Source organism: Xenopus laevis, chromosome 6L, assembly GCF_017654675.1.
Source record: "Xenopus laevis strain J_2021 chromosome 6L, Xenopus_laevis_v10.1, whole genome shotgun sequence".
In the NCBI taxonomy this organism is placed as follows: Eukaryota; Metazoa; Chordata; class Amphibia; order Anura; family Pipidae; genus Xenopus; species Xenopus laevis.
Window position 1 is genome coordinate 53,810,787 of NC_054381.1, and position 144,179 is coordinate 53,954,965.

Below are 144,179 nucleotides of genomic sequence, written 5' to 3' on the forward strand. Positions count from 1 at the left end.
GGCATCGGTCTGTCACTACCCACAGTGAATCAGTGTTGGCGATTGGTCTTCCACAAGAGAAAACATGCCATGTGTCATTAGCATAACCACATCATAATGGTCATAACACCAAACTTCCATAGCTCTTATGTGGCCTAGTTAAGAGAAGAGTATTTTAGTCCTTGCCACAGCCTGCTGAAACACTGCATATATAATACACACAGGCCCATCAACCCTGCATGGAAGACTTGGGGGCATATTCACTATGCGCCTAAGCACCTAACGCTAGCGTCAATTCGCTAGCGTTGGCCATTTTCGTTACTTCGCAAATTCACTAACGGACGTTAGTGTAACTTCGGACCCTTACGCCTGGCGAATTTGCGCAACGGACATAACTACGCAAATTCACTAACGCGCGCATTGTTCTGAACACTACCTTTTATGCTAGACTTCCTTCGCCACCTCAGACCAGGCGAAGCGCAATAGAGTAGATAGGAATTTCTTCAAAAAAAGTTACAATTTTTTCTAAGTCCCAAAAAACGCTGGCGTTTTTTCTATATTATGGGTGATAGGCTGAAAAAGATCGAAAAAATTTTTGGGGCTCCCCTCCTTCCCCCCTACATTTCCTAACTCATGGCAACTTAACTATACAGTGGGCACATGTGTAGGGCAAAATAAAAATTTTATTTGATGTTTTGAAGGTTTCCCAGGCATTTGTAGTGCTGCTACATATACCTCCATTGAAATTTTAATTTGGCAAATTAACCATCGCTAGCGTAACTTCACTTAGCGAATCAACGCTAGCGCAACCTTGCGCAACCTTACGCTACCCGAGCGCAACTTCTTATTTTAGTGAATTTGCGAAGCGCTGGTGAAACTACGCCTGGCGAAGTGCGGCAAAGTTACGCCTGGCGCAACTACGAATCTTAGTGAAAGTCCCACTTGGTCTTTGCCAAGGAAAGAGCAGAATATTCTGACGATTCTTACATACTACTGATTTATGAATATTACAATGTTTGGGATATATTCTGGAGTTTTAGTAGCTTTGGACAAATAGAAATTGTAGGGGAATGCTTAGTAGAATCTCAGTAATGGCTTACATAAACAAACCTAGACTTCCCCCATAGATCACAAACTCATTTTGTCCCATTTTGTTCACCTGGCCCCAAAGCATGCCATTCCATTAACACAAATCCATTAACATGGATTAAAGGGATACTATCACAGTAATAAAAATTTGATTCAATCAGTGGTACAAAATTCTCCAGTTATGTAAATTGGTTTTAAGATATGTTAGCAGACCCTTTCGTCTGAATGGTTTGTTATAAAGATTGGTAAACTGTGGAAGGGCCCAAAGCTGTCCCTGCTACCCTCCACTGACTGTAATGTGCACATATAAAGTGCTGCACTACAGTCATTACAGAACCTACTTAATTCTGTAGACTTGATTATACTTCAGTATGCAGGCATGTCAGGTACTATAGCTTTGGGATCATCTATCCAGAATGCTTGGGACCTAGTTTTCTTTCATCATATGGAACTGCATATAACTAAAATCTACAGATAACATTTAACCATTATGAACGCAATAGATTTGTCTAGCCTGTAAAACGTATATATGCTTTGTTAATATCAAGTTCAAGGCACTGTCTTTAGGAAAAAGTAATGTCAATAATGAAGACTTGTTTATACAATACACTGTAGGGAATGGCTGTAATGGCTCTGTTTGGATATTTGTGCATAAGGGGCTGATGGAGAATAGTTCACATACCTGTAGTTTTTTTAAGTAAATTATTTTGTTCCCCACAAAAACAGTGCCTTACTAAAAATTACATGAAGATACACAAATACAGAAAGTAGATTTTGATGATAGTATCCCTTTAAATATCACCTCCTGGGCACGTGTTCGCACAGATCATCATGCTACCTGACTTGACAACTGCAGTAGCCATTGGTGTGCACACACTAAAAGATTGTTATGTCATGCTTGCACTTCATTTCAGCCAATCACTGCTAGATAAATGTAAACTTTTAGTAACCCACTATCAAAGAATAAGCTGGGAAGGGGGATTCAAAAACAAGTAACTGGAAGGCAATAAATTCTGAGCAGACAACTGCAGAAAAGTTGCACAAACGCAAATCGTATAAGTTAGTATGGGTAACTACTCTGCTCTTCCCAAGAAATGGACTGCAGGGGATGTTAATACTATGCACTAGCAAAGCTCATACATTGCCCATTAGGTTGGTACCTTTACTGAAAAGATATAAAATGCCAACTCTATACTTTTACACATGCCAGAAAAACAGAAGGTTGGTTGATTCTGAGTGCCACAAAATAATTGCAAAATGATTAAGGATAACAAGAGAAAAACACTACATATGATTTATTTAGTAAAATCGCAGTGGAAGGAGCACCCCCCCCCACTCAGGGCAAATACACATTTGAATGATATGCAGGTTTACAGTAGGAGGGAGTATATAGAATTACTTGTCCTGCCAGTGCCAAGTGTCCTGGCTATGACTGCATGCTATATTGGCACACTTAGAGCAATGAGCTTGTTGATACAAAACAAGATCAAGCTTAGTTACTGTATGTTCTTTAATAAATATGTCTCACTATTTTCTTTTCAAACTGAACTCCAGTTTAACCAATAAAGTGCATGTTATAAATAACAAGGCTGAAACTCAGGTCAATCTGTGAATAATAAGCGTTTCTCTGGCTCTGCAAGTAAAGAATTTCCATTTTTTCCATCAGCACTTTCCCTGGTCTCTATACAGCATCATCTAGCAAGCTCTATGCTATGTTCAATTTATGTACTGGGCTATGCTGTGTGTGTCATAGGCAGTGATAGTATCACATGGTGTTCCCTTTTCTTCATGTTTGGGGGTTAACTGATCTCAATGATACACTGGCACTGGACATCACTAGCTACCCGAGGCACCACTGAAACTGAAAGGAAAGCTATATCCTGATTTTAACTAGATTATCTCCATACCTTATTATAGGGCTGGTCAACACTGCTGCTGTTGTTGGCCATAGACACAAAGATCCGATCGTACGAATCATTGTGCGATTGGACTCCCATCTCCTGACCTGCCACTAACCATTCCGATCAAAAATAGTACAAAAGAACAGATGAGCCGATGTTCTGCCCCTGACAGCAATCGTACAAAAGTTATGTCCGACAAAATCTAGTGACAGTCTCCCTCTGAAAATCGTACGATCGGCAATACATGCAGAGATATTACCCGCAGCCGACAGAAATCTTTTAACCTGTCCGATCAACCAAACGACCGATCTCCGCGGGACGAAAAATGTCTCTCCACACACGGTCCAGAAATCGTACGAATCCTTTGCGTCTATGGCCAGCTTTAGACTATACCACATAAAGACGGGAAATAATAGCTTAGAGGTTGCTAGAGTCACACTGGATAGCCGGCAAGGCCTGGTGGCTGTAGCAGAAAAGTAAAGGCTGTACAGTGCTTAGAATTTTGCTTTACTGCATATTAAAGTTATGCAAAAGTGGGAGCTCTTATACTACTAAAATAGCTAATTTAGCTGTTTCAGCAAGTCAAATATGTATCTGTTGATAAAGCTACTTATTATGTTTGTGAACGCAAAGAATAAAATGTTATTTTAGAAATGCACACAAGCCTTAAATCATATGTAATATGTGTCATGAAATATGTTGAAACTATGGGCCGATTTCTAGCACCGTGCTCCTGCAAAACTGCTATAAGCACCAGAACTGGTGTTTGGCTAAAGAAGATGGGAGCTGTAGATTACCAATGCAGCTAGAAAACCAAGCTTGGCAAAATATAGTTTAAATAGGTTTTCAAAAAGAAAGTAAGTCCCTATTATTATTTATTTCCTCTGCAGCCAGACAGGAAATGGGAAACAGGAGAGGTGAAAGAATTCCAGGTTCCCTACTGAGGGCATGTACCAAGTGAAACAGAGATGCCAAAAAGCTTATTTATGAACATGTCAATTAACTTTCTTTTACTACTATGGAAAATTCTGTATCAATGGAATTAAGGATTTTAGAAGGGGACTGTAATGTGCAGCTGGTCACTTCAATATAAACAACAATGAAATATTACATTTTAAATTAAAATTTACACTAGATTAACTTTAGAGAGAAAAAAAAAAGAGGAGGGGCCTTAAAACCACAAATACTGATTACATTTATTGAACTGCATGTTGAAGACCACAAAATTAGCAGATTATGCAATATATAGACTTTGCAGCACTGAAACTGGCTGGAAACCTATTTTAGATTTCAGTATTAACCATGTGGCACAATGAAGAGAGAGAGAGATGGAAGCATTATCCAGTTTTTTGATGGTCTCGTTTTAATCACAGAGACTGCACAGAGAACATTCTTTATTTATTTCTCATCTTACCTTGCATGCTGCCCTATACCGTTTTATTGTCTAATACTATTCCTGCTCGCAAGCTTTGCAATATTTCTGATGCATGCTTTGAATATCTGCTTGAGCACAATGATCAGAATAAAATTTTAAAATATTTCCCTTTAATTTCATATAGTCTCCAGGGGATTACTCATACTGTCTGGAAATATCTTAAGGTGCCCCAATAGGAAGATTTATAGCATTTTATTATAAGACTTTAAAATGTGTTAATTTGAGGGAACATGTATTTGCGTTCTGTTATACAGTGAATATCAGTTGCCATGGGGTAGATTTATCAAAGAGTGAAGTTAATAGTGAAGTTCCGCCACTAGAGTGAAATTCCGCCACTCTCCATTTATTTCTATGGGATTTTTATAGGCATATTTATCAAAGGGTGAACTTTCACTTTCACCCATTGATAAATACGCCTTTCAAAATCCCATAGAAATTAATTGAGAGCTGCGGAATTTCACTCTAGTGGCGGAACTTCACTCTTTGATAAATTTACCCCCATGTGTTAAAGCATGGTTTATAATATCCAGTGAATAAGGGGTTATTACCAGGCAACATAATCAGATTTCCTGATCTAGTGAAGACAGAGGCGTCAGTTACTGTGGGTGTGCAGATGTACATATTTGTGTCTGGCCTAGCTGCGCAAGACTGTATGGATAGTCTAAATAATAAATTAGGTATTCGGATTAGTAGTGTTTATCCTGATATCACCATAAAAATACACATCCACCATTCATTCATGTTCCAGAACCCAATTTTAAGGGAAATGTTTAATCAGTAACACTTTTCTCAGCATTCTCAGCATTCATGCCTGCTGCTGTTTGTCTAGTGTAAAAGTAAAAATGAATAACTGAAATCCCTGCTTGTTTTTCACTTGCACCAAAATGAGGTTCTAGCTTTCCCCATATATAGACACAGCCTCAGTATTCAGTGTGCTACATTCATTATATCAAGTCACATTCCAGTCTCAACACAACCGCCCAAAACAAAGCTTAATTCTAGAATTGAGAATGGTGGAAAGCAAGAGAACACTCATAGGAACTCTTCGGTCAACAGGCTAGATGGGCAGCTCAGTTCTTAGCTAAAGCTCCATGGGGGAGAGTTTTCTGCTTTTTGAAAAATGTAATAACTATTACGTTAGTTTGGGAATTAATTTCTCTACTTTGGAACCCACTAAAGACTCTATTGCTGGCTGACACCCATTTGTTGGTGATCTGCTTCTGGCTCCTCCTCCTCCACATCTGCGTTATATTCCTCAAAAGTGTCATCATCCACGTCAGGGAGGCCAAGCAGCTGTGAACAAAACAAAGGGGAAACTATTAGAAAGCAGCGACTTTCAGTGATTTCTTGTTTACATAATCATCATCTGAAGACATCTAGCATGCTCTATGCTATGCTCAGTATGAAACATGCTATAGAGCAGTGATCCCCAACCAGTAGCTCGCGGGCAACATATTGCTCACCAACCCCTTGGGTATTGTTCCCAAAGGCCTCAAAGCAGGTGCTCATTTTTGAATTCCAGGCTTGGAGGCATTGATACACTGGCACTGGACATCACTAACTACCTGAGGCACAACTAAAATTCAAAAGAAAGCTATATCCTGATTTTAACTAGATTATCTCTGCCATACCTTATTACAAGACTCGTCAAAACTGCTGCTGTTAGACTATACCACATAAAGACTCAAAATAATAGCTTAAAAGTTGCTAGAGAGTCACACTGGATAGCCAGCAAGGCCTGTGGTTGTAGCAGAAAAGTAAAAACTGTACAGTCCAGGTTTCTATCTGCTTACAATTTTGCTTTACTGCATATCAAAGTTATGCAAAAGTGGGCACTCATACTGCTAAAATAGCCAATTTAGCTGTTTCAGCAATAGTCAAATATTTATCTATTGATCCAGCTACTTATTATGTGTGTGAAGGCAAACATGCTAAAGAATAAAATGTTACTTTAGAAATGCACACAAGCCTTAAATCATAAGTAATATGTGTCATGAAATATGTTGAAACTATGGGCCAACTTCGAGCACCCTGTAATTACTGGAAGTATGCAACTTGACTTTATTTTGCATGGGCTTTTGTTTATTTAGCTTGTTTCTACTAAAGAAGTACTATCACTTTTTTATTGAAATATTTACATTATTTTTTTTTCCTTTAACTTTACTAGACGCAATGATAGTTTCCCTTTAAAAAGCGGTGCCCTATAGCTTAACTACTACTGAATTACACATCAACTATGTGGCTAACTACCATGCAAAGACATGGTCCAAATCCTCTAGGATTTAAGAAATCGAACCTGGACTGTCTGTTTAATGAAAATGTAATTAGAGTGTACAGCAGTGCTTTTTCACTACTGGTGGGCGAACGCAGGTATAGATTTCCTTTAAATTTATTTATAGATCTCGCAGAAGAAAAGAGACTTACAGGTCTGAAAGACTTGAAGACTTTTTCCAGTATTTCATTCAGAGTTTTCTTGCCACAGGAGGAAATATAATCCTGGGCTAGCTGTAGGAAAGGCAAGCAGTCCTCACTCTCACTCCATACATGCTGCAAAACACAAGTACAGAATGTTAGAAAGATTTATAAGCACCCAGACACCTGTATAAGACATCCCTGTCAAACACAGCCAAAGAGAAAATGTTCTAGCATGAGAGCAGTTTTAACAAATGATGGTTTTCCTACTTCCATTGCATGTTTATTTTTAATAGAGAGAGTACTATTGCTATTTCTGCCTACACATGTGTACCACACACAAAAACTGTCCCACTGCGATACCAATTATGGATGGCTAATTACAATGAAGAACGACAGCTTTTGCAGTGGCATTTGTGCTGCTTCTTTGATTACAGGCTTAACCAGCTTTGCATTGTTAACAAACACAATCATCTCTATACACACACTTTTCTTATGGCACTTCATGACACAGAGTTCATCATTGCAAATTTCCACTATCACAGACACAAAATGCAACCCAAACGCTCTTCTTTATATAAACCACACGTTAGTCTGCCTGCTCATTTTTATCTGCCAAGTCATGTTTAAAGGTAAAATTCAACAAATAAACTTATGATGTAGGAAGCAGAATTCTCTGATGATCTGGAACTTATTTTCTATTCTTTTAGCCTTCATGGTTTCTAAATTATTGTTATCTGCAGCTCTCCAGTATGGAATGATGCTTTTATAAGGCTGCTAGGGCCCAACTTAAGGTGGACACGATAAGATCCTCTCGTTTTGGAAAGGTCACCAAAATAGCGGATCTTAACCCGATATGCCCACCAGGCAGGGCGATATTGGGTTAATTTGATTGTTCGGCCCTAGGGCCAAACGATCAGATTACAACGAATGGAAATGATCACCGGCAGGACGAGGACCGCATAAACTAGCTGATGCGATCATCGATCAGCCAAAAAAAAATCGACCTGCCCAATCTATATCTGGCCGATTTTTTGCCTGAAATCAATCGGGGAGACCTGTCGGAACGCCCCCTACACGGACCAATATGATGCTGAATTGGTCTAAAGGACCGATAACGGCAGTTTTTATGTGCCCGTGTATGGCCACCCTTAGCATAGCAACCGAGCAGTTCAATTGCAGACTGGAAAACAGGAGGGATCTGAATAGAAAGAGAAGAGCTAAAAATTTAAAAAAATACAGTAAATATATACTGGGGCTGAATTGTGCAAAGTGTGCCCATCTTCTGTAAAAAATAATAAAAAACATGTGGCTCTGGTGTGTTCTTGTGAAGGGAGATTAGTTGGCTGTGGTTAAATCTGCAGGCATACGGGGAGATTAGTCACCCATCGACAAATCTTCTCTACTGCGGGTGACTAATCCCCCTGAAATGCCTTCCCGCCAGCAAGAATACGAATCGGCAGCGGGATGACATATGAATCGCTTTGGATTTCCGTAGTCGCCCAAACTTTACTCATAAGGCAACTTCAGAAATCTGAAGCGACTACTTTCCCCGTCTGCCACCACCCTGAAAATGCTTTCCCACGGCAATAAACGGTTTCCTCGAGAGCCAACCTCGGAAAAAACAAAGATCTGCTTATGTTTTCCTATTGGTGATCTACTTTGTTGCCAGAAGAAAAGCATTTGACAGATTTGTCACCCACAGTAGAGCAGATTTAACTGCACATGTCAAATCGCCCCATCTGCCATCATTCCAAAGTGTTAAAGGTTCGGCAACTGCATTTGCACTCCAAAACCCACTGAACTGATTGGGGCTCATTTATAAACAGTGGACAAATGTGGGCGTTTGTACTAACCCATAGCAACCAATTAAATAAACTTTGACGGTTCAATTTTGCAGCGGATTGAAAAAAGTCAGCCACTGATTGGTTGCTGTGTGTTACTGCCCAGGAGCAAATTTGCCCAGTGTTTATAAATATGCCCTATTAACATTATAAATAAACAACAAGGTTTGGAAAGTTGTTGCCTGCTGCTTCTGAGGGCTTAGGGAGAAGCAGGGCAGAAATTCTGAGATCTTGATGCATATGAAAAAATGCTTTTCAATTGCAAATACTGCGGTAATAATAAACTAAAGCTGTTTTGCCATTTCCCTCTCAGCCCAGTAAATCTATTTTGAAAATGCATTTTACATTTTTTTAACCATTTAGTTGCTTTACATGATGATGACTTGCTGTCAATGTTATTGTAATTTTCTGCAAAGAATAAGTCTTTTTCTCTATTAAAACTAAAAAACAAAAACCACCATAGAAACCATATATGCAATGAATAAAGTGTTGTGTGCATATTCATAGTAAATAAATAAGACTGTAGAAGACAGGATGCACTGAAAACAAACAAGAGGGAAGAGAAGTAAAAGGAAAACTACAACATCAGATCTAGTAAAATATGACTCAAAGCACAAAATAAAGAAATAAGCGGATACAGGTATGGAACCTGTTATCCAGAATGCTCTGGACCTGTGGTTTTCCAGATAATGGATCTTTCCGTAATTTAGATCTTCATACCTTAAGTCTACTAGAAAATCATGTAAACATTAAATAAGCCCAATAGACTGATTTTGCTTCCAATAAAGCTTAATTGTATCTTAGTTTGGATCAAGTGCAAGGTACGGTTTAATTATTACAGAGAAAAAGAAAATCATTTTTAAAAATTTGTATTATTTGGATAAAATGGAGTTGATAGGAGATGGCCTTTCTGTAATTTGGAGCTTTCTGGATAACAGGTTTCCAGATAACGGATCCCATACCTGTATAAAAAAGGACTCCAGTCAAAACAGTCAATATCTGCAATATTAATAATCTAAGGATATAACGTTTTTCTGCAAATGTGTATATGTATCTTAATCTTTAGAGCCTTGGGTTGGGTGCATGACAAGCTAATAAACAGGCAGAACCTGGGGCAAATAAAAGAATCTGATGACTACATTAGTAATTCAGCCCTGTAACAGACCTCGCTTGTGCGCCAGAAGCGATTACCATGTTTGTTCTTTTACTTCACAATATTTATTTTATTTGCATAACATCATTTCAACTTTTAAATTATATGGAGAGCTGTTAAAGAGCCAATGGCATATTGAGCAAAAACAACTCTTCAGATGTGCCTGTCTATTTCTGAATCAACAGGGAGACTGTCATTAAATAGTAAGAGCATGAACAGGTTTAGGGCAATTTGTTATTTTTAGCCATGGCCGGTAAATGCTTTTTGTGCCATTGCCCTAATGTTCCTAGCATTAACCTGCCATACACTGAACTCTTAATTTGCCAAATGAAGAAATTTCCCCAACTCCAGAAGCCATGGTAAATGGCTTTATAAAGTTTATCGTGGCTAGAAGGGGCAAGGGAAAATATACTGGTTAAATAGAGTAGACATTTAAGAGTCATAACACTAGAACTGGTCTATTGTGGTGTTTTCTACCCTTAGGGCTTAACTCCAAGGGTGTTTTTCGTCGGATCGGCGCGGCTACAAGTTGGATTCGGTCACAGACGTCAATATATAAAAAGTCGCAGGTAAAAACTACACGGTAAAACTGTCGGATAAAGACACTGCTTTCTGCGTTCACATCCGACAGTCGTGTCATATGTAATGTAGTTTTTATCTGCAACTTTTCATTGAGTCCCATTATATTTTGAAGTGACTGCATCCGATTTGTTACCTGTGTTTTGTCAACTGCGTCAATCCGACAAAAAAACGCCCATGAAGTTTAGCCCTTAATAACAAACAGTATAAATTAAAAGTCAAATGAGCAAAGTATGTTGAAAATTTTGACTAAAACAGGGCAATTAAAATTTGAGAGTCTTAGATGATTTCTTGAACAAGAATAATATAATAAGGCTATTGTGATTCTATATATCAGTATATATACTTTATATATATAAGTGTATAGACAGGTCAGTATACAAATGTGTATGTATGTGCACTGTGGGTCATTTGGAGGGGATTAGCTTGATGGACTTCTGCCTTTTTTCAACCCAACTATGTTGACTGTCACCATTAACAATAGTAAAACACACAAACAGAGGTATATAGCAGCTATAATTACCATTATTAAAAACAGATCAAGGTTCACGTATATACAAGGATAGTACAAATTCATCTGGCTGTTTGAATTTACAAATTACTTTCTACTTAATGGGAAAATAGTCAGCATATAAGAAGGGTTTACTTTTAGTGCAGTTAAAGGTTAGGTGCAGTTAATTCCAACTGAAAGGGGGCACCAAGGAATCCTTGTCTGGAGCCTCTAAACTTGATTCATATTTTTGCTGTTTGGTTGCATTGTTTCAGCAAGATTGGTACTTATGATTCGCTTTGCTACATTGGTAAAGTTTTAGCCTGTAACCATGAACCTGTATTGGGCTCTTAGGGTTAGTCTGGCCTTCCGTAGCCTAATTCACACACTCATTTTTAGATGCACCAAGCTGTGTTCAAGAGGCAGGACATTTTCAAAGCAAAAAAGAATAATCTGTCATTAACAAAAGCAATATGATTATAGAAAATAAAATCTATTAATAAATAATGTTGGGCATCAGGTCTTGTTCACAGTTTTGTTTATGCAATTGTGGTTGGACGAATAGATTGTACTATTAGGTGCCAGAGCAATACACTGATGTCTTTGAAAAAACAAGGTCTAATTAACATTAGGAAACTAAGCCTCAATGAAAAATAGTGTAGCTAGAGGACTAGCTGACCACAGCCCTTTTTTCTTTTTAAGCCTTAATGGGCTTAATAATGAATAAATGCAATGTTATTACAAATATGGGGTAAATATGATCAACTAACAGATGAATGGTGGGACTTGCCTATAAGCATCAACTAAATCTCCCAAACGCCATTAGTAGTGCCAGTAAAATCAGGTAACTGCACTGTCAGTTGAAGGTGAACCACTCCTTTAAAGAAACAATATACAGGTATAGGATCAATTATCCGGAAACCTGATATCCAGAAAGCTCCGAATTACGTAATGGCTGTCTCCCATAGACTCCATTTTATCCAAATAATCCAAATTTTTAAAAATGATTTCCTTTTTCAACGGTAATAATAAAACAGTAGCTTGTACTTGATCCCAACTAAGATATAATTAATCCTTATTGGAAGGAAAACCAGCCTATTGGGTTTATTTAATATTTAAATGAATTTCCAGTAGACTTAAGGCATAAAGACCCAAATTACGGAAAGATCCGTTATCCGGAAAACCCCAGTTCCCGAGCATTCTGGATAACAGGTCCTGTACCTGTTACTATCACTGATCCATATAGAAGGCAACAGTGTAAAATCTTTTCAGCAGCACAAACAGAACTGCAAGGAATCCACCCCAGAAATACATCAGCACTATAAGATAGAGAGCACCTAGGAATAAAAAAAGGCAGGTAGAACATAGAAATTCCCCATGCTAAAGGCATTAAACAGCAGTTTTGCTCCACACTGCTATCTCCAAACCATGAGGAATACAAACAGGATTTTATGGTCAGGAGTAGATTGTGCCACAATGAGGCGGCTCCAGAAAGGCTGGGGGAGAGGGAAATGGGCACTATTATACTCTCAACAGTAAAGTTACCAGGAGTGGCTTTTTGTTGCTCCTAACACATTCGGAGCTGCCGCCTGAGAGGAGTTACTCAACTAACCTCATTGGCACAGCACCCCTGTATACTATGTCAACCCCAAGCCCCAATATTCTACTGCTGCCTCTGTATTTTAGGGCTGTAGCTCCAGCAAGCACTAACTCAATTGTATAGGACAGTGCTGTCAAACTTCTGTGGTAGCCTTTGTATCACAGACAGCACCATCCTTGAATGTATTTTCTTAAAACGCCTTTATTGAGACATAGGCTCTTGACCCAGATAAAACACAACGTTTCAGACCTGCATAGGTCTTTTTTCAAGCTTGAAAAAAGACCTATGCAGGTCTGAAACGTTGTGTTTTATCTGGGTCAAGAGCCTATGTCTCAGAATGTATTTTCTTAAAACGCCTTTATTGAGACATAGGCTCTTGACCCAGATAAAACAGAACGTTTCAGACCTGCATAGGTCTTTTTCCAAGCTTGAAAAAAGACCTATGCAGGTCTGAAACGTTGTGTTTTATCTGGGTCAAGAGCCTATGTCTCAATAAAGGCGTTTTAAGAAAATACATTCATGGATGGTGCTGTCTGTGATACAAAGGATTCGAAAATCAGTTGGTGGTGGAAACTGTGAGACCTGCACCAAATGAAAAGATTTTTGGAGGTATGAGTGGTGACTAAACTCTTGCTAAACTTCTGTGATAGTACAGGGCTTTAGGGGTGTGAACAATAGAGGTGTTACAGGTGTGAACAATGCAGGAGCTAAACCTGGCTATAGACGCAAAAATCGAGGATTCCTCCGATTTTCGGACCATGTGCGGAGAGTCCCGACATTTTTCGTCCGGTGGAGATTTGTCGTTTGGTCGATCGGACAGGTTAAAAGATTTCTATTGGCTGCCGATAATTTCTCACCAGCTTTGACGGACATAACTTTCTTACAATTGCTGTCAGGGGCAGAACATCGGCTGATTTGTTCTTTTCTACTTTATTTGATTGGAATGGTTAGTGGCAGGTCGAGAGATGGGGAAGTCCGATCATTTTTGCATCTATGGGCAGATTTACTGTCTGAATTTGAAATGTAAACAATGCAGGGGCCACCATCTCAGTACTGATACATTTTAGGGAAGAGACACACGTAGAGATTCGGGTAACTGAAGGAAATTTCGGATTACTTTAGAAATGAAGCATTCCGAGTGCCATAGCAAGGCATTGCAGGGAGATTAGTCGCCTGAAGATGAAATTTGTCGCTGGGCGACCAATCTCCCCGAATCTCCACGTGTGACTCTGCCCTTAAAGTGTACACAAGGTAAACAGTCACTGTAGGCAACTTTCACCGGACGTGAATAAGCTTGAACAATATGATAGACAACAACCCTTAGTAAGCAGAAACACGCAGGGAAATTCTTATAGGGAAAATATTTTCAGAATAAGCAGAATTTTTTTTAGACCACTGAAGCATAATGCAGCTGGTTACTCTGCCAGAGATGCGGCACACACACACATAGCAAGATAGGTCATAGGGGAATGGAAGAAGCACCAGTGCCTTAAAGCTTTCTAAAGGGTTTATGTTATGATGAATATGTTTTATACTGAAAGAGGCTACATATTATTTCAATATTTACTAGTACCTGGATTCTCTAATAATCTTCCTCGAGAAAATTAACTTTATTAACCCTGTGCTTGTGTACAAAGCCGTGACCCTTGTTGGGCAAACATAATGGTATATCTAAAGTGGAGAAAAAATAGGAAATGGCCTGGAACCATAGGAGCCATCTGTTCAGCAGGACCTATCAATCAGTGAGAAGGTTCTGCAGTAAAAAAAAAAACATTCCATATATTTCACATCTGTGAGCCAGGGAACATATTTTGACCTCTGATCTTCTACACAGACGTATTTCAGGCAAACAGGTGCTCATTTACTAAAAATTTGCTTTGGGTTAATACGAAGGTAGAAAAATGGTGGCGTGATCGTAAGTAGGTCTTAAAATCACTTGACTGAGGCAAAGGGACCTTATAGGTTTCTTATTAATACATGTCCATCCATATGCATATTTGAGTCACAATAACCATGACTGCTAATGGAGATTAAAGGGGCAGTATATCCTCTTTATTCAACACAAGTTCAATGAATAGGACTTGTGCAAAACAAACTTTTGCCTATTGTTTTAAGCATAAAACAATATGGTTTTTATTATTACTTGGGCTAAACAGGACAATTTAAGCTACTCCATGTTTGATCCTTGCAAGATGGATAATTAAAATAACAGTGCACAGATAATTCTCCTGAATTGTAGTCTCCTGCTTATCTGTAAGCCAAAACAAGCACAACAAAGGGATGAAGGAAGTTTTTTTTCCTCATGCAGCTTGATACATGATGTCAACATTCATATATAGCGCATTAACAATTTATTATTTAGAGCACATATAAACACACAATAAACCCGACACATTCCCTTGAGGATACTTCCATCCCTGCTTATTCAAATACACAACACAGTGTAGCCTTTTCTATGCACTTACAGCAAAGTGGATACTCTTCCAAAACAAAATTCATGAAGCTTAAAAAAAAGGTAGGCATGTCTATTCACCTACAAAGCAGAGTTAGATTATTTAAAATAAAACACACTATGTAAACTTGCATGGAACACTAAATTTGCTCTCCAGTGGGGACATCTGGATCCAGACCTTATTTGGAGGGTCATTAAACACTGGGAGGCCATCTTAGGCTGGTGCAACCTTGCATGTATGGGTGCCCTTAGTTTATGTCTGAGCACAGTGCCTCATACGATAGAGCGGGACTGGCTGTTTCAATAAGGGCTTGTCCAATAAAAATTTTAAATAAAAATGTTTAAAAAAAAACTTTTTTTAAAAAATGTGGTGTGTTAGGTGTGTGCTTTTTTAATAATGACCTGCAATGTTATTGGGTAGTTTATTTTTAAGCACCACAAGGTCTCTATGTAGAAAAAAACGACACAGGACAGAAGGTGGCCAATGTATTCTGTAAGGCAGCTGCTAGATTTAAGGTTTTCTGCCAAAGCAGCTGTTCCAGCACTCTGGATAGGAGACTAAAATGGAGCAGATTCCATTCAGGGCGTTTTCTAAACTGACCTCAGTACAAGCATTTCATAATGCCTTTACTTTTTTTTTTGCTACACAACAATGTTATCTATAATCTGTGTGGCTAGCAAAATCAAAGCCAAGTCTAGGTATATGGTAGTTGTCCTGCCAGTATGTGATAGTAATGCCTACTGCAGATAAGGCCTTTGTTCGTACTAATTACTGCTTATGTACAGAACAAGGTCGGAGTGCTAGTGGTGGTACTCAAAAATGGCTTGTATTGAAGTTGAATACAACCTCGTTCAGTCATTTTAAACTGACTGAAAGAGGATCTGCAAAAAGTCCTCAATAAACTTTGTAATATATAATGAACAGATGGGATTCATAGAAAGGTACAGGTATCGGTTATCTAGAATGCTTGGGACCTGTGGTTTTCCAGATAAGGGGTATTTCTATAATTTGGATCACCAAATAATCAATCAACTAAAATATAATTTAAATATTAAATAAAAGCAGTAGGATGGTTTGGCTACCAATATGAATTCATGATATGTACTTTTATCAGTAACTTCTTCAAGCTTTTACCAAATGGACTTATGGTAATCAGCCAGATAAAAATGGCCTTAGGGACCTGCAGACTAGTTTATTCAGTCATCCAATAAGAGCATCAGCTTTGTAGGCTTATGATATAAAAATATCAATTACCACAACTTTCAGATAAAAGCTTTAGTATACAAGGATCAGAGCAATTATCTCCCTAAGAAACACTGATATTATAATTTGGATTAAAAGTTACACTACAATTGCTAAATTTGCAGAAAGACCAGCAAAAATGTTTGTCACAGTGACCTTCTTCCAGAAATGCTTCAGAAAGAAATACTCTCATGTGACCAAATGAAGCATTAATATGTTGTAGGGTGAGAGGACATGACTGGACAAAAGGAGTCTGAGATTGTTGGTAGTTTCCCAGGTTGAAGGGGTGGTGGAGTTCAAGTTTAAAGGCGCAAAATGATTACAATAAAAGCATGTTTAAAATTCATTGCAAATCATTGCTTTATTTTTACATGATCGACCTCACCCCTCTGAATTTGTAACCACCCCAACCCTTGCAGTCTATGTCAAGCTTTCAGATACAGAGGAGGTCTTATCTGTGGTGTAGTAATTTGTTTTGAAAACCTTTGTTTATACTGTTCTGTCTGATTCTGGCAAATGCCAGAAGGGCTACTATAAGATGCCATAGAAAGTGACTGCTTAATGGCCTGGTGAGGGGCTATGTAGGCCTCAATGTACTTTGAATGCCAGGGCCTATTTTGAATCACAGTCCAGAACTGGTTCTGTCTGGAAAGTAAATCTGGTTTTAGTTTATGCTCTGTTTAGTGCAAGAAATAACAAATCAGGTGGAGGTGGTTACTAGGAGATGAGGTAGAGGGAGGCATGGGTTCTGGAACTTCTGGTTGAAAGGCATGGCAACTCTTACAGTGGAGCTAGGTTATAAAAATATTACTGAAATCAGGCAATTCATGGAAGAGCTGTTGTTTGATATACAAAATTGATATGATGGAATTAAAATAAAAACGATAATGTTATATTTTGTACTAAGCTGTTTTTAATAAATACTCAATGCTTCTTTCATTCCCAGGTAAGTGCATTTTGTATTTATTTTATAGGGTTTGGCCTGTGAGTGAGGTATACCTTTAACTAAATTTCATCACTGGCCTTGTCATGTGATCTTAAACTGCCTTTACCCTAAATCATAAAAAGCAGTGTAGCAGCTCAAGCATGTGACAAAAGGGACAATTTAAATTCTAGTAGTTCTCCTGTAGTGCATCATGGATATAATGCTTCTTATATGTCCTGGGTTTGGAGATAGCTCCACTTTCTATTTCGGACGGTCACCTATTATGTAATGGTCCTAACACACAAGGCATCAGGAATGTACCAATGGTGACCAATATGGTTATATGCCCCTACAGTAGTAGCGCTGTGTGTTGTACTCTAACAGCTGACTGATAAACTCTCTCCAGTTCATGTGTATGTACATCAGTGATGGGCACAGAGGACTTTAACCAGCCACTGACATCATCAGATGTTGTGGGATTAGATAAAGCAGCAGTAACCTGACAGTTTGGAGCTCAAGCTATGTGCCCCAGGCCTTGCAAACCTGGGTGAGGAAGAACACTGAGGCAATGGCACTTTGCGCACTCTTTTGCACTTTATTACCTGCACTATGCTCTTTAGCCCCGTGCCTTTGGGCTGGGAGCTGAGACCATTTTTATATTCCGGCTGATAGGCCGGGGCAGCACACTGCCTAAAACACATTATTTACCCCACCCCTATTTATTTATTTTAAAAGCACTTAGCACTTTTTTTGGATGGGTGCAATACCTCCGGGTTTGTACTTGTCTAGGGGGGAGATGGTGGCCATCTGGTTCCTTCTCCCCCTGAACACTGGCCTATGATGGGCAGACCCGGACCTCTCCAGAGGTCGATCGTTCCTTTCCCTTCGGGGATCAGAGAAAGGGGCCCCCCTAGCTTTGCGGCAAAGGGGGCCTGAAGACCCTTGCCCCAGTCTGTGCCTTTTGTGCCAGGGGGGGTCGGGGATAAAGGGCTCCACCTTAGACTTTGGGTGCGAAGGTGGTTCCGAAGAAATCTTTTTATCTTGGCGCCTTTTGGGCCTGGTAATCCAGAGTTTTTATGGGGGGTCTTTTTTAAGAGTAAGTTCCATTGCACCCCTTGCACTTGTGTGACACTGGCACTGGGTGAAGGAGGCACGCTCGAGCTTCGAAAAAAAAGCAGTAACCCGACAGTTTCAGAGGATGGGTCAGTAGTATGTGAGGAAGAGCTGGTGGGCGACAGAGCTGATACTTATGTATAAAAACAGCACGATTGCTGCAGAGAGCCCAACAGACTGAATGTTTATGTGACAGGCAGGTGATCTACAAGGCACAGGGATGTTGATATTTGAGAATATGAGGAGGAGTGTTAAATACACATGATATATACTGCTCTGTCTATATAGCGGCCATACAATGCGCCCCCTGCCCACAGCCAGCGCCCCCGGGCCCCACCACAGTCCCACTTACAAAATGGTCCCCGCAGCCGCTCTCGGGGCAGAGCACGTAGAAGGAGACCCCGGGGTCGGCGTAGAAATCCATTCTTCGCTCGGTCTCCTCGGTGGCGATTAGATCGAAGGGAGTATTGGAGCACCATTTGTCCGCCACGTCCGCCAGCTGCTGGAAATCCATCCTCGGCTCTCTTCCCCCAATCAGCCCGCGATCCCCTGGGTATCCGCTTCCCGCGATGGGCAGCTCGCTGTAGCCTATGGGCGCATTGTTTACATGCTGCTCTTGAAGAGTGTAGGGAGGCTGAGGGGAGGCAGGGCCACGGATATGCAGAGGATGCCCGGGTATTGTTCGCCTTGTCGGCCGCCCTAAACACGCAGCTTGGAGTAGGGTTGCTGATGTGACGCAGGCAATGCAGATCAGTGATGTCAGAGCGGGCCCGGCCTCGCCAATTCTGTAGCGCGGGTGTCAACCCACGTGACGTCACCGAGGCGGTGCCCAACCAGGTTCTCTGCTGACAGGATGGAATGCTGGGAAATATTCTCTGCAGCATCCTTTAGGCGACAGCTTCAGTGTTTCTGTGAGAGATGTGCATTGACTGATTGACAGTTGGGCTATGGGTGCAATTAATACGAGGCAGATGAGATTTAAAGGGCCAAGCTGCAAGTTGTACATGTTTGGCTTCTTTTCTCATGAATCTTTACTGGTTTATATTACATTCCTAGTAGAAACAGGACAATATACAGTAGTGACATTAAAAAAAATAAAACGAGGCCTAAACCACAAACCAATATATTTCATACAGACATTTCCAATTGTTTTTTTTTTTAAATGTATTTATTGATATTGTTGATTGGTATTGTTATTTGTAAATGTAACTTTAATTGCAAGTAGTGTTTTGTTTCTGTTAGTCTGACTCCTGACAAAGCAGCATATAGTTCTCTTCCAGATCTGACTTCTGCTACATATTTTCAGGAGTCAGAGTCAACAGTGTCGATACCGGAAACAGACAGATTCTGCTTTTATACAGCAATTATATGAAATATGAAGCCAATGTTAGTAAAAAAAAATCGCACGCTATATACATTGATATACAGGTGTTTCCAAGATTGCCACTAACATTAGTGGCAGCTGCCTGTCTCTGTACACAGGGTAGATTTTGTTGTGAAAATACACATGGACAATGGCAATCCTTGTTTTTTCCCTGGCAGAAACATCACAGCAGAGCTCATTTGTCAACACTGCGCACATTTGTGAATGGGCAGAACCCACCTGTAGCTGGCTGTAAAAAGTTAATCAATAATTGGTTGCTAGGGGTTACAGCCCAAGTACAAAGCTGTACATAATTGTTAAATTAGCCCCAGTATGTGACACTGTGGTAAGGATGCTGGTCTCTATGCAGAATACACCACACATCAATAAAGCCACTAGCAATGGAGTACAGGGGATACTGTAATCGGTGGCCCCATGGCAGAAATGAAAAAGCACAATTTGCTGCAAATGGGTGGAGCTAGTACTGGAGTAGGCAGGGCTTCGGTGGATCACAGGTGGAATGTGGAAATAATTGGGTAGTGGCTGAGTCAGATTATGGGTGTGGCATTACTTTTTGGTAACGTACTGTATACCACCCAAGGAGTCCAGGTGATCAGTGGGCTAATAACAGGCCCATAAACTATATGGCTGTGGTGTGGCTCTACTAGTAAAGCATAGTCCAAAAATCAATGTAGATACCAAAAAATTCTTATTCCATTAAGTCAAAATCATTCACAGTAGCCTAATCCCAAACAGACCCCCAGTCCAAGGGCCAATGAATTTAAATGTAGTCAGACAAAAAGCAAAAGCGGGAAAGACTTACTGTTAGTTGAAGAAGGAGCCCAGATCATATATAAAAATAGAAAATCTTTATCAGGATATATTCAAGCCTGACGCATTTCGTGCCAAGGATGGGCACTTACTCATAGACTAATGATCTCCCCACCACAGAATCCTTTTAAAGGGGGGGATAATGATCATTTACAATTTGCATACATGACATCATACAATTGTGATAGCCAATCAGTGTATAACTTAGTACAAGCATGTGAACCAAACAGTGACCTATCAAAACGGATTCTGTGGTAGGAAGACTGTTAGCCTATGAGTAGGTGCCCATCCTTGGCATGAAACGCGTCAGGCTTGAATATTTCCTAATAAAGATTTTCTATATTTATATATCATCTGGCTCCTATCCCACTTTTTTTGTCTGAGTAATAACAGGCCTCCCTTGGAGGAAGGCCCTGCTAGCTTAGTAGTATGTGATAACTGAAGACAGCCCTGCCCATGGATGTCTCGTATCTGTATGAAAATATCAGGCTGAGGTTGAGAAGTGACTTTGGAACCCATGTTGACCTGCCCCCATTAAAAACATTAGAGTTGGAGTCATATATAGGTGGGTTCTCCTTTAGCTTAGTCATAGGGAGACGAGAAGCTAAAAGTGGGAAAGCCTATTGTTACTAGGACCCTGTACTTAGGGTATTGTCCTGTGGGTTTGAGGTCTAACTGCAAACCACTAGTAGTAAGCTCTCTTCCAGCAAAGATTGCAGCACCCACAATACCTTTTATGCAGAAAACAGTGCCACAAGGCATTGTAGAAATTGGAATGGTGGCTCGTCGATAGCAAACTACTGCTACATTGCCTCTGCAGTTATGCAAACAATGAAGACAATAGCAAATGACAGACAGATACTGCTTTTAATTACATTTACAAATTATTTTAAAATCATTCTAAAACTTGTCTTAATTGTATATTGGATTATAAGTATGCTCCACTTGCAAAGACACAATTTTGAAGTAGGTGAGTAGTAAAAAGATACTGGTTTATAGTGAGGCTTCACAATAAAAAATAGAGATATTTTCATTACAAGGGACTCTGAAATCAATTTAACACCCTCACCCACAGGTTCCCCCTCACTAGTGCTAGAGGGGTGGTATTGGAGGGGGAGGCAGTATGAAGATCAAATATTGCCATTCTGAAATCACCTTGTTTAACATAGCATGTTTTTATTGATAGAGCTAGAACAATAGCTAGGTAGATGATGGATATATGTTTAATATGTGCCCTCTAATTTACCAATGAGGTTAATCAGGTCAATGAATACAGAACAAGTGTGCAGATCACAGTGAATTCTCTTCACCTAACTAGTATTTGCTGTTGCTGTTTTGTGACCCAGGGTCACGCTCAGCTATATGTGTCTTATGAAACAGCAAGAGCAGGATGCATCATAATCGCCCGATATCAGGTGACGAGAATATCAATCAGCAAAAGCTGAATAGAATCCTAGCTGGCAAGTGGAACCTGAAACTGCAATGAATGGGGCTTCAGCATTAGCTCTGCAGGAATGCAGCCATCATTAAGCCTGAACCAGTGAAAGACTGGAAACTTTAGATGCTGCAGTCTCTAGCTGTTTTACAGCCACTACCAGCAACTCTCTACTGTCTGTCAGTCTGAACAGATCATAAGTGTAATAAAAATGCAGCATGCATTAATACATAATGTCACGTTCATATACAGGTATGGGATCCGTTATCCAGAAAGCCTTAATTCCGAAAGCTCTGAGCCTTCCATGGACTCCATTTCAATTAATTTAAAATTTTAAAAATGATTTCCTTTTTTCTCTGCAATGATAAAACATTAACTTGTACTTGATCCCAAGTAAGATATAATTAAACCTTATTGGAAGTAAAACAATCATGTTGGGTTTAATTCATGTGTAAATGATTTTTTAGTAGACTTAAAGGGCATGTAAAGGCAAAAAAATAAAATCCCATTTTTACTTTCTTTAATGAAAAAGAAACCTATCTCCAATATACTTTAATTAAAAAATGTGTACTGTTTTTATAAGAAACCTGACTGTATGCAGTGAAATTCTCCCTTCATTTACTGCTCTGGATAGGAATTGTCAGACGGTCCCTAACTGCTGGGCAGGGAAACAATCATATTTATGAACAGCAGGGGGAGCCCCCGCCTTACTTCCTAGCCATGCAGAACTCAAGCAGCTTTGTTTATGACAATCCCAAAGCAGCCAGGAGCCCACACTGAGCATGTGCACAGTCTTAGTCTTGCAAAGATGTTTAACAAAGTTACAAGATGGTGACCCCCTGTAGCCAACTTTGAAAGCATAAATTATTTGTTTGATTAGGCTTGTGGTGCAGTAAGTTCATGTTTATATGTAGTTTACACAATACAGCATTTCTAGCCTCATTCTATTTTAGACTTTACTTGCTCTTTAAAGGAAAACTATACCCCCAAAATGAATACTTAAGCAACAGATAGTTTATATCAAATTGAATGACATATTAAAAATCTTACCAAACTGGAATATATATTTACATAAATATTGCCCTTTTACATCTCTTGCCTTGAACCACCATTTCGTGACTCTATCTGTGCTGCCTCAGAGATCACCTGACCAGAAATACTACAACACTAACTGTAACAGGAAGAAGTGAGGAAGCAAAAGACACAACTCTGTCTGTTAATTGGCTCATGTGACCTTACCTGTGGTTTGTATGTGTGCACAGTGAATCGTACGATCTCAGGGGGTGGCCCTTATTTTTTAAAATGGCAATTTTCTATTTATGATTACCCAATGGCACATACTACTAAAAAAGTATATTATTATGATAATGGTTCATTTACATGAAGCAGGGTTCTACACATGACCTGTTTTACTCAGTATCTTTTAATAGAGACCTACATTGTTTGGGGGGTATAGTTTTCCTTTAAGGCATGGAGACCAAGTTACGGAAAGTTCCCTTATCCGGAAAAACCCCAGGTCCCAAGCATTTTGGTTAATAGGTCCCATACCTGTGTTAAAAATGCACAGGCTGCTCTGCTCACTAGCTGCAGATATGTGGCTCTTCTTTACTTCCTTTAACCAGATAGAAATTTCAGTCAGGCACAATAACCCTTGAATGGTACCATGACTTGTCAGGGTCAGGCAGTTTGGTTGGAACTGGCCAAATTGCCTGACCAAATCTGGACATATACTGTATGGACAGCAACACTGAAACCAATTTTCTTTTCCTTGCACTTTTTGTATAGATATCTATATACCCCTTTAAATGAGGAGGTGGGGTTTAAAAGAACTCTTGAAAATCTTTTCAATCTAATTAGTTAGCTAAAAATGTAATCTGTAAAGGCTGAAGAGCTGCAAAGGAAGTAGTAGCTGATACTAAAGGGCTGATTATTAAATTCTGATGCTAATTGCACTGGTTTCTGTGCTGTCATGTAGTAATTATCTGTATTAATTACTAATCAGCCTTATATTGTGACATTTCTATTCTATGTACTGTATACTGTACTGGGTCTCTAAACTCAGTGTAATCTGTAAAGGCTGGAGTGAGGAGCTGTCTAAGAGGTTTGAGAGCTGCAAAGGAAGAAGTAGTGTTTGGCTAAGATGTTAGACATCTGTTCACTCCAGGCTTTAAAGATTACATTTTCAGCTATATTTAAATATAAATATATATTTCGTACAGCCTCTCTATTTGCCCAGAGTGCTCTTCTACGCACTTTTGCAATTAACATGTTTTTTTTTGTTTCAAAGCAATTAAAGGAGAACTAAACCCTAAAAATTAATATGGCTATATATTTTATATAATGAACTTACCACACCAGCTTAAAGTTTCAGCTTGTCAATAGCAGCAATGATCCAGGACTTCAAACTTGTCACAGGGGGTCACCATCTTGGAAAGTGTCTGCAACACTCACATGCTTAGTGGGCTCTGAGCAGCTGTTAAGAAGCTAAGCTTAGGGGTCGTCACTAATTATCAAGCAGAAAATGAGGTTGAACTGTAATATTAGCTGATGCTACAAGGCTGATTATTAAATTATGATGCTAATTGCACTGGTTTCTGTGCTGCCATGTAGTAATTATCTATATTAATTATTAATCAGCCTTTTATTGTGACATTTGTATTCTATGTGTACTGTATATTGTGAGTGGGTCCCTAAGCTCAGTAAGTGACAGCAGCACAGAACATGTGCAGTGAATAAGCAGAAAAAAGAAGATGGGGAACTACTGGGGCATTTTTTGAGACACAGATCTACAGCTGGGGTTGCCTTGGACTGGTAAAGAAGCCCAAAACATAAGAGCGGATCCACTTCACAGTGGGCAAAGTGTAAAAAAAATGACCAATAGTAAATGAGCCCATTTATATTTAAAGCAGATGAGCAACATACAGAAAATATGGACTAGAATATTGTCTGAATAAACAAAGAAATGCAAATATAAAATGTGTTATTACTTTATTTTGAAGATTAAATATATATACAAAAGTCCTACATACAATGAAATATAACTGTTCATGTAAGAATTGAACATTTTAGCCAATAATTAAGATTCATTGTTATTATTATTCAATTACCAAGAACATTTAGGCATATAGTTTTATGGCAGACTCACAAATAAAAGTAACAAAACACGCATAACTAATGAAATTGTTATTACTTCAGTACAGGGAAAAGCAAACATGCTGGGACACCTGTCAAACTACAAGTGGGCCAAGACAGCCGTGGGAAATTGCCTTCAGTTTGAAATATTTTCATTCTAATCATGCTTCTTTGCCCAAAGGCATGCAATTGCAATTATATCGGACAGAGCGTTGCAAGGATAAAAATGAGGTATGCCACAGGTTTCACATGAGATCCCATAATTAAACCCATGGGTCCAACAAGATCATCCCAAAAGATGCTTATTGCCAGCATAAGATAAATGTGGCTAAAAATAATATATCACGGTTAAAAAGAAAAAGAAGGATTGAGTGTAGGATAAGAAAAAAAATGGTTATTTTATCATATTATTCAGTGCAGAAATTGTTCATCATTCACACCAGTCCCTGCCCCCAGTGGAAGCTTACAATTTATCCAGTCACATTCAAGCAACAAACACAAGAAAACTCTTTCATCAGGAGTCATCTAACCCACCTGTATTAGTGATGCACATACTGGAATGTGGGAGAAAACCCAAGGTACCTTGGTTGCAAATCAAATCATGGCAGGAAACCTTAACCCCTGAGCAACCATATAGGGTAAATATGATGGGACAAAAGAACAGAGAGAAAACTGAAAAAAAAGCAAAAAAAATGGAGAAAGAGTAAATATTTTGTTGAGTGGCCCATATATTAGGGTCTTTATTTCCAATTGTTGGTGCAAAATCTCATACAAGAATGAACAAATTTAAATTCTGTAAGGAAAGCAATTAGCTTAGTTTAAACGCCATTGCACTATTAGTGTGAATGAGGTACAGGTATAGGATTTGTTATCCAGAAACCCGTTATCCAGAAAGCTCCAAATTACAGAAAGGCTGTCTCCCATAGACGCCATTTTATCTAAATAGTCCAAATTTTTAAAAATGATTTCCTTTTTCTCCGTAATAATAAAACAGTACCTTGCACTTGATCCAAACAAAGATATAATTAATCCATGATGGAAGCAAAACATTGGGTTTATTTAATGTTTACATGATTTTCTAGTAGACTTAAGGTATGAAGATCCAAATTATGGAAAGATCCATTATCCAGAAAACCCCAGATCTCGAGCATTCTGGATAACAGGTCCCATACCTGTACAAAGGGACATTGGTAGTGTAAAGTGCACGGTTACAATTGTGCATTGCACATCCTAAAAAGCATGCAATTGAGGGGTGAGTAAAGGTGGCGATACACGATAAGATCCGTAAGGTTGCCAAATGAGCGGATCTTAATCTGATATGCCCACCGAAGGCAGGGCATTATCAGGTTAATCCAATTGTTCGGCCCTAGGGCCAAATGATCAGATTACTAGCAAATGTGGTCCTTGATCTGCAAGAAAAATCAAAACTGCCAGATCGATATCTGCTTTTTGGCCTGATATTGATCTGGGAGACCCCTCAGACCGCCCCATGCACGGACAGATAAACTGCCGAATTGGGCTAAAGGACCGATATCAGCAGCTTTAATTTGCCCGTGTATGGCTACCTTAAACTGCCTGCATGATGCCCAAAATATGCTTAGCGCAACTTGTGCATCTTCAAGGATAAGTAAACCTTAAAAATAAGTGAATGTAAATAGATGAGGGTACTATTTTAAGCACATTCATTATTTATGTATTTTTTAATTCCAAGATAGTAAAGGATACATGTACCATACTATTAATTAATTTTGTTACAAAAGATTTGAGAACATCAGAGAAGCCTTTTTCTTTCTCCTGACAACTTCCTTGACTATTTGGTGGTCAAACTGGTCGGAAAATGACCAGCAGGTGGCGCTGTTGTAACAAAATTCATTCATGTTAACAGTACATGTATCTCTTAATATCTTGGAATTTAAAAAAAAAAAATAATGAATGTACATTGCAAACGTACTAAGAATAGCACCCTCATCAGTTTTACATTCACTTATTTTTAAGGTTTACTTATCCTTTCAGCAAGAGCACATTTTAAACCTCAGTTGCTGCAAAGTTTTACCATGAGACACGTAACATTTTCACAATTGCACTGGAACTTTGGTCATAAATTCTGCATTGGGAAAAAAAAACATTGTGACCTATGCTTGTTTTTGCATTCTGCTCAGAACATCAAATGATATATTCCGCAGATTTTTACATCAAGATCATACATCATACATTCACAAGCAGCCCCTGCCCCAGTTGATCTTACAGTCTACATTCACACACACACTAGCTTAATTATATTAGGAGCTAATTAACATACCTATATGTTTTTGGATTTAAATGTGTGCATACCAAAAGTCAGAAGTGAAGGATAGTGAGATAATTTATGACTTGCTGTGATCTAAATCTCATTTACCAGGTAGCTAACCAGTGACCCGAGTGACTGTTGAGCAGTCAGGGAAGCTATAGTTCTACATTTGTAGGTCAGTCTTTTTATTCTTCTCTAGTCTAGAGGACCCTTACTTTCTGGCACTGGAGGGTACTGTTGCCAATAATCATACCTGTTTCAGTTCTTAATCTGAAGGTGATAGATGACTGCATTAACCCCGCCAGTGATTATCCATGGCCTTTTAGTGGGTACATGACATGGACAGATAAGAAAGTACTCAGCTGCCATTTCTTTCATCACTTTTTCTGATGCTTACAGCATGCTATGAATATTCCACATAATTGCAGGCTCCATCTAATCACTTATATTGCTATATTATTGAGAAAAGAACCAACATGAGGTCTACTTATTATATCGCTGATAGCTACAAATCACTGGGTAATGGCACACATTACTTTAAAGCCTTAAAAATTACACCAAAATGCCAGTACTTGTCTCAGATTATTTACCACTGCAAATGAGCAACAAAAACCCCACTGAGGTCTGACTTTGTGGGTAATAGCTATACATATCTGCATTATTACCATTTGAGAATGGTAACTTTACTATTTGAGTAAATAATCTGCAATGAACTGCATTTCCAAGAATTCTAGTACAGGTATGAGATCCGTTATCCGGAAACCCGTTATCCAGAAAGCTCCGAATTACGGAAAGGCTGTCTCCCATAGACTCCATTTTAACCAAAAACTCCACATTTTTAAAAATGATTTCCTTTTTCTGTGTAATAATAAAACAGTACCTTGTACTTGATCCAAACTAAGATATAATTAATCCTTATTGAACGCAAACCCAGCCTATTGGGTTTATTTAATGTTTATATGATTTTCTAGTAGACTCAAGGTATGAAGATCAAAATTACGGAAAGATCTGTTATCCAGAAAACCCGAGGTCCCAAGCATTCTGGATAACAGGTCCCATACCTGTAACACAAAGAGCCGGAACTGCCTTATTCAAACTTCACAGCCTGTAATAGTTTTATGACTGTGTAATTTCAGAGCCTGGCTTTGCTTGGTGCATTTGTGCATTTATATACACACAGAAAATAACATATATACATAAAGGAGACTTGTCATTTAGTCATCACTGTCACTTCCTGATTCACTTAACTGAAGGTCATTTCCTGAAGTAGAAAGAAACAGGTATAGAAATCCAGTTAATACATTTGAATATGTATTTTAGCAAATAAAAACGATCATCTACATGCTATAAATGTGAATGCCTGTTATTGGAACATATGTGTAGCTTGTAAACTCTCTTTCTTTCTGCTTTTCCTAATTCATGGCATTTAAGTGAAAGGCTATTTATAGTACTGCTAACTATACACAACATTTCCTGCATTTGTGCTCAGAAGTTTCCCGCCTGCTCCCCAAAATAAAATCTGTTTCCAATTCTTCCAGTTGCAGGCCACTGTGCGACCCAGAAGGCTACCATCATGTTCACTGGTTGCAATAGCTCCAGGGTTCCCATTGCAAATTGCAAGAAAATGTGGGATGACAACAGCTGCACCAAATGCCATTATGCAAAAGTGCAAGGGTTTTAGATGGAAGTGACTTTGTATGACCGTGGTACTCTGTGTGAAGGGAATTGTGCTGAACACTTGTAAATAAGCACTATCGTATTAATATTAAGGCAAGATATTACACAGAAAAGATTGTATGCTTCTATCTTGAGCTGGTTTGTACACCTTAATAATGATCTTATTACAAAATGGCATATCTGTAATATCAGTATAGGATTACCAGAATTTTTATTACCATACCATAAGTCTACAAAAAAAAATACTTGTTTAAAATAGATTCAGGCATAAAATGCCATAATTCCGAAATTTCTGTGTTGTTAATTGTGATTTGGTAAAGAATGAGTCACAGCTATGCCAGATTTGCTTGTTTGGCTAGGTTACCAATGCAATGGGCCAAATCAGGATGATTTCATAGTTTAGTCCTAGGGCCAACAACTGAATCATAATGGGGGCTTACAGAGACCTCTGTAGGACCCCATACAAGGGCCAATAAGCTGCTGACATGGTACGGTGCACCTGGATTTGCATCTTTGGCGCCCTTATTTTATTTTTGATGCTTAACAGTAATGGTAACATATCTATCAGTGTCTGCTTCTTCCTAGGTATCACCTAGTTGGTGGGGCAAAGCATTTTTATGTTGGAGAAAGCATTAACTCTGACATTTATATGTCTTGCTTCTTTTCTTGTATAGCTAAGTTATTATAATTGATCATCTATTTTATGTGTCATACTTCTAGTGTGGATGCCTAGTAGCTATAATTAACGATTAAACATTTGCCTTGATTACTTCTCCAGTGTTATATATACCAGCAACCCTCTCAAAAAGCACTTTATGTGTAGCTTCTCAGCACTTTCTCCACTAGAAAGGAAGCATACATTTGGGACTGCTTAAAATGAGTAAAATGTCCATGGTCAATGATTCAATTACACCACAGAACCTTTATGAGAGAAAGATACATCTGTATGCTTGAAAGGTTATTCTGAGAATGTTTTCCTGGAAACACAGCAATATACAGTACAACATGCACTGAACTAAGCAAGCAATACTTACTGAGTGTGTTCATTAGCTGATTTGTTCCTTGTGACCTACTGCTGCCATTAGAAACAGGTATCCTGCTGTTATATTGTTGAGGTGGCAGCTGTTGAGGTGGCAGCTGTTGAGATGGGGATTCCTGTGTTTCTTCTTCTCCACCACTGCTAGAGCTGTCATCGTCACTCCCAGAGGAGCTCCCGGATTCAGAACTGCTGCCGCTGGTGCTGCTCATTTGCTCTATAATTTCAACCTCTGCCCTCAGTTCTGTGGAGAGATGCATAGGTTCATAAGAGTGACACACACCCAAACCTTCCTATCATGCATTAAACAATGTATGCAAAGTTCACCAAAATAGACGCAACTGTGCATATGTTTCATCGTATGTTGTGTCTATTGACAAAGGGCATTTTGACTAAGTGAACCCTGGAGCTACAACAGTTATGTGGGGACACACTGTATATACCAAAGGGTGATTAATCAAACAATGTATCAAACTTATTTATGGGATTAGGGAAGATTTAGGCAAATCATGGTGTGGCCAAAATGCCTAAACTTTTGTGAATGTTAACAGGTATGTGTACAGAGGCCAATCAAAACTGACAAGACTAATGGTTTCACTCACCTCTTTTAATGTCATCAAGCTGTGGTTCAGGAGAAGGATGGTCTTTTAATGGAGATGTTTTAGTCCCAGCAGCTACTTTGGAAGGTGCTTTGAACTGAGGTGTGGGTTGAGAAGCGCGGGCTGACTGCTGTTCTATACGTGCTTGGATCTTACTGCTGCCCTCAGCTCTGAAAGGAAGAAAGCATTTGTGCCCATTTTGCTACTAGTAAGGATAAAATACATTTCCTATTTCCATTTGGTCTTGACTGGTGGAGAGTCAGGCCTGCTTTCCACTGCTACTCCCTGGAGGGTCAATTAGGGATGCACCGAATCCAGGATTCGGTTCGCGATTCTGCCGAATCCTTCTGCCTGGCCGAACCGAATCCTAATTTGCGTATGCAAATTAGGGGCAGGGAGGGAAATCACCTGACTTTTTGTAACAAAACAAGGAAGTAGAAAATGTTTTCCCCTTCCCATACCTAATTTGCATATGCAAATTAGGATTCGGTTCGGTATTCGGCCGAATCTTTCGTGAAGGATTCGGGGGTTCGGCCGAATCCAAAATATTGGATTCGGTGCATCCCTAGATTAAACCTATTAATACTGTCAGGCCACACTTGCGGTATTCATTTACTTTGGTCCTACATGAGCTGAATAGCTCACAGCTGACTTCAACAGTATTGAAAAAGAGGTGCCATTTCTTTAGATAGATACGGTAGATATAACATTTTGTGGTCTCTCTTGCAGGCTACACTGCCAGAGATGAAAATAATAGTGCCTCAGGGAAATTCCAGAGAGTGCCTCCAATTAGCTATACCTGGTTTTCTTTACTTGAATGCTGCTGCTCAGTTTTTCCAGCACATACTCCCCTGTGTCATGGTTAATGATCAGCACACAGTCCTTTTGGTAAGGCCGTTTGTTTCCTTTAAATACCGTCATGGGAGGTGTTGAACCCTGATTGTACAGGAGACAAAAAAACCTTAATTAGATATTTTTCTGTAACATAAATTTCGTTTTATTTGGTTCAGGCATATAACAGTATGTTGTATAACTAGTAACCATATAAAGACCAAATACAGAGGAAGGGTTTAGCAGAATTGGTTTACTTTGGGGTTATGATGAAAGCGTATTTTGAGGTGTGAAATGTTGCTATAAGAGTAGTGGGGGATCAGATTATTAAAAGAAAAAGTATTACAGTAAGTAGCAGTGGAAGGGTGTCAAAGGAAGTATCATTATGAACACTGAAGAATTATGGGCAAGGTAGAGTAAAGGAGGTCAGAAGAAGAATCCAGAAAGAATTTTAGTAAAGGAGCATGTAAGATAAAGGTCTTAGTGTTATTGATCTTGTTTTTATTCTGTGTACTTAGGGGAAGTGTCCTCTGCTGTGAATTCTGTTCTCATCTATATTGTCATGTTTCATCTTAGAAATTACATTTAAAAATTATACATTTGTATTTTATATATATGTATGTTACCCTCCCATTTAGACTGTAAGCCCTACGGTGTAGGGTCCTCCAGCCTTTTGTTTCCTTGACACTGAGCACTGTAATTATATTTTATATTTATGTGAATTGTATTTCTAATAATGCACTTATTGTTACTTTTTATTCCAATGACCCCTTGTTTGTTACTACTAATTTATTGTTTTGCTGTACAGTGCTTTGCCCTCAAGGAGTGCTTTACAAATAAAAATATACATACATATATTTCATTGCATTTACATCACAAACTATACGAGGTAAAAGCCATAAAGCTGCAGGACTTACAGGAATGTGCGGCAAGGTAATTGTTACTTCATCTCCTTTGCCAACTTGAAGTTCCCCCTCGCAAGAAGTGTCAATGGATGCTGGCTTGAAATCATCTAAAAAGAACAATGGTTTTAAGAAATATAAACAATTAATAAATAAGTGTTCACCTTTGCAACCAGTAATTTTCTGATTTCTGTGAAAACACTGAATGTATTGAATATAAACAATAAACTGAATGTACCACTAGAGTCTAATTCTGGATAGTGACTGTGTTCTTTTACAAAAAGCTTTAGAACAGTTGTGTCTCTATAATACAGAAAAAACTATTTTCTTGAATGAAGGGATCGACTTTTTAGATTTTTTTCTGGCCTAGACATTAAAGGGGTTGTTCACCTTTGAACTAACTTTTATAGTATGATGTAGATATTCATATTTTATGAGTATTTGCAACTGGTTTTAATTTTTTATGTTTTTTTTTAAATTATTTAGCTTTTTGTTCAGCAGTTCATCAGTTTGGAATTGAATCTATGGTTTCTATGGTCCAGTTTACCTTAGCAACAGGACAGTTGTTTGAATGAGAGATTGGAAAATGAATAGGAGAGAGTTTGAATAGTAAGAGAAGTAATAAAAAGTTACAATAAATTTGTAGCCACACAGAGCAATAGTTTTGCGGCTGCTGCGGTCATTTGACAGTTGGAAAGAGGCAGAAGAAAAACACAAATTATTCAAAAATTCAAAAAAAAGAGCAATTGAAAAGTTGCTAAGAATAGGACAATCTATAAGATATGAAACAAAGTAGAACAACCTCTGTAAGTTTGAGGGCGTTGTTTATTGTGCACACAGAACACACATTATTGTGATTGTATCTAACAAACAGTAGTAGACACATCTCTCTCTCTCTGTCAAGTAACAAACACAGGGAAAGGGCACACAGGCTTTTCTTTGTGGGCTTTTGTTGTACACCATTCAATAATTACAGAGAATGATTTTACAAGCTTTCAGGACAACTCCATTTGTCAAGTGCAATACAGCAAAAATATGTATTCCAACAGGTTGCCCCAAAACCTTGTGCTATCACTTGAGTAATAGCCCCCATGGAATAGCCTTCGTGCCCTTCCCACGTGTGTGCTACTGGCATTGTAAACATATGATGATATCTGTCTATAGCAATAACAAGATGAATCTGGTTTGCACGTTAACAAAGATCTGTATTTGCCTCTTTTTTAACAATGTCTTAAAGAATTCTTGTTTGTTTTGGTACTTGCATCTAAATCATATACTGTATCAGCATTCTAATCTTCACTTGTATTTAGTTATCACACTATGGCGAAAACATTTTTTACAAAAAAACAAAAAACCTGAATTTATGTTTTGTATAAAAAAATAATATATCTCATAACGCTGTACACTGAATAAGCACATGACATGATCAGGGTGAATGAACTGGCCACGTGAGATCATCTACAATACAAGCTCAAGATTCTTCAAATAAGAAAGGGAATTCCAACCATGTAAATGGGTCTGTTTTGTTAAATGGGTATGACATTTAGAGGCGTGGTTAAAATAGGTGTGCCCAGAATATATTTGAATCCCCTCATATACCTGCCTACAGCAGGTCTTAAGTGCAGGGATCAGGGTTGCCAGTTTTCCAGCTAAGTTGGGCTACTTATTTAAAGCCCAGGCCGGTTTTGAAAGTACAAACTAGCCAATGTATGGATTTGGGCGACTTTTTGGGCCTTTGGCTGGTTTATACTTTGGAAACCAGTCAAATTTTTTCTTGCCCTAAAGTGCCAAGCCTGCGTTTATCAATGCATGTTGGGTAATGTAGTTTTTGTTTAACAATGTGCCAACTTTCATGTAAGTTTAATGTAAGACTACAATACCCAGCATGCAATGGGACTGACTTGTGTAGAAGTCGGGAGTTACCTGATTTTGGGCTCTGTACCCCCAGACTCCTGTCACTCTTAAGCATTCTCGCATTTTCCAGCGACTTTCCTTAATTTCAGACAATTTTGGGGCAATAATCAGCTGGCCACCAAAATGTCTAGAGGTTGACCTTTTTACCAATATTTATTGAAACGTATATTGTTTATGTATTAGGGCCTTATGGCCTTTCTCTGTAGTGAAAATTTGAAAAAAAGGCATGTTTTCACATATTAATTTATTTTTTAGACTTTTCTTTTCACTGCACATATTGTGCTATTTTTGAAGTGCCTCTTGTCTAGTTTTATAACTGACTTTGGCTGGTTTTAAAAATTAGACTTGGCAACCTTTGGCAGGGATAGTACCAGAGTGCTAGTAGGGTTGCCACCTGGCCGGTAAAAATTATGGTTGATCCCAATGTTATTAATAGGGAAAAAAGAAAAATATATAGGAAGGCCGGTATTTTTTTTCAGAAAAGGTGGCAACCCTAAGTGCTAGTCAGTGAAATAACTAGATGTTACTGGGTTCCACAGCAGAATAATTTGAGGGTCCCCCAAACTCTCCAGAGGTTGCCCTGTTTTACCAATATATATTAAAATGACTGATTAATTAGGGTTTCATAGGACCACTATCCTCTACTCTATCCTCTGTAGTTACACCCCTGGTGCTAGTTATCATTCTGGACTGGATTATTATCACAATCATAAGGCTGGTTAACTGTAGTAGTAGTAGTAGTAGCACTGTACTCTGTACCCTGCGACGGATTTAAAAATTCCTCTTCTGTTGTGGCTCAGCACACTGGTGGTTAAAAGGCAGGAAGCAATGAAATTTGGGAAAAGCTCTAATCTTTAGCGCCTATCCACAGCTATGAAGCCACAAATAAGCCCCGCCCCGTACTGGTGTAGTCGTGTGACGTCATTGTACTCACAGCGCACTGTGTGAAAAGAAGAACGCGGCCTCTTTTCGAAACTCTCGCCGAGGCGAAGGACGTGTTCCTCTCTGTCCAGCGGCGGAGGGGGTGGAGTCCCGTTCATTCTTGAAACCCGAGCTACTAAAAACAATCTAAATTAATATGGTAATATCGTAGACAATGATATAAGTAACGCTGGAATAGCCGCCCACAGGTATCTCAGCGCAGGCGCATCACACTAACCCGCAATGGGATTATATCACACGCAAACGTGGGGAGTAGAATCACCGTTCTGTAACCTGTGCGCAGGCGCATTGATGCACGGAGATTTCTGTCAAATCATAGAGGTTATGGATAGATTGTCGCTTGCAGGCGAGTGACCAGTGCACTATTAAATTAGCTCCGATGCACAAACCAAGTTGGGGCTGGGGAAAATGGTTCCGTGTACCAATTACACGCAGCCTGGGTGAGAAGGTGGAAAATGTATTTATACGTACACATACATACAGATATAAACTGTTTTTCAGAAAAAAACAAAGTTGTCTTATTATGTCTGAAATTGTGTTTATTTCTACGTTTGTAACAATATATGTCTCTATAGAAATAAAATGCAACAATGTTTCATAAGAACACAAATGATTTTGAAAGTCCTGTACTCCAAAATGTATATTTAAAAGGATGTCTGCTTTATATATTGAAAAGATCCACTAAAAAGTTAATTTTTCAAAGGACCGAACCGAAAACAAGCACTTTGCACCTTTTATCATATCCCCCCCCCATTCTCATTGATTTCTGTAAATAACTGAAGTACTTATTCGAATCTTTCACCAGTTGTTTATGCCTTATAGAGTGTTTTGTTTTTCAAAGGAATATATCAATACAAAAGATTAATATACAGAACTATATCTGCCGCATTCTCATGGGTGCAAACTCAAAACATATTAAAATGATAGTAACATATTTCTATAATTCATAGCCATAACAACGCTGCAATAATGCATCATTTGTGAGGCCTCTGGTCACCTTAAAGAGGTTGTTCACCTTGGAGTCAACATTTAGTATGATGTAGATGTAGTGATATTCTAAGACAATTTGCAATTGGTTTTCAATTATTATTATTGTTTACGTTATCTAGCTTTTTATTCAGCAGCTCTACAGTTTGCAATTTCAGCAGTCTTGTTGCTAGGATCCAAATTACCTGAGCAACCATGCATTGATTTAAATGAGAGACTGGAATATGAATAGGAGATGACCTGAATAAAAAGATTAGTAATAAAGAGTAGCAATAACAGCACACTTGTAGCTTTACAGAGCATTTGTTTTTAGATGGGGTCAGTGATCCCATTTAAAAGTTGGAACAAGTCAGTAGAAAAAGGCAAGTGAGTAAAAAAAACTAAATAAATAAGACCAATTGAAAAGTTGCTTAGAATTGGACTTTCTATAACATACTAAAAGTTAATTTAAAGGTGAACCACACCTTTAACTACAGTGTGTGTCTTTGCACCATTACTGATGTGCTGAAGACTTCCTGGCAAGCCCCATGCAATCACACAACTTACACCACCATCACTAGAATTTACTAGGGATGAACCGAACCCAGGATTCGGTTCCGGATTCGGCCAGGATTCGGTCTTTTTCAGCAGGATTTGGATTCGTCCAAATCCTTCTGCCCGGCCGAACTGAATCCTAATTTGCATATGCAGATTAAGGCCAGGGAGGGAAATTGTGTGACTTTTTGTCACAAAACAAAGAAGTAAAAAATAGGGACACGGAACGCATAGGATCTCAGCACACCCACTGTTTGAATCACACTGTATCTAGAAATAAGCCGCATTGATATTACAACTGGCGTCTTTGGCGTGAATTGGTCTGCGCTCCGAATGCGAGTTATTTGCTTTTACTATCCCTAGAATTTACACCAATGATTTATGACTTCTACAAGTGGCGTATTCCATAGCATGTGCTGTTAATAACGCCATTTGGGAGTTGCCATAGGTACAACATACCTACATAAGGGAGCTCTTCTCAAGGCATGTCTAAAGAAGAACACAGTTTTTGAATTAAATGGCATAATGCTCGCAACTCAAGCCTGTAGATGTGCATAAAGAAAGCACTTTTGCTCATTGAAATTGTTAATAACATAACATACAGATACTATATAATAATTGGTTAATAGGTATCCTAGGGAATGGGTGTATATGGCAAAATTACAGCAATCTTTTGCTAAACAACTACATCCTCATCATTTTTGTGATTATATATATACTACAATCTATAGAAATATATATAGCAAATAGCTGAAAGTCAAACTGAGTTCATTATAATTTGAGAAATGAGCAGTTCCTAAAGGCATGCATTGTTGTATATTGTAACTATAGCCTAAGCATAGCAAACACAACTTGCAGAGAGATAATGCAAATGACACACTAATGATTTATTTATATAAAATAGTAATTATTAGCAATCTTGTATACTTGTATAGCACTACTGAATGTGATGGGGTTTAAAGTACATGATAATAATATGATTCATAATAATAGTTACCTTACACTTAAAGGGGTTGTTCACCTTTGAGTTAACTTTTAATATTATGTAGCGAGTGATATTCTGAGACAATTTACAAATGTTTTTATTTTTCTATTATTTGTTTTTTTTGAGTTATTTAGCTTTTTATTCAGCAGCTTTCCAGTTTGCAATTTCAGCATTCTGGTTGCTAGAGCTCACATTACACTAGCAACAATGCAATGATTGTAATGAGAGACTGGAGTATGAATAGGACAGGGCCTGAATAAAAAGTTGCGTAATAAAAATAGCAATAAAAATATATTTGTAGTCTTAAAGAGCATTTGTTTTTGATGGGCTCGTTGATCCCCATTTGAAAGCTGAAAAGAGTCAAAAGAAGAAAGCAAATAATTAAAAAAATTATAAAAAAAAATAAAATAATTAAGACCAATAGAAAAATTGCTTAGAACTGTTCGTTCTATAACATTTTAAAAGTTAACTTAAAGGTGAACCACACAGTCAGTACATCTTGCACATTTAATAGAGCTTTTAGTCAAAGGCCCATTAACACACCTTTCATGAAATATAATATTGTAGAATTTTATATAATTACACAACTATATCATGTTCTTATTATATTTTAAAGTAAACTATCATATTTAAATTGTTAAATGAAACTGCTTGGTAAATATTTTCCCTTAACTTTATTGATAGGTTCTGTGTGTTGTCACTAGATGGCATCAACATTGCATTACAATTTGCATGTTTTTTTTTTTTTAATACACTGATCTCTGCAGTAGTTGTTTACTACTTTTTACTAAATATTTTACTAACAAATAAGCAAGCAGTGCCCAGTAGGGATCCTCTGGACATATGTTTTAAATACTGTATATTTCTCATTCATTAACAAATGTAGAGTTGGAGTGAATCACACATAAAATTTTGTTTCTCCATTGCAGAATTTTAGTATGGCCTATAAAACAGAAGACACACATGAAAGGAGTGAAAATGAATCCTTTGAATTGTGGTCTGAACAATTCTTACAGAGAAAGGAACATGAACTGAGACGTCTCACCTCTGAAGAGGCTGAGAAACTGCAAAATGATAGAGATCTTGTTTCAGAGTTCAAACAACTGAAATTGGAAAGAGAGGCACAGAAAAACTGGGACCTGTTTTACAAGAGGAACAGTACTAATTTCTTCAAGGACCGGCACTGGACAACAAGGGAATTTGAAGAACTCAAAGCCTGCAGGAAGGTACGAATTTTATATTATTTTATTATACTAACCAATAGATGTTTGCTATGATTTTGTTGCTGATTGAAATAGTGCTATTCCCATGTGTGAGAGATACTGCATTAAAATGCATTTTGCAGCAAGTATTGCATCATTTTCAGGAAAATTTGACCACAGGAGGGCACTGATTAGTTCATTTGATATGTTTATCTCATCAGCAAAACAGTGGCTGCCCCATTAATACAAATAAACACATAAACGCAGAGAGCTACAGCTCTCTGTGCAGAATAGGTTATAGCAGTATATTTTACCAAGCATGTAGACAAATAATGAGAGTTTAAAGCCAAATGATATAGTGAATAAAGTACCCCCTCTTGTAAAATATAAGGATATTACAAGTTACCGAGGAGTTTCATGACCATATAAAAACACGAGGCCGAAGGCCGAGTGTTTTTATACAGGTCATGGAACTCTGAGGTAACTTCTAATATCCTCATATTTTGCAACTAACTTCTAATATCCTCATATTTTGCAACTGGGGGTACTTTATTTATTATAATACACAAGTTTCAGTGAGTCATATGACAAAAATGACATCAGAACTCACCGTTTATAACTGATGACATCAGAACTCACCGTTTATAAGGATATAATTTACAAGATATTCATGGCTTTTGTGTATTATAAAACAATACATTTTACATTTCATGATATCAAATGACTCATGGCTTTGTTTTAGGGGGAATCCATTTTGTTCAGGCTAAGATGTTTTTACGGTAGGAGAGAGTTCAGGGTGGGCATATCTTGTTTAGGTTTTTATCTGAGAGCACTATCATTTCTCCATTTTTCTGGGTCTCACTTTTAGCCGAAAATGCAGAAACTTTAGTTTCACTTTACTGTCCTCTGTCAGAAGATTGTAGACTTCATTGTTATTATTATATTATACCAAATATTATTATATGAGCTTCAAACAATAATTAATTGGACCGTAGAGTCCAACTTTTCTTTTCCCAAGTACTATTACTGCTATCTAAAGCCACCACATTCCCAATGCAGACTACTTCATATAAAGGAACAGTTCAGTATAAAAATAAAAACTGGGTAAATAGGCTGTGCAAAATAAAAATGTTACTTATATAGTTAGTTAGCCAAAAATGTAATGTATAAAGACTGGAGTGACTGAATGTCTAACATAACAGAACACTACTTCCTCCTTTTCAGCTCTCTAATTCCGAGTTAGTCAACGACTTTAAGGGGGCCACATGGGACATGACAAACCAAAGGATTACTAGCTAGGAAGCTTGACTACCCCATTGGCCATCCAAGCCTGTCACTGCCAACATGAATGATGATACGGTTCAAGCGTGGGTCTAAGTCTATAACTAAGCCTTTGTCATTGTGGCTTTTTATTTTTATTTATTATAGAAACTATAAACATTCCTTAAACCTAAAGATTAAACAAAAGTCAAAAATGAAAACAATAAGGTTTTATCTAGTATATGTAAATCTAAAAACAACTGGACTTGCTGAGTAAACATTGAAGACATTTCACTACTCATCCGAGCAGCTTCTCCAGTTCAACTGACTGGTGTGGGAAGTTCTCGGCATATAAACTAAACTCTTCCAATTATCCAATTACAATGGCACACTGTAACTCTTGAAAGAGGTGACATCTGAAAATTCACAGAGGTGTTGATTCTGTGTAGTTACTGTGATAGGATTATCCAATGTGTCTGCAACTCCTAGAAACAGATGTTACTTATGAGAGTTGCATGAATGGATGTGTGAAGTGTTCTGAAACCACGGGGTACAGATGTTAGAACAGAATTGTATGTAGCAGACAGGTAGTGTCAAAGGCCCCCGCCTCTGTTCAGGGATGGTTTCTCCACCTTGACATGAATTGCCTCTTTCAAGCAAACTGGGTGTCATTAGAACTCTGAATGTGTGGCAACTGATACAGAGGCCAAAGACAGAAAACAGAATTGCTTCTGCCCAGGGCCGGATTTACATGGTGGGCGCCCCTAGGCCCACTCCCGTTCGTCACCCCTGTCGCCTCCAGGGTGACAGGAGCAATGGGGATTGGCGCACAGGAAATTAAAAAAATTATTGTCTCTCCAGCGCATCCCCAGTGTTTTTGAACAAATGTGGGTGTGGTTGGGCAGCATGCCGCCCCCTAAAATCCTGCCGCCCTAGGCCCGGGCCTAGGTGGCCTTTCCACAAATCCGGGCCTGCTTTTAAATCTGATTTGATTATTTTCAGTGCTTGTATACTCCAGATTAAAATCATGTATGAATATCAGGTTGCATAATTGTTAATATGGACTTCACACTAGTGAAACAGCTACACACTGGGTTTTATTTTTATAGCAGAGAAGCACTTTATTAGGACTATTATCTGTGAAATAGGACATTGCATATTGTATTTTTTTATTAAGGAGTCAGAGTTAGTAAATTTTTGGCAACTCTGACTCCAGATACCCAAAATTGCTTCCAACTCCATGACTGACTCCACAGCTCCGATGTAAATAATGTAAGACTGAGATGTACTTTTAGTGGCCTGACTAACCACAAAGGCATCATTTTACAGTTTGTCCAACCTACTTATGCAAAAGACGGATCCTCTTTGGAAATGGCAGACTTGGTCTCCAAATGCAATTTTAGAGAAGTAGGAGATAGCATGAAGTCATTAAGTAACTTGAAATAGAGACTGTGGAAGAGATCAGGAACAGAATATTTTCAATTTGATGGATCTGACTTTTTAAATGACTTTAGTTGGGTTTTGTAGTAGTGTCACAAGACTGTGTAATACTCCTGCTTTTAATGCATTTCCTGTTTTTTCAGTTTGAGCAGCAGAGACTGACCATCTTGGAAGCAGGATGTGGTGTTGGTAACTGTTTATTTCCACTTCTAGAAGAGGATCCCAGCCTGTTTGTCTATGCTTGTGATTTTTCTCCTCGTGCTGTGGACTTTGTCAAGGTAATAAAGTTTTTTATACACACCTCTTTTCAGTTCTCATAAGTTTTGGTAGGATGTACGGTAAGGGGCATCTGTAACTTATTAGCGTAGCTGATCATACTTTACAGTGTAACTGTGACTGCTCTATAGGTTCCCCCACTGGAAATCAATAATGGATGATTTCCATTTTCATTTTAACTGTTATAGTAACATAGAATTCAGAACAGAGTTTTTAAGCAGTTGTGTACTTTAATCTACAGCAAAACCCATCTTACAATGCTGAGACATGCAAAGCTTTTCAGTGTGATCTGACCATGGATGACCTGACAGACAATATCCCTGCAAACAGCGTTGATGTTACTACTTTAATCTTTGTGCTTTCTGCAGTCCATCCTGACAGAATGCATCTTGTCCTACAGAACATTCATAAGGTATGTACGAAAGAGGAATTTCACCCTAATAATGAAAGTGAGAACATTTTACCACTAGAAAGATAATGTAATTACTTTAAATCTGTAAACATAATTTCAGTTGAAAGTTTTAGTATTAAACCAGGGATCCCCAACCTTTTGAACCCGTGAGCAACATTCAGAAGTGAAAGGTGTTGGGGAGCAACACTTGCATGAAAAATGTTCCTAAGGTGCCAAATAAGTGCTGTGATTGGCCATTTGGTAGCCCCTATGTGGATTGTCAACCAACATTGAGGCTCTGTTTAGCAGTGCACCTGGTTTATCTGCAGCCAAAACGTGCCTCCAAGCCTGTAATTCAAAAATAAGCTCCTGCTTTGAGGCCACTGAGAGCAACATCCAAGGGGTTGGAGAGCAACATGTTGCTCACGAGCTACTGGTTGGGGATCCCTGTATTAAACCATCTAACCAAAACTCTGCTACTCTTTCATATATTATTTGTTGTTTCCCTTGCAGGTGCTAAAGCCAGGAGCATGTGTTTTATTTAGGGATTATGGACTGTATGATCATGCAATGTTACGCTTTAAATCCGGAAGTAAATTGGGTGAAAACTTCTATGTCAGACAAGATGGGACAAGATCTTACTTCTTTACTAAAGGTCAATCATAATTAATAATTTAACTTTTTAAATGCCAGCAGAATTCCACATTCAATTTGCAATCGTTTTAGAACATTCTGTGCTCTCTCATTTTAGGGGCATTTCCTGGGGGATTTTTAGTTTACATAGGATAACTATACATTGGTTTTATTTATTTATTTTTGGAAGAACCTGAGCTTTCACCAGCTGAGAACTTCTGGAACAAGATTTGGAGCTATAAATATAATTTTTTTTAAAAATTGCTATTTTTCATGATATTGGGGTTTATTCCAGAAAAATATTAAATTTTGTGCACAAAAACTCAACTGATTTGGAAAGCCTAAAGTGTTTCGAACATGCCAATACCAGATATGTATAGTTTTATGGAGATTTTTGACTTTTATAGAAAAACTCCCAGCAGTAAATTGCCAAATTTCAAAGCACTGCAGCAGAATACATTATACTTTAGATTCCAAAGCTAAATAATCCTGGACAGTACTTTTGCCCCAGGAAATCATATATTTTTAAAAAGAACACATTCTGCTGAATCCAAAATAGGTAACCATGTCTTTCGACTCCAAATTTCCAAACATCAAAGCTGTTCTGAACTTTGCAGTTTCTATAAATATTTATGAAAAATCTCCTCAAAACTTTCATTCTCATATCACCCACATAGCATAACTTTCATTCTCATATCACCCACATAGCATTATGTACAAATAAAAAATATCCTAAATATGAAGCCAGGTGTCCACTAAACCGTTTGATGCCCATTGTCCATAGGGTTATCAATGTATTTGATGCTAAGAGACCCCAAATAGTCCAGGAAGTTACTTCAGCTACTGAGTAATCAACACATTTACTGCATTTTTGCAGGGTAAAAACACAAAATATGTTGACCTCCGCCAAAACCATATATTTTCAGAAAGTAAACATCCAGGCAAATCCAAATGGGTAACCATGTCTTTCTATTCGAAACTACAGAGTCGCAATGCTTTCCCAAAATTATAGGTTTTGATGCAATACCTGAAAATCGCCTCACCTTCCAATTTTCTAGCATCTTATCTTCCACATAGCATTAGGTACCAAGAGAAAACATCCTAAAAATGAATGTCAGGGGTCCACTGAACAGTTTGATGCCCATTGTGCATAGGATTACCAAAGTATCAGACATTTAGGGGCAGATGTATGAAGGGTCGAATATCGAGGGTTAATTAACCCTCGATATTCGACTAGGAACTAAAATCGTTCGACTTCGAATATCGAAGTCGAACGATTTAGCGCAAATCCTGCGATCGAACGATCGAAGGATTATTCCTTCGATCGAACGATTAAATCCTTCGAATCGAACGATTCAAAGGATTTTAATCCAACGATCGAAGGAATATCCTTCGATCAAAAAATCTCAGGCAAGCCTATGGGGACCTTCCCCATAGGCTAACATTGACTTCGGTAGCTTTTAGCTGCCGAAGTAGGGGGTCGAAGTTTTTCTTAAAGAGACAGTACTTCGACTATCGAATGGTTGAATAGTCGAACGATTTTTAGTTCGAATCGTTCGAGTCGAAGTAGTAGTCGAAGTTCGAAGTGGCCCATTCGATGGTCGAAGTAGCCCAAAAAACACTTCGAAATTCAAAGTTTTTTTAATTCGAATCCTTCACTCGAGCTTCATGAATCGGCCCCTTAGAGACCCCAAAATTTAGGTGAAGATTTATCAAGGGTCGAATTTCAAAGTGCAAAAAACGTAAAAATTCGACCATCGAATAGGCTAGTTCGATATTGAAGTAGAATTCGTAGGATTTTTAACATTGTAAGATCGTACTATGATCGTAGTACGACAGTACTTCGAATCTAACGATTCAAACGATTTAATCGTATGATCGTACAATTTCACTTCAACTTCTAAAAACTTAGCCAAATGTTGGCTATATGTTCCAGGAGGTCCCCATAGGCTAACATTGCAATTCGGCAGGTTTAAGGTGGCAAAGTGTCAAAGTTTTTTAAAGAGACAGTACTTCGACTATCGAATGGTCGAATAGTCAATGCTTTTTCACTTCGAATCGAAGTTGAATTTGGCCTATTCGATGGTCGAAGTACCCAAAAAATACTTCGAAATTCAAAGTTTTTCAATTCGAATATTCACTTCAAATTCACTTAGACCCTTATTAAATCTGCCTCTTAGTGTTCACAAATTGTCCTTTATCAGTTGGTCACTTGAAAAATCAACACATTTACAGCATTTTTTGCAGGGTAAAAACACAAAAAAGTATGTTTGCCCCCAAAACCATATATTTTTGGAAAGTACACAAATTCTGCCGAATCCAAAATGGGTAACCATGTCTTTATACTCTGAACTTCTGAGTCGAAATGCTTTCCCAAAATTGCATTTTTTATCGTGATAAAGGGCTTTTATCTTTTGCCTCTGGATACAGAGGCACCCAAATGAAAACAAAGCATGTAAATTTTCATAGCTGACCCTCTGGCTGCTGCAATATAAGCACCCAGTATGTGTATTATGTGCCATAAGACCCCCTTATGGAGACCCTATAAAACCATATATTTTCGGAAAGTACACAAAATGTGTAAATACATATGCCCGATATACATAGATTTACCCAACTATGTGGGGCACAGAGGCATCCAAATGCATATATAGCAGTCAAAATTTCCATGAGCTAAACAAGTAACAAAAAGAACAGTGTAAAATGAAATAAACTTTGTTTGCGCTTTATTTTTTTCACCTAGTGTCAGAATTACAGTTTGAATATTTTAGCTTGAACAAATAGGTTTTGCGTCCAGAAACAAGTGAACAACACCCACGCAAAGATAAAAATGCAATAAAATGGCTAAAAATGCACCAAAATCATCAAAAATTTTATATCACTGAAACAACATACAAAATGTATTGAGCAGTGCAATTAGTTAATATGCTATTCACAATGACAAACCGTTTTCTGAGGCAAATAAAAAGCAAGAACATTGTGTGTGGGCACGTATCTGTGGCTACACTTGGCGAATTGCGTTATGTGCATGTGTGAGTGCTGTGAATGTGTGTGACCTTGCAAAAAAGAAAAACTTACACTCGCACACCCTGGCCGTCCAAAATCAAACGAATCCCAGGTGCTCGATGATAGAGGAATTGGGCAACCTCAAAAACAGCGTAGACACAGAACACACCGGCACAACATGGGTAATACTAGCAGGTTTAACCTTGCTCGTTTATTGCGGATGCAACGTTTCGGGGCGTGACCCCATGCTTGAGAAAGGGGTCACGCCCCGAAACGTTGCATCCGCAATAAACGAGCAAGGTTAAACCTGCTAGTATTACCCATGTTGTGCAATGTGTGTGACCTCCCTGATCCCCCAAAAAGGTATATGTGTGGGACACTCACCTGCAGATCCATCCATGAGGGCTGGAGAGGGTGCAGGAACCAGGAGAGACTGTCTTCTGCATTGGATCCGTGGGGGGGATGGGGCGGCGTTGGAGGTCCAGGAAATGCGGCCAGCAGCAGGACATGTAAATTTCATGTGCCTGCTGTTGCCTTGTGGCCCCTGGGCGATCGCACCTCAGGGGCCACTTGTTTCTGCTCGTTGCCTAGTGGCTGGGGAACGAGTGGGGACGAAGCAATCGGCTTGAAAAGTTCCCCAACCCAGAAGTGCTGCAGATTGTAATATCTATGTTCTGTGGCCTTTAAGGTGTTAATCGTTTTAATTTGTGTATTAATCAATTAATAATTCAAACATTTTTCCAATACAGGATGGTGGTGGATGCAAATCAAAATGAGACATAATAAAGACCCTGCCTAAAATGAATAACTAGCCTACCAATTCTGTAATACACAAATATTGTTGTGTTTTTATACCAGCTGTGTGAATTTCAGTTTATTTTATTATGCAAGAATAGTTTTAGGAGGAAATCCCCTTTAACTGCAATTTCTCATAATACCTATTTTTTATGTGTCACACATTTCCTTTCAAATGGAAATGACAAAATCAGAAAGGGCAAGTTAAGTATATTTTAAGTGTAACAAAAATCTCAAACACAACCTTTTTATTCTTTCAGATAACCTGCGGTGCCTTTTTAAGAAGACCGGTTTTGAAGAAGTGTCAAACGAGTATGTATTTCGAGAGACCGTGAACAAAAAGGAAGGCCTCTGTGTTCCCCGGGTTTTTATTCAAAGCAAATTTTGTAAACCTCAAAAACAATGTTAAATGAATACCAGAATGGTTTTAGTATATATTTTTACCAATAAAATGTGTTTATTTTTATTCTTAATGCTTTTTATGAGGATATTTAACTGATAAAAATCTGTTTACTCCATGCATTACGTACATTTGTGTAAAGAAAAAAAGAGTCCCGATAATATAAGTTCAGTGATAATAAGATATTATTAGAAGTGATAATAAGCCTGAGACAATTAACATTATAATGATTAGAAAAGAGTATGAATGGTTTGGAAGATAATGTATACTCGAGAAGGAATGAGAGGGTATAGAAATATGAAGTAAAAAAAGATGTCCTGCACTGAGCCTTCAGCTAGGGGAGCAGAATCAACCATGTATGTTGACACAGGCAGTCAATGAGCAATCCATGACAGACAGAGAAGTAAAAAAAAAAGAGGCAGGGTGCAAAGTGCAAACAACTGACCTGGTCTTTGCATTTTGTAGCACCCATAGGTGTTAGTTTGCGTGCTATTCAGATGAGCAAGTTAGGATGGGCCAACAGCAAGATGTAGTGGTTTCTTGTATTTTCTACTCATCTGTGGCTACATAGCTGCGTTGCACTCACAGTGTTGTGCTTTGCATTTTGGGTCAGATTAAATACTATGGGTAGGTTGTACAAGCCCATGGGTATAGTTTCTTTGTGGATGGGTCATTGTGCAATTTTATGCTAGTGAGATTTATAAATTAGGGCCCATTTTTCAGAAGAGTTCTAAGATAAAATGTCATGCAATCTAAATAGGGCGTTCAGTAAAATTGTGTGTCAAATGAATGTGATGATTCTGACAGCACATGGAATGGAATATGCACCCACGGTACATTCATTCAGACTGCCAAAATACCCATCAACCCTTTCTGTTCCATTTACTGAAGGTGGAAAAAGTGGTGCTAAATACAACATTAGAGACTGAACAATTGTTGAAATGACTGGGGATTTGGCAGCTGTGCTCTCAATCTCAGTAAGGCACCCCCGCTCCAGGTGTAGGAATTGAACCAATTAGTTAAGGGACTGAGAGAAAGCAGGTACAAGAGGGGGGTTGTGGGTGCACTCCTAAGGCCATATAAAAAATATTTAAATACAATAATCCCCTGTCTAAAAAGAGAAAAACAGGGTTTTTTGTTACAAAGTTATGATCATAAAATTGGTAAGCCGCCATACCACGTCAAGGTAAACCCCATACGGCGGTCCCTAACCTGTTTACCTGTGATCAAAATTTAAAACCTCGGTTTCAATCTGGACTAGATCCTCCCCCGCCACCTGCATATGCGGCTTTTGAAGGGGAGACTGCCCAGACCAACCGGAAGCTGTGGCTAAGCTTCATGTGGTTAGTGCACCCTCAAACCCACCCCTTTAAATTAACGGTGGCCCTATGTCCTTGTTGTTTTTTATTAATCCTTGGTTTGGGCAATTTCTCTCCCTCAAAAGCCACAAATGCTAGCGGCTGGGGAGGCTTTGGCCTTTTTATTACCAACGCCTGTGAGACACCCATTATATTTGCTGCACTTATCACTAGGTAACACTTGCACAGACCCACACACATTACACCTATTACACTCCACATTTAGCTTTTCCTTTTTCATCTCCCTCTAAATCTATACTCACACCTGTACTTATACTCACACACATACACACACAAGTGTGCACTTATATATACAACTTTACTTTTCCTTCATTATAGTCTCTTCACAATCACATTTTTTTTTTTTTTTTTTTTTTTAAATGGGCGTTGGTCTGGGCAGTCTCCCCTACAAAAGCCGCATATGCAGGTGGTGGGGGAGGATCTAGTCCAGATTGAAACCAAGGTTTTAAATTTTGATCACAGGTAAACAGGTTAGGGACCGCCGTATGGGGTTTACCTTGACGTGGTATGGCGGCTTACCAATTTTATGATCATAACTTTGTAACAAAAAACCCTGTTTTTCTTTTTTTTTAGACAGGGGATTATTGTATTTATATATATTTTTATATGGCCTTAGGAGTGCACCCACAACCCCCCTCTTGTAACTGAGAGAAAGCAGGCAGAACTTGCTGCTAAGTGCTCTTTATTGCACACAACATGTTTCGGGCCAGAAGCACTTTATCAACTAATTGGTACAACATTAGAGTCATTATTGTCAATCACTCTGTAACTTATGGCACTGTATAAACATGATAAGGACTGACATTTGGCCTCCCTGGAAATCTCAGATTAACTGTAACATCTCTACTCTAGTACAGTCAGCTAGTAATAAAGGTTATATAAACAAATATGTAATGGTTTATTAACAGATGTATTACAGATTGTTTGACAGACTAGCTAGAATACAACGAATGAATCTCTGATAGAAATGCCTTAAAACTGATCAGATATATAATTGGAAACCACAAGGACTACTTAAATCTTAACTAAAGAAGCAGATTAGATATGTTGTATCTGCCCAAGGCAACTACAGCCCTTTAGCAGGGAAGATCTGTACCTCCACAAATGTCCCAGGAGCTCCCCATCTTCCTTTCTACTGATTCACTGCACATGATCTGTGCTGCTGTCACTTACTGAGTTAAGGGGCTCAAAATATACTGTACACATAGAATAGAAATGTCACAACATAAGGCTGATTAGTAATCAATACAGATAATTACTGCATGGCAGCTCAAATACCAGTGCGAATAGCATCAGAATTTAATGATCAGCCTTGTAGCATCATTTTATATTACAGGCTAATCTCATTTTCTGCTTGATAATTTGTGACAACCCCTAAGATTATCTTCTCAACAGCTGCTCAGAGCCCACTGAGCATGTGAGTGTTGCAGACACGTTCATGATGGTGACCCCCTGTGACAACTGGAACAGAGTAAAGCTGAGCACACTCCTTCTTTTGTTCTGTTCAGATAGCCTGGTGCACAGTGTAAGAGGGTACGGCAACCCCCAAATACGACAATTGTGCAGAGATACACAAGGCAATTAAAGTGCAGGGTTACCCCTTGCGGTTTATTTTGTGCGAACGTGCAACGTTTCGGGGCAAGCCCCTTTATCAAGCATACCACAAAAGTGCAAGTGCAGACAATATAACAGGTATCCAATTGTAATAATTTGCATACTTAATTGACCACCTCCTCCCATTAGCCTGCCCTGAGTGTAGTCCAATAAAAAACGACATAAAAAGATAAAAAAGTGCTGTCCAAAGATGATCCACAGGGCTGGCAATAGTGAAAAAAGTTTTCCCAATGTGATTATTCATATCCTGTGTACAAATACAATGTATATCTAAAAAACAAGATAAAAAGATAAAACAGATACAAAAAGCCATTTAAAGCCTACTTTTTTAAAAAATTGCAACAAAGCAATAGTATAGCATACTGACAAACTGACCCTATTACAGGAAATAGATTTTACCTGTCCCTGGAGATTACAAGTGATTCTCTTATCTGAAAAAAGACAGGAAAAAAGATAGTTTAGTGTTTATCAATTACCTAAAATACACCAGGATAACAGGAATAATCAAATAAAGCACGATAAATTGTATTCTTCATTTAAACCTTTAGGACTTCTGGACTGGAGTAACCAAATCCAGAAGCATTCTCTCTGGAGTAACAAGCGTTTTTTGTCCTGACCTTGTTGAACTACAACTTTTTCGAGTACCTGCCATCGTAATTGTGCCACCCGATGGCCATGTGAGAAAAAATGTTTGGCCAACAATGTTTCCTTTTTAACCTTTATTGTGTCCTTACCCACTGATGTTAACCCAGGTAACTGCGGGGCCTGCGGTTTATAATTCCGTATAGTGCATTTGTGCTCATTGAGCCTGATTTTTATTGGTCTCGAGGTTTGGCCGATGTATGCAAGCCCGCACGGGCATTTAATACAATATACCACATCGCTACTCTCGCATGAAAAGCAACCATTAATGGGATGCCTAGAACCCTGTAGTGGATGTGTAACAAAATTCCCTTGTATAATGCTATTGCAATGGCCACAATTCCTGCATGGGAAAGTCCCATGCGAAGTTGCTTTAACAAGAGTATTAACCCTCGGATGGCCATGTTTCTTAGATTTGATAAGATCACCAATATTCTTCCCACGTTTGTAGGAAAAAAGAGGAGGTTGTTGAAATAAGTGACCATATTTAAGGTCATTACTTAATATACCCCAGTACTTTAAGACAATCTTTCGGTAAAACTTAGCATTACTGTCATAAGCAGATATAAATGGTATCCTCTGGGTCTTATTAGAAATCATAGTTTTTTTGGTCAATAATTGCTGTCTTGGCATACATTTTACCTCCTGTCTTATAGATTCTAACTTATTTTCATCATAACCTTTTTCTAGGAACTTGCACAGCATTTTATTGGATTCTGTTTCATATAACTCATCATTTGATGTAATTCGTTTTACTCTTAGAAATTGGCTTTTTGGTAAACCTTTAATAAGCCCAGGTGGATGGTGAGATGAAGGCCTCAGCAAGTTGTTACGGTCGGTGGGCTTAGTGTATACGGTAGTCATGAACTTTCCTTCAAAATATTTAACATTGACATCTAAAAAATGAATATCAGTGGAATTGACTTCCATTGTGAATTTGATGGTTGGATGTACAATGTTAAGATATGTGAGGAACTTTTCCAAGGTATCCCTGGATCCACTCCACAAAAAGAACGTATCGTCAACATAACGCATATATGCGTGAATATGCTGCGAAAATTGTTCATTGGAAAATATGTGTGCCTGCTCAAAGTGATCCATGAATATATTTGCATAGGCAGGTGCCATGTTGGCACCCATGGCACAGCCTTGCATCTGTAAATAAAAATCCTTTTCGAATTGAAATTAATTTTTAAATAACACAAATTCCAATAGCTCGCAAATGAAATTAATCATGTGATTGGCTAAGGATCCCTTCGTAAGGTAAGTACGAATACTCTCAATCCCTTCCTGGTGTGGTATTGACGTATATAAGTCCTTGACGTCTAATGAACACAATAAAAATTCACCTGTTGGCACCATAATGTCATTGAGTCTATTTAAAAAATCAGTAGTGTCCAATAAACAGGGTTTTAAGGTGGATAACACCTCCTGCAAAAATGAATCAATGTATATGGCAAAGGCTGCCACAATGACCCAACATTAGACACGATTGGCCGTCCAGGTGGATTGGTAGGGTGTTTGTGAATCTTGGGAAGAAAGTATATATTGGGGGTTTTGGGATATGCAGTGATCAATAATTGATAAATATCGTCACTGATTATACCATCCATTACCGCAGCATTTAAATAAATGTTCAATTCATTTCTTTATTTGAACATAGGATCAGAATTTAACTGTATGTAATGGGTGGTATTATCCAATTGACGCATAGCCTCGGCCCTATAGTCGCTAGTATTCAGAACGATGGTGCCCCCACCCTTATCCGCTTTCATAATAGTGATATTACTGTTACGCTGTAAAGCTCTAAGAGCTGTTTTCTCGTTAATTGTTATGTTTTTTGTATATTGTTCAGAACGTTTATGCTGTACCTTACTCATTTCTGAGGCGACAATAGATTCAAATGCTTCAATACAGGGGTAATTCCCAGGAGGAATAAAATTACTCTTAATACCCAATTTGCTTTTAAGGGAAATGCAGGAATTGTGGCCATTGCAATAGCATTATACAAGGGAATTTTGTTACACATCCACTACAGGGTTCTAGGCATCCCGTTAATGGTTGCTTTTCATGCGAGAGTAGCGATGTGGTATATTGTATTAAATGCCCGTGCGGGCTTGCATACATCGGCCAAACCTCGAGACCAATAAAAATCAGGCTCAATGAGCACAAATGCACTATACGGAATTATAAACCGCAGGCCCCGCAGTTACCTGGGTTAACATCAGTGGGTAAGGACACAATAAAGGTTAAAAAGGAAACATTGTTGGCCAAACATTTTTTCTCACATGGCCATCGGGTGGCACAATTACGATGGCAGGTACTCGAAAAAGTTGTAGTTCAACAAGGTCAGGACAAAAAACGCTTGTTACTCCAGAGAGAATGCTTCTGGATTTGGTTACTCCAGTCCAGAAGTCCTAAAGGTTTAAATGAAGAATACAATTTATCGTGCTTTATTTGATTATTCCTGTTATCCTGGTGTATTTTAGGTAATTGATAAACACTAAACTATCTTTTTTCCTGTCTTTTTTCAGATAAGAGAATCACTTGTAATCTCCAGGGACAGGTAAATCTATTTCCTGTAATAGGGTCAGTTTGTCAGTATGCTATACTATTGCTTTGTTGCAATTTTTTAAAAAAGTAGGCTTTAAATGGCTTTTTGTATCTGTTTTATCTTTTTATCTTGTTTTTTAGATATACATTGTATTTGTACACAGGATATGAATAATCACATTGGGAAAACTTTTTTCACTATTGCCAGCCCTGTGGATCATCTTTGGACAGCACTTTTTTATCTTTTTATGTCGTTTTTTATTGGACTACACTCAGGGCAGGCTAATGGGAGGAGGTGGTCAATTAAGTATGCAAATTATTACAATTGGATACCTGTTATATTGTCTGCACTTGCACTTTTGTGGTATGCTTGATAAAGGGGCTTGCCCCGAAAAGTTGCACGTTCGCACAAAATAAACCGCAAGGGGTAACCCTGCACTTTAATTGCCTTGTGTGCCAGTGTATCTCTGCACAATTGACCCCCTGTGACAAGTTTGAAGTCCTGGATCATTGCTGCTATTGAGAAGCTGAAACTTTAGGCTGGTGCAGTATATAAAATATGGCATTTTTAGCCATATTCATTTTTAGGGGTTAGTTCTCCTTCGCCTTCTGTTAACTGACACTAGCAATGGTGTTTTTGTATCCACATGACAGTAATATGGAAGATTTCCCCCCCCCCAAGCTGTTACGGTAAATGTTATGATTTAAAGCAATGTTCCCCAAGCCAACAGAATTTGCTGCAACAGTGCCCTGACACATACAGTATCTTGGGTTTAATAACATGTGGCCAGAGTGTCAGGGCAGCAAGAGACGTACTACTCATCAGGTCCGGACTGAGAATTAAAATAGGCCCTGGCATTTCATGTACACAGAGGCCCAATCAGCCCACATAGAGGCCCAAACAGCTCCCACCAGCCCACTAAATACTGACTTTCTATGGGACCTTATAGCAGCCCCTCTGGCATTTGCCAGAACCCACAGATTGCCAGTCCGGGCCTGCTACTCATGTTCTGTTTACTACTGCTTATTCTCAGTGTGTTACATATAACTCAGCCATGCAGTGTATGGATAAGTAAAGTTACAGAAGATATATGTTCAGGCCCGGATTTGTGGGAAGGCCACCTAGGCCCGGGCCTAGGGTGGCAGGATTTTATGGGGGCGGCATGCTGCGCAACCACACCCACATTGGTTCAAAAACACTGGGAAAGCATAGGAGATACAATCTCCATGAAAATTTACACTAATAAAGGGGAGGGGACAGGGGCGACAAATGGCAGTGGGCCTAGGGGCGTCCGCTATGTAAATCCGGCCCTGTATATGTTGGCCATGTTGACATATAGTAAAAATGTCACAAATGTTTAAGGTACACAAGCCAAAAATCTGGTTTAAGTATTAAGTCTCATATTTGCAGAAACTCCAAAAGTAGGTTAACAATTCTTCCAAACTAAGCTCCTAGAAAATCTTATGCTTTCAAATGTGATTTAGAGCATCAGAATGTAGCACCAGAATGTACAGGCTCCTTCTGTGATTCTTGCTAATTTATTCTCCAATAGTCATCGCTGATCTGACAAAGGTGAGAGATAGATGCAACCCAAAGAGGGTCAGACAGTGCTGAAGTGTGGCCTTTATTTCATACATTTCAACCCTTTTTTTCACTTCAATTCAATTGTTTTTAGATAGTTCATCAGAAATAAAGGCTTTTTCCAATTACTTACTTACTTACTTATATTTTGTATTTGGGACAGTTTTTCTAATATTGAAGTGTAAAGTTAAAGTTATCTTTGTCCTTGCTGCGCATTCCTGAGTTACATTGAAGGCAGATGTTATTGATACAATAGTTGCTAATATTCCACAGAAACTGCTGAGCAAATTCTCAACTAATCCTATTAACTAAATGTAGCAAATTGTAACAGTTCAGAATCTGCTCCTGGATCACTGAGCTGCCAGACTGAAAAACCAGAGACACGAATATTAAACTACATTATGGGAAAATGGTAAAAAATAAAAGATGGAAAGCATTTGGAAAAAGCTTTTGTTTATTGCAAGCAATCTGAAAACAACTCAACTAAAAAAGTGGTTGTAAGGTGAACAACCCTTTTAAAGGTAAACTGTAACACCAAAAAATTAAAGCATTTTAAAGTAAAGATAATATAGTGTTCTGTTGCTCTTGGCTGATACTGGTGTGTTTGCTTCAGCAACAGTACTTTAGTTTATATGAACAATCTGCTGTGTAACTATGGGGTAAGCCATGCAAAGCTGAAAAAGAAGAAAGGGCACAGGATACTCAGCAGATACCATAAAACTCGGTAATATACAATGGGAATCTTCAGGACTTATCTGTTATCTACTGTGTATCCTGTGCTTGAATGGCTGCCCCCTTGGCTACACAGCAGCTTGTTATATATAAACAAACTATAGTAATATTTCTGAACCAAATCCACCCATTTTACCAATGCGTTGTCATTTCTTTAAAGCACTTTCATTTTTTGGTTATATTGTTCCTTTAATCAATACACTGCTAAATAAATTGCAATTTGGTCAACTATGGGATTTCTGTACTTTTTAATTCCCAACCAGTGTAAATTGTGCATCTAATATGACATGACCCTTTTTATAGCAGTTTTTCTCTTTCCAATTTTTCTTTGGGTTGTTGGCACTATATACCCTTACATGAAACAAAGCAAACTCAATTTAGGTGACATTTTTTCCTGAACTGAAGCATGACAGCTGATGCTGTTTTCTCTAACTGGTTGTAGCTTATTGTTGGTAACTGTAGTGGTTCAGAGTAGTCAATTAAAGCATGTGAAGAGCAAATTCTTAGGGTGCTGTATAACCTATTTGGAGAAGCTGCCATTAGGTTTTGGATGTGTATCCAAAATGTTGCTTCTTATTGATTTTCTCCGCTTTAAACCAGTTAACTTCACAACTGTGTTAAAGAGCCTCGGTTCCTTTAAATACAGGTATTAAGTGGAGATGCTCCTCCCTCCAGGTCTCTGTAACATTTAGGGCTCTTACACACGGGCGTTCCGACCTGCGTTCCGTTTTTTGGCGTTCAGCCGCAGGGGAGCGCAGGAATAGACGCAAGTCATTATTTGAAATGGGGCTGTACTCACTCAGGCGCGTGTAGGCGCCGAACGCAGGAAAAATGCAGCATGTTGCGTCTGAACCTGTGTTCGGCGCCTACACGCGCCTGAGTGAGTACAGCCCCATTTCAAATAATGACTTGCGTCTATTCCTGCGCTCCCCTGTGGCTGAACGCCAAAAAACGGAACGCAGGGGAGCGCAGGTCGGAACGCCCGTGTGTAAGAGCCCTTAAGCTACACCTGTTTTTACTCATATTTCTATTTGGGCCCGTTCCTATTCATATTCCAGTTTCTTATTCAAATCAATACATGGTTGCTAGGGTAATTTTGGATATATTGTGGCTACAGCCCTTAAACACCCAAGGCCACAGTCAATACTGAGCACTAGAAGCTGGGATGCTAGGTGAAGTGACTGATCTGCTCAAGTAGTGAGTCAGTGTATCTCCAAAAATAGCATCCCATCCCTAGGATTTCGACTGCTAGGAAAATTCAATCTCACTACATGAATAATATGATTCCTACCACCTTTTGGAATACCATCAGTTTCCAGGTTTTTGTTAGACAGCAGTGTTATTGCTGTAGTAGGTACCTGAAAACTGTAAAACCAAGCTAAAATAATGATGAAAGCATACTTCTGTATTGGGAATGCTTTTTATACACTAAAGACCCTAAGCAAGTAGTTCCCAAATCGTGGGGCTGCGTAACAAAGGCAGGACAGTGTTTGGGGGGCAACCTAAAGGCCAATTCGTTTGAGGTTGTAGAACTCACATATTTGCCCTCCAAGATGGTGACTGGGTGAGATGGGGTCAAATTAGGGTAAGTAGAAACATCATTGTGTGTTGCCATTTAGTTGAAGATAACCCCTTAATCACTGTCCTAATTATCCTTGAGACTAGTGATAAATGGCAGATGCCATGATGTTTTTCATATGTAAACTAAGATGAGACCTGACCCAGAGGCAAATTTAAATAGACAATACAAGTGGGATGGATCAGAGACAGAGCTAGGGTATAGGCCAGGGTATAAGGGATCATGAATCCCCCCTTCTCCAACCAAATATTACACCTCAGATAGGGGCTTGTAATAAACTGTCACAAAACTGCTGTGATTTTATTGAGCTGGAATGGTGTTAACACTGCCATCTTGTGGAGAAGATAGTAAGAACCGGGAGAGAGTAGGGACACACAGATACTGCATACAATCGCCATTATTACGCCTTCAAATAACTGGCCCGATCGCGCACGCACGACGTGGCCGGCCGAGTAGTCTAGGGCGCCCGACCGGCACTGGTTACAAAATAGGAATTGCTATTGTATTGGCATATATTGTGTATGGTGCAAACGGTATAGGCATTCTAATAATGAAAGCACCTTTAATTGTTTGACTACATATCCCAGCATGCTCCGTGTGACGAAGTGGTTTGCAGTAAAACAGCTCGGGGCTGCAACGTCCCTTCTCCCAGTAATCCAGCCCCGTTCTCTTTGCAATAACCTCGCACATCCCAGCGCAGCTGTAGATCTCCCTCCTTCCAATGACAGCATTTGTGGGCGGGGTTTCACTATCTCCCTCCCCCTCCCGCCGCTTCCCATTTACGCTAGTGAAATCGCTTTCAGTCCGCTGCCCTTGGGTTGGCTCCGTACTGTCCGTGCAGTGAAGAGTTCGGCGGGCGGGGTGTGGAGACTATTGAGGGAGAGCCATGCAGGGGGGCCGGGTGTAGTGCAGGCAGGTCCCAGACACCCAGCTGCTGCTCATACACACTCACATGCAGCAAAATGGAAACAATACTGATAAAGAACACGGGACAGCAGGAGAATGAGCAGCTGAAAGAGGAAGAAGAGGAGGAAGTGGACCCCAGGATCCAGGTACGGGGTTGAGTCGACTATGTGTTTAACAGGCTTGTGTTGTTGGTCAGTCTGGGAGGTGTGTCTGGCTCTGTCCTGCCATTGCAGATGTGGCTACTATACAATGCCTCTTGTTTATGTGCCTATTAATGTGCTAATGCTGGATTATCTTCATTGCCACTGGCTACTGTCTGATATGGCGAGTGAGGTGAGGGGAAATACCGTGACAGCTCAGTGGCAGCTTGTTCCTTGCTGATAATCGAGTGTATGTTTGTTCTGTTACAAGTGCTACTACAAATCCCAGCATCCCCAGTCACATGGATTCAGGTTGGACCTTCCTGCTAATAATGTCTCCTGTGTGAGCGATACCTAAAGGACAGAAACCATGTGTCCAACATACAGTCCCACTCCCACCGCTGTTTGCTCAGAGCAGGTCAGCAGGTCGGATGCACCTGGGGTAAAGCAGAATTTATCCCCTATTGCCTTTAATTAAAACTCGCTTTAGACTTTCCTTGCACAAATAAGCACTGTAGCTTTTAAAAGGGTTAATAGCTTGTAGCTAATGCTGGAAAGGGTCACTGTTCAGCAGATGCTGTAGTTATACAACTCTCAGACCCAGCAGATGCTGTAGTACTACAACTCTCAGACCCAGCAGATGTTGTAGTTATACAACTCTCAGACCCAACAGACAGGCTGGGCATGGAAGTTAATGATATGCTTAAATAAAACCGGGGGAATAACATTGATATCTCATATGTTGCTGTGGGTTTTTTTCCCTGTTCATAAGGAATGTGTCCTTCCAGCTTTTGTTGTACTACAACTCCCAGGGTAACCTCATAGCCAAAGGGATATTTTGTTGGAGACCTTTGTTTCGGATGTTTCAGTAGCCTCATGCGCATGGGCCCAGCTCCTAGCAGCACATTGCAGCTCTTAGGTGTAGCCACAATGGAAGTGTATTGCCCGGTGGTACTGTACCGCAGTATCCAACCTCACGTGGTTTTCTTTGTGCCGGGTCTCCTAAAAAAAATTTACAACTAGACTCTATTCATGGTAAATCATGAGCAATGTGTTTTCTTGCAAGTAATTTTATTTTGCCATGTTTTGTTTTTTGGTACCACTCAGTTTGGCTGGCACAAAATCGAAGGGTAAGACAAAGGACTGCAGAGTACAATTTTTCATTAGTGATAGATGGGGGTGTTTTGCTGATTCCTATACAAAATGCTTTTGAGCATGTAAGAAATAACAGGCATGATGTCAGATGCTACATATAAATTATCTCAAAATCAGTTGTACAATGCAGAAATTGCTGCAAGGAATAGCGGCAAAGGAGTACACGAGATTTCAATTTCTATGACATCATATATGGAATAAACTTGTGCATGAATACATTAGAATGTCTACGTGTATATATGTGTACACTGTCTTACTGTACATTACAAGTATATTAGAAGCCACCGACTAATTCAATGACCAGACATGATCCCTGTGGTTATGCATCCCCATGATGATGTTGAATATCCCTTATAATGCATTACTTGACAAAATTAGATGAATGTGTATACATTTAAAGGGAAACTGCAAATTATTATGTTTAGGATCTGGTCAAGTTGGACCTGAATGGAGGGGGACCAAAAAAAGTTAAAACAAAGAAACAAAAAAGAAAACAATGCTTTAAAGTGGCAAACGGACAGAGAAAGCAATTTTGTGTACACACAATTTTGATAAGTTTTTTGATTTTAATATGCATATTAGGGTTTGGTTTGCTATTCAGCAGAATACATTTTGGAGGTTTTCATATATGGCTGTATCTAAAAATGCACGGCTAATGCAAAATTATAATGGCCTGGAATTTATTGATAAAGTCACTACTGTATATTCAGCTGTCCGACGATGGTGCTAGCTGTAACTGAATAAAGTTAGACACATGTGCTGTAATTAGGGATGCACCGAATCCGGTATTCGGCCAGGATTCAGCCTTTTTCACCAGGATTCAAATTCGGCCGAATTCTGCTGCCCCAAATTAGGGGCGGGCAGGGAAATGTAGTGATTTTTTTGTCACAAAACAAGGAAGTAAAAGATGTTTTCCCATTCCTACCCCTAATTTGCATATGCAAATTAGGATTCGGTTCGGTATTCGGCCGAATCTTTCACAAAAGATTCGGGGGTTCAGCCGAATCCAAAATAATGAATTCGGTGCATCCCAAGCTGTAATATAGAAAGTGAAATCAGCCCAGGTCCGGACTGAGAATTAAAATAGGCCTTGACATTTCAGGTACACAGAGGCCCAAACAGCCCCCACCAGCCCACTTAATACTGACTTTCTATGTCACCTTATAGCAGCCCCTCTGGCATTTGCCAGAACTCACAGATTGCCAGCCTGCGCCTGAATCAGCCTGTTGCCTGGGTGTTTTATTTGGCTTCTTTTTGGCACCATTGTTACATTCTCTCATTAATCATTTTTCAGCATCAGAGTTTGAGAAAAGGGGGCACAAATCACCTTTTTATTCTTATGGGGCCCCTGTAGTGTTTAGGGTCCAAAGCAAGTTCCTTTTCTGCCAAATCATAAAACTGAACCTGCTTATTTGTATAGAGTGCTATACGACTCCTTTACAGTTTGGGGTACCTAAAGTATAGTAGAAAAAATGCTACTTTGTCCATAATAGTACAGAGATAATGATAACCACTGTCTTGACTATAAATAGTATTTTATGAAATTCCTCCAGGGAAGTGAATGCTAGTTGTGTCACAGCTCTTGCTATATTGCAACTCCCAGCATTCTCTACAGCTCAGATTTTAATACGTATTACTGCTGAAGGGGCATTTAACATCAGAAAAAGTCTTGTTTTCAAACAATATATCACAATTAATATTTTTTAATTGATTTTTCCCCATTTTTCTTCAGTGTTTAAATTTGAATGAATTTAAGCCTCCCATCCCTATCATTCTTCCCTAGTAGTAGACAAGCAAGCCTGACTTTTTGTTACAATTATAACAAGAATGATAATGAGAAAAACTAAAATACATTTAATGCTAAAAAAAAAAACCAAGTTCTTTTGTTTATTGTATGCTAGAAATTCTAACTGGTGTACCTGCTAGGAGAGGTGGAAGTATTGTGTAATGTGTTTACTAGGGCATATTGTCTTGTCAGGTCTCCTGAGACTACAGTTTAGTATGGCACATGCATTAAAGAGCCTTCTCAGGGAAACCAGCTGTACATGGCACACTGAGGAAGTTGCCCTAATTTCCCTTCCTTCCTCTACAGCAGGAGAACTTGGACATTGCAGGTGTTGCAGAACTGGAATACCCACTTCCACCTCTACCAGGAGAACATGTTAGGGGGTGTAGCTCTGCCATATCTGTCCTAATAAATGCTGTCTGCACAGTACAGCAATTTTCAGATATTTTAATTCTAGCTCAATGTTGATGCATCAATTTGCCTTTAAAAGTAGCTATATGCAAAAATATCTGTTTGGTAAGCGATTCCCCTCCAGGTGGTGCGTCTGATATAGCTTGGCTGCTGGGACAAAAATCATATCATAATAGGGCCGAATGCATACCCAGCAGGTATCACTGCATCAGTGGCCAATTGCTGTTATTCTTGGAATTGATTTTTAAAGGGGGTTTTCACCTTTAAATTCACTTTCAGTATGGAAGAGTGATATTCTGAGGCAATTTGCAATTGGTCTTAATTTATTATTATTTGTGGTTTTTGATTTTTTTTTTTTTATTCAGCAGCTGTCCAGTTTGCAATTTCAGCTATCTGGTTACTAGGGTCCAAATTACCCTAGCAACCATGCATGGATTTGAATAAGAGACTGGAATATGAGTAGGAGAAGGCAGGAATAGAAAGATGAGTCATAAAAAGGTTGCAGTAACAATAAATTGGTAGCCTTACATAGCATCTGATTTCTAGATGGGGTCAATGACCCCCATTTGAAAGTTGGAAAGATTCAGAAGAAGGTAAATTATCAAAAAGAAAAAAATGAAGGCCACACAGGCCACCCTCCTATTTATGACCATTTTTAGATTCGAAACATTGCTATATCATCCATTCAGCCATCAATTCAAGAGAATCTAGGGCAGCAAAGAGATTTTTTACCTCAAATCATACTCTCATAGACCTTCAGACCAGGCTTTCTAGAGTATTTAGAATACCAAACAGACATTCTCCAAAAATGTCACCCTGACTAGCCTTCATTGTTTTAGCAGCTCACACCCCATCTATTCTAACCGTCTCAGCTTTTTGCTTCTGTTGTCTTCAACACCTATAGCAAGGTGCAGGGTGACCTGTGACTCTTGTTCAGGGTGCACAGTGTAAGCTTGTTTTGTTGTCTACAGAGCAGAGAACTCTTGTTTTGCAGAGGTACTTTTTGTTTATATATAAATCTGACCTGTGTGTTACATATAAATTGTAAATAAAAGCAGCTCAGTCCAAATACCCCTTACTCAAACAGGTTGCTACTTAATTAATCAAATTATTGTAACTATTGAGCCTCAAACTTAAAAGCGCTCACCCTGTAATTGCTGTGACCTGGGTGTGTAAACCCTAGGTCCGACGCTTTTGTATAAAACAACTCTTCAACAAGCTGGGACTTTGAAGGGAAAAGCACTCACCCAACGTATCGAGTGGCCCGGGTGCATCGCCCAGAACCTGTAGCAGGAGGTGACTGTGCAAATTGTGGAGAAGAATCGGCAAACACTCCGGACGCCACTCATACAGTATTTTCAACATAAGCTGAACAATTAGCTTGTGGTGAACATACTTTTTGCTTGTTGTTTTAATTAAGAAATTGTAACGTTCACGTTATCAGGAACCTTGCTCAGGGATAGGTACTCTCACAATGCACAGGGGATCCCTGTGGATTCCGGTGATCACCGACGCCCTTTTGGGGCCCCGGGCTTTCTGCTGCGGAAGACAACAAGTCCGTAAACGAGCTACCAGCAAGGATTTTAGAGGAGACGTGGTCGAGAATCGGGTAAAAGGTTTAAGGCAGGGTGCAGGAATCAAAGTCAAAGGTCAGGCAGGAGTCAAAAAACAGGATAACAAAGTCAGAATATACGCTTGGGCAGGATCAGTACACTGAAGCCAGCTTGAGCACAGACAAAATGGAAGACAGGATTTTTAAAGAAGATTTGGCACCAATCTTCGAATCCGGCGCCTCTTTGTGATGTCATGACGCTCAGTGCCAAGACGCCAGTGTCACGCAGGCTGAGAACCCCGAAATGAGCAGCTGCGCACAAGAGATCTTCGGGAGACTCTATTCTTTTTTTTGTCACAAATTAGTGTATACTGTAATTCTATTTTTCTAAATAAGCAACAATGAACTGACTATAAAAGATTACAATATCAAAAAGTATTGTCAGCCTTTTCAACTTTGTGTGCCTTTAAATGATGAAATTTCTGCCAAGACATCTACTGAGAGGCCCTTGTACTTGTTGTTCATGGAAAAAGAATGTCGGTTTGTTGTTGTAAGATTGCATGTTTCAGGATGAAGGGTCGCCCTGGAGATATGAGTGGAGTATGTCTTTAATGAGAACCACATTTTCTGTTTCCATTTAACATTCCAGAGTGTTCTCAATCCCCCTGTTCTGCTAAGGCTAAGTGCCAGGAAAAGCTGGTCTAAGAATAAAATCTGCCATAAGCAAAATTATGAAACTCAATAGCTATGCTTCTACTCTTTTATCTATTAAAAATCGAACTGGAGACCTGTACTTAATATTGTACAAACAGAAAAGATGTTAAAGTATTGATACACAACAAGTCTACATCAAAACAAAGACATGTAAAGAAAAATGACATTTTAATGGTTTGGTTGATTTAGCCTTTGGCCTCCATTTCTGAGCTTTCTATATACTCGTGGAGGCGGGCTGTGTAGAATATCCAATGATTAAGTGAGGGTCTTGATCTCAGTCAGGCATGGTGAATTGTAGTGAAGCAGAAGCAGCGTTCTTCAAAAGATTTCTGTGTTTAGAGAACCTGAACACATCAGACACAATTGTGAGTCACATCCCTCCTTCAGCCTACAATTGCCCTAGAATTATGGGACACAATACTGCATTGTGGGTAAACAAACATTGTAAGCAAACTTGTATCTGAAATTACATACTGAACAAAGGGACAGACAGCCATCGGTTAATATATGTGAGCTGTAGCAGCCTACAAGACAAACTTAAGACTAGTCTCCCCATATATCATTTACTGTGCGTGAATCATTAGTTCAAAGGATCATAAAGACGATGTGATCATTCACAGAGCTCCAACTAAATCTGCCTACCTGTATCGCCAGCTTTACCCTGGTGATTGCTAAACAAATATTTATATACATACGTGCATGTAAATCCTCTCTTTCAGATGACACTTTTGTAAATACTTACACCTGAAACAGTGGAAACTCCAGCATGTTGATACTGTCTAAATTAAATCTAAGTTCATAAAGCCATACATTAAATGTAATTAGTTGAATATAGTTTGTAGTGACAGACTTTCAGAAAACATCCTAAACTAAAAAATGATACAGGTACTCAATTTTACAGACTATGCATCTTTTCATAGGAAACTAGAATAAGAAGCATGCACAGGCTACATAAAACATCTGAATTAGGCCTGCTGCATCTAGTTTTAATTGACTCGTCTGGTCAATTATTATTCAAGGGAAGCCATTAACCATCTAGAACAGTCTGTAATCTAAATGCATTTTGTGACAGGACAAATGTGATTAATTTATTTTTTAGTCTTCAGTGGGGTTATGTCATAAAAAGTACAGGAACAGAAACAGAACAGAATCAGGAAGTCACAGTTATAAAAGGGCAGATTTATTATGCTGTGTAAAAAGAAATTCACCAAAAAAAAACACCTTTTTTTGACACCATATAATAAATCTTCCCCATAATTTAGCATTTAAAAATGATGCAGATGTGCCAAATCGTATTGGTAGCCAAAGGTTTTTATAATGTATAATCAGGCCTGGACTGGCAATCTGTGGGTTCTGGCAAATGCCAGAGGGGCTGCTGTAAGTTGCCATAGACAGGCACCATTTATTGGGCTGGTGAGGTGCTGTTTGGGCCTCTGTGTAGCTGAAATGCCAGGGCCTATTTTGAATCTCAGTCCAGACCTGTGTATAATCAAAGCAAATGAAAAACTGTCCTATGAAAGGGACGGACCTATTACTGTTTAATTACACAAAGAAGGTTCATTTGTGTGTGTATGGTTCTAGGTGTGTTTATTTTATATGAGGCTTCAGTTGAATGTACAAAGGATGAACGTGGGGTCATTCAGCCAGGAATTAAAACAGATGATAGTCAGATAATATAGAATTTAGCCATCCATACAGATAACTAAGTGAAATTGTTTTATTTTTGGTCATTCTGCAATGAGATGGGGCATCTACTGATTACATTTTCTGGTTGGAAATACCCACCATGATCTAGCATGATTACAGTATGGTTAGAGGGTGCCCATAGGTGCCATATATGTATGGACAAATTTTGGCATGTATGGGCATCTTTACACAGGTCAGTATGAATCAAATCCCAGTTCAACTGTATGGAGTTGCATAAAAATTGGATGCAGATTTTTTTCCAGATGTCAAATGGATATTAAACTAAGACTTGTTACATTTTAAAAGTAGTTTCAGTTGTTGTGTGTGAAAATGGCTCATTACAGCTGAATCCTGTTGAAGTAGAAAGTGAATTACAGATGTACAATTCTGATGGAGTACTACTGGGCATGGAAATGATCTTGGGCAATGGAATTTGTATTGGTCATATAGGGTGGGCCGTTTCTGCTTTTTCCTTTTCTGGAATAATATGCTACCTTTATTAAGCAGAATGTACAGATCCCAAACAAAAATACAACTGATATCCAATAAATAGGTGCAAATGTTAATAAAGGTTTGCAAATAATCCAATTCAAATTTTTTCCAGCTTGTATTTATCTTTCCCAGTACTGCCACATAGAATGTTCCTCTGTTATTGAAGCTAATTGACTCTCACTGCTTGCTAGTCTGGTGCTCTTTTATTTAATGTGCTGTGTGACATTTCGGCTTTCTTTCCCTGACAGGGAGAACTAGAGAAGCTTAATCAGTCCACTGATGACATCAACCGAAGAGAGATCGAACTGGAGGTATGGTGACAAATATATTAAATGTGTTGTTATATCACTAGCCGGTACATATTAATTCTCTGTGCATGGCATAGCACACTATTATAAGATACAGAGATGGTGAAACTGTTTTTTTTTTAAACATAATCTTTCCATTTAACACCCCATTTCTTCCTCTTTCAGTGTTATTTTATAGTATGTCTCCTAAGACCCCTTGTACACTGTGTGGGTGCTGGTAGGTCGTACTCTTCCTGCCATGTGCACCAGAGCGAGGCCTGCAACCTTGAAGTTGGAAATATGTATGCTAAACTTACTTACAGTTATTTAAAACCTTGTCTGCGAAAAAACTATATATTTACATTTAAATATTCCCAGTTTAACCCCTTGTTAAAAGAATGTATGCGTTATCAGAAAATTATTTAGAACACATGCCATGATCGTTTTTATCTTTAGTCTACTGTGCTGCTATATGCACTGCCAAAAATTGCTACTGGTCTGATACAGGCGTGAGGGTTGGAGTTTAAAAAAAATAAATAAAAAAAGTAGAGATAATTAGCACCTCACCCCCGGTGCTTCTATGAATATTTTCATGTGTATATTGAGAAATGCAGTTGCCACACTGATCTGTATACACACATCCATGTACTATTGCGCTTCATGGTTAACCAGATGTGTTCAGACTGGTATTTAGGTAAATAGGATTTATGTGTTGTTCTATGCAAATAACCTAGACTAGGGGTCGATATTCCCAAAAGCAAGCAGTCTACAAAGTGAAACAACAGATATTTCAAACTTGCTCTCATTATACATTTGAGAAAACATGCAGATTCCAAGTTTTGACAAATGTTTAATACATTGCAATGATCTTTAAAAAATAGCCCAACAGCTGTGGGCTACACCCAAAAGCAGCAAAAGTCTCTGAGGGCAGTGGATACGTAACAGCTCTCATATAGTACTCCAGAAGAAGTACAAAAACACTGGTGAAATGATTTTTAAAATTAAGATTGCACGTCTGAAAGTTAGTGAAAATAGTTATTTAAGGGCAATGGCACATGAGGTTTTTCAAGCATTTTATCTACCATGTTTTTATGCAGCACAAACATGCCCGCATGTCTTAACATCCTTGGTCACCTGTGGGATTATTAAGAACACAAATGTAAACTGCAAAAGTGTGCACAAATGTGTATGTGTTTGAGCACTATTCACGAAGCTTCTATACGTGCTTCTCTATACTGCCATAAGTAGATTTTACTAGGGTTGCCTTTCCCTGTGGCAGATGCACCTACTCTCGCTATTGACTTGCACCAATAAATCACAAGGTATACTAGATATTCTATCAGCCACTGATAGAGTGTGATTTTACTACAACCCAGTGTGCCATTGTCCTAAGGTATTGCTCCTGCTTGCTGCTACATTAAACTTACTTGAGGGATAAGGCAACCAAGTTTAGCCCATATGTGTATCCCCCATAATAATTGAATTGTAAAATCCATGAAAGTGTAAAATCAGGGAAATGTATAATGCATAATATTTTGATGGGACCACAAAACAACAATGTAAAATGAGGGAAACTTAAAATTAGGGGATGTAAAATTGAGGATCCACTGTATTTGAATTACATTGTTATTTGGGTTGGTGACAGTCAGGGCTGTTGCACACTGGGAGATTTGTAGGGTTTTGACCTAAACAGTTTGGTTTATCGTAGGCCTTTTCGTGTCTCAACTGCCTTGTTTGGTTTTTAACCTTGTGAAACCCGAACAATAATTTGGCAAATAAATGAAAAACATCTAAATATCATAAGGAATTGCACTGATGTATTTCACAACTTTTTGGATAACTGGTTTCTGTATAACAGAACCCATACTTTGGGCTTACTCATCAGGCAGAATATGGACAGAGCAAGATTTGCCACCTCAGGACTGTCCGGTTCAAAACTTTCTGTCCAGTTTAAAACATTGGAAAAAAACTGGACTGAAATTCAGTCAATTGCAAGTGATTCAAAACCCCTAGTGTCTTGACCCCAACCAAAATCACTGCATCCACCCCTGGCTTTATCAAGTTTACCCTCCAATCACTGCCCCACCCCTGATGCCATTAGCCCTGCCCCCTTTGTTTGGGTTCAACCACTGGAAAAGGTGTTAACCCTTGAGATTTGGGATGTTTTACTTTGTGTTTAGCAGATTATGGGGATTATTTACTAAACCACAAATTTACCTGGTCTGGTTTTTTGGGTCAAAAACTAAAATATTTGTAGATTTATTATACCCCGTTGCTGCAAAAAGTCAGAATCCAAAAAAATCCTGCATCTCAGACCTGTCGAGGGCATGTATAACTCAGTGGGAGATGCCCCTATCCTAATTGATAGATATCGTGGTCAGGGCCGGAACTAGGGGTAGGCAGAGTAGGCACGTACCTAGGGGGCAAAGCTGGAGGGGCGCCAGGCACGTACCTTCCATGCTGCCGGCCTACCCCTAATCCGGTCCCCTCTCTTCTGTAGAGTCGGCTTGCGCGTCCATTAGCGCATGCGTGCCTGCATCCATTGGGGCTTGCGCGCCTGTATCCGTTCACGCGTGCACACGTCTGTTCGCGCATGCGCGCACCAAGTCGGCTCTGCGGCCAGCCAGGTTGCCTAGGGCGGCTGGTTGGGCCCGGCTCTGATCGTGGTCTGCTCTGGGTTTAGCCTGATAATCCAATAAATTCTGAATTTTCTGGCAAAACCCAGAAATTTTTTTTTATTGAAACAATGATATAAATTCAAATTTTAATAAATATCCCCCCCCCCAAATATGAGTCCCAAAACTCCCTTTTTGTGGCCCCTACAAGACATGTCTGACAGCAGAATTTTGGTCTCACGTTTTTGGGCTACTGAAAGATGAAACACCCAAAATATTCCTGAATGCAATTGCCCTAAAGAACTTAATTTTCTTTTCAATTTAGCTGGGTCAATGGATTGAGATAATTAGTGCCTTGTTTAAAGGTCTCTGACAAAGAACATTTCACTTGGCTCATTATGAGAGTGCCTCTCTTCTCAAATTGCTTTGTTATCTAGCCTCTTGAAAGCGATGTAAGCTGGTGTGTGTAATTACCGACCATACACAACAGCTGGCACTGCTAGAATATATGCATAATTGTCATTTACCTATCTGTTTCCTGTGACTTTGTCAGTTTTTACTAGGGCATCATTGTAAAATGGAAGATAAACGTTATCTAAAGGTTCCCATAGATGCAATAATTTCTCGTACCGAACGACCGATTTTAGCGAAGTCCAATCTTTCGAAATTATCGTGCGGTTAGTGGGATTCGAACATCTTACGATTTTTCGGCCGACATCTGTCAGGAAAATTGATTGATTGAGGTTAAAAAATCTTTGTCGGTCCCAGTGCAATCTATCTATGTTTGCAGGGCCAAGCAGGCAGCTCCCCTTTGTTTTCCTGGCAAATTGGTCTTTTTAGTTGATGGTCAATTCGTATGATCGTACGATTGTTCCGAGATAATCGTGGTCTCACGATGATGATCGGATCTTTTAAAAATCTCAACATCTATGGCCAGCTTAAGATTCGTATTTGTCTTCAGTATGGTTCTCCATAAAATCATGCTGAAATATTAAACAAAACTTTACGTCTGTGCATATGTAAATTATATGTAAGAGGTGCTTCTTTCAGTCCTATGACCCCTGCATCCCAACACACATTAATATTTTAACCCAAGCTCTGCACTGTAGGTAAGGGTTGCTTGACAAATAATATTACACTCTGTCTAAGTCTAGAGGGATTAAATGTTGGATGGTTTTCTTAAATTTACTGTAAATGGCCGTACTTTAGAAAAATGCTTGGGTTAAAGGTACAAAATCCAGTTATGTGTTTTGTCTGTAATATTCTAATATTATTATTTCTTAACAGTGAAAATTTACTGTAATTATTTATTCACTATGTTCTCTACATTGAAATCTATAATTTAGTCAAACATTTCCTTCCACTGCAAAGGAATCCATCTCCTTTTCCTTTTGTCTCCAGGCTTGCATGAGATAAGATAGCAATTTCATTGTGCAGGTGACGTAAGGTTAATATAAACAATGTGCAAGGAGGGTTAAGGTTTACTTTGTTTTTCCTTAAATGTTTGCAGTAGCCAAATGTTATTGAGCAAGATCTGTATTATAAGCAGCTAGAGAGTTGGGGAAAGCCTTGGATATATACACCAAGCCAGTTTTAGCTGAGCACAAGGCATAGTACAAAACATTTTATCTTGAATTAATACACAAATTTATTTTCTTTAGAATTTGGTACTTCAATAAAATCTTTTAATTTGTGCCATATTGCACAGGATTTACAGGGGTTACCTGGCTAAATCTCATTATGGCCAGCACAGTAATTCAGCTTTGTCTTGGTGCTTTTCATAGGTGCTGCTTCTTCTAATGCTTCTCTTAGAAATGTGCCTCATGCTGAGTCTTGATTTCCACTACTCACTATGGATCACTTCCAATTCACTTGAATAGAAAACACAGAGAGTTGTTCTTCATGTGTAGATACCAGTCGAAAATGCAAACTGACATGTTTTCCAGTGGTAATTGTGAATACAGTGGCCTTTACTATTTATCATTTAATTGAATGGGGAGTGATCCACAACATATATACTGGTAGATAAGCATTTTTAGTGGTTGTTCAGTATGAAACATTAATGGGAAATTATACAAGTTAATCCTTAACCAGCTATAAGAGCTGACATTGCCTATGCAGTTTACTGTAGATTTAAGAACAGTTATAATCTTTCATCTCTTCTGTTCTGCTGCTTGTTTAATGGCTCTAGCTGCTGCAAAATCCTCAGATGTTCAACAGAATTTTGTTTTTTCAGTTTTACCTGCCCTTGCGATAAAGTCATGTGCATACATCTCTTGGAATGTGCAGTGAATTACTGAATGCTCAGGACACAATGCTCATCCTGAAATAGGATCAGATAAGCCAGCTATGTTATCAGGAGGAGATCATCACAACCTTACAATTATTACAGTTCCATTTACAGACGTGTAGAAAATGTGATATCGAGAATTCTATTCCAGTTATCTAATACATGCCTTAAACCATGAATTGGCTTTTGATTTTTTTTAGTTTTTCAGTTATTTAGTTTTTTTTTTTGTATGGTATTTCAGCAACTATCTGGTTGCCAGGGTCTTATTTTCCCTAGGAACTAAGCAGTGGTTTGAACAAGAGAATGCAATATAAATAAGAGAGAGCCTGCATAGTAAGAAAAGTAATATAATATTACAATAACAATAAAATTGTAGCCTCACAGAGCAATAGTTACGTAGGTCAATTGGGTTGAAAACAGACAAAGTCCGTCAAGTTCAACCCTTCCAAATGAAAACCTAGTATCCATACACACACCCCTCCCTACTTTCACATAAATTCTATATACCCATACCAATACTAACTATAGAGCTTAGTATCACAATAGCCTTTGATATTATGTCTGTCCAAATAATCATCCAAGCCATTCTTAAAGGCATTAACTGAATCAGCCATCACATCACCTGGCAGTGCATTCCACAACCTCAGTGTCCTGACTGTGAAGAACCACCTACGTTGCTTCATATGAAGGTTCTTTTTTTCTAGTCTGCAGGGGTGGCCTCTGGTGCGGTGATCTTCTTTATGGGTAAAAAGTTCCCCTGCTATTTGTCTATAATGTCCTCTAATGTAATCATGTTCATGTCCCCTCGCAAGAGCCTTTTTTCCTTAGAAAACAACCCCAACCGTGACAATCTACCCTCATAATTTAAGCAGTGGCAGAACTACCGGGGAGCAGGGGGTGTGAGCGGGCCAGGGCCCGCACCCCCTCAGGGCCCCCGGCAGCTTGCGCGCCACTGGAATCTGGGTGGAAAATTGTCTACGGATGGGGCGGGGGACCCGGCTGCGCCCGCCTCTAGTTACGTTACTGAATTTAAGTATTCCATCCCTCTAACCAATTTAGTTGCACTGCACTCTCTCCAGCTCATTTATAAGGACTGGAGTCCAAAACTGCACTGCATACTCCAGATGAGGCCTCACCAGGGACCTATAAAGAGGTATAATTATGTTTTCATCCCGTGAGTTAATGCCTTTTTTTATGCAAGATAGAACTTTATTTGCTTTAGTAGCCATAGAATGACACTGCCCAGAATTAGACAACTTGTTATCTACAAAAACCCCTAGATCCTTCTCATTTAAAGGACCAGTAACATCAAAAAAAAATGTTCAAAAATTCGTTAGAGCACAACAAAAAATGAACACAGAGACAAATGAAACTTTTAAATAGCAAAGACTTTATTAAGAAATAACTTACAGAAAATCCACTTCCTGTCCTCTTCAGAAACGGCGAAAAGGCGACCATCCACACTGCAGCAATCGATTTCTTCTCCCTGGATATTCATCCTCCTCTCGTTGTGTCCAACAGCAGCTGGTTTGTTCCTGTGCTGGCGGCGATGAACTGACAGCAGCGAGTCCTCTCGCTTCCCTTCCACTGGCCTGGCCGTCTACAGTCTCCCAACGGCACACTTGTTCCTGCACTTTCACTGTGCATCGGCTTCCCTTCCTCTCTGGGAAGGGGACAGATTGTGCGTCTGGGATCTCTGCTCGTGCTCTGCCTTCACTTCCCCGGCGCTGGAATTGGAATCCGGGGCAGCATTTCCCACAGCGCGGCCGCTGCCTCCTGAGCTTTCCTTCCCAAAAGCCGATCGTGGCGCTCGCTGGTGTGAGTGAGGGAGGAGGAAGAGAAGGGCAGCTAGTAACCAGACTCGATCCAGGTCGGAATGGAAGTACGCGGCTTGGCGCGCTGAAAATATACACATGCATGCTGCACTGCCGGCTAGTCCAGACATTTTATATTCACAGTAACGCGTGATGTCTATAGCAGCCCATTGATAAGGCAGCAGCTTGGGGAGGAGGGGAGACGGAGAGGGAGGTGAGGAGAGCGGAGCAGGGAAGCCGATGCACAGTGAAAGTGCAGGAACAAGTGTGCCGTTGGGAGACTGTAGACGGCCAGGCCAGTGGAAGGGAAGCGAGAGGACTCGCTGCTGTCAGTTCATCGCCGCCAGCACAGGAACAAACCAGCTGCTGTTGGACACAACGAGAGGAGGATGTCAGTGAATATCCAGGGAGAAGAAATCGATTGCTGCAGTGTGGATGGTCGCCTTTTCGCCGTTTCTGAAGAGGACAGGAAGTGGATTTTCTGTAAGTTATTTCTTAATAAAGTCTTTGCTATTTAAAAGTTTCATTTGTCTCTGTGTTCATTTTTTGTTGTGCTCTAACGAATTTTTGAACATTTTTTTTTGATGTTACTGGTCCTTTAAGGAAACTCCCAACACAATGCCATTTAGTGTATAACTTGCATTTATATTATTTTTGCCAAAGTGTATAACCTTGCATTTATCAACATTGAACCTCATTTTCCAGTTTGCTGCCCAGTTTTCCAACTTAGACAAATCACTCTGCAAAGTGGCAGCATCCTGCATGGAACCGATAGTTCTTCACAATTTAGTATCATCTGCAAAAATAGAAACAGTACTTTCAATGCCCACCTCCAGGTCATTAATAAACAAGTTGAAAAGCAAGGGACCTAGTACAGAGCCCTGCGGTACTCCACTAACAACACTGGTCCAATTAGAAAATGTTCCATTTGCCACCACTCTTTGTAGTCTATTTTTTAGCAGTTTTTGCAGTGACCCCCATTTGAAAGCTGAAAAGAGGCAGAAGAGAAATAATTTAAATACTGTATATACTCGAGTATAAGCCGTCCCGAGTATAAGCCGAGGTACCTAATTTTACCTCCAAAAACTGGGAAAGCTTATTGACTCGAGTATAAGCCTATGGTTAGAAATGCAGCAGCTTCTGGTAAGTTTCAATCGAAAAATTGAGGGTTTCTGCTCCCATTGGAGGTGCCGGCGTCTCGTTTTTGGATGCCAGAGACTATTCTTGGATGCCAGCAACAATTCTTGGAGACTATTCTTGGACGTCAGCGACTATTCTTGGATGCCGGCGACTATTCTTGGAGACTATTCTTGGACGCCGGCGACTATTCTTGGATGCCGTCGACTATTCTTAGACGCCGGCCACCGTTTTTGCGCTTGACCCGAGTATAAGGCGAGGTAGAGTTTTTCAGCATATTTTGGGGGCTGAAAAACTCGGCTTATACTCGAGTATATACGGTAATTCAAAAAAGAGAACCAATTTCAGAGTTGTGAGGAATACTAAAAGTTAACCTGAACCACTTCTTTAATAAGATAGCAAAGAGTGCTGTTTGCTTAATGGCATATGTTTCAATAGATATGAAACTGCTTCTAGTAATTTTATCATGGGCCAATATACAACACAGGCAGAGAGCAGCGAAGCTAATGCTCTGTGTGCCCTCAGTCTTTATAAAACATGTTCTCACTTTAACATTGATTTGATTTATTTTATCCATGTTTATTGCATATGGATACCTAAATGACTCCAGAAATTACCAAAGCATTTAAAAAGCTAGACATTTAAAAAGCCTGTATGAGTCAACTCTAAAGCTGGCCTCATATATTCAGTCGGGCACATTAATCACCTATGCAACTTGACCCACACCCGCCCAACTGAAGCCCACCCGCACCTGGCTTCCCCCTTCCATTATAGACCTGCCCCACAGATGACATCACAAAAGGGGCAGGCGCACGCCTATAAAACCGGAAGTTGAAAGCCAACAGTGTAACGTGCCTGACCTGTGGGTCCAGTGGCATCAGGCTGGCCTGCACATCACTAGAACATTGATTCGCAGATAACCCTAAAGGCTTAGACACATGTACCTTATTAGTACAATGCCCCTGAGTAGAGCCATCGCTCCATGTGTCCTGGCCCTGTGGATGTGTGATTTAGTCAATTGTTCATACCCAAGGACTGAAGAAGTGTGGAGCACATCCTGCTGATGCCCAAACTCTGTGTGGCCTCTTAAGGTCTCTCTGTGTAGGACCTATGTATGGTAACTGTCAGGTGCATTCTCATTATCTCTCTTGCTTGAAGGGTTTCTAGTTTATGATGAATGCAAGCTGAACTGAGTTTGAACTGACTCAAAGGCTCTCTTGTTTTGAAACTGTTCAGGTGCCCCAGGCACTTCCATATTACTGTGCACCTCTGCAAAGTACCTGTCATAGAGAACAGATATACATACAACTGACATATTTTAGTGATTATACATATATTTGATGCGGTAAAAATATATATAATCAAAATCAGCTTTACTGTATAACTTTGGTAACCCATATTAAAGGGATGGAGGAAGCTATGTAGAAAGGTATGTATATGTGGGTGTGTTTAGGGATATCTTTCAGGAGGCGATTCCTTTTCTCTGGCATTGTTTTTCCACCAGCAGCGAAAACGACAAGTGTGACATTGGGCTTCGATTACACTAGGCATTTTCTCCGCTGGTGTCTGTACTTTCCTTCTGCCTCAACATAAGTGTGCAGTGATAGGCATGAAATTCACCTGTCAGTGCACACATGGGGCAGATTTCACATGCATTTCCAGTGGTAGCACGAGTCCTGGAACCAGGGGTGGGCAGAGTAGGCACATGCCTAGGGCACAAAGCTTGGGGGGCACCAGGCACATACCTTTCACTGCTGCCTATCCCAGTCCGGTCTGCAGACTCCTGCTCACTGCACTTGTTTGCGCGCATGCATGCGCATATGTGTGTGTGGGGGGGCATGTGTACATGAGGGGTGACGTGGCCAGTCAGCACACATTCGCATGCACACGGTGGAGGGAGCGCATCCCAATTTGTCTCCCCCAGTCCCCCTCTATCCTGCCCATTACCTCCCTGTCTTAGCATCAATTTTCTGTGGGTTCCACCAATATCATAACCCTGTGACATTCACATTATGGACCAGCCCCCATTGGTCTGTATGGGACCAAACAAAAAGATGGCAACCCTAGTTGGGGGCCTTAGTTTGATTCCAGTCCAACATTTCAGTCACTAGCTGTGACCTTTTTCAAGGGGATAAAAACAGAAAAGTATTCTGTTTGTATCCCTTGAAAAAGGTCACAGGTAGTGACTGAAACATTGGGCTTGAAATAAAACTATTCTGGCTTGATGGCAATGAAACCATATACAAATTGTAATGTCTGTATAGATTATTATTGACTTATATAATTATTGACTTACATTACAGCATATGTTATGTTTCTTATTCCACCATTTGGAACCTATTGTTAAATCCATCTCTCCACTTTTGGTACAAAAGTGCTATCAATCTCTACCTTTGATATTTCCAATTAACCATTTCATAAAATTTTAATGAATCAATCTAGTTAATTCACATGTGATTCTGTACTACTGTTGGTACCTTGTGACCTTGTGAGAATGGCCACTCTTCGGAGACTGACTTAGCAGATGTTTTCAGCAAATAGGTTGCATACATTGTAGTAAAGATACATTGTTTGTTAGTAAGTTAGGTTGAAAAAAGACACACGTCCATCAATTTCAGTCTATACATAACCTGCCTAACTGCTACTGATACCCTAAGTCGCAAAATGTCTTGCCCAGAAATCCTCTCAGCCAGGGTCCCAACCTGTGCAATTAAAAATGACAGCATCCTCTCAATAAAACCTTAAACTGCAAGAAGTCAACATAGTTATAAAAATAAAGGACCTTTATTAGAGAAGCTACATCCCTTGTGCGTCTGGTATACAGGAGAGATTTTGTTTTAGAGTGAGTGGGTGGCTAGACCTGAGTAGTAGTATTATTTGTGTGGTGCTTTCCCACTGTGATGTTATTACTCATGAGCTTCAGTTAGTGATGTCACATTTCTTTTTGCATAGTGTTTCTTCAGTGTGGGTAACACCCTGCAGTCCATATGCTGGGAGGAAGCTCAAGACTAGAGCTTAGAATGAGACTGGCTTTCTAACGACACAATAATAATAAAAAAAGTCAACTGTTAAAATGTTCAGTTTCTGTAATATATTTAAGGTATGTATGCAGTGCTGTACTGGACAGGGTAGTTACAAGGAATGTGACAATGTGACCACGTAGTAAAGTACTGTACATTCCCCCAAATGTAATAAAATTAAGTTTGTCCAGGAGCAGTTACCTGTATGATGTTGGTGCCTGCTGATTGGTTTCTATGGGTTACTGCACCTGGGCAAATTTAGTGCATTTTATTACATAACCCCCAAACTGAGATTTAGGACTATTCTTCTAAGCTCCTCTGGATGAATGTGTAAGTGTTGCATATTTACTTTTTTTCTAAAACTGTGGGGCTGGCCTGGAGCGGTTGCTTGGGCTGGGCAGACACTTCAGAGTTCTCATTCGCATACACATTTGTATGATTATAGTTGCTCATGGCCAGCTGAATATCTACATGAGGCCAATTTTATTAAAGATTGTATTTATTGAGGGCCCCAGAAAATACATTTGATGAAATTATGTTAGAGTCCTAGCCATATCTAGTTGATTTTCCACATCACCCACAGCTGTAGGTTGGATATTTTTTCCTCATAGGGCAGTGCCAGTTTTCCATCATTTCCTTGAACCTCTCAGAGATTTTTTTTAATGGCACCTCTTTTAGGTAGCGCATCCATAAATAGCATAACTGAATGGCTACTTGTTGTGAATGAAGAACCATAACTGTTACTAGAGTAGCATAATGTATGTTTTCATCGTCCAGCTCTTTCCCCACCAAACATAAGGCTTTTCATGGTCTGTATGGCACTCTGATACATTAGAAGAGACCATTACTGGAATGGTTTACTACTCTGACAGGGAAAAACATTTGCAGTTCAATGTTATAGTTTTACCTGCTAATATGGGTCTCGGGTTGTTCTGTTATCAATTCTGTGATGTCCTGTATGTGAACCCTTAATGCACTTTACCTTGTGTGCCCTGTGGCTGAATGTCACCAGTGTGCAGCATATAGTGGCTATCTGTACTAACCCACCCCACGTCAACATTCTTCTAATTTGACTCCTTTTCTGTGGAAAGCTTTTATTGCTTTCACCGCAGCCTAAATATTGCTTATTAAACACGGCATTACTGCAGATTTTTCAATAAATGTCTTTTTAATGGACACTTTATTCATGTAATTCTTTGCACATGGCCTTGTATGAATCTAATACCAGTTGCTGATTGCAACCAGGCTCCACCATGTGAAATCTTTATTAACTCTGTTTAAAGCTGACCATAGACGCAAAGGTAAAGTCACACGGAAATTCATTCAGTACAATTTCCTACAACTGTGTGTGTAGATTGTCCTGACATTTTTTGTACCATGCCGATCGGTCGTTTAGTGAGTCGGACAGGTTAGAAGATTTCTGTCGGCTAACTATAATATCTCTGCATGTATTGTCTATCTGACCATATCATTGGGTGACAGTCACTACTATTTGTCGGACATAACTTTGGTAAGATTGTTGTCTGTGAATTCATGGCCAGAACATTGTCTGATTTGTTATTTTACTACTGTATTTAATCTGAATGGTTAGTTGTAGATTGGATGACTGAGCCGTACTATCATTTGTGTGATATGAGGCTACAATCTGTACATCTATATCCAGCTTTAGTCATTCCAATAAGTCAAAGATGTGACATTACAGTCCTCTAGATGCTGTTGAGCTACTTTTTGCACTCTCCACTACACTCACTATTACAATTCCTTGTATCTGTCGATGGGAAGCTTGTGTATTGCAGTAGGTAGAACAGGCGTAAAGGCTGCATCTTCCCTGTGGCTCCTTTAAATTAAGCTTCATCAATATCCCCCCCCCCCATACGCACACAAATGCATACACTGTAGTTCATTTCCAAACTGTATTGTTGATTGCTATATTTAGGCACACCTACGTGCAAGATGTATGCCGGAAACTTACTTACATACTCCTAGAAGTATTTTACAGAACTGTGCATTAAAAATCACAGTAGAATAAATTAACATTTTTTTTAATGAACAAATCTTTAATAAAACAGCAAATTATTGCAGACTCTCCTTAATCCAATACTCCTATGATGTGAGTATTTTTAAAACATTGCATTTTAAACATTAATCCTATACTTCTATGATGTGAGTATTTTTTAACATTGCATTTTAAACATTAACATAAACAAGGGTACAAAAGGGAAAAAAAGCATAGTACATGCATCATGGGTGCTATAAAAGTTCAAAACATAGATTGATTTGTAATCTTCGGGGTTAGATTATCACACTCACTCCAGGTCTGCTGCCTGCTCAGGCAGATCTAGCCATGAGCCATTATTTCATTTAGTCTGGTGGCTTTCCAGGTTAACAGTATGGCTTTTTTAAGCATAGTACAGCATTTGCTGGAAGAAAAGTTTCTTGTATGACTTAAAGGTAAGTGGGTCTTTGTACCCCATCAGGTATCAGCCCTGGAGATCGTATGTTCAGGAGGGCAAAGTTAGTTTGTATGAAGTCCAGGATTTTGACCCAAAAATGCTGGATGTGAGGACATTCCCAAAACACGTGGTATATAAGTTTCCACCTCCACCTCCCATTTATCGCAAGTATATAGGGTGCCCAGGTATATTTTGGCCAGCCTGTAGGGGGTCAAATAAGCCCTGTACCGGAACTTTATTTGGATAAACCTGTCACTGTTTGAGATTGTGAGTTCAGGAACTTTCTTTAATATCCCTTCCCTCCTAATCTATTGCTGGAATATCAGCGGTCTATTTCAGGCAAAACCTGTCCAGGTGACTTTCTGAGGACTTAAATAAGATAGCATATATCAGGGTAGTAGCTTTCAACATCCCAGGCTGTCTAAGGTAAAACTCAAGTGTACTCTAAGGGTCTGTTTGGAAACTGGGCCTGAAAGGCATGCTGCTGGATATATCAAAATAGCATATGAGATGGAAGATGATGTGCAACATACAGTTCTTGAAATGATTGAAATTATCCCCATTCCAACTTGTCCTATGTATTTAATTCCCAGAGAGGCACATAAACCTGCTTCTGGGGGATTTTGCAGGTGTGGGAGCTTGTTTCCACATAGGGGTGTGCCCGGGGACCAGGTATCCAATCAGGGATAGAGTCGTTCAAGGTGCATCCCTGAGACAGTATTAGAAAAAGCTCTCACCTCTATACACATGGTTAGCTAGGGCCTCCAAAGACGTGGTGCAGGTCACCTCTACCAATAGTGTCTGGTTGTTCATATATATTTATATATTGTTCAAATATCTGGTTGTTTAATGTACATTGCCTTGCAAAAGTATTCAACCTATTTTTTTACATTCCAACCTAATTTAAGTTTCTTATTTTATTTGATGGATCTGCACAAAATAGTCTAAGTTGGTGAAGTGAAATGAGAAAAATATATATAAAAAAGAATTTAAAAAAAATTAAAAACTGAAAATTGCCATGTGCATATGTATTCACCCCCTTTGCCATGTAGCCCCCAGAAAATCCTGGTGCAACCAATTACCTTCAAAAGTCGCATAATTAGTGAAATGAAGTCCACCTGTGTGCAATCTAAGTGTCGGTATAAACACACCTTTTCTTACATGGTACCACAATAATGTTACCACAACAAACCTGCCAAGAGAGGGCCACCCACCAAACCTCACAGACCAGGCAAGGAGGGCATTAATCTTAGAGGCAGCACAGAGACCAAAGGTAACCCTGAAGCAGTGCCGTAACTAGAGGGAGGCGGGCCCTGGTGCGTGACGTGCAGCCGGGCCCCGCCCCCCTCCGTATGGCCCGATTTTCAGAGGCGCACTGTGCTGCTGGGGGATTTCAGTGGCGCGCGGCGCTGCCGGGGGGCCCTGAGGGGGTGCGGGCCCTGGTCCGCTCGCACCCCCTGCTCCCCCTGTAGTTCCGCCACTGCCCTGAAGGAGTTGCAGAGTTCCACAGCAGAGACTGGAGTATTTCTCCATAGGACCACAATAAGCTGTACACTCCATGCAGCTGGGCTTTATGGAAGAGTGGCCAGAAAAAAGGCATTACTTAAAGTTAAAAATAAGAAGGCATGTTTTGAGTTTGCCAAAAGGCATGTGGGCAACTCCCCAAATGTATGGAGGAAGGTGCTCTGGTCAGATGAGACTAAAATTGAACTTTTCGGCCACCAAGGAAAGTGCTATGTCTGGCGCAAACCCAATCGCCCCACTGAAACATGGTGGTGGCAGCATCATTTTGTGGGGATATTTTTCAGCAGCAGGGACTGGGAAACTGGTCTGAGTCGAGGGAAAGATGGATGGTGCTAAATACAGGGATATTCTTGAGCAAAACCTGTGTCAGTCTGCCTGTGATCTGAGACTGGGACGGAGGTTCACCTTCAAGCAGGACAAAGACACGAAGCACCAGTGGCGTAACTAGATATTACTGGGCCCCACAGCAAATTATTTTTCAGGCCCCCATAATGTTTAGAGGTTCACTTGTTTCTCCAATATTTATTGAAATTGTATATGAATTAGGGCCTCATGGGGCCCCCTATACCTCCTGGGCCCCCCTGCAGCCGCAGGGTCTGCTTCCTCTATAGTTACGCCCCTGCGAAGCACACTGCTAAAGTAACACTCGAGCAGTTTAAGGGTAAATATTTTAATGTGTTGGAATGGCCTAGTCAAAGTCCAGACCTCAATCCAATTGAGAATCTGTGGTCAGAGTTGAAGATTTCTGTTCACAAAAGAAAACCATCCAACATGAAGGAGCTGGAGCACTTTTGCCTTGAGGAATGGGCAATAATCCCAGGGGCAAGATGTGGCAACCTCATAGAGACTAAAGCTGGCCATAGACTCTGCTCTTTTGGTGACATCGCCAAACGAGTGGATCTTTCCCTGTTATGCCACTAACCACATGGCTATATCGAGGATAATCCGAATGTTCGGCCATATGGTCGAACGATCGGATTACGATACGCCAAGGGGCTCAGATGGGTCGGTCAGGTTAAAATCAAACCTTCCCAATCGATATCGTGGCCAGATATCGATCGGGAAGCTGATAAGCTGTCAAATTGGTCTAAACGATCGATATTGGCAGCTTTATCTGCCCGTTTATGGCCACCTTTATCCAAAGCGACTTGCAGCTGTAATTGCTGCAAAAGGTGGTTCTACAAAGTACTGACTTTAGGGGTGGTTAATTTGTCCTATTTGCTGTTTGCTTCACAAAAAAAAACAAATCTTCATCAAAGTTGTAGGCAAATTCTGTAAATGAAATGGTGCAAACGCTCAAACAATCCATTTTAATTCCAGGTTGCGAGGCAGCAAAACAGAAAAAAAGGCCAAGGGTGTATAATTTTGCATGGCATCCGTGTCGAACTGGGCCGGCTGGACACACCCTTGTGGGCCCCGCTGTCGACCCAGATCCGTGATTTTTAAAGTTGCTTCGTGCTGCACCGCTTGTAAAACTATGTGCGCATGCGCACACACTGGGTGGCGCGGCGGGAAGGGTGGCGCGCGCACACAGTGGCGTGCACACTGCCGGCTGCGCAGCAGAGGGGGGCCCTGACCCTACAAGGCATTGTATATGATACATTTTATATAGATCAAATGGGAGGTTAAAACAATTAGAGATGCCCTGAATCTCTATTTTTAGTACTTTGCTGAAACCTGAATCTTTCCAGAGGGATTCGGACTAATCCCAAACCAAATCCAAACCCTAACAGAAGGGGACATATGTTTAAAATTTTGGTGCCCTTAATTAATCATTCAACCTAAAGTCACATGATTTTAAGGGTTCGGATTCAGTTCGGCCAGGCTCTTGGATTTGGCCGAAGTCCCTGAATCCAAAAATTGGTGCCTTACTTAAAATACTATTTGCATGTGTCAGGTTGAACATATGGAATTTGTCTTTACACTTTTGTATAACCATCCTGTTTTGGAAGATGAAGTCCACTGACAATAAAGTTTCTGCTATTCTGTCTCTTAAATAGTTTTGAATAGAAAACTGAATATGGGTGTGTATGTTTAAATAGTTGTATAGCACTGTTTGTATGTGCAGTGTTTTCACCAGGATAAGAGGAACTTCTTCTTGTGCAAAACAGATAACAGCACAACATTTTGTAGTGCAATAAAAAGTTATGAAACTGACAGTCCTGCAGGGTTCTGGCAATTCAGAATAATTTTGATACTGAAGTAATACTATTAGTGGATCTGGCCTTAGGGTGCCTGGTCACTTTATAGATTTCAGAACCAATGTGCCACCTTACCTGGGAATGATAGCAGTATGTAGTACACCAGACCAGGGCTTGAACAAAGGCAATTCCCAGGCCCTACAGCCAGGCTGTCCGAACTCCGATATGTCAAGCAATGTCTCAGTTCTTTTGACAGATGCACTTGTGCTAATGACTGAGCCACTTGTGTTGCTTACAGTAATTGAGGACTGGGGAGCTGGTTTGCTTAGCCATGCATTTGATAGCCCTTGGCAACATAACCATATCTGCTCTTCAGTTTATTTGCTAGGCTGGCCATAGATGTGCAGATCTTATTCTTTGTGTCGATCTACCATTAACCGTTCAGATGAAAATAAGTAGGAAAGAGTACAAATAAGACAATGTTCTGAACATTAACTGTCAGACAGCAATGGTACGAAGGTTATGTGAGACAAATAGTAGTGACAGTTACCCATTGATATCGTCAGATAGGCAATACATGCAGAGATATTATCGGTAGGTGATGTATATCTTTTAACCTGTCAGATCAACTGAACAACTGATCCCCCTGCTCTCCTGCTGATCTGTCTGACTACTTTGCTGACCTTACTGACTACAGTTACTTTGTATCAACAGCCAGCTGTCCTCAGCCTGCATCCTCCAAACCCCACAATTCCCTGCACACACGTGATTGGTGCGATGCGTTGTTGGTTATGTAGTTCCTGCATGCTGTCTATAAGCTGTGAAGTTGCTACAAACTGGTAACATCAGTGTTAGTCCCTCCTTCTTTGCCAGGATTTATTCACAATAGCCTTTGATATTGTCTGTCCAAGAAATCATCCAAGCCACTCTTAAAGGCATTAACAGAATCAGCCATCCCATCACCCAGCAGTGCATTCCACAACCTCACTGTCCTAACTGTGAAGAACCCCCTACGTTGCTTCAAATGAAGGTTCTTTTCTTTTAGTCTGAAGGGGTGGCCTCTGGAGTGGTGATCCACTTTATGGGTAAAAAGGTCCCCTGCTATTTGTCTATAATGTCCTCTAATGTAATCATGTTCATGTCCCCTCGCAGTCATCTTGTTTCCAGAGAAAACAACCCCAACCTTGACAATCTACCCTCATAATTTGTCTTCCATCCCTCTAACCAGTTTAGTTGCACGTCTCTGCACTCTCTCCAGCTCACTTATATCCCTCTTAAGGAGGCCTTATCAAGGACCTATAAAATGGGACAAAAATATGTTTAAGGCCACACTGGGTAGGGTAAGGCCACACTGGGCGTTTTGGGGAGATTTGGTCGCCTGATTTGGTCATTTTAGCCAGCGCAGAGTGAAGGAAGGCGTTTGGGAAAATTGGTCGCCGCAAAGACGAGGCGATTACCCTTAATGCCCTTCTTTATGCAAGACAGAACTTTATTTGCTTTAGTGGGCACAGTATATTGTACAGTATAATGCTTAATACCGATACAAATGTACCAAAACAAATATGTGCAAAGTTGACCACCAAAACAATATACTTGTTTGTGTCATAGGCTTTGCTTGCAGACAATTCTAATCATCTTTTTGGAACAGTTTGTTTTTCCATGTGTGTCAGAATAAATCCCGTTCTGTAGTTTTGCAATTTGCCAAATACCAGACGATTTAGGGCCTTACCGGACCAAACTGTCCTAAACAATCACCACTTCAGCATCTTTGAATAAACATTTGTTTTCCTAAGCCGTAGAGTAAATATGGCACAGTACACCATGGCTCAGTGGCTAGCTTATAGTTTTATTGATATGATCATACCAATGATTTATAACTTGTTTGGGTTACCTCTTGGGGACAATAAGGTAGCCATTTACTCTTTCTAGATTGCCCATATGTGGTGCTTCTATGTAGGTCACTTCTGGCCGCAGGTGTGTTTTACAGATACAGAAAATTTTTTAATATGCTTTATCATTTACAAGTTGTGAGTGTGCAGGCAGGTGGTGGTAGGAGCTGTGCAGGGGGCCTGATGCATTGTTGTTACCTCCAGGCCTGGATTTCCCTTTGCCGCCCCTAGGCTGCATGGTCTTAATGTCCGACCGCCTTACGTGCAACCCGCCCAAAGCGCGGTGAGGATTTGTGGCCTCGCCACAAATCTGGGCCTGGTTACCTCACTGAACTTAGGTGATCTGTCAGACTGAGTACATTTGTATGGGCTTCCATCTATTATTGGATTACAGCTCCATCTTAAAGGGGTAGTTAAATTAACGTTTGCAATGTTATAGAATGGCCAGTTCTTTGCAACTTTTCAATTAGTCTTCATTTTATGTTTTATTAGTTTTGAATTATTTGTGTTCTTCTTCTGACTCTTTCCAGCCTTCAAATGGGGGTCAACACTGACACCGACAGCTGAAAAACTATTGTTAGTTTTTATTTTTCTATTCAGGTCCTCTCCTATTTATATTCCAATCTCTTATTCAAGCAACTGTCTGGTTGCTACGGTAATTTAGACCTTGGCAACACGATAGGTGCTGAAATTTCAAAAACAGAGAGTTAAACAAAGCTAAATCGTTAAACCACAAAGGATAAAAAGAGAAGACAAATTGGATGTTGTCTCAGAATATCATCCACTATATTATACTAAGTTAATTTTAAGGTGAACAACCCCTTTAAGGGCCACAGGTTGAACATCACAATATTATTTCTAAGTTTGAGTTGGGTGTGGACTAATCTTTATAATGTATGGATGATGTCACATCATATATAGAAACAATATCCTAATCTTGCATTTACTATGTTGTTGTTCACATATCATAACAATGTGACGGCAGTTATATGCTTATGTGTTAGTTTAGTTCATTAAGGTTTGTCATCATGCATGTAACTTGCCTGGAACATATTTATGCAAGGCATTGTTTTGTCAGGAAGGAAGAGTTCATTTTTGCTTCCTTTATATGACTGCTTTATGTTTAATTATCTGCAGGATGCCAGACAGAAGTTCCGCTCTGTACTAACTGAAGCAACCCTGAAACTTGATGAAATGGTCAAGAAGATTGGGAAAGCTGTGGAGGATTCTAAACCTTACTGGGAAGCCCGAAAAGTTGCCAGACAGGTACATTAATCCCTGGCTGTGTTGTTACTTCAGGTTGCACAAAATGAAATCAAATACAGGTATGGGATCTGTTATCCAGAAAGCTCAGAATTACAGAAAGGCTATCTCCTATAGGGGCAAATTCACTAAAGCGCGAAGCGCAAATTGCCAGCGTGACGTAATTTCGTTACTTGATGATTTATTAATTAGTAGTGCAGACTTGCCTTCGCCACCTCAGACCAGACGAAGTGCAATAGAGTAGATAGGGATTGCTTCAAAAAAAGTTGAAATTCTTTCTAAGTCCCAAAAAACGCTGGCGTCTTTTTTACTTTTTTAAGGGTGATGGGCTGAAAAAGATAGAAATTTTTTTTGGGGGTACCCTCCTTCCCCCCTACATTTCCTAACATATGGCACCTAAACTATACAGTGGGCATATATAGCTTTCCCAGGCTTGTGTAGTGCAAAGTATTTGCTACTACATATACATCCATTGTACTTTAACTTGGCGCCGTATGCAAATTAGGTATCACTAGCGTAACTTCGCTTTGCTTGACGAATTAACGCTAGCGCAACTACCTTTCGCCTCCCTGAGTGCAACTTCGGATTTTAGTGAATTAGTGGCGCCCTGGTGAAACTTCGCCTGGTGAAATGTGCTTCAAATGGTTCAAGGGAACTCTGCCATTGGCTTCTACAGTACATGACCTCGACAGGTTTTAAATGGTGTATTTTCAGATTTTAGTTCCTCGAAAAAGGTTTTTGTTTTTTTTAACCCAAATACCTGATTTTGACCCCAAAAAAACCCTGAAAACACAACTAACTGTCCCTCATATATTGCTTAAAAAAGAGGATATATTTATGAAGAATTTGCTACATAATGTTCTCTCAGTTTTAGTATAATTTATTACATGGAAACATAATCTGATTTTGAGAGAGCTAAAAAACCCATCTATGAAAAACCAGGAATACGTATTAGGATCAGCAATTGTTTATACTGGCATGTAAATATATTACAATTATTTGATAATTAACTTAGTTCCTCAGAGCTACAGGAACACTCAAACACAACATGTACACAACGTGTACTTTTTATCCTAGGAAGTTTTCTGCATTCCCCTAATGAACCGTAGTGTGCAATGTAGAGTGGCTGGAAGCCAAGTAATCCGTGAGAATAGTTTATTATTGGAGAGCAGATAGACACAACTGATATGTATTTCACGGAAGGAACTCGCATTGCAGCAAGCTTTTGTTATTTTAATGGGAACATTTAATATATCCTTAAATGACACATCCTGGCTTTTTTTGGTTATGTTTTCATCGGTCTGTTGTAATAGGAAGTTAATAAATGCCGGTTCCTTGTGCCATTGGCTTCAATAGAGTTTGCATGCCGCGACACACAAACTCAGAAATGCACATTTGTTGGAACAAAATCCACCCATCTTCATAGTGTCAAGAAGATGCCATTGAAGTCAATAGCATGAACCTCAGCTCAGATGGTATCAGCTTGTTTGGAGTTCTTCCCGCATAAGCATTGGGGTGCTGCACCAATGAGGCGAGGTGAGAAACTCGCAATATAGATTAGAAGAGACCCACTAATAATAATGCAGTAGCAAAAATTATAAAAAAATAAAATAAATCTTTATTAGGACATGTGTAGCCTAACACGTTTCTTGCCAAATGGGAAACTCGACTCAGGCAGCAGTTGCCCCCCGTTTCCAGGGGCGGCAAAAATGCCACTCCTGGTAACTTAGAGTGCCCAATTTCCAGTTTTTAAACCTGGAAATGTGGCTCTTCTAGTGCAGAGAGTGCAAGTGAGCTCAGGGTCGCTTCTGCCATGAGGTAAGGTGATAATCTTGCCCCAGACGGCAGCGAGCAGCCAGTTACAAGGGGTGGCAAAAAGCCGCCTCTTGTAACTTTAAGAGCTGAACTTCCGGCGGCATCTGGGCTGTTGTCTCCGGCAGCAGCCCCAGAATTGCTGCTGATTGCGATTCTCTGCGTTATCATCTTGGACCCCTCTGGCACCAAAAAGGTGAGGGGGGGAGGGGTGACAGCAGCAAGCCGCTTCATGCAGCAAGTGTGGTTGGTTCTCACCTGCATAAGCAGATATGCCAACGGGAAAGTTGACATTATTAACGTAGTATTTGCTTCAAAAAGCAATGAAGTATTGTTGGACAAAAAGTTTGTACTTTTTATATATTGCTATATAACATTTATAGTTACACCATTTACTGTTTCTTGCCTTGCAGAGAATCTGGTGTTTCTTAATAGATCTATCATCCTTTAACATTGTTGGTTTAGATTTTCTTGCCCACATATACCCTGATGAACTCTTTGACATCTAGAGTAAATTAACCATTAAAAAAAGAAAAACAAGTTAATGTTCTATTGTTTATTAACCGTGTAAATGGGAATAGAGGCTGGCTTAGTTATGCAGGCTTTACACGATTCATATAATGGACTAAACACAAAAGCTACAATGTAAATTACTTTATATAAGAGGGGTATTAGAAATCTCAAAAGGGTCAATTCTCACTAAAACTTTATTATCTGTTGGTGGCGCCTGTCTTGAAATAATATCCTATAGAAGCAAGAAATACCATTGAACCATAGAAAACAATGAGAAAATTCTTAGAGACCGCTACAGTTAGGTCCATAAATATTTGGACAGAGACCACTTTTTTCTAATTTTGGTTCTGTACGTTACCACAATGAATTTTAAATGAAACAACTCAGATTTAGTTGAACTGCACATTTTCAGCTTTAATTCAGTGGGTTGAACAAAAAGATTGCATAAAAATGTGAGGAACTAAAACCTTTTTTAACACAATCACTTCATTTCAGGGGCTCAAAAGTAATTGGACAATTGACTCAAAAGCTATTTCATGGGCAGATGTGGGCAATTCCTTCGTTATCTAATTATCAATTAAGCAGATACAAGCTCTGAAGTTGATATGAGGGGAGGGGGGTGCTTGTACGTAGAAGATTTTGCTGTGAATAGACTACGTTTTTCTTTACATGTTGGATAAGAGGGGAACTCAATCAAATAGGGCAGACAGTTAGTACAGAGTCCCACTGCAGTCAGCTGCTCCCCTACTCGTGCAAGTTAGAGGATGGGATACCTACGTGCCTCTACCCCCCCCCCCATAAATATATTGCTGCCAAACACACGAGTACAGAGCTCTAGGGCAATTCTTTAAACTTAGAAGGTTGGGGGAAAATATTGAATTGTACACATGCTTTGCACTTTACAAATGACCCCTTATGTGACAAGAGAAGTTGGCCAAATATGTGATCTTGTAGTATCCTTAAAGTGGTGGCTTACAGTTAATTTTTAGTATATTACAGAATGGCCAATTCTAAGCAACTTTTCGATTGGCCTTAATTTTTTATTTATTTTTTATAGTTTTTGAATTATGTGACTCTCCAGCTTTCAAACGGGGGTCACTTACCCCATCTAAAAAACAAATGCTCTATAAGGCAACACGTATTTTTATTGCTACTACTACTCATCTTTCTGTTCAGGCCTCCTAGTCATATTCCAGTTTCTTATTCAAACCAAAGCATGGTTGCTAGGGTAATCTGGACCCTAGCAACCAATTTGCTGAAATTTCAAACTGGGAAACTGCTGCATAAAAAGCAAAATAATTCAAAACCACTAATAAAAATGAAAACCAAGTGCAAATTGTCTCAAAATATCTCTAAATCATACTAAAAGTTAACTCAGGTGAACAACCCCTTTAAGAGAGATACTATAGAAAGCTTTTTCCTCTGTATCACTACTGAGGTGATATCCGTGTCTGTGAGCAGTTGCTTGGGCAGTTCCACTGCAGCCTACAATATAATCAGGTGAGTCTGAGTCAGATGCACAGCTTACAAATAAAGGTAAAGAGGGATGGTTAGAGAGCTAAAGATAAACTACTGAATGGAATGTATAAAAACATCATAAAGAATGGTAGGCTTTATGAAATGTTGTCCGCCAAGCTTGGCTTGTGGTGGCTACAAATGAAACGAGATAATAAGAATATGCTTCACTGGTTATGCACAAAGACCTTGAACATTGATAAATAACCACAAAACAAATGACCCCTGACAGAAAGCAACACCCTGCGGCAGGCTTTGTCCTCAAAGGTAGACTGCTCTTCTGTCTATGGAGATACATCCACAAGAATATTCTTGTGCCTGTAATGATGGCTATATTTTGTGATAAGAGTCATTTGTCTAGCCTGGTTTTTATGATCTCTATGTATAGTAGATAATCACATTGTGCAGTAGCCCTGACAAGCCACTTATAGCCATCTGTATGCTGAATAAAAGTGAGGTCTCTTCTGATAATAAGACAATGTGATTGCCTCCCCATTGTCTCACTGGAAATATAAACAGATATATGTGGAGGTCACATACTGATATTCGTACTGAACATATCTTTAAAGATTTTTAATGATTTTTTATGGTGTAGGTTTTAATTCTAAATTACAATGCAAATAATTCACTCTACCATATAAAATCAAATTCCTGCACCAATAAGTGTAATTTTATTTTTAGTTGTAATTTTAGTGTGTAGGCATCTCAGGTCGTTTTGATTGGTCATGTGCTTTCAGTTAGAGCCAGTGCTGCACTATGGAACTGCTTTCTGGTCGGCTGTTCTTTCTTACTCAATGAGTGACTGAAGTTTATCAGAGCGCAAGTCACATGACTGGGGGCAGCTGGGAAACTGACAATATGTCATAATTTCAAAATTAAATATAAAAAAAATCAGTTTGCTCTTTTGAAAAAAGGATTTCAGTGCAAAAGTCTGCAGGTGCAGCACTATTAACTGATGCTTTTTGAGAAAAAAAAACGTGTTTCCATGACAGTATCCCTTTAAGTTATTTTTAAAATGTTCTCTTTTACTTTGTTTTTATTCTCTGTGGTTTTTCTTTTTCACCAGTAAAAAACATTTAACCTCTTGGCACATTTAACTATATTTCCCAATACGCTGAGCTGTGCCATATAGTACATGATGAAAAGCCACAAGGACTGAAATTTCCTGGTGATGTTTTCTCTTACTTGAATTCTTGCTTTTTTCTTTCATTCTTTTCCAGCACTTTGGACAGAAGTAGGTTAATTTAATGCTGACGCCAACTCTATTAATGAATGAATTAAGAACACTTATTTTTTCTGTTAGGTTAATGTACTAAAAGTTGCAAAGTTTGTCCCAGGTGGAGGCATAGTTATTGATCAGTAAACTCTGCCTGCTGGCTGGTTTCTGATCTGGTGAAAATATTTATAACATTACCCCTTTGATTCTTTATTTAGTTGTTGACATGGGAGAAGTTAGCATTTTTTTGCCCATGCCTTACCTAAGTTTAAAGCCCTTCTTACTGTAGATGGAATGGTTAAACTACAATAAGTAAACCTGAGTACTCCATCAACCTTTGATTTCTCATGCAGTTTTTGCATCAGGCTTTATAGAGTACATTAAAACATAAAAAAATTAGATAACATCTGGTATGAAATTGATGTGTTTAATTTCTGTATTTGGGCACATTTTTGGTTGCAAAGCCATGCAATTTTTATTTCAATTTCCTCTTCAGGCCCAGCTAGAGGCACAGAAAGCCACCCAAGACTTCCAACGTGCCACGGAGGTATTGCGGGCAGCCAAAGAAACAATATCTCTGGCGGAGCAAAGGCTGCTGGAAGATGACAAACGCCAATTTGATTCCGCTTGGCAGGAAATGCTGAACCATGCCACTCAGCGGGTAAGATAAAAAAACAAATGTGGGCTATTTTATTATTCTCATGAATCCATTGATGATACTAGGATCTATGTAGAGGCAGAACCTAACTTTTGTTTTAACCTAGAACTATGGGATTGATATACACATTTGTAAAAGCAAGTGGTTATAAGCTTCCTCCAAGTAAGTTCAGTTCCCCCTTAGCCTGGTGATGCTGAATATCAGCAAAGCAGATGGACATCTTTGTTGCCAAAAATTGCTTGGCTTGGGTAGGCAGCTCCATGTCAGATCCTGGTGGGAATTGGTGAGCTTATACAGCTGCTCTGATTACTTTGTCGATACTGGAGATCCACCACAGCAACTGCATCTCTTCAGGGCCCTATTCGTAGGCTCTTGCCTGAAACTGGTCATAATTGGTACTATGGCTAGTAATATAAAAATGTGTGTTTAGTGATTTTATTAGTCTATCTGCATTAATGTTGAAATTTATTTTTAAATTCATAATTTTAATAGCTACAAATCATTCCCGTAATGAGAAAAGCAAATTTCTAATGAGGGATTACAACTCCTTGAGCTCAAGTTATACTTCCCAGTCCATTAGACATTAAACTTGCTGGAATCCACTGTTGTTTCAGCTCAAAGGTTATGTTGTTATAAGTGAAACAGACCTGCTAATAGATTCCCCAGCATGTGCTGACTCATAACGCCATCATAAAACCCTAGCTTGTTGCAGATTAAGCATTAAGGGAAAACTATACTCCTCAAACAATGTAGGTCTCTATAAAAATGTATTGTATCAAACAGCTCATACGTAAAACCCTGCTTGAAGTAAATAAACCATTCGACTACGACTTCGAATCGAAGGATTCGAACTAAAAATCGTTCGACTATTCGACCATTCGATAGTCGAAGTACTGTCTCTTTAAAAAAAACTTCGACCCCCTAGTTCGGCAGATAAAAGCTACCGAAGTCAATGTTAGCCTATGGGGACCCCATAGGCTTGCCTAAGTTTTTTTGATCGAAGGATATTCCTTCGATCGTTGGATTAAAATCCTTCGAATCGTTCGATTCGGAGGATTTAATCGTTCGATTCGAAGGATTTAATTGTTCGATCAAAGGAATAATCCTTCGATCGTACGATCGTAGCATTTGCGCTAAATCCTTCGACTTCGATATTCGAAGTCGAAGGATTTCAATTCCTAGTCGAATATCGAGGGTTAATTAACCCTCGATATTCGACCCTTGATGAATCGGCCCCTAAGAATTGTAGTATTTCTGGTCAGGTGATCTCTGAGGCAGCACAGAGACCATCATGAAATGGTGGTTCAAGGCAAGAGATGTAAAAGAGCAATATTTACTTAAATATATATTCCAGTTTAATAAGATTCTTTAATATGCCACTTAATTTAATATAATCTGTTTCTAAAGTATTCATTTTGGGGGTATATTTTCCTTTAAATTGGTGAGGTCTAAATTCTTCGTAATGTGCACAGTATGATACTAAACACCATTTGTGTGGCAGATTAAATAAATTAAAGCAATATATTAGACAACCATGCTCATCGGATGCAAGTGCCAAAGTTTACCAAATGTTATTGTTCTGACCTTGAAAGAGCAATAATGTAAGAATTCCATGCTGTTTATTTGCTGGTTTGTGCAGATCAGATTGTATTGTGTAATTAACATAATCCTTATTTACTCCTCTTGTTATACTCAAATTTGCCAGCCCCTTGCTTTTTTGTTCTCCAGGGGAAGCTACTAGTATGGATGTAGGTTCCACTCCCAAGTGTGGAAATTTTGTTCCAAATCAGTTGAAAACACAAGTGGGGCAAATTATCGAAAATAAGATGTGCAAGTCTACTAAGCAAAATGATCCAGAAAAAGTTTCTGACCTGAAGCTAAAAATACCTCCTAGGGATCAAGGTGACCCCCCCCCGTCCTTCATGCACCTTTTTGCATTAACGTGCACCTCTTTGTTTGCAAGGTGATGGAAGAGGAACAGAAGAAGACGCGCAGTGAGCTGCTACACAAGGAGACGGCCGCTAAATACAATGCAGCCATGGGCAGGATGAAGCAGCTGGAGAAGAAATTAAAGAGAACAATCAACAAATCAAAGTAAGCCCTAAGGGACACTAAACAATGTGTTGTGAACAATGCTTTTATGGGCCTGTCTTGCGGAGCTTTGCTTCTCTTGAGACAAAAAGAGAATGCTATAGCTTTCCATGATGGCTGCCCCATACCGCTAGATTTACTTTTTAATGGAAGCATTTACAAGGGTGGAGCTGGGCTCGATGATGTTGCTATTGGCTGCTCAAAGGTGTGCCTAATTATTATACTTGTTTGATTTATGCAGAACCATTGGCTGTATGCCCCTGGCTCAGGAACAAAGTGTGTATAAAAGGAAACGTGTGTGTGTGATATCCGCATTCTAGGCAGAAGAAAAAGTGTAACCAAATAATCACCGTTATCAGCATACTCTGCACAAAGCTAACTGGCCTGTGAACCTGACCTTAATGTTCCTGTTATTCATTGTCTTTATCACAGAGGCTAGATAAAATTAACCTTTCTGCTTCCTTTTCTTACATAGGCCGTATTTTGAACTCAAGGCAAAGTATTACCTGCAGCTTGAGGTAAGCATCCTATTTTCACTATCAATCTTTCTTGCACATCACATGGAAATAATGGTCCATCTTATATCTGATGTTTAGTCTTATATATCATTTCTAAATTTTACTGAATTAAAGCTATCCTAATTTAAAGGAACATAAGCCTATATAGCAGTATTGCTCTCACAAATGTTGCTCGACTGCAGCTTCCAGTATTCTCCTCCATATCCAGAATGCTCAGGACCTGGGGTTTTCCAGATAAGGGATCTTTCTGAAATTTGGATCTCCATACATTGTGTACTAAAAAATAATTTAAACATGAATTAAACCCAATAGGATCATTTTGCTTCCAATAAGGATTAATTATATCTTAGTTTGGATCAAGTACAAAGGACTATCTTCTTATTACAGGAAAAAAGGAAATCATTTTAAAGAATTTGAATTATTTGATTAAAATTGCATTCCCATAATTTGGAGCTTTCTGGATAATGGGTTTCCGGATAATGGATCCCACACCTGTATAAATTGGGTTAAAGCATAATGAAAGCTGTAGTCTAGCAACAGTAGAAATTGATTCTTAGATGTACAATAAAATGTATTCCAATTCCTTAAAAGATTTTTATGGTGTAGTTTTTATTTCTAAATTACACTATTTAGGGCAGAGACACACTGGAAGATTCGGGGAGATTTAGTCGCCCGATGACTAATCTCTTCTTCTTTGGGACGACTTATCGTTTTCCGAAGTTGCCTGACGAGGAAACTTCGGGCAACGAAGCTCTCAGAGTGCCATCCACTGTCAATTTCGATTCTAGCAGGCAGTAAGGCTTTTCGGGGAGATTAGTTGCCAGAAGAAGAGGCGATTAGTCGCCGGGCAATTACATCTCCCAGAATCTTCCTGTGTGTCTCTGGCCTTAGACTGCAAATAATTCACTCTATCATACAAAGTTTGGTATTGTGTATAGGCAGCCATTTCAGTGTCGCAGTGGGACATGGATTTTTACTATTGAGTGCTGTACTTAAATCTACCAGGGAGCTCTTATCTTGTGTAAAGGTGGCCATACACGGAGAGATCCGCTCGTTTGGCGAGCGGATCTCTCCCCGATATGCCCACCTTGAGGTGGGCCCAACAATCGGATCCTAACGAATAGTTATGGGCGGTCGGATTGCGGGACCGCATCAACGAACAGATGCGGGCGCGATCAGACAGGATTTTTAGTCCCATCCGATCGAGATCTGGCCGACTTTCGGCCAGATCTCGATCGGGGAAGCCAGTCGGGGGGCCCCATACACGGGCCAATAAGCTGACGACACAGTCTCTCGGCAGCTTTTATTAGCCCGTGTATGGCCACCTTAAAGGGTAAGGAAACCTAGTCGGCGCAAACCCCCCACCCCCCCTCCCGTTTGTTGCCCCCCCCTCCCTCCTCCCCCCTGGCCTACCCGTCCCGCTGGGCAAATGCCCCTAACTTGTTACTTACCCTTCTGCTCAGGTCCAGTCCAGGGAGTTCACCGACGACATCTTCTTCCACGCGATCTTCTTCCTGCTGTGAACGGCGCATGCGCCGTAGGATCAGTACGCCGGTACGATCTACTGCGCATGCGCGTGACTTTTGGCGCATGCGCAGTAGATCCATACCGGCGAAATGCTCCTACTGCGCATGCGCCATGCGCCGTTCACAGCAGGAAGAAGATCGCGTGGAAGAAGATGTCATCGGTGAACTCCCTGGACTGGACCTGCGCAGAAGGGTAAGTAACAAGTTAGGGGCATTTGCCCAGCGGGACGGGTAGGCCAGGGGGGAGGAGGGAGTGGGGGGTTTGCGCCGACTAGGTTTCCTTCCCCTTTAAGGGAACTGCTGTTTGGTTACCTTTCCATTGTTCTGTTGTCGGGCTTCTAGGTGGAGATGGGTGATAACACTCAAATTTGCAGATTGACTGAAGTCTATCAGAGCACAAGTCACTTGACTGGGGGTTCCTGTGAAACTGACAATATGTCTAGCCCCATGTCAGATTTCAAAATTAAATATAAAAAATGTATGCTCTTTTGAAAAATAGATTTCAGCAAAGAAATCTGCTGGAGCAGCACTATTAACTGATGCATTTTTGAAAAACACACGTTTTCCCATGACAGTATCCCTTTAAGGGCCAAGGTCCTTGTTGGTGCAAGAGTATCATCCCGCCTGATCTGTTCACCCTTGATTTTGTCTTCCTGCATAATTAGAGTGGGGAAGCCAATAATGTGCAGTGTTTTTGTTTTTGCAGCAACTAAAGAAAACAGTGGATGACCTCCAAGCTAAACTCTCTCTAGCAAAAGGAGAATATAAGACTGCCCTCAAAAACCTAGAGATGATCTCTGATGAGATTCATGAAAAGCGCCGAACATCGTCTATGGGCCCTAGGGGGAGAGGAGTGGGCTCTGAGGGCAATAATTCACTTGAGGACCTCTCGGCTTGCAAACTGGACTCCGATAATATATCCAGTGAGTAGATATTTTTATTAACAGTAGATCCAGTTAACAGTTGCATTTCTCTGTGCTCAATTGCATTCTTGTTGTCTCTATCCATAATTTTGTGGTAAGAAATTGTAGTAGAATACTTATTGGTATAAAGGACTAAGACCTTAGCCCAGGGTTCCCAACCTTTTTTTACCCATGAATAAATCTGGTGGCAGGCACTCAAATAAAGGCGATCTTCCAACAAATTGTAGAAATCCAGTAGAAAAGATTTATTGTGCCCTCCGCCTTTCGCGTTACAAACAATTAATCATAGGCTTATCCGCCTATGATTAAGTGTTTGTAACATGAAATGCGTAAGGTGGAGGACACAATAAATCTTTTCAACTTGATTTCTACAATTTGTTGGACGATAGCCTTTATTTGAGTGCCTGCCACCAGATTTATTTACAGTTATCCGCTCCCCTAGCTGAGGGCTCATGGCGGCGCACCTGGGCCACTTCCTATATGTGGTGAGTAAAGATCCACTCACATTATAACACCCTCTCTGTTTCATTGAAATATTTTTTTTACCCATGAGCCACATTCAAATGTAAAAAGAGTTGGGGAGCAACACAAACATGAAAAAAGTCACTGAGGGTGCCAAATAAGGACTGTGATTGGGTATTTTTCAGGCCCTGTGTGGACTGGGAGCCTAGACGAGGCTTTATTTGGCAGCACATTGGGAATTGAACAATATGCATCTGCTTTTAGGTCACTTCACTGGGAGCAAGATCCAAGGGGGTTGGTGGGTAACATGTTGCTCATGAGCCACTGTTGGAGATCACTGCCTTAGACAATACAACTGTTTGGCGTGGATTGATAACCCTGGCACCACATCTATGGGGAACAGACCAAATATATAGGACTTGTGTTGCAAATGTTTTCTACCTATTATTAGATTTTTTGATTATTATTAATAATAATAATGGGACAGTATAAACCTAAAAAGTACCTTGCTTAAATGAGCACAGTAAATAAGAATTTTGTGTTGAAAATGCATTCCGCCTAATATTTTAATTAAAAAAAATACATATTTTCCTATTTTTTGCCATTATATAAGTACTAATTTGAACAAAGAAAATGTCACTGAACTCTCCAGCCCCCTTCCCTTGTAAACAGGGCAATTTGTTCATAGCTTATTTACATTAGGTAATTATCAGAGGCTTGTCAGTGGATTGGTAATTAGTTTTATCCGCTCTTCAGGGCCAGGTTTAATTTGCTTGTTTAATGGCAGAAATATTAAAAAAACAGATATTTTTCAATTAAAACAATACCTTGGAGTTCAGGGCCACTAGCTCTGAGAATAAAAACAACTAAGGGGGTTATGTAAAAGGAACTTAAGTTTGCCCAGGAGCAGTAACTTATAGCAACCAATCAGCAGGTAGCATTTACTGGTCACCTGTTTGAAAGCAAACATCTTATTGGTTGCTATGGGTTACTGCTCCTGGGCAAACTTAGAGCATTTTATAACATATGGGGGTTAAACTGCTGATTAAACTTTATGTACAATCTACAGCACTGACCGCGTTACCGGTATCTGGTATTATGCATGTAAAAGGACCTATCAAAAGTACAATCATGACTTCCAAAATGATTTTGCCTCGATACTTGTTGAGCGTGCCAGCAAACAGAAATTTACATTAGATAAAGCCCTCATGTAATCTATCTGTAAAACCGGGACACATTGGACTTGGCGCTTAGTTGGCATTGGTTCTTATGTTTGCTGAAACGTGATAGTGTTTCATTTCAGTACTAGCTGTGCTTTGTCTCCTCGTCTTGACTGACCTAGCAAAGCCCCGATGATTAGTTTTCCCATACAGCTATTACAGCCTGATCCATCAAGAACCACAACCCCCGACCCTCCCCCCAATACTCAGCACCAGTGTTTATGTATTGCAGTGACATCAGAAGTGTTTGATGATGACAATCTCAGCAGCTTGGTCTCCGAGGAAGATTCTGAAACCCAGTCTATGTCTAGCTTTAGCTCTGTTCCAACCAGCCCAGCTGAGATTCCAAGTCCGTTTCCTAATGTCCCTCGTCCTGGGAGCCTGGATTTATCAAGCCCCTTGTCCCTCTCTGACTTTGGTTTGATTTCGCCAATACTGGGGCCTCGAAGTGAATGCAGTGGGGCATCCTCACCGGAGTGTGATCTGGAAAGGGGTAAGTAAGGGGGTAGTTTTGCTCTGTATTAGTGGCTGCTTATTGACAGCTTGCTGTGCATATTTTAATATGTCTTCTATTATTATTAATAATAATAAATGCATTACAAAATCATTTCAGTACAGGTAAAGGCAGGGCCGCCAGCAGTAATCACAGGGCGCCATACTACAAAATTTCCTGGGCCCCGTGGGCTGCGCCCACCACAAGCCCCATCCAAAGGTCCGCCCCCCCCCCACCGTAAAAAAAAATTGTTGGTCAGGGCCCCCCACACATTAATAAAAAAACATTGTTGGTCAGGGCCCCCCAATAAAAGTAATATTGGTGGTCAGGGCATTCCATAACAAAAACATTTGTGGTCAGGGCCCCCCATTAAAAAAATATTGGTGGCTAGGATCCCACACGGTAAAAAAAAAATATTGGTGGCCGGGCCCCCAGAAGCTTAAGAAAAATTGGTGCCCAGGGTCCCCACATACAAGAACAGACCACAAAGGGTTAACTTTAGGGGGGCCCTGCCATGTTGCACTTACTTGATTAGGAGAGCCCACCTGCCACCAGTGAGCTGCCAACTTTGGAAGGGAGCACAGGTGGCTGTATCTTTTTCCAGTGACGGCATTACCTTCCCTTATTGGTCACAGAATTGTAAGTCCTGGTAAAGCTGCATGGTGATTGGATGAGCTGGAGGGGAAGGTCAAACCTCAGCTATCCAATCCCTACGCAGCTCGGGATTTAAACTCTGCATGGACCGAAGATGCATCCACCTGTGTTCCTGCCCTCCATTGCAGCTCTCTGAAAGCAGGGAGGCCGGCTAATCAAGTAAGTGCAGCACAGCCGGGCCCCCCTTAGCTTCCGGCCCCGGTACAACACCCCCCCCTGCCCCCCCTTGATGGCGGCCCTGGGTATGGGATCCTTTATCCAGAAACCCATTATCAGGAAAGCTCTGAATTACTGAGAGCTCATAGTTCATTTTATAGTTTCTTAACTCAGCATCTCGCAATAGTGTTTTATGGTAATTTATAGGTTTGGCACCTTTTTTAAAATACAAATTCTGTCTAAAAAATAAAGGGATGGGGGGGTGGTGGTGTAATGGTGGGGATTGGAGCTGAAAGGGTGCAGTGCAGTGATGTAAAGGAGGGGGATTTGGTGGGTTGGGGATAAAGGGTTCAACTTGAAGGGTGGCTGGAGTGAAGAGTGTGGAATATCAAGGGCAGAACCACTGATCGGAAAATACACTGCTGGTAAATTGTTATACCAGCCCTGGTCTTGACTGATGTATTACTGGGAAGGCTGGTGAAAGTACCAGCTAAGTGGCAACCCTAGCAATCTGGCAGCGTTTAATGTTTCTGTATTTGGATAGTTAATAGTTGTTTGTAAGTAGAGGTGCAATGTGCTGATTTTGAATTGTGAGTGCTGATTTTCCCACTCAGTATTGACTTATGGCCGCACAGAGCTTCTGAGTGAGGTGTGTATGTCTAATTCAATTTAATGGCTAATGTCACATTGGGAAACTTTCCATCTGCCATTAGATGCCAAGGCAGCTTCCTCCATAGTAAAGAATACACATTAATGTGTGTTTTTGTTAATATGTGATAAATAAATGCATTCTTCCATTTCTTTGGAGAGAGTGGTCCCATTTAAGGATCTGCAGAGAAAACAAACTGGGGTGAGGAAAGGGGGAGAGAGAGCAGATTAAATACCCAGAAAACCCACAAGGTTCACACCTCCTGTTTGGTTTGGAGGTAGAGGAGGGCAGTCTCAGTTTTCGGATGTCTGTGTAAAAATCGGAAAGGGTCTAACCTATTCCAAAAACAATTTTGCTCAATTTAAATCTTCTGGTATTAATGGATTGTTCCATTTCTGTCTTTTTAGGGAACAGGGCTGAAGGATCCGAGAATGCAGCCCAAGACAGAATAAATAATAACAGTAAAAGCAATAGCAGGAAAGCCATGGCATTGCCAGTCCTGGACAACAAGATAAAGCAGATCACATTGGAATGTACAAAGACTGGGAATGGCACAAACACAGAGAGGAAGAAATGCAGCCGTTCCCAATCTTTAGCCTCTACCCTGTTGGTCAATGCTGTGTGAGCATATAGATGAGCGAGCAGGAATCCTGTGCAACAACCTTCTTTCATTCCATGCAGACTTCAGCAGACTGCTGGGACATCAGCTCTACTCATTGGGAGATGCTTCGCATGAGACCTCACACTATAGGAAGTACAGGTGGCTTTTTCAGCAGGCTTTCTATTGCCTTTACCAAGTGTGTACGTTTAGGTGTGTATCCTGTGTTTAGGAAGGAATTGTTGCATAGCCATGACCAGAGCAATAAATTCAATGAACTTTTTGTGCCAAAAACATCTGGATTCCGAATTGAACTTCAGTGATGAGGTGTTTTTTGTCTATTGCCTTTCTAGGTAGGACTGCAGTCTCTTCTGGTATATTGGAGAGTCAGCATTGATGTCTTGGCAAATCAGCTCATGTTGCATCTCATGTTTATGTAGTAGAACAACTGAGTTCACATTTTCTGTGTTGAAGTTGTGCCAAGTAACAGTCGTTTGCACAATGGGACATTAAATGATACCTGCACAGATGCATTTGATGCGATTTAGAAATTAAGTATTTCTTTATCTGTGTAGCTCCATGCATTGCTCCAATTGGCCCTACCAACAGCTTGGTCTTCTTGACCACTTAGTAGCAATTTGCTGAGGTGAAATAAAGATTTCAGAAAGTAACTCCCCATGTGTCCAGCCACTAACGTCATAGAGCTCTTATAAGTCACGCTTCCAAGCCAAATGCCATCCAGTATTTGCTCTGCTTCGTTCATGGGTGCTCTCACATAGTGGAGAAAGGCCTCCTATCAGTGGTAAAGACATCACCCAGTTCTTCAACTCCTACGCTGGAGGGTGTTTGAGACCAAGACATTGATATACGCATGTCATAGACAAGTATGAGAATCATTTCCGTATGTTCCATTACTAGATATGTAATAATTGTGAGGACGAATCCATTCAGCTATGGAAAGTTCCATATGGTTTTGTGATCTTGCATATGTTCTATACTATACCTGTGATGTCAAAGGCCACCACATAGTAAGACTTTTGAAGGATTCTAGGAGTTGTAGTACATAAAAGCCAGACACCAGTAAGTTGGGCATCCCTGTTTTATACAATCTTATAGCTTGTTTTTCCTTCTTGTATAAATGTAACTGAAATGGATTTCTACCATGTGCCATTGGAAATGTCAATAATTACCCAGCCAAATGCCACGAGTAATCTCACTTTTATGCACTTCTGATTTGATTGGTCTGCCCTTGAGGGAACCTGAGGAAGGTTGCTGATCTGGGGCTATTTCCATTTAATTGAACACTTATCGTCAACAGCCTTGCCCAGCTGTATTGCACCCCTTCTCTGAATCGCCCCTCCCTTGCTTTTTCAAATGAGAGGACTTTATTACAAACTAACATGACCGTCCATAATGTATAGGAAGCCTAGGATTTTAGGTTTAACTATAGACAATGATACTGTTGGGCCAAGACAGTGGAGTCTAAGCTGCTGGTTTGTAGTAACAGGGTTTGCAAGTCTCTTTTCTATGTTAGTTTTTGATGTATGACTTTGCTAGGGGAATTTAGTATTATTGGAATATGGTGACTCCCACTGCTGCTGTCTTTGTGTTCATTTCACAGCTTGTGTGTATCTGCAGCAAAATAAAGGGTGTTTCATGCAAGTTACAAGATGTCGATTTTGTATTATTTTGAAACCTTGCAAAAAACTATAATGTTATTATGCTGACCTAGACAGATGGATGGAAGGGAACATGGGGAAATATATAGTCTCCGTTTTGACATGAATTTATTCAGTTGGGTTATGTAGAAAAGAGGATATAACCGCTCCGATCATGTAGTTGGAAAACGGCAGCACTTGGCACACGTCCGGGTGCAGGAAACTCTTAGTGCCCCACAATGCACAAAATAGAGGAAAGGAGAAAAGGTGAAGTTCCGCACAACAGACTGTTTGTTAAAAGCCAAAATCTTTATTAGTCCATATTAAAAGCACGCTGCATGGTTATCTTACCTTACCTTAGGTTACCTAACAATGCAGTGTGCTTTTAATATGGACTGATAACGATTTTGGCTTTTAACAAACAGTCCGGTGTTAATTATTATAGATATTAATTAATATACATATTGGTATATATAGTTTCAGTGGGTGTGTGTATGGATGCTGGGATTCATTTGGAGGGGTTGAACTTGATGGGACTTTGGTATTTTTCAACCCAATTTAACTTTGTAACTATGTAACTATATTGCCTCCGGCCTGCACTATTTCTCTGCCCCTTTAGGCTGGCAGACTCAACCCCTCCCTCGCCTTATTTAATGCTGAAGTGATGGACATAATTATTAGCAACTGTTTAGGTAGAAAGAAAGGTAAAAAAATAATGGGGGCATCCCCCGGGAATTCCATTTGCATATCTGCTACACTTGGCTGGCATTCCTCTTCTTTAAAATTGCACCAGCTCAGGGTACTGTTTGAGGAATCCCCACACTGCAATCTTGTCTCGTGTCTTTCAGGCTGGGTTTCTTAGTAGCACAACAAATGGATCTTCTTCCTTGATATTCTTTCTTTGTGCAGGTGTGCATGCTTGAAAAGGTGAACTTCAATAAAAATGCAGACTTTTGACTCTACTGTGCGTGCTTCTGCTGCCAGCATTGAAGAAAGAAGCAGAAGATGAGGATCGCGCCATGTTGTTCGCTAACAACCCTGGGCCAGGGCAGTTTTCTGCTAACGATTACAATCACTGGGGGGTGCTGTGCATTTGGCACCCCTTAGTTATATTCTATTTTAACTTCTCAAAAACATTCGCCAATAACAAACAGTCATTTTCAGGATCACAGATTGTAAAATATGGGAAAAGCACCTTATAAAATGAATTCCCATTGTAACAGTGTAAAATGCAGGAATGTAAGAGATTTGAATGTATTAAGGGTGGCCCTGACCAAAAATAGTTCATAGGGGAGCTAAGATCCAAAAACAAATAAAAACAGGTCACTCATTCGCTAACATTGAGCTGTGAACTGTTTCTTATCTATAAATATGTTTTCTGGACAAAGAAGTGATATTACCACCCTGTACTTTCTGTACAAACATGTAATAATTTGTTTGCTTGAGACTCTGGCTCTTACAGGACCCACAAAGTTCATTTAGTAACATTTTACTCAAGTGTTTCTAAGTTATTCACCAGTTTCTCATGGAGAATGCAGGCGGGCTCAAGATGGTACCATTCAGGTCATGAACCAGGGGGAGGAAAAAAGCAGAAGTTGTGCGATTGAAGTAGGTATTCAGGTGTGCTGTGCAGCAGCCTAACCCAAAGAGGCCACTCAAGGTATCTGGTTTGTGCCAACCAATCATTCTGGCTGCGTATGAGTGCGCATCTATGGGAACCAGAGAGAAGACCACTAACACTCCCAGAATGCCAAAAGCCACAGAGAGGCAGATTGCTCTGGGAAGTAGCCTTTTCTGTTTTAATAATAAAAAACTTAAAAAGGAGAAATCAAACAATTTCCTTTCAAATCAGCAACTACTGCTTCTCGATGCAGCTTGTCCAGGACGTTCAGTGGTGATGACATTTAGTTTTCAGCAAGCTGCCTAGAATCTGACCAGTAAAGAAAAAAAGAGCAACATAAAACTACAAATTATAATTTAAGAACAAACTTCATGTTGGTTTGAAGAACATGTGAAGTCACTGAATTAAATCTGATTGGTTGATGGCGGCCCCACCCACTTTTTATATCCTTGAATACGTAGTCACCCAGTGAGTGACTGTGCAAAGTTTGGGAACCCTGGCATACATAGTGTGAGAATGGGAGTGTTTTAAATGTAAATCAATTAAATTCAATGGATGAAATCTGATTGGCTGTTGGTGGCAGCGTCCACTTTTACTGACCTTGACCTGCAGTCCACTAGTGACCAACTGTGAAAAGTTTGAGGACCCAGGTGTTAATACTGTGAGAATGGCAGCAGGTTAATTTTTCCATTGAAAGTTAATGGCTGAAAATCTGATTGGCTGTTTCCACTTGTGGGTGTCCAACTAATATTGCATTTTCCTTTGGGTTGACCCCATGACTGTCATTAAAGTCAATGGCTGAAATTTGATTGGCTGTTGTTGGCGCCTCCCACTTTGTCGTTCAATAAATGTTGGCCATTTCATTCAGGGTGACCCCATGAGTATGTAATTAAAGTTTGGTGAGTGTAGCTTCAAAGCTGTAAGTGTGGCACCACAGAAAGAGGGGGGGCAGGATCACTTAAAAAAGCACAAGCAACCTGCTCCACTATATGATGAATAAGTGTGGAGAGTTTGGGTGTTGTACCCCTAAAACTATAGGAGGAGAAGAGTTTAGAAAATGGGGGGCACTAATAATAAGAAAAAGGGTTGTTCACCTTTAAATTAACTTTTAGTATGATGTAGAGAGCGATATTTGGAGACAATTTCCAATTGGTTTTTATTCGTGTTTTTTAAGTCATTTAGTGTTTTATTCAGCAGCTCTCCAGTCTGCAATGTCCAAATTCCCCTAGCAACCATGCATTGATTCGAATGAGAGACTGGAATATGAATAGAAAAGGCCTGAATACAAAGATGAGTAGTAAAAAAGTAGCAATAACAATACATTTGGAGCTTTACACAGCATTTGTTTTTAGATGGGGTCAGTGATCCCCGTTTGAAAACTGCAAAGAGTCAGAAGAAGAAGGCAAATAATTCAAAAACTATAAAAAAGAAAAAAATGAAGGCCAGTTGAAAAGTTGCTTAGAATTAGCCATTCTATAACATGCTGAAAGTTAACTTAAAGGGCATGTAATCCCTCCACATGCACATTTAATCGGTGAACAGCCTCTTCTTTAGATACGTGCCACTCTGGTTGTTAAAAGGTTAACAGTAAGGCTGCAGCATCCTCCTAATCACTTATAAATCCTTCTCCTCCTCTAACCCACTTGGCCCCCTCCCTCAGGAATATACTTTGGCTGTGGCTCATGAGAATGCTCCGTTCTTCTCATCTTAGATTACTTAACACACCCTTTAGTCTAACAGCCAATGAAGCGATAGCATTGTTGGTTCCCATAGATCCTATTTTTTTCTCCTAACCACTTCTCCTGAGCTCAACCATTATAATGCTCAACCCCAGCAGAACTTTTTATCAGAGTATGTTGTGCCTGTGTAAACATTACAGCCTGCATGTCTCAATGTTACTGATGGTGTATATAATATGGTATATATATTATATATTAGTAGGAAAATGTAGGCTTCACATGTCCTTTAAAGGTGAACTACCCCTTTAAGAATAAGAATCTGAAGTCAAACAGTTTTTCAAGCAACATCATGAAAGTCTGTCATGAAAGTGATCTCACCCTCGGCTCTAATATATACTGTAACATCTACGGTTGTGGACGTGGTAATTTAAAACCTAATAAAAAGTGCAGATATCACCCTTTTCTTTGGACTCTGTCCAACTTTCAAAATAGGGATCACTGACCCCATCTAAAAAACAAATACTCTGTAAGGCTACACATGTATTGTTTTGTTACTCATCTTTCTATTCAGGTCCTCTCCTATTCATATTCCAGCCTTTTAATTAAATCAGTGCATGGTTGCTAGGGTAGTTTGTACCCTAGCAACCAGATTGATGAAACTGCAAACTGAAGAGCTGCTGAATAAAAAGCTAAATAACTCAAAAAACACATAATAAAAAAAAAATGTAAAAATTCAATCCTAATGTTAAAAAACCCCTCCCCCCATGTGCAGTTGGAGCAATTTTCTGTTTTGCGACAACTGCGCATGCGGCAAATTTTTCGAAGCGCCACTCTCATTCCAAAGCGGCTGAAGATGGTGCCCATGAACTCCGATGCCTGAATCTGCACCAAGGGGTAAGTAAATCGTTTGCCATGGGGAACAATTAGGCTGGAGGGAGGGGGGGTCTATGTAGGGTAGGGGAGGGGTAGGGTTTTTTAACGTTAGGGTTGAATTCTCTTTTAAAAGGTCAGCTGTGGGCTATACCATTGTCCCCCTGGGAGGAGGTCCCCTGAGGAATTCATGGCTGATGCACCTTCTAGTCACCATTTATAGGTACAAGCCACATCTGATGGGGTATATGTTACTATGTCACACCAAGTCACAGTTATGAGACAGCAAATATACATGCACCACATTGGAACCAACACCCCTAAATATGTATAACACTTGACTGGACTATTATTGTAACAGCCATTATGATTATTATCCTTTATTTGTATATTACAGGCATATTCCACAGCCATGGGCAAAGCAGTTCATAACTGGACTCATGGATTCCATATTTAATAGTAGGACGACTTAAAACTTCATAACCATAACTAATCCGCTTTAATTCATTCATTTACTAAGGTACAATTGTGCTTAAAGGGGTTGTTCACCTCTAAGTTAACTTTTAATATGTTATAGAATGGCTAATTCTAAGCAACTTTTCAACTGGCCTTCATTTATTTTAATAGTTTTTTAATTACTTGTCTTCTTCTGACCCTTTCCAGCTTTCAAACAGGGGTCACTGACCCCACCTAAAAACAAAAGCTCTACAAATGTATAGTTACTGCTACTTTTAATTACTCACCTTTCTATTCAGACCTCTCCTATTCATATTCAAATCAATGCATGGTTGCTAGGGTACTTCGGGCCCTAGCAACCAGACTGCTTAAGGGTAGGACTCCAAGAGCGATTTTGTCGCGATCCGACACGCTGCGACAAAACGCATGCGAATTGTCGCATGCAACAAAAATAAGGTAAGAGATAGAATTGTCGCGTGGTGTCGCAGCGTTGACCCGACGTGGATTGCGACAAAATCGCTCGTGGAGTCCTACCCTAAATTGCAAACTGGAGAGCTGCTGAATAAAAAGCTAAATAACTCAAAAACCATAAATAATAAAAAATTTAAATCAATTGTAAGATTATCAATCTCAACATCATACTAAAAGTTAATTTAAACAACCCCTTTAAGCAATTAGCTCAGAGTTCAAAGCAATCTTTACTTGGGTGTTTCTTATCCCTTCTAAGAACCAACTCACATTTCTCTTCCACTCCATAACCGGACGCTAAACTGTTCTTGGCAATTTTTCCAATCCAGAGACTATTGGACAAAAAAAGATTTTTTTTTCTTAGGATTTGGATAAAGAAATAATATCTGACAATATACAAACTCTGTTGCTAGGGCAACCACTTCCTGTGTCAATTTCAAAGTTAATGTAACTGATGCTGCAAATTTGGAAATTAAGTGACTTAAGTCACTTTTCATCTGCACACCTCCAAAATTTTCAGGGAATCTGTTCTCCAAACTTGTTTAGGAACTATTTTGCATCAAATAAGTGTGACATCTGCTGTGGGCAATCTGAATTCAGCAAATTCCCTTTTAATATAGATGTATTAATATCAATATAATGGTCACCCACTGCAATTGTCTGATTTTCATCATCCCTTTTACAATTTGTTATATTTAAGGGTGCTTAGTTATATCATCTTGCCCCAGGTTTACAGAAAAGGCCAGCTGTGCCAGATTCCTTTTGTATTGTATTTGTATTGCACAAATGAAAATTAATTACAATGTTTAAATAATGTAATTCAGACATTTTCTGAATATAATCAGAAAAAAATTCTGTCCCATTTCTGAAATAATGAAGTGAAAGGGGTTGTTCACCTTTAAATTAACTTTTAGCATGATGTAGAAAGTGATATTCTGAGACAATTTGCAATTGATTTTCATTTTCTATTATTTGTGGTTTTCAAGTTATTTCGCTTATTATTCAGCAGCTCTCCATTTTGCAATTTCTGAACAGAAAAATGAGTAATAAAAAGTAGCAATAACAATACATTTGTAGCCTTACGCAGCACTTGTTTTAGATGGGGTCAGTGACCCCTATTTGTAAGCTAGAATGAGCCAGAAGAAAAAGGCAGATAATTCAAAAACTATAAAACAGAAAAATGAAGTCCAACTGAAAAGTTGCTTCGAATTAGCCATTCTATAAAACATACTTTAACTTAAAGGTGAACCACCCTGTTGAGGCCACTGACAAACAAGCTCCGGATTAACACAAACCCAGAATATTCCCCATTACCTATACCAGCCCCATAGCAGGACGTCTGTGTCAGGGGCCTATCGGATCCCAACTGTGAAGTCTGGACCAAGGAGGAAGCCTCAGGTAAAAGTCCAAGTTCATGGTAACCAGAAAGGGATCAGGAGTAAACGTAGTCAATTTCAGGCAATAGTTCAATAGGCAGGCATAGAAGGACCAAAGTCAAGGTTCAGGTTAGGGTCAAAAAGTCCAGGAATCAGGATACAAGAAACCCCAGGAATGCAACAAATAAATCCTATAATTGGGCATTGAACCCGTGAGCTCGGTTTCCTCTTATTTAAAATTTTGGCGCCAAGCATGTGCTGTCATTGCGCTGGCGTTGTCCCACGTGGCTCATGGGCGCCGCCATATTGGATGTGATGCCGCTGGAGACGGGAACACCATTGTGCGCTCCTGACATTCTGCTGCTGTCCCTTCATATTTTCCCAAAGAATTGTGCTTAAAGGTAATATCTATGCAGTCATGAATTTATTGTATCTGTCTGCATATGCTGTAATGTGTCTTCACTACATAGAATAACATTAACTGGCCATGCAGTTAGCCAGTCCCAAGTGAAACCATAACACACCTCATAGAATGCTGGGTAATAGCCTCTTTAAAATGGGAAATGGTGACAGGATAGGAAGGATTTCGATTTTCTGGAGTTTATAACGTGCTTCTGAACAGCACACCTTCATAACAACTTGGGGGAAATAAATCAAAAGGAAAATAAATATTCATGTAGTTTCCATTAGACAAATCCATAAGGAAAAATGAAAGTACAGGTATGGGATCCATTATCCAGAAAGCTCTGAATTACAGTAAAAAGACCCCTGCAAAACTATACATTTTTGTAAATGACACATTCTGAAGAATCCAAAAAGCTACATTAAAGGCAGTTGTTTTTATGACATTTCTGAAGATCACCTAAAAAAATTACAATTTGCCACATTTATCCCACATCATTTCTTACATACAATTGGAAAACACTCTAAATATTGACTCCAAGGGTCTACTGAAAAGTTTAATGCCCAATATGCATAGATATACCAAAGCAGGTGGCATGTGCGGACCCCAAATGAAAATATTAACTAGTAGTATAAATGCACTAACCAGGCAGATCAAACCTTCCAATGCAGCGAACGTTCCAGCCTAATTACACTTACAGTATTAAAATAACATGTTAACAACCAAGCTATTCACTCACACAGAAAAATAACTACATTTTAGATTGCATTTAGTACATTCCTGTTTTATGTGTTTATGTGTTATGAGGCTACTGTATCTCTGGATACACACAAAGTACTTTGTATATAGGATATTCAGGGCCATACTGGGATGTCCAGGGGCGAACCAGGGTTGTGCTTTCAAGGGCCCTAGTCCACCTTCCCCATCCCCCCATACCCTTTTCTACCTTTCCACTTGACAGTCTGGGGAGTGAGACTGGGTCCAGGAGCAGGCCCTGGGCCTGTGGGGCCTACTGGATTTTTCCCAGTGTTCCACAGGGCCAGTCTGACACAGAGTATAATTATTTTGTCTAGCTTGAATTCTCTCATTTTTAATTTCTGTATCATGAATATTACTATATCTGTTACATACCTATGTATGCAGGTGGATTCTTCAATAGACTTTGTTTTCCACTCAAGTAGATCCCACTCATAGATCTTCCCATGTTATCCAGAAAATACCTGCAATTGCATAAAGCAGTCAATTTGTGGTTTGCTTATGGAATATTACTTAGATATGCTCTGGGTATAGCATTGCTGTGCATATGTCCCTGTGTACTTCTACTGCACAGTGTGGGTATTAGAATGGGACGGGTGTGACTAAAGTGTAATAAATTACAAAAACTGCATTACATAAACTAAATGTTGCCAATATTCAGCGCCAGAAGTAGGGTGCAGTGGTGGGGGACGCTAGGCACTTACCTCTACAATCACTTTACCCTAGTCATGACCCTTGTCCCCTCTTGCCGGCAATGTGCTCTTGTGCGTGCGCGTGCCTGTGGTTGTGCATGTGTGCAGGGGGTGCGAGGGGGCTGGGTAGCTTGGCCTGGCCCTGCCTATATTACCATTGTCAATTTTCTGTGCTGTCCTGGTATCAACGTTTAGGATTTCTGGAGTCCAGCTTCTTTCATCTTTCACACAGAATCTTTCCATTGTAAATGGCTCCAGTGGTTCTTTACTTTAAAGACAGAGAAGCAGACAACATAACCAAAAAAAAAGAATTAAGAAAATAGAGCCCTGCAGTATATAGTTAATTACAATACAAACTACAATACACCTAACTAGACCAGAAAGGGTCCAGGCCTGCCTGGTTCAGGATAATGCATGTGGGATCACAATTTTGAACACACCTTTCCAGCTACTGCCCAGTATAAACCTGGGGCCCCCTCTGATAAACTAAACTATAAATCAATTTTATTTTTAGGATCCCTGATAATTGTACTACCTGCATTCCATATTGGTTGTCCAGCGTAAATGCGTATATAAATGTCTAAAAACAAAACTTTATGAAATCCCACTCTTTTGTTCCAGCCCCAACCACTGGCCGGTAATTTTTTTTGAAATGGTGGCAAACCCTATCTACAAACCAAGCCATTAGGTAGATATAGATTTATAGCTCTGTAATAGTAGGAATATTGGATGCTGCATATACCTACAATTAAATACATCACTGAATGTTCAGGTGTGTAGCAACCAAGCCTTTTTTTCTTCTTCAGTCATGACCCCTGTAGCTGTGGCAGGCCTGGAGTGGGATTTAAAATAAGACCTGTCATTTCAAGTACACAGAGGCCCAAACAGCCTACACCAACCAGATAGTGACTGCCTATATCAGGGGTCCCCAACCTTTTTTTACATTTAAATATAAAAAAAGTTGGGGAGCAACACAAGCATGAAAATAGTCTCTGCGATGCCAAATAAAGGCTGTGATTGGCTATTTGGTGGTTCCTATGTGGACTGGCAGACTACAGGAGGCTCGGTTTGGCAGTACATCTGGTTTTTATACAACCAAAACTTGCCTCCAAGTATTGAATTCAATAATAAGCACCTACTTTGAGGTCACTGGGAGCAACATCCAAGGGGTTGGTAAGAATGAGCAAAAATTTCCAAGAGGTAAAAGTGGTTGTTTATTTACTTTTAGTAAGTGATATTCTGAGACAATTTGCAAATAATTTTCATTTATATATTATTTGTGTTTTTTTAGTCATTTAGCTTTTTACTCAGCAGCTCTCCAGTTTGCAGTTTCAGCAATCTGGTTGCTAGGGTCCAAATTATCCTAGCAACAATTCATTTACAAGACTGGAATATGGGTAGGAGAGGGCCTGAATAGAAAGACCAGCAATACAAAGTAGCAATAACTATACATTTTGTAGCCTTACAAAGCATTTGATTTTAGATGTGATCAGTGACTCCCAGGGCCGGGCCAATCCGTCCAGCAGCCCTAGTCAACCAAGCGGCCACCACCCTCCTCACCAGTATACACATGCAAACACGCACGTGCCATAAATAAGGGTAAATGGAAAGGGGGGGAGGGAGAGTAGAGTGACAGAAGGGAGAGCGGCAGAGGGGAGGACAGAGGAGGGGGGAAGTGCATCAGAGGGGAGGCAGAGGGTCAGAGGGAAGGCGAGGGAGAGAGGAGTGACAGAGGGAAGTGACTGGTGGTAGGCAAAGACCCATTAACAGGTACCTGCTCAGCGCCCCCGTATTGATGTGCTCTAGGTAGGTGCCTCTTCTGCCTACACCTAGTTCTGGCCCTCGTGACCCCCATTTGAAAGCTGGAAAAATTCAGAAGAAGAAAGCAAATAATTCAAAAACTATAAAAAAGAAAAAATGAAGGGCAATTGAAAAGTTGCTTAGAATGAGTCACCCCTTTAATACAACCTTAGTCCCAGAATATACACACTCTAGACACCCAATGGTCAGATCCAACCCTACATTTATAAAGGATAATATATTTCACACAAATTCTATATGTAAATACATAATTACATAATAAATACATACATATTGATATGCAGAGGCAAATTGGCTAATGCAACAAGTTTGGGGGGTGCGAGTGACGTGCTGAGGGAACTTGTTGTACAGAGGCAGTTACAAGTTTGGGCCGCAGGGAAGGGGAGTGCAGGTGGAACTCGAGTTGTGCAAAGTCAGAAGGAAAGTTTTTACAAGTTGGGAAGGTGTGGAGAGGGGTAAATTTGACAAGTTTGGGCCGCAGGTGGGGTTGGTGCTGGCGGTGCTTGGCATTCTCTACCTTGGCAGAGGGCTCTGGGAACAACTCCAGGGGCACGTGCAATTTATCCTTAGACCTGATCTTCTGAGGATTGGTTCTAAACAGCAGACTTACAACAATTACATGTCTGCTGTTTTGCCTTTTCCTAGAAGCCCCCCCATAATTTCCTACTGGATACACTCTACAAGCCTTCTACAGGTGTCTCCCTCCAGCAGACCTATTTTACACACAACACACATTTATGCAAGCTTTCCTTTTTCTAATTTTACAGACTTATTCACACTTTGGCACATATAAACTCACACACACATGTATACAGAGTTATATATGCACTCACACAACTTAAGCAAGTGTAAAATATGCGCACACACACAAAAAAGTACTTGTTTCCTTACTTTTTTTTTTTGCTTTTGCTTTTACATATGTTATATGTTGAATAGGAAAGCAAAGAACACTAGAAATTCCACAGAACTTGCCATTTTTACAATATCCCAATTTGGAAACAAACATCATGCCAAGGACAGCAGCAACACACAGAAACTGGCGCAGCTCGTCTGTCAATACAGTCCATTTTAGGATGAACTCAGGAATGAGCTACGTATGTGCTACAGGCTCTCTCCCTCTGTCACAATTCCCACCTCCCCAACGTTAGCATTTAGTCATGTATCTGCCCTATTCCATTGGATCTTACCCCCTCCATGATCTCTACATCTAAGTCAGGCGTCAGGCTTCCTTCAACTTACTTGCAGCATCGAGTATTCCTGCCCTCATTGGCATCTAAACTGTACGACTCAGATTCCCCACCTTAGCAGGTCTCAGCCAATGGCCTTCCAGCAGAGGGTGGGAACATTTATGTAAACCAATCAGCAAGCAGTACTGATGCAGATGAGCCAATCAAAAATGACTGCCCTCTGTCGGATCTGATTGGCTGCAACTATGGTGGGGCGGGACTTTCTGTCAACAAGGAAAGCAAAGACGGATTATGAAGGGGAAAACATATCGTGCAGGAGAAATGACATGGAGGAGCCTGCAGATGTCTATACCTCAGGTAGGATTAAAGACACCTGTCCCCAGGACATACAAGTAACTTAGAAGGAGGGATAGAGGAGGGTGCATGAAGCATATGGGGAGGGAGGATAGAGGTGGGCGGGGTTAGGGGCGGTGCCGCAGGGCAGAGAGTAGAAATAAGGGATGACACAGGGAGCGAGGGAATAATCAGTGTGAATAATTGAATGTTAACATTGGGGAGAGCTAACCTTATGGAGGCAGATGTTTTGCAGGTGAAATGAGTGTTACTGGAAGCTGTCCCCACAGAGACACTGACTGTACTGCCTTATACATGTGACACATGGGAGACATGGGGGTGGAGTTCTCAGGACTTTCTAGTTCTTGCCAAGGGGAGTACGTAAAACAGCAAATGAATTGCTGAGGCAGCTGGGAGTTGTAGTTAACAAGTGCTGCTTAGTGAAGGAGTAACTTAGGGACAGCGGCTTGAAAACCAGTGAAAGGGGGCGGTGCTGTGTTATGCAAAGCCACACCCCCTGTTTTCTATTGGCCCGCGGAGCCAGCAGCTGACATAGAACGTGTCTGACAAACTTGCCGAGCCAGGTATGCTGATGGGAAAATAGATGAACAATTTTGAAGGCAGTTTTGTGTTTCAGGGACCAGGGTACAGTACAGCTGTGTTACATTTGTACATGTGATGATATCCTTACATATTGCTATTGCTCTCCCTGCTTTGTACAGACGTTTAGTTGAGGGGGGTGTGTCAGGGATGGGCTCAATATGTCAGGCAAGTGGTTTCTAGTCATGTGTGAATATGATTCACTGGTATAGCGGCAAATGGGCATGGGAACCAAGGGATAATATGGGGTGCCCTTTTTATTCAGTACAACTGCCCACGTGCTGTACCAGCCAATGCACACAGCCCTCTGAAGCCACACCCCCAGGAATGACAGTTAAGTCAGTTGGAAGGAGGAAGTCCGCCTTTCTGAAGCCACGCCCACAGAAATGACAGTTAGGTCAGTTGGAAGGAGGAAGTCCTCCTTTCTGAAGCCACGCCCACAGCAATGACAGGTCAGTTGGAAGGAGGAACCAGGAGGATGGACTGCTGGTTGTGTGGTCTCGCTAGAATCCTGTAGCGTGTACCCCAATAATGGCAGGAAGGTGAGATATTATCTTTTTATAGTTATATTGCAGCATGTGTTAAAAAAATATGATCATCAAGGTTATCTTTTTGATTAACTAAATTGAGCCTAACTTCTGGGGTAAACTGTTCAGCAGACAGCAATGACATTTAGTTTAAGGAGTAATCAGATGGATTGCTGATTGTGTGGTCTGACTAGTGGGCAGGAGCACATACCCCAATAATGGCAGGAATGAAGGCAGCGGAGGGGACGACTGAAAGGTGGTGGGTAAGGAGAAAAGGGAAAGAATCAAGGTTAACTTTTTGTTTAACTAAATTATGCCTAATTTCTGGTCTGACCTGCCCAGCAGATAGTGATGACAGTTATTGGCAGGAGAAATCAGGTTTGCTGGTTTGCAGCATGTTTCCCAGTGTGGCTAAATTCTGGGTTGAGCAACAAGTAGCATGTGTCTATCTTCTATGTCTGGTTGGGAAATAATATCTGTGATTATGTGTAGGGGTGTTGGAATTATGTTTACATATTATAAATATCACTATTACTGTAGCTAGTAGCCCAGCAGATAGTGATGAGTCTGACAGTTATTTCCGTTGGTTGGAGAAATCAGTAGGATGGTTTAATGTAATGATTTGGTGCTTTGTTAATTGATGCTATCAGTTTTTTTTCTGTAATGATTAATTTTGTATATTATTTTAATTCCCAATTAAAAAAAATCCCAATAATGGCAGGAAGGTGAGATAGTATCTTTTTATAGTTATAGCAGCAAGGGTTGACAAAATACACATAACCATCAAGGTTAACTTTTTATTTAAATAAATTATGCCTAATTTCTGGGCTGAGCTGCCCAGCAGAAAGTGATGACAGTTATTTCCGTTGGCAGGAGAAATCAGGTTTGCTGATTTGCAGCGTTTTCCCCAGCGTGATTAAATTTTGGGTTGAGCAACAAGTCGCATGGGCCCATCTTCTGTGCCTGGTTGGGAAATAATATCTGTGTTCATATGTAGGGGTGTTGGCATTATATTTACATAGTTATGAATATCACTATTACTGTAGCTAGTTTATAGGGATTTTACTTCCATAGCACTAAATTTAGCAATAAATCCATAACGTGCTGCATGATATATATGAGAAATGTCAGGGTTATTATAACAGCAGTGGCAGTGTGTGCAGTGTGTTGATGGTGGGATTGAGAAATAGAAATGTCCTAATCTGTCACATGGTATGTCCTCTGAATATATATATATATATATATATATATATATATATATATATATATATATATATATATATATATATATATAAAGATAAAAAGACCAGCAACACCAGGTTTTTTTGCAAGTAGAAAAAGTGTTATTGCATATGTAACCGACGTTACGTTTCGGTCCCTTTTGGGACCTTTCTCAAGGTTTGAGAAAGGTCCCAAAAGGGACCGAAACGTAACGTCGGTTACATATGCAATAACACTTTTTCTACTTGCAAAAAAACCTGGTGTTGCTGGTCTTTTTTATCTTTATATACTGGTCTTACCGAGCACCCAGGCAAAGGACTTGGAACGGAGTGCTGTCCACTACTATAAGATATATATATATATATATATATATATATATATATATATATATATATATATATTGGGTGGTTAAATGCTAGTACAGTTACCCATAGAGAACAATAAGGAAATAGTTCTGATACGTCTACTACAAGGAAGATTTTGATTGGTTGCTATTGGATTATGTTCTGATGCAGTTACTGTTTTTATAGTAAAAAAATATTTTTTGTGTTAATTTTTTTTTTTTACCCCAACAGCTACTGCTGCTAGTAAAGGCTGGTTCATTCCAGAGGAAAAGGATAAAGCTCCAGACAAAAATACATGGCAAGGTAAGTCAGAATTATTAAAAATGTTATCAGGTCCCAAAGCAGCAGTGGCAGCTCACTCAGAAATTGTTATTTTAGGTACTTACACACTAGGCCCCTGGCACCAGGACCGCCATCAGAAATCGCAGGGCCCCATAAGACAAAATTTCCTGGGCCCCCTGGGCTGCGCCCACCGCAAGCCCCACCTACAGGTCTGCCCTCCCCAACCCACAGGTTTGCCCCCCACCACACAGTAAAAAAACTAAAAAAATATTGGTGGCTAGGGTTCCCACATGTTAATAAAAAATAAAAATTGGTATTGGTGGGCAGGGTCCCCCATAAAAAAACATTTGTGGCCACGGCCCCCCCATTAAGAAATATTGGTGGCTAGGACCCCACATGAGAAAAGAAAATTGGTGGCCAGGCCCCTCCCCACATTATAAGAAAATTGGTGGCCAGGGCCCCTTAAAACCCATGCCTTCCCGAAGTCAGCAGCTCTCAGAGAAATGGGGGGCCCGGCTAATCAAGTAAGTGTGGCATGGCCTTACCCTCGGGGCCCCCTACAACTCTCCCCCCTGTCCCCCCCTGATGGCGGCCCTGCCTGGCACACAGGACATTTTGTTTGCAGCTGAGGCAGAGGACAGTGCCCCTTACTACTCCTTACTGCTCCTTATACTAATCATCAACTAGGTCTGTAGTGAACGCATACAGAACAGTGACAGACAGATCTCAGTGCTCAAGCTTTCAAGCTACTGGTTTAGTTGGGGATCCTCCTGTCACTGTTCCATCTCATCTTTGTTCAATTACATTCTTGTCATTAGTATTAGGCGCAGTGACAGGTATAGAAGGCAAGTGTTCTGCCCTGAGAGCAAATAACAAAAGCCTAAGTGCTGTATGGGCATTTAGGTGCCTGTCATTTCCAGGGGGTGCCTGCCATGAGGCAAAGAGAGAACCTTTTCTCAAACGGCATTGCCCTGCAAGTTACCAGAGGCGACAAAAAGCCAGATTTAAAAAAAAACGCAATTGCGCTATCTGCCCTAACGATGGAATCATTCTTTATTCACTTGCTGGCATTTTCATGTGCATATTTGTCAAAGGTTTAAAACAGAGATTATTTTATAATGCTGCATAGGTAAATAGTGAGCAGGGAAGTTCCTTTCTGGCAAATTGTGGTGAATTCTATTTGCCTCTAAATTAAAAAACAACACATTAGGTTTTTATTTATTAAAGAGTAAATGGATTTTACCTTAGTTCTCTAGAAGGGAACTCCCAAATTCTCCCTTACCTTAGGGGCGTATTTTTGAAATGGGGGAAATAGGGCAAACTCTGTTTTAAAATCTTAATATCCTAAAAATTGTATATGTGTGAACAGAGAACTAGTGATCTGTGCCAAGCTTTATTTTTATGCTTTATTATATTTTTCCTTATTTATCTCTAAATTGCTAGAGATGTATATACAAATCTGGTAAAGTGTGAGTGCTTACTATAAATGGTGATACTGCTTTCTTGAGAGAGAATTTAAATGTCAAATATATTGCAATGTGATTTTATTTCAGTTTAGCTGTGGGAGTAATGCCAATGCTCTGTCTATATATTTTCAAATATTGTATACTTTATTTTGTTTAATATTAGAATATTTGAGGAGCATGTTCATGTATGGCACAACGGCACAATGCATACCCCCCATCCCCGGGAATTTATGTCCTGCAAAATCATTCTTGCTAAGTAAAGTTTTTTTGTAGTGGTGGTAGCAAGTTTATGATTGGTGTTCAGTTTATGATGTAGTTGTTTTTAGTGTTTATTTAATGCGTTGGCTGTTGGTGTGTTTATTCTCTACTTATGGAGCATTACAGCATAGAGGTGTAGTAACTGAGCCTAAATTTGTCAGCCTTTATGGATTGTTTTCGAGCCCAGTTTTTGGAGGGGCTGCCCGGGTGAAAAGTGCCTTTCCGGATTTCCAAATCACAGGACATTGAAGTGAATGACATGGTGATCAGGCAATTGCTGATCGACACGTCACTGGCCCGCCCTTGACGTCATCTGGCCCGCCCCCCAACATCACCTCCCTGCCCTCGACGTTATCCGTCGTATGCCCCCAACATCATCCGACCCAAACCCCGACTTCACCGGCCGGCCCCTGCCAGGTTCCCCCATGGAAGAAAGGTGGCAACCCTACATTCAGAGGCGGAGAGTGGTGGCGTCAGTGGGGGCAACATGTGTGTCTGGGGCATTTCCTTGGCACACAGGTTGCTCCCTGGCCCTTTCATTTGCTCTAAGTTCATCGTGGAGCAATGCGAAGGGACTCGCTGACAATTTTTTTCACTTGTGACTTGAAATAGTATTGCGCTTGGTCTACATCCACATCTTGTTTTGCACATGACCAAATATGTACAATATTGTCGTTATTGTATTGGATTTATCTCTTGCAATTTCTGTTTCATGGGTATGTTTTTGCTAATAGTTTATTGTATTTCCTGTTTTCTCATTTTTTTGTCCAGTTTATTGCTTTCAAATATGTATGTAAAGTTATGGTTGCTAAGAATGCGTCTAAATGCAGTGGGTGTCTTTTTGAGGTTTCTATATTTCTTTATGTTCTTGTGGTGGTCATTGAAACTTGATGCGGTGTGGACATAGGCGCAATCAGGCATTTTTGCTTATTATTACACATACGGATAGGATTGCCACCTTTCTGGATTTCACCCGCACAGCCCAGTTTTTGGAGGGGCTGCCCGGGTGAAAAGTGCCTTTCCGGATTTCCAAATCTGGACAGGACATTGAAGTGAATGACATGGTGATCAGGCAATCGCTGATCGACACGTCACCGTCCCGCCCTTGACGTGATCTGGCCCGCCCCCCAACATCACCTCCCTGCCCTCGACGTTATCCGGCATTTGCCCCCAACATCATCCAGCCCAAACCCAGACTTCACCGGCCTGCCCCCTTCCAGGTTTCCCCATGGAAGAAAGGTGGCAACCCTACATTTGGGACAGAGAGTTGTAGCGTCGGTGCGGGCAACATGTGTGTCTGGGGCATTTCCTTGGCACACAGGTTGCTCCCTGGCCCATTCGTTTGCTCTAGGTTCATCGTGGAGCAATGCGAAGGGACCCGCTGACAATTTTTTTCACTTGTGACTTGAAATAGTATTGCGCTTGGTCTACATCCACATCTTGTTTTGCACATGACCAAATATGTACAATATTGTAGTTATTGTATTGGATTTATCTCTTGCAATTTCTGTTTCTTGGGTATGTTTTTGCTAATAGTTTATTGTATTTCCTGTTTTCTTATTTTTTGTCCAGTTTATTGCTTTCAAATATGTATGTAAAGTTATGGTTGCTAAGAATGCATCTAAATGCAGAGGGTGTCTTTTTGAGGTTTCTATATTTCTTTATGTTCTTGTGGTGGTCATTGAAACTTGATGCGGTGAGGACATAGGTGCAAAAAGGCATTTTTGTTTATTATTGCACATACGGATAGGGTTGCCACCTTTCTGGATTTCACCCACAAAGCCAGATTGGCTGCCCGGGTGAAAAGTGCCTTTCCGGATTTCCAAATCCGGACAGGACATTGAAGTGAATGACATGGTGATCAGGCAATCGATGATCGACGCGTCACCGGCCCGCCTTTGACGTCATTTGGCCCCCCCCAACATCACCTCCCTGCCCTCGGCGTTATACGCGTCTGCCACCAACATCATCTGGCCCACACCCGACTTCACCGGCCCGCCCCCTGCCAGGTTCCCCCATGGAAGAAAGGTGGCAACCCTACATTCATGGGCAGAGAGTGTTTGCATCAGTGGGGCTTGTAGCTTGAAATCTAAAGCCATAATAGGGGACCCCGGGTTCCAAACTTCGGGGGCCAGCACAGTGCTCATGAGCAAACTGCACTCAAATATGGGCACCGCATATCATTATTTCACTTTGGGGGCCGGACAGATCAGGGAGCCGGTCTGGGCCATGAGGGCCATTTTTTTACAATGTCCCGCCAGCTCAGTCCTACCCTGTCTTCATTTAATTTCACAAGGACTCAGGCAATATGCCAGCTTTTACTTAGTAGGTGGGAAAGTCAGGGATACATTTCCAAGTGAATGTAAATAAATTAAAAGTCTCTGTTGAGTAAATATGAAGGGTGAAATTGTTTTTGTGTGCATTGTTTGACCAAAAGGTGAAAATGAATTATTCTTTGGAAGCAAAAGCATTGTTATGCAAACGTTTATTGTTTGGGCACTGGCCCATGGGACATTTTCAGGCACCTTGAATATTTATTAGCTCAGGAGGCAGGTCTCTAATGCTCAAAGTCCACTCCATTGACTGCTATGGCATTTTTAATTGAAATCAGTTGTCAAACAATTGTTACTTGGAAATGTGCACTGCCGTGTTTCTTAGTGATCTCCCTCTACTACCACAAAGAAGTGTTTTGTATTTGAAAGACTGCAGGATAACAATGCATCATGTTTAATATTTTGTATAAGTCAATGGAAGAGGAACCGTGGTCTGTGCTGGGTTTAACCCTAAAATCTGCTAAATTTGGTGTTTTCAAATAAAACTTTAAAAAAATACTAGGGGTAGGCAGAAAAATTTTGAATAGGTACCTGCCCAGCGCCGCCACATCTTTGTGCCCTAGTTCCCTGCTTTGTTCTTAGACATATAAACTGTGTAGCACAATGAGGGCAGACTAATAATCATTAATATTTATATTAGCATCAGGCATAATCACAGCACAGTGACTGAACAGACAGATGGTCTTGAGAGCAGGCAAACAATAATATATCTATTTATGGAGGACACTCTGTGCTTCCAGCAGCCACAAGCAGAGCAGGCCCACAGACTGTGAGTCACGGATAGCAGCCAGCCAGGCTTGGAGGAGGGCGGCCATGACCCTGCGCAGCCTCCAAGTGGGTCCCAGGGTTACGGCACATCATGTGGGGTAGGTACCAATGTGGGGGTGGAGTTAAGGGACCTCATTTTAGTTGAGGTAAAGAATAGACTGGCACCATTTTAGGTAGGAAGAGTAAAGTCCCCAAATGCCCTCCATGAGTTTTGAGGGGTGGTGGGCTGCAGAGTCTACATGCTAGTTGTCACTTTGGTGGCTGGGAAGCATTTGGGGAGGACCGGAGGCAGGTCGGTGAAGTGGACAAATGGGGGCATTGTCACAGCTATTGGCGGGACCCTTGTTAGTCTGGCAGGGGGTGAGAGCGGGTGCCACAAGTCAGGTGTTTTTTGGCCAATGGTTTAACCCCTAAGGTGGGTTGCCAGAGTTGGTGGCAACTTAGTACAGGATATGGTTGGGCCCTTGGGAGTTAGCGCTCAATAGCAGTGGCTATTGGAGTTACCGAGTCAATGGATGGCATTTTGTCTCTGAGCCAAGAGGTTGCGGCTAGAGGAGATCAAGGGCTAGTGTTGTGAAGGTCAGACTGACGGGGGCTCTATATTGCTGCACATCTATGGATATAATACCTATATAATCTACAGTCTGGTCATTTCCCTATGGGACCAGACTGTAAATTATATATGTGACGTCAGAACGTGCCGTTTATAAGATAGAGACATCACTTGCCGCTGCTGCTCTCTTCCTCCACTGCGCCCTGCTTCTGTAATTCCCTGGCTCAGCTATTTCTTAAAGGACAAGAAAAGGCTTCTTTTGAAAGTCACATTATATTAAAGAGGTCCCTTGTGTGTACCTAATCGCTAACTTGTTTTTTTTAAATACTGCTTGATGATGTTTGCAGTACTAATTAATAACTCGTTAACTTAATTGTCTACTACTAATTAACTTGTTAACTGAATGTTTCCACTACTAATTAAGAACTCGTTAACTGAATGATGTTTGCACTGCTAATTACTAACTTGATAAATGAATGATGTTTTTCACTATTAATTAATAAATCGTTAACTGAATGATGTTTGCACTACTAATTAATAACTTGTTAACTTAATTGTCTACTACCAATTATTAACTTGTTAACTGAATGATGTTTACACTACTAATTAATAACTTGTTAACTTAATTGTCTACTACTAATTAATAACTCGTTAACTGAATGATGTTTTCCACAACTATTTAACAACTCATTAACAGAGTGATGTTTCCACGACTAATTAACTTTTTAATTAAATGCTGTTTGCACTACTAATTAATGACTCATTAACTGAATGATGTTTTCCACTACTAATTAATAACTTGGTTACGGAATGATGTTTTCCACTATTAATTAATAACTCGTTAAGTGAATGATGGTTTCACAACTAATTAAAAACTTGTTAACTTAATTGTCTATTACTAATTAATAACTCGTTAACTGAATGTTTCCACTACTAATTAATAACTTGTTAACTGAATGATTTCTTCCACAACTAATTAATGACTTGTTAACTGAATTATGTTTGCACTACTAATTAATAACTTTTTAACTTAATTGTCTGCTACTAATTAATAACTTGTTAACTGAATTATGTTTCCATTACTAATTAACTCGTTAACTGATGTTTTTCACTACCAATTAATGACTTGTTAACTGAATGATGTTTGCAGTACTAATTATTAACTAGTTAACTTAATTGTCTGCTACAAATTAATAACTCGTTAACTGAATGATGTTTTCACTACTTATTAATGAATCGTTAACTGAAAGATGTTTCGACCACTAATAACCCATATCAATGTTTCGACTACTAATTAATACAGTGTTAACTGAATGTTTCCACTACTAATTAATAACTCGTTAACTGAGTTAAGTTTTTCACTACCAATTAATGACTTGTTAACTGAATGATATTTGCACTGCTAATTAATAACTCTATAAATGAATGCTGTTTTTCACTACTAATTAATAAATTGTTAACTGATGTTTGCAGTACTAATTAATAACTCGTTAACTGAATGATGTTTTTAACTTCCAATTAATGACTTGTTAACTGAATGATGTTTGCACTGCTAATTAATAACTCTATAAATGAATGATGTTTTTCACTACTAATTAATAAATCGTTAACTGAATGATGTTTCGACCACTAATAACCCATATCAATGTTTCGACTACTACTTAATACATTGTTAACTGAATGTTTCCACTACTAATTAATAACTCGTTAACTGTGATGTTTTTCACTACCAATTAATGACTTGTTAACTGAATGATGTTTTCACTGCTAATTAATACCTTGTTAACTTAATTGTCTATTAATTCATAACTTGTTAACTGAATGTTTCCTCTTCTAATTAATAACTCGTTAACTGAATGATGTTTTCCACAACTAATTAATAACTCGATAAATGAATGATGCTTTTCACTACTAATTAATAAATCGTTAACTGAATGATGTTTCGACCGCTAATAACCCATATCAAAATTTTTGACTACTGATTAATAACTCGTTAACTGAATGATGTTTGCATTAATAATGAATATCTCATAACTTAATTGTCTACTACTAATTAATAACTCGTTAACTGAATGATGTCTTACACAACTAATTAATAACTCGTTAACTGAATGATGTTTGAACTACTAATTAATAACTCGTTAACTTAAATGTCTACTTCTTATTAATAAATTGTTAACTAAATGATGTTTAAACTACTAATTAATAACTCGATAACTGAATGTTTTTCATTACTATTTAATAACTCATTAACTGAATGATGTTTCGACCACTAATAACTGATAAGAATGTTTCGGCTACTAATTAATAACGCGTTAAATGAATGGTGTTTTCCACTACTAATTAATAACTTGTACACTGATGTTTTTCCATTTTAATCAATGACTTGTTAACTGAATGATGTTTGCAGTACTAATTATTAACTCAACTTAATTGTCTACTACTAATTAATAACTCGTTAACTGAATGTTTCCACTACTAATTAATAACTCGTTAACTGAATGATGTTTTCCACAACTAATTAATAACTCGATAAATGAATGATGCTTTTCACTACTAATTAATAAATCGTTAATTGAATGATGTTTCGACCGCTAATAACCCATAGCAATGTTTCGACTACTAATTAATACATTGTTAACTGAATGTTTCCACTACTAATTAATAACTCATTAACTGAATGATGTTTTTCACTGCCAATTAAGGACTTGTTAACTGAATGATATTTGCAGTCTAATTAATAACTCGTTAACTTAATTGTCTATTAATAACTTGTTAACTGAATGTTTCCACTACTAATTAATAACTCGTTAACTGAATGATGTTTTCCACAACTAATTAATACCTCGATAAATGAATGATGCTTTTCACTACGAATTAATAAATCGTTAACTGAATGATGTTTCGACCGCTAATAACCTATATCAATTTTTCGACTACTAATTAATAACTCGTTAACTGAATGATTTTTGCATTAATAATTAATATCTCATAACTTAATTGTCTACTACTAATTAATAACTCGTTAACTGAATGATGTCTTACACAACTAATTAATAACTCGATAACTGAATGATGTCTTCCACAACTAATTAATAACTCGTTAACTGAATGATGTTTGCACTACTAATTAATAACGTGTTAACTTAATTGTCGACTTCTAATTAATAAATTGTTAACTAAATGATTTTTGCACTACTAATTAATAACTCGTTAACTTAATTGCTACTAAATAGTAACTCGTTAACTGAATGATGTTTTCCACAACTAATAACTCGTTAACTGAATGATGTTTGCACTGCTAATTAATAGCTCTATAAATGAATGATGTTTTTCACTACTAATTAATAAATCGTTAACTGAATGATATTTCGACCACTAATAACCCATATCAATGTTTCGACGACTAATTAATACATTGTTAACTGAATGTTTCCACTACTAATTAATAACTTGTTAACTGAATGATGTTTTCCACTACCAATTGATGACTTGTTAACTGAATGAAATTTGCAGTACTAATTAATAACTCGTTAACTTAATTGTCTTCTATTAATTAATAACTTGTTAACTGAATGTTTTCCACTACTAATTAATAACTCGTCAACTGAATGATGTTTTCCACAACTAATTAATAACTGAATGATTTTTGCACTGCTCATTAATAACTCTATAAATGAATGATGTTTTTCACTACTAATTAATAAATCGTTAACTGAATGATGTCTTCCACAACTAATTTATGACTCGTTAACTGAATGATGTTTGCACTACTAATTAATAAATCGTTAACTGAATGATGTCTTCCACAACTAATTAATAACTTGTTAAATGAATGATGTTTGCACTACTAATAATTAACTCAACTTAATACTCGACTTGTGTCTTCCACAACTAATTAATAAATTGTTAACTAAATGATGTTTGCACTACTAATTAATAACTCGTTAACTTAATTGTCTGCAACTAATTAGTAACTCGTTAACTGATGTTTTCCACAACTAATTAATAATTCGTTAACTGAATGATGTTTGCACTGCTCATTAATAACTATAAATCAATGATGTTTTTCACTATTAATTGATAAATCGTTAACTGAATGATGTTTCGACCAATAATAACCCATATCATTGTTTCGACTACTAATTAATACACTGTTAACTGAATGTTTCCACTAACTACTAACTCGTTAACTGAATGATCTTTTCCACAAATAATTAATAACTCGTTAACTGAATGATGTTTGCACTGCTAATTAATAGCTCTATAAATGAATGATGTTTTTCACTACTAATTAATAAATCAATAACTGAATGATGTTTCGACCACTTATAACCCATATCAATGTTTCGACTACTATTTAATACACTGTTAACTGAATGTTTCTACTACTAACTACTAACTTGTTAACTGAATGATGTGTTTAGCTTCCAATTAATGACTTGTTAACTGAATGATTTTTGCACTGCTCATTAATAACTCTATAAATGAATGGTTTTTCACTATTAATTGATAAATCTTTAACTGAATGATGTTTCGACCACTAATAACTCATATCAATGTTTCAACTACTAATTAATGCACTGTTAACTGAATGTTTCCACTAACTACTAACTTGTTAACTGAATGATGTTTTCCACAACTAATTAATAACTCGTTTACTGAATGTTTGCACTGCTAATTAATAACTCTATAAATGAATGATGTTTTTCAATACTAATTAATAAATCGTTAACTGAATGATGTTTCGACCACTTATAACCCATATCAATGTTTCGACTACTAATTAATACACTGTTAACTGAATGTTTCTACTAACTACTAACTCATTAACTGAATGATGTGTTTAGCTTCCAATTAATGACTTGTTAACTGAATGATGTTTGCACTGCTCATTAATAACTCTATAAATGAATGATGTTTTTCACTATTAATTGATAAATCATTAACTGAATGATGTTTCAACCAATAATAACCCATATCAATGTTTCGACTACTAATTAATACACTGTTAACTGAATGTTTCCACTAACTACTAACTCGTTAACTGAATGATCTTTTCCACAACTAATTAATAACTCGTTTACTGAATGTTTCCACTACTAACTACTAACTACTAACTCGTTAACTGAATGATGTTTTTAGCTTCCAATTAATGACTTGTTAACTGAATGATGTTTGCACTGCTAATTAATAACTATAAATGAATGATGTTTTTCACTACTAATTAATAAATCGTTAACTGAATGATGTTTCGACCACTAATAACCCATATCAATGTTTTGACTACTAATTAATACATGTTAACTGAATGTTTCCACTACTAATTAATAACTCGTTAACTGAATGATGTTTTCCACTACCAATTGATGACTTGTTAACTGAATGATGTTTGCAGTACTACTTAATAACTTGTTAACTTAATTGTCTTCTATTAAATAATAACTCGTTAATTGATGTTTTCCACAACTAATTAATAACTCGTTAACTGAATGATATGTTTGCACTGCTAATTAATAACTCTATAAATGAATGATGTTTTTCACTACTAATTAATAAATCGTTAACTGAATGATGTTTCGACCACTAATAACCCATATCAATGTTTCGACTACTAATTAATACATTGTTAACTGAATGTCTCCACTACTAATAACTCTTTAAATGAATGATGTTTTTCATAACCAATTAATGACTTGTTAACTGAATGATGTTTGCACTGCTAATTATTAACTCTATAAATGAATGATGTTTTTCACTACTAATTAATAAATCGTTAACTGAATGATGTTTCGACCACTAATAACCCATATCAATGTTTTGACTACTAATTAATACATGTTAACTGAATGTTTCCACTACTAATTAATAACTCGTTAACTGAATGATGTTTTCCACTACCAATTGATGACTTGTTAACTGAATGATGTTTGCAGTACTACTTAATAACTTGTTAACTTAATTGTCTTCTATTAAATAATAACTCGTTAATTGATGTTTTCCACAACTAATTAATAACTCGTTAACTGAATGATGTTTGCACTGCTAATTAATAACTATAAATGTATGATGTTTTTCACTACTAATTAATAAATTGCTAACTAAATGATGTTTGCACAACTAATTAACTCGTCAACTGAATGATGTTTTCCACAACTCATTAATAACTGAATGATTTTTGCACTGCTCATTAATAACTCTATAAATGAATGATGTTTTTCACTACTAATTAATAAATCGTTAACTGAATGATGTCTTCCACAACTAATTAATAACTTGTTAAATGAATGATGTTTGCACTACTAATAATTAACTCAACTTAATACTCGACTTGTGTCTTCCACAACTAATTAATAAATTGTTAACTAAATGATGTTTGCACTACTAATTAATAACTCGTTAACTTAATTGTCTGCAACTAATTAGTAACTCGTTAACTGATGTTTTCCACAACTAATTAATAATTCGTTAACTGAATGATGTTTGCACTGCTCATTAATGACTCTATAAATGAATGATGTTTTTCACTATTAATTGATAAATCGTTAACTGAATGTTTCCACTAACTACTAACTCATTAACTGAATGATCTTTTCCACAAATAATTAATAACTCGTTAACTGAATGATGTTTGCACTGCTAATTAATAGCTCTATAAATGAATGATGTTTTTCACTACTAATTAATAAATCGTTAACTGAATGATGTTTCGACCACTTATAACCCATATCAATGTTTCGACTACTAATTAATACACCGTTAACTGAATGTTTCTACTACTAACTACTAACTCGTTAACTGAATGATGTGTTTAGCTTCCAATTAATGACTTGTTAACTGAATGATGTTTGCACTGCTCATTAATAACTCTATAAATGAATGATGTTTTTCACTATTAATTGATAAATCGTTAACTGAATGATGTTTCGACCACTAATAACCCATATCAATGTTTCGACTACTAATTAATACACTGTTAACTGAATGTTTCCACTAACTACTAACTCGTTAACTGAATGATCTTTTCCACAAATAATTAATAACTCGTTAACTGAATGATGTTTGCACTGCTAATTAATAGCTCTATAAATGAATGATGTTTTTCACTATTAATTATTAAATCGTTAACTGAATGATGTTTGCACAAATTAGTAACTCGTTAGCTAAATTCTCTGTTACTAATTAATAACTTGTTAACTGAATGATGTTTTCCACAACTAATTAATAACTCGTTAACTGAATGATGTTTGCACTGCTAATTAATAACTCTATAAATGAATGATGGTTTTCACTACTAATTAATAAATCGTTAACTGAATGATGTTTCGACCACTAATAACCCATATCAATGTTTCGACTACTAATTAATACATTGCTAACGGAATGTTTGCACTACTAATGAATAACTCGTTAACTGAACAATGTTTTTAACTTCCAATTAATGACTTGTTAACTGAATGATGTTTGCACTGCTAATTAATAACTCTGTAACTGAATGATTTTTTCACTGCCAATTAATGACTTGTTAACTGAATGATGTATGCAGTACTAATTAATAACTCGTTACTTAATTGTCTACTGTTAATTAATAACTTGTTAACTGTTTCCCCTACTAATTAATAACTCGTCAACTAAATGATGTCTTCCACAACCAATTAACTCGTTAACTGAATGATGCTTGCACAAATTAATAACTCGTTAACTGAATGATGTTTTCTACAACTAATTAATAACTCGTTAACTGAATGATGTTTGCGCTGCTAATTAATAACTCTATAAGTGAATGATGTTTTTCACTACTAATTAATAAATCGTTAACTGAATGATGTTTTGACCACTAATAACCCATATCAATGTTTCGACTACTAATTAATAGACTGTTAACTGAATGTTTCCACTACTAACTCGTTAACTGAATGATGTTTTTAGCTTCCAATTAATGACTTGTTAACTGAATGATGTTTGCACTGCTAATTAATAACTATAAAGGAATGATGTTTTTCACTACTAATTAATAAATCGTTAACTGAATGATGTTTCGACCACTAATAACCCATATCAATGTTTTGACTACTAATTAATACATGTTAACTGAATGTTTCCACTACTAACTAATAACTCGTTAACTGAATGATGTTTTCCACTACCAATTAATGACTTGTTAACTGAATGATGTTTGCAGTACTACTTAATAACTTGTTAACTTAATTGTCTTCTATTAAATAATAACTCGTTAATTGATGTTTTCCACAACTAATTAATAACTCGTTAACTGAATGATGTTTGCACTGCTAATTAATAACTATAAATGTATGATGTTTTTCACTACTAATTAATAAATTGCTAACTAAATGATGTTTGCACAACTAATTAATAACTCGTCAACTGAATGATGTTTTCCACAACTAATTAATAACTGAATGATTTTTGCACTGCTCATTAATAACTCTATAAATGAATGATGTTTTTCACTACTAATTAATAAATCGTTAACTGAATGATGTCTTCCACAACTAATTAATAACTTGTTAAATGAATGATGTTTGCACTACTAATAATTAACTCAACTTAATACTCGACTTGTGTCTTCCACAACTAATTAATAAATTGTTAACTAAATGATGTTTGCACTACTAATTAATAACTCGTTAACTTAATTGTCTGCAACTAATTAGTAACTCGTTAACTGATGTTTTCCACAAATAATTAATAATTCGTTAACTGAATGATGTTTGCACTGCTAATTAATAGCTCTATAAATGAATGATGTTTTTCAATACTAATTAATAAATCGTTAACTGAATGATGTTTCGACCACTTATAACCCATATCAATGTTTCGACTACTAATTAATACACTGTTAACTGAATGTTTCCACTAACTACTAACTCATTAACTGAATGATGTGTTTAGCTTCCAATTAATGACTTGTTAACTGAATGATGTTTGAACTGCTCATTAATAACTCTATAAATGAATGATGTTTTTCACTATTAATTGATAAATCATTAACTGAATGATGTTTCGACCAATAATAACCCATATCAATGTTTCGACTACTAATTAATACACTGTTAACTGAATGTTTCCACTAACTACTAACTCGTTAACTGAATGATCTTTTCCACAACTAATTAATAACTCGTTTACTGAATGTTTCCACTACTAACTACTAACTACTAACTCGTTAACTGAATGATGTTTTTAGCTTCCAATTAATGACTTGTTAACTGAATGATGTTTGCACTGCTAATTAATAACTATAAATGAATGATGTTTTTCACTACTAATTAATAAATCGTTAACTGAATGATGTTTCGACCACTAATAACCCATATCAATGTTTTGACTACTAATTAATACATGTTAACTGAATGTTTCCACTACTAATTAATAACTCGTTAACTGAATGATGTTTTCCACTACCAATTGATGACTTGTTAACTGAATGATGTTTGCAGTACTACTTAATAACTTGTTAACTTAATTGTCTTCTATTAAATAATAACTCGTTAATTGATGTTTTCCACAACTAATTAATAACTCGTTAACTGAATGATATGTTTGCACTGCTAATTAATAACTCTATAAATGAATGATGTTTTTCACTACTAATTAATAAATCGTTAACTGAATGATGTTTCGACCACTAATAACCCATATCAATGTTTCGACTACTAATTAATACATTGTTAACTGAATGTCTCCACTACTAATAACTCTTTAAATGAATGATGTTTTTCATAACCAATTAATGACTTGTTAACTGAATGATGTTTGCACTGCTAATTATTAACTCTATAAATGAATGATGTTTTTCACTACTAATTAATAAATCGTTAACTGAATGATGTTTCGACCACTAATAACCCATATCAATGTTTTGACTACTAATTAATACATGTTAACTGAATGTTTCCACTACTAATTAATAACTCGTTAACTGAATGATGTTTTCCACTACCAATTGATGACTTGTTAACTGAATGATGTTTGCAGTACTACTTAATAACTTGTTAACTTAATTGTCTTCTATTAAATAATAACTCGTTAATTGATGTTTTCCACAACTAATTAATAACTCGTTAACTGAATGATGTTTGCACTGCTAATTAATAACTATAAATGTATGATGTTTTTCATTACTAATTAATAAATTGCTAACTAAATGATGTTTGCACAACTAATTAACTCGTCAACTGAATGATGTTTTCCACAACTCATTAATAACTGAATGATTTTTGCACTGCTCATTAATAACTCTATAAATGAATGATGTTTTTCACTACTAATTAATAAATCGTTAACTGAATGATGTCTTCCACAACTAATTAATAACTTGTTAAATGAATGATGTTTGCACTACTAATAATTAACTCAACTTAATACTCGACTTGTGTCTTCCACAACTAATTAATAAATTGTTAACTAAATGATGTTTGCACTACTAATTAATAACTCGTTAACTTAATTTTCTGCAACTAATTAGTAACTCGTTAACTGATGTTTTCCACAACTAATTAATAATTCGTTAACTGAATGATGTTTGCACTGCTCATTAATAACTCTATAAATGAATGATGTTTTTCACTATTAATTGATAAATCGTTAACTGAATGATGTTTCGACCAATAATAACCCATATCAATGTTTCGACTCCTAATTAATACACTGTTAACTGAATGTTTCCACTAACTACTAACTCATTAACTGAATGATCTTTTCCACAAATAATTAATAACTCGTTAACTGAATGATGTTTGCACTGCTAATTAATAGCTCTATAAATGAATGATGTTTTTCACTACTAATTAATAAATCGTTAACTGAATGATGTTTCGACCACTTATAACCCATATCAATGTTTCGACTACTAATTAATACACCGTTAACTGAATGTTTCTACTACTAACTACTAACTCGTTAACTGAATGATGTGTTTAGCTTCCAATTAATGACTTGTTAACTGAATGATGTTTGCACTGCTCATTAATAACTCTATAAATGAATGATGTTTTTCACTATTAATTGATAAATCGTTAACTGAATGATGTTTCGACCACTAATAACCCATATCAATGTTTCGACTACTAATTAATGCACTGTTAACTGAATGTTTCCACTAACTACTAACTCGTTAACTGAATGATCTTTTCCACAAATAATTAATAACTCGTTAACTGAATGATGTTTGCACTGCTTATTATTAACTCTATAAATGAATGATGTTTTTCACTACTAATTAATAAATCGTTAACTGAATGATGTTTCGACCACTAATAACCCATATCAATGTTTTGACTACTAATTAATACACTGTTAACTGAATGTTTCCACTAACTACTAATTCGTTAACTGAATGATGTTTTCCACAACTAATTAATAACTCGTTAACTGAATTATGTTTGCACTGCTAATTAATAACTCTATAAATGAATGATGTTTTTCACTACTAATTAATAAATCGTTAACTGAATGATGTTTCGAGCACTAATAACCCATATCAATGTTTCGACTACTAATTAATACACTGATAACTGAATGTTTCCACTACTAACTACTAACTCGTTAACTGAATGATGTTTTTAATTTCCAATTAATGACATGTTAACTGAATAATGTTTGCACTGCTAATTAATAACTCTATAAATGAATGATGTTTTTCACTACTAATTAATAAATCGTTAACTGAATGATGTTTCGACCACTAATAACCCATATCAATGTTTTGACTACTAATTAATACATGTTAACTGTTTCCACTACTAATTAATAACTCGTCAACTGAATGATGTTTTCCACAACTAATTAATAACTCGTCAACTGAATGATGTTTGCACTGCTAATTAATAACTTGATAAATGAATTATGTTTTTCACTATTAATTATTAAATCGTTAACTGAATGATGTTTGCACAAATTAGTAACTCGTTAGCTAAATTCTCTGTTACTAATTAATAACTTGTTAACTGAATGATGTTTTCCACAACTAATTAATAACTCGTTAACTGAATGATGTTTGCACTGCTAATTAATAACTCTATAAATGAATGATGGTTTTCACTACTAATTAATAAATCGTTAACTGAATGATGTTTCGACCACTAATAACCCATATCAATGTTTCGACTACTAATTAATACATTGCTAACGGAATGTTTGCACTACTAATGAATAACTCGTTAACTGAACAATGTTTTTAACTTCCAATTAATGACTTGTTAACTGAATGATGTTTGCACTGCTAATTAATAACTCTGTAACTGAATGATTTTTTCACTGCCAATTAATGACTTGTTAACTGAATGATGTATGCAGTACTAATTAATAACTCGTTACTTAATTGTCTACTGTTAATTAATAACTTGTTAACTGTTTCCCCTACTAATTAATAACTCGTCAACTAAATGATGTCTTCCACAACCAATTAACTCGTTAACTGAATGATGCTCGCACAAATTAATAACTCGTTAACTGAATGATGTTTTCTACAACTAATTAATAACTCGTTAACTGAATGATGTTTGCGCTGCTAATTAATAACTCTATAAGTGAATGATGTTTTTCACTACTAATTAATAAATCGTTAACTGAATGATGTTTCGACCACTAATAACCCATATCAATGTTTCGACTACTAATTAATAGACTGTTAACTGAATGTTTCCACTACTAACTCGTTAACTGAATGATGTTTTTAGCTTCCAATTAATGACTTGTTAACTGAATGATGTTTGCACTGCTAATTAATAACTATAAAGGAATGATGTTTTTCACTACTAATTAATAAATCGTTAACTGAATGATATTTCGACCACTAATAACCCATATCAATGTTTTGACTACTAATTAATACATGTTAACTGAATGTTTCCACTACTAATTAATAACTCGTTAACTGAATGATGTTTTCCACTACCAATTAATGACTTGTTAACTGAATGATGTTTGCAGTACTACTTAATAACTTGTTAACTTAATTGTCTTCTATTAAATAATAACTCGTTAATTGATGTTTTCCACAACTAATTAATAACTCGTTAACTGAATGATGTTTGCACTGCTAATTAATAACTATAAATGTATGATGTTTTTCACTACTAATTAATAAATTGCTAACTAAATGATGTTTGCACAACTAATTAATAACTCGTCAACTGAATGATGTTTTCCACAACTAATTAATAACTGAATGATTTTTGCACTGCTCATTAATAACTCTATAAATGAATGATGTTTTTCACTACTAATTAATAAATCGTTAACTGAATGATGTCTTCCACAACTAATTAATAACTTGTTAAATGAATGATGTTTGCACTACTAATAATTAACTCAACTTAATACTCGACTTGTGTCTTCCACAACTAATTAATAAATTGTTAACTAAATGATGTTTGCACTACTAATTAATAACTCGTTAACTTAATTGTCTGCAACTAATTAGTAACTCGTTAACTGATGTTTTCCACAAATAATTAATAATTCGTTAACTGAATGATGTTTGCACTGCTAATTAATAGCTCTATAAATGAATGATGTTTTTCAATACTAATTAATAAATCGTTAACTGAATGATGTTTCGACCACTTATAACCCATATCAATGTTTCGACTACTAATTAATACACTGTTAACTGAATGTTTCCACTAACTACTAACTCGTTAACTGAATGATCTTTTCCACAACTAATTAATAACTCGTTTACTGAATGTTTCCACTACTAACTACTAACTACTAACTCGTTAACTGAATGATGTTTTTAGCTTCCAATTAATGACTTGTTAACTGAATGATGTTTGCACTGCTAATTAATAACTATAAATGAATGATGTTTTTCACTACTAATTAATAAATCGTTAACTGAATGATGTGTTTAGCTTCCAATTAATGACTTGTTAACTGAATGATGTTTGCACTGCTCATTAATAACTCTATAAATGAATGATGTTTTTCACTATTAATTGATAAATCATTAACTGAATGATGTTTCGACCAATAATAACCCATATCAATGTTTCGACTACTAATTAATACACTGTTAACTGAATGTTTCCACTAACTACTAACTCGTTAACTGAATGATCTTTTCCACAACTAATTAATAACTCGTTTACTGAATGTTTCCACTACTAACTACTAACTACTAACTCGTTAACTGAATGATGTTTTTAGCTTCCAATTAATGACTTGTTAACTGAATGATGTTTGCACTGCTAATTAATAACTATAAATGAATGATGTTTTTCACTACTAATTAATAAATCGTTAACTGAATGATGTTTCGACCACTAATAACCCATATCAATGATTTGACTACTAATTAATACATGTTAACTGAATGTTTCCACTACTAATTAATAACTCGTTAACTGAATGATGTTTTCCACTACCAATTGATGACTTGTTAACTGAATGATGTTTGCAGTACTACTTAATAACTTGTTAACTTAATTGTCTTCTATTAAATAATAACTCGTTAATTGATGTTTTCCACAACTAATTAATAACTCGTTAACTGAATGATATGTTTGCACTGCTAATTAATAACTCTATAAATGAATGATGTTTTTCACTACTAATTAATAAATCGTTAACTGAATGATGTTTCGACCACTAATAACCCATATCAATGTTTCGACTACTAATTAATACATTGTTAACTGAATGTCTCCACTACTAATAACTCTTTAAATGAATGATGTTTTTCATAACCAATTAATGACTTGTTAACTGAATGATGTTTGCACTGCTAATTATTAACTCTATAAATGAATGATGTTTTTCACTACTAATTAATAAATCGTTAACTGAATGATGTTTCGACCACTAATAACCCATATCAATGTTTTGACTACTAATTAATACATGTTAACTGAATGTTTCCACTACTAATTAATAACTCGTTAACTGAATGATGTTTTCCACTACCAATTGATGACTTGTTAACTGAATGATGTTTGCAGTACTACTTAATAACTTGTTAACTTAATTGTCTTCTATTAAATAATAACTCGTTAATTGATGTTTTCCACAACTAATTAATAACTCGTTAACTGAATGATGTTTGCACTGCTAATTAATAACTATAAATGTATGATGTTTTTCACTACTAATTAATAAATTGCTAACTAAATGATGTTTGCACAACTAATTAACTCGTCAACTGAATGATGTTTTCCACAACTCATTAATAACTGAATGATTTTTGCACTGCTCATTAATAACTCTATAAATGAATGATGTTTTTCACTACTAATTAATAAATCGTTAACTGAATGATGTCTTCCACAACTAATTAATAACTTGTTAAATGAATGATGTTTGCACTACTAATAATTAACTCAACTTAATACTCGACTTGTGTCTTCCACAACTAATTAATAAATTGTTAACTAAATGATGTTTGCACTACTAATTAATAACTCGTTAACTTAATTGTCTGCAACTAATTAGTAACTCGTTAACTGATGTTTTCCACAAATAATTAATAATTCGTTAACTGAATGATGTTTGCACTGCTAATTAATAGCTCTATAAATGAATGATGTTTTTCAATACTAATTAATAAATCGTTAACTGAATGATGTTTCGACCACTTATAACCCATATCAATGTTTCGACTACTAATTAATACACTGTTAACTGAATGTTTCCACTAACTACTAACTCGTTAACTGAATGATCTTTTCCACAACTAATTAATAACTCGTTTACTGAATGTTTCCACTACTAACTACTAACTACTAACTCGTTAACTGAATGATGTTTTTAGCTTCCAATTAATGACTTGTTAACTGAATGATGTTTGCACTGCTAATTAATAACTATAAATGAATGATGTTTTTCACTACTAATTAATAAATCGTTAACTGAATGATGTGTTTAGCTTCCAATTAATGACTTGTTAACTGAATGATGTTTGCACTGCTCATTAATAACTCTATAAATGAATGATGTTTTTCACTATTAATTGATAAATCATTAACTGAATGATGTTTCGACCAATAATAACCCATATCAATGTTTCGACTACTAATTAATACACTGTTAACTGAATGTTTCCACTAACTACTAACTCGTTAACTGAATGATCTTTTCCACAACTAATTAATAACTCGTTTACTGAATGTTTCCACTACTAACTACTAACTACTAACTCGTTAACTGAATGATGTTTTTAGCTTCCAATTAATGACTTGTTAACTGAATGATGTTTGCACTGCTAATTAATAACTATAAATGAATGATGTTTTTCACTACTAATTAATAAATCGTTAACTGAATGATGTTTCGACCACTAATAACCCATATCAATGATTTGACTACTAATTAATACATGTTAACTGAATGTTTCCACTACTAATTAATAACTCGTTAACTGAATGATGTTTTCCACTACCAATTGATGACTTGTTAACTGAATGATGTTTGCAGTACTACTTAATAACTTGTTAACTTAATTGTCTTCTATTAAATAATAACTCGTTAATTGATGTTTTCCACAACTAATTAATAACTCGTTAACTGAATGATATGTTTGCACTGCTAATTAATAACTCTATAAATGAATGATGTTTTTCACTACTAATTAATAAATCGTTAACTGAATGATGTTTCGACCACTAATAACCCATATCAATGTTTCGACTACTAATTAATACATTGTTAACTGAATGTCTCCACTACTAATAACTCTTTAAATGAATGATGTTTTTCATAACCAATTAATGACTTGTTAACTGAATGATGTTTGCACTGCTAATTATTAACTCTATAAATGAATGATGTTTTTCACTACTAATTAATAAATCGTTAACTGAATGATGTTTCGACCACTAATAACCCATATCAATGTTTTGACTACTAATTAATACATGTTAACTGAATGTTTCCACTACTAATTAATAACTCGTTAACTGAATGATGTTTTCCACTACCAATTGATGACTTGTTAACTGAATGATGTTTGCAGTACTACTTAATAACTTGTTAACTTAATTGTCTTCTATTAAATAATAACTCGTTAATTGATGTTTTCCACAACTAATTAATAACTCGTTAACTGAATGATGTTTGCACTGCTAATTAATAACTATAAATGTATGATGTTTTTCACTACTAATTAATAAATTGCTAACTAAATGATGTTTGCACAACTAATTAACTCGTCAACTGAATGATGTTTTCCACAACTCATTAATAACTGAATGATTTTTGCACTGCTCATTAATAACTCTATAAATGAATGATGTTTTTCACTACTAATTAATAAATCGTTAACTGAATGATGTCTTCCACAACTAATTAATAACTTGTTAAATGAATGATGTTTGCACTACTAATAATTAACTCAACTTAATACTCGACTTGTGTCTTCCACAACTAATTAATAAATTGTTAACTAAATGATGTTTGCACTACTAATTAATAACTCGTTAACTTAATTGTCTGCAACTAATTAGTAACTCGTTAACTGATGTTTTCCACAACTAATTAATAATTCGTTAACTGAATGATGTTTGCACTGCTCATTAATAACTCTATAAATGAATGATGTTTTTCACTATTAATTGATAAATCGTTAACTGAATGATGTTTCGACCAATAATAACCCATATCAATGTTTCGACTACTAATTAATACACTGTTAACTGAATGTTTCCACTAACTACTAACTCATTAACTGAATGATCTTTTCCACAAATAATTAATAACTCGTTAACTGAATGATGTTTGCACTGCTAATTAATAGCTCTATAAATGAATGATGTTTTTCACTACTAATTAATAAATCGTTAACTGAATGATGTTTCGACCACTTATAACCCATATCAATGTTTCGACTACTCATTAATACACCGTTAACTGAATATTTCTACTACTAACTACTAACTCGTTAACTGAATGATGTGTTTAGCTTCCAATTAATGACTTGTTAACTGAATGATGTTTGCACTGCTCATTAATAACTCTATAAATGAATGATGTTTTTCACTATTAATTGATAAATCGTTAACTGAATGATGTTTCGACCACTAATAACCCATATCAATGTTTCGACTACTAATTAATACACTGTTAACTGAATGTTTCCACTAACTACTAACTCGTTAACTGAATGATCTTTTCCACAAATAATTAATAACTCGTTAACTGAATGATGTTTGCACTGCTAATTAATAGCTCTATAAATGAATGATGTTTTTCACTACTAATTAATAAATCGTTAACTGAATGATGTTTCGACCACTTATAACCCATATCAATGTTTCGACTACTAATTAATACACTGTTAACTGAATGTTTCTACTACTAACTACTAACTCGTTAACTGAATGATGTGTTTAGCTTCCAATTAATGACTTGTTAACTGAATGATGTTTGCACTGCTAATTAATAACTCTATAAATGAATGATGTTTTTCAATACTAATTAATAAATCGTTAACTGAATGATGTTTCGACCACTAATAACCCATATCAATGTTTCGACTGCTAATTAATAGACTGTTAACTGAATGTTTCCACTACTAACTACTAACTCGTTAACTGAATAATGTTTTTTGCTTCCAATTAATGACTTGTTAACTGAATGATGTTTGCACTGCTAATTAATAACTATAAATGAATGATGTTTTTCACTACTAATTAATAAATCGTTAACTGAATGATGTTTCAACCACTAATAACCCATATCAATGTTTTAACTACTAATTAATACATGTTAACTGAATGTTTCCACTACTAATTAATAACTCGTTAACTGAATGATGTTTTCCACTACCAATTGATTACTTGTTTACTGAATGATGTTTGCAGTACTACTTAATAACTTGTTAACTTAATTGTCTTCTATTAAATAATAACTCGTTAATTGATGTTTTCCACAACTAATTAATAACTCGTTAACTGAATGATATGTTTGCACTGCTAATTAATAACTCTATAAATGAATGATGTTTTTCACTACTAATTAATAAATTGCTAACTAAATGATGTTTGCACAACTAATTAATAACTCGTCAACTGAATGATGTTTTCCACAACTAATTAATAACTGAATGATTTTTGCACTGCTCATTAATAACTCTATAAATGAATGATGTTTTTCACTACTAATTAATAAATCGTTAACTGAATGATGTCTTCCACAACTAATTAATAACTTGTTAAATGAATGATGTTTGCACTACTAATAATTAACTCAACTTAATACTCGACTTGTGTCTTCCACAACTAATTAATAAATTGTTAACTAAATGATGTTTGCACTACTAATTAATAACTCGTTAACTTAATTGTCTGCAACTAATTAGTAACTCGTTAACTGATGTTTTCCACAACTAATTAATAATTCGTTAACTGAATGATGTTTGCACTGCTCATTAATAACTCTATAAATGAATGATGTTTTTCACTATTAATTGATAAATCGTTAACTGAATGATGTTTCGACCACTAATAACCCATATCAATGTTTCGACTACTAATTAATACACTGTTAACTGAATGTTTCCACTAACTACTAACTCGTTAACTGAATGATGTTTTCCACAAATAATTAATAACTCGTTAACTGAATGATGTTTGCACTGCTAATTAATAACTATAAATGAATGATGTTTTTCACTACTAATTAATAAATCGTTAACTGAATGATGTTTCGACCACTAATAACCCATATCAATGTTTCGACAACTAATTAATACATTGTTAACTGAATGTTTCCACTACTAATTAATAACTTGTTAACTGAATGATGTTTTCCACTACCAATTGATGACTTGTTAACTGAATGATGTTTGCAGTACTAATTAATAACTTGTTAACTAAATTGTCTTCTATTAATTAATAACTCGTTAACTGAATGATGTTTTCCACAACTAATTAATAACTCGTTAACTGAATGATGTTTGCACTGCTATTTAATAACTCTATAAATGAATGATGTTTTTCACTTCTAATTAATAAATTGTTAACTACTCAATGTGTGCAATACTAATTAATAACTCGTTAACTTAATTGTCTGCAACTAATTAGTAACTCGTTAATTGAATGATGTTTTCCACAACTGATTAATAACTCGATAAATGAATGATGCTTTTCACTACTTATTAATAAATCGTTAACTGAATGATGTTTCGACCGCTAATAACCCATATAAATTTTCCGATTACTAATTAATAACTCGTTAACTGAATGATGTTTGCATTAATAATTAATATCTCAAAAATTGTCTACTACTAATTAATAACTCGTTAACTGAATAATGTTTGCACTGCTAATTAATAACTCTATAAATGAATGATGTTTTTCATTACTAATTAATAAATCGTTAACTGAATGATGTCTTCCACATCTAATTAATGACTCGTTAACTGAATGATGTTTGCACTACTAATTAATAACCGTAAACTTAATGTTTCCACTTCCAATTTATAACTCATTAACTTAATGATGTTTGCAGTACTAATTAAAAACTCGTTAACTTAATTGTCTACTACTAATTGATAACTCGTTAACTGAATGATGTTTGCACTACTAATTAATAACTCATAAACTTAATTGTCTATAAATTAATAACTTGTTAACTGAATGTTTCCACTACTAATTAATAACTCGTTAACTGAATGATGTTTTCCACAACTGATTAATAACTCGATAAATGAATGATGCTTTTCACTACTAATTAATAAATCGTTAACTGAATGATGTTTGCACTGCTCATAAATAACTATAAATGAATGATGATTTTCACTATTAATTGATAAATCGTTAACTGAATGATGTTTCGACCACTAATAACCCATATCAATGTTTCGACTACTAATTAATACACTGTTAACTGAATGTTTCCACTAACTACTAACTCGTTAACTGAATGATGTTTTCCACAACTAATTAATAACTCGTTAACTGAATGATGTTTGCACTGCTAATTAATAACTCTATAAATGAATGATGTTTTTCACTATTAATTGATAAATCGTTAACTGAATGATGTTTCGACCACTAATAACCCATATCAATGTTTCGACTACTAATTAATACACTGTTAACTGAATGTTTCCA

The 144,179-nt window shown here is 38.2% G+C and overlaps 4 protein-coding genes and 1 long non-coding RNA gene across 9 annotated transcripts; 2 read left to right on the forward strand and 3 right to left on the reverse strand.

Moving 5' to 3' along the window:
• Positions 1-4,140: 4,140 nt before the first annotated feature.
• LOC443805 (MGC83242 protein) lies at positions 4,141-19,036 on the reverse strand. Its single transcript, XM_041566033.1, has 3 exons — positions 18,568-19,036; positions 6,829-6,951; positions 4,141-5,697 (listed from the first exon to the last, which is right to left on the reverse strand). The coding sequence occupies exons 1-3, from the start codon at positions 18,727-18,729 to the stop codon at positions 5,587-5,589; spliced, it is 396 nt and encodes a 131-aa protein (XP_041421967.1). The 5' UTR covers positions 18,730-19,036; the 3' UTR covers positions 4,141-5,586.
• A 9,172-nt stretch (positions 19,037-28,208) lies between these two features.
• eaf1.L (ELL associated factor 1 L homeolog) lies at positions 28,209-35,426 on the reverse strand. Of its 2 annotated transcripts, none has more exons than XM_018266484.2 (6): positions 35,157-35,270; positions 32,324-32,418; positions 31,375-31,511; positions 30,579-30,745; positions 29,975-30,220; positions 28,209-28,524 (listed from the first exon to the last, which is right to left on the reverse strand). In XM_018266484.2, exons 1-6 carry the CDS (start codon positions 35,260-35,262, stop codon positions 28,478-28,480), a joined length of 798 nt encoding a protein of 265 aa, XP_018121973.1. In that variant the 5' UTR covers positions 35,263-35,270; the 3' UTR covers positions 28,209-28,477.
• mettl6.L (methyltransferase like 6 L homeolog) lies at positions 35,166-47,139 on the forward strand. Of its 3 annotated transcripts, none has more exons than XM_018267491.2 (6): positions 35,166-35,303; positions 38,600-38,896; positions 41,716-41,850; positions 42,090-42,260; positions 42,753-42,894; positions 46,934-47,139. In XM_018267491.2, exons 1-6 carry the CDS (start codon positions 35,301-35,303, stop codon positions 47,080-47,082), a joined length of 897 nt encoding a protein of 298 aa, XP_018122980.1. In that variant the 5' UTR covers positions 35,166-35,300; the 3' UTR covers positions 47,083-47,139. The 3 variants fall into 3 exon arrangements, with proteins under 3 accessions (XP_018122980.1, XP_041421968.1, XP_018122981.1); XM_018267492.2 differs by having other exon boundaries at positions 35,213-35,352; XM_041566034.1 differs by lacking the exon at positions 42,753-42,894.
• A 10,761-nt stretch (positions 47,140-57,900) lies between these two features.
• sh3bp5.L (SH3-domain binding protein 5 L homeolog) lies at positions 57,901-103,099 on the forward strand. Its single transcript, XM_018267494.2, has 9 exons — positions 57,901-58,206; positions 66,245-66,307; positions 86,304-86,432; positions 91,982-92,146; positions 94,107-94,237; positions 94,710-94,752; positions 96,985-97,201; positions 99,116-99,376; positions 101,243-103,099. The coding sequence occupies exons 1-9, from the start codon at positions 58,117-58,119 to the stop codon at positions 101,458-101,460; spliced, it is 1,317 nt and encodes a 438-aa protein (XP_018122983.1). The 5' UTR covers positions 57,901-58,116; the 3' UTR covers positions 101,461-103,099.
• A 7,301-nt stretch (positions 103,100-110,400) lies between these two features.
• LOC121394613 lies at positions 110,401-114,542 on the reverse strand. Of its 2 annotated transcripts, none has more exons than XR_005961831.1 (4): positions 114,473-114,542; positions 113,187-113,274; positions 111,568-112,244; positions 110,401-111,184 (listed from the first exon to the last, which is right to left on the reverse strand). It is a non-coding gene; the product is annotated as an uncharacterized LOC121394613 (long non-coding RNA). The 2 variants fall into 2 exon arrangements; XR_005961830.1 differs by having other exon boundaries at positions 114,421-114,542.
• Between the last annotated feature and the right edge of the window lie 29,637 nt (positions 114,543-144,179).

What these genes read in the sequence shown, in the direction of transcription:
- LOC443805 (XM_041566033.1), bottom strand. Translation starts at nt 18,729, where the DNA reads ATGGATTTCCAGCAGCTGGCGGACGTGGCGGACAAATGGTGCTCCAAT. An exon ending in GCGGCTGCGGGGACCATTTT is followed by an intron (nt 6,952 to 18,567) that starts GTAAGTGGGACT and finishes TGTGTTTTGCAG; the next exon opens with CATGTATGGAGTGAGAGTGA. An exon ending in TCTTCAAGTCTTTCAGACCT is followed by an intron (nt 5,698 to 6,828) that starts GTAAGTCTCTTT and finishes TTTTGTTCACAG; the next exon opens with CTGCTTGGCCTCCCTGACGT.
- eaf1.L (XM_018266484.2), bottom strand. Translation starts at nt 35,262, where the DNA reads ATGAACGGGACTCCACCCCCTCCGCCGCTGGACAGAGAGGAACACGTC. An exon ending in TTACCTTGCCGCACATTCCT is followed by an intron (nt 31,512 to 32,323) that starts GTAAGTCCTGCA and finishes CTGTACAATCAG; the next exon opens with GGTTCAACACCTCCCATGAC. An exon ending in TCAGCTAATGAACACACTCA is followed by an intron (nt 28,525 to 29,974) that starts GTAAGTATTGCT and finishes TTTCTACTTCAG; the next exon opens with GAAATGACCTTCAGTTAAGT.
- mettl6.L (XM_018267491.2), top strand. An exon ending in AACTCAAAGCCTGCAGGAAG is followed by an intron (nt 38,897 to 41,715) that starts GTACGAATTTTA and finishes CTGTTTTTTCAG; the next exon opens with TTTGAGCAGCAGAGACTGAC. An exon ending in TCCTACAGAACATTCATAAG is followed by an intron (nt 42,261 to 42,752) that starts GTATGTACGAAA and finishes TTTCCCTTGCAG; the next exon opens with GTGCTAAAGCCAGGAGCATG.
- sh3bp5.L (XM_018267494.2), top strand. Translation starts at nt 58,117, where the DNA reads ATGGAAACAATACTGATAAAGAACACGGGACAGCAGGAGAATGAGCAG. An exon ending in CCCGAAAAGTTGCCAGACAG is followed by an intron (nt 86,433 to 91,981) that starts GTACATTAATCC and finishes TTTCCTCTTCAG; the next exon opens with GCCCAGCTAGAGGCACAGAA. An exon ending in GGAGTGTGATCTGGAAAGGG is followed by an intron (nt 99,377 to 101,242) that starts GTAAGTAAGGGG and finishes CTGTCTTTTTAG; the next exon opens with GGAACAGGGCTGAAGGATCC.